The sequence below is a fragment of the Erythrolamprus reginae genome, chromosome 2 (genome assembly GCF_031021105.1).
Source record: "Erythrolamprus reginae isolate rEryReg1 chromosome 2, rEryReg1.hap1, whole genome shotgun sequence".
Taxonomy (NCBI): domain Eukaryota; kingdom Metazoa; phylum Chordata; class Lepidosauria; order Squamata; family Dipsadidae; genus Erythrolamprus; species Erythrolamprus reginae.
This window is the reverse complement of record NC_091951.1, coordinates 17,152,336-17,295,900: the sequence shown is the minus strand read 5'-3', so window position 1 is coordinate 17,295,900 and position 143,565 is coordinate 17,152,336. Positions and strand designations below refer to the sequence as shown.

The 143,565-nt window shown below is 42.8% G+C and overlaps 7 protein-coding genes and 2 pseudogenes across 10 annotated transcripts; all 9 read right to left on the bottom strand.

Moving 5' to 3' along the window:
* Positions 1–26,607: 26,607 nt before the first annotated feature.
* Positions 26,608–35,703, bottom strand: LOC139159788 (zinc finger protein 658B-like). Of its 2 annotated transcripts, none has more exons than XM_070737179.1 (3): positions 35,649–35,703; positions 34,396–34,626; positions 26,608–29,603 (listed from the first exon to the last, which is right to left on the bottom strand). In XM_070737179.1, exon 3 carries the CDS (start codon positions 29,512–29,514, stop codon positions 28,096–28,098), a length of 1,419 nt encoding a protein of 472 aa, XP_070593280.1. In that variant the 5' UTR covers positions 29,515–29,603; positions 34,396–34,626; positions 35,649–35,703; the 3' UTR covers positions 26,608–28,095. The 2 variants fall into 2 exon arrangements, with proteins under 2 accessions (XP_070593280.1, XP_070593281.1); XM_070737180.1 differs by having other exon boundaries at positions 35,606–35,679.
* A 9,133-nt stretch (positions 35,704–44,836) lies between these two features.
* Positions 44,837–68,115, bottom strand: LOC139159784 (zinc finger protein 420-like). Its single transcript, XM_070737172.1, has 4 exons — positions 68,057–68,115; positions 65,352–65,565; positions 51,001–51,232; positions 44,837–47,884 (listed from the first exon to the last, which is right to left on the bottom strand). The coding sequence occupies exon 4, from the start codon at positions 47,805–47,807 to the stop codon at positions 46,065–46,067; it is 1,743 nt and encodes a 580-aa protein (XP_070593273.1). The 5' UTR covers positions 47,808–47,884; positions 51,001–51,232; positions 65,352–65,565; positions 68,057–68,115; the 3' UTR covers positions 44,837–46,064.
* LOC139159196 (zinc finger protein 665-like) lies at positions 62,548–63,870 on the bottom strand. Its single transcript, XM_070736548.1, has one exon. It carries the CDS (start codon positions 63,868–63,870, stop codon positions 62,548–62,550), a length of 1,323 nt encoding a protein of 440 aa, XP_070592649.1.
* An 8,401-nt stretch (positions 68,116–76,516) lies between the features above and the next one.
* LOC139159789 (zinc finger protein 93-like) lies at positions 76,517–81,748 on the bottom strand (annotated as a pseudogene).
* A 2,169-nt stretch (positions 81,749–83,917) lies between these two features.
* LOC139159195 (zinc finger protein 665-like) lies at positions 83,918–85,257 on the bottom strand (annotated as a pseudogene).
* Positions 85,258–90,565: 5,308 nt separating this feature from the next.
* On the bottom strand, positions 90,566–105,785 carry LOC139159792 (zinc finger protein 3-like). Of its 3 annotated transcripts, XR_011557851.1 has the most exons (4): positions 105,361–105,729; positions 104,435–104,683; positions 91,716–91,849; positions 90,566–90,910 (listed from the first exon to the last, which is right to left on the bottom strand). XR_011557851.1 is itself a non-coding variant. In XM_070737185.1 (3 exons), exon 3 carries the CDS (start codon positions 98,745–98,747, stop codon positions 98,217–98,219), a length of 531 nt encoding a protein of 176 aa, XP_070593286.1. In that variant the 5' UTR covers positions 98,748–98,814; positions 104,435–104,683; positions 105,742–105,785; the 3' UTR covers positions 96,590–98,216. The 3 variants fall into 3 exon arrangements, 2 of the variants coding, with proteins under 2 accessions (XP_070593286.1, XP_070593285.1); XM_070737185.1 differs by lacking the exons at positions 90,566–90,910; positions 91,716–91,849; positions 105,361–105,729 and adding exons at positions 96,590–98,814; positions 105,742–105,785; XM_070737184.1 differs by lacking the exons at positions 90,566–90,910; positions 91,716–91,849 and adding an exon at positions 96,590–98,814.
* A 6,012-nt stretch (positions 105,786–111,797) lies between these two features.
* Positions 111,798–122,718, bottom strand: LOC139159777 (zinc finger protein 850-like). Its single transcript, XM_070737164.1, has 2 exons — positions 122,639–122,718; positions 111,798–116,262 (listed from the first exon to the last, which is right to left on the bottom strand). The coding sequence occupies exon 2, from the start codon at positions 116,091–116,093 to the stop codon at positions 113,829–113,831; it is 2,265 nt and encodes a 754-aa protein (XP_070593265.1). The 5' UTR covers positions 116,094–116,262; positions 122,639–122,718; the 3' UTR covers positions 111,798–113,828.
* A 3,961-nt stretch (positions 122,719–126,679) lies between these two features.
* LOC139159778 (zinc finger protein 850-like) lies at positions 126,680–135,659 on the bottom strand. The gene is made up of 3 exons (XM_070737165.1): positions 135,532–135,659; positions 129,599–131,944; positions 126,680–127,148 (listed from the first exon to the last, which is right to left on the bottom strand). Exon 2 carries the CDS (start codon positions 131,773–131,775, stop codon positions 129,601–129,603), a length of 2,175 nt encoding a protein of 724 aa, XP_070593266.1. The 5' UTR covers positions 131,776–131,944; positions 135,532–135,659; the 3' UTR covers positions 126,680–127,148; positions 129,599–129,600.
* Positions 135,660–138,160: 2,501 nt separating this feature from the next.
* Positions 138,161–142,989, bottom strand: LOC139159779 (zinc finger protein 850-like). The gene is made up of 2 exons (XM_070737166.1): positions 142,924–142,989; positions 138,161–141,178 (listed from the first exon to the last, which is right to left on the bottom strand). Exon 2 carries the CDS (start codon positions 141,016–141,018, stop codon positions 138,997–138,999), a length of 2,022 nt encoding a protein of 673 aa, XP_070593267.1. The 5' UTR covers positions 141,019–141,178; positions 142,924–142,989; the 3' UTR covers positions 138,161–138,996.
* Positions 142,990–143,565: the final 576 nt, after the last annotated feature.

Genomic DNA, 143,565 nt, shown 5'->3' with positions numbered 1-143,565 from the left:
CTGTCGACCAAACAATGTTGGTTGGTGGGACCTAGGGGTAGGGCCTTCTCTGTGGGAGCCCTGGCCCTCTGGAATCAACTCCCCCCAGAGATTGGCACTGGCCCCTCCCTCCTTGCCTTCCGAAAGAGCTTAAAAACTCATCTTTGCCCCCAGGCTTGGGACTTTTAGATCTTCCCCTGACCACGGAATGCCTTAAGTATGACTGCTGAATGTTTGGTTAATAAGTTAATTATTTGGTTAATGTTTTTTCTTTTAATTGTTTTTAAATTGTAGTATTAATTGGATTACATTATTGTTCTGTTTTATATATATATATATATATATATATATATATATATATATATATATATATATATATATATACTGTATATATATATAGCTTCTTCATTGCTTATTTGACCCCTATGACAATCATTAACATGATTCTTGACAAATGTATATTTTATTTTATGTATGCTGAGAGCATATGCACCAAGACAAATTCCTTGTTGTCCAATCACACTTGGCCAATAAAATTCTATTTTATTTTATTTTATTCTATTCTAATATATATATATATATATATATATATATATGTGAATGATGAGGCAGCAGCCATCTCGATCACCGGAACATAGAAACTTTAATAAAACCACTTAGCTTTCGTTAGCGTGCTGCTAACTTCGTCAGAGTATTAAAAATGCCATGGGAGACAATCACCTTTATAAAGCATTATTCAGTCTGCTCATTGCCCGCGTCATAGGGCCACACCCTTCCCTCCCCTCTGCGGCAAGCCTAATTGTGGGCTTGCTCATGCTGGCTAAAGGGGGATCTACCGCTTTTACTCGTGTCTGTTGCCTCTTTCCCTCCCCAAGGGAGGAGGTGGAGTTACGAGGCAATACTTCAGAGGTGTTTGGTATTACTTTTTCCCCCCCATTATCGTTGTTACTTTCCATAGTGGTACATGTCTGCTCTTGCAATTTTTTTGCCCATGCCCTCGTCTTAGGTCTGCACTGTTCTAATCCCCCCCTTGTCCCCTGTGTTGGAACTGGAGCGAGATGAAACCAAGGGAGGTCGCCTCCTAAAGGAAGCCTGGTTCTCCAATGAAAATTCTTTAAATAGACATATTGATATGCCATCGGCATACCAGGCTTTAAGGCACCAGCAACGACTTAAAGGGGATAGGTCATTAGGATTGGATAAAGCCCCTAACAGAATTCCCCAGGCCGGGCATAGAAACCAGTTAAATGAGGGCAGAGCAACCCCCAACGGTAAGCAAGGGAACATACTGGAGCAACATGGAGGTAGAGGGGGAGGGGCACAATGCAGTTCCAACACAGGGGACAAGGGGGGGATTAGAACAGTGCAGACCTAAGACGACGGCATGGGCAAAAAAATTGCAAGAGCAGACATGTACCACTATGGAAAGTAACAACGATAATGGGGGGGGAAAAGTAATACCAAACACCTCCGAAGTATTGCCTCGTAACTCCACCTCCTCCCTTGGGGAGGGAAAGAGGCAACAGACACGAGTAAAAGCGGTAGATCCCCCTTTAGCCAGCATGAGCAAGCCCACAATTAGGCTTGCCGCAGAGGGGAGGGAAGGGTGTGGCCCTATGACGCGGGCAATGAGCAGACTGAATAATGCTTTATAAAGGTGATTGTCTCCCATGGCATTTTTAATACTCTGACGAAGTTAGCAGCACACTAACGAAAGCTAAGTGGTTTTATTAAAGTTTCTATGTTCCGGTGATCGAGATGGCTGCTGCCTCATCATTCACACACGTACCTGGAACTCCCATTTTTAGGACTATTCTTGATATATATATATATATATATATATATATATATATATATATGTCACATGTTTAAGCTGAATTTGAAAATTAAGGGAGACTAGGATAGATATATAGATATAGATATATATATATGATATATATATGCTGTGAGCTGCCCCGAGTCCTCGGACAGGGGCGGCATACAAATCCAATTAAATAAATAAATAAATAAATAAATAAATAAATAAAAATAAATAAATAAATAAATAAATAAGAGTACTAGATTAATCTAGAGCAGGGGTAGGCAAATTCGGCTCTTCTATGACATGTGGACTTCAACTCCCAAAATTCCTGAGCTAGCATGATTGGCTCAGGAATTCTAGGAGTTGAAGTCCACAAGTATGTTGTATGTTGAAACATGACAAATGGTTTCAGGCAAATGGCTTTTCCTTGTCCATACAAAATATATCCTTCTCGCTTTCTCCCTCCCTCCCTCTCCCACCCATTTCTCTAATATCACAGGCATACACAGGGCCACCATCAGGAATTTTGGGGCCCCATACAGCCTAAGTGTCTGGGCCCCCCCGCCATTTTAAAACTATTTTAAGTCGCTGAGCCACTCCATCCCCCAGGGATCATTTCCCGCTTCACGCCAAGCGAGGCGGTCCCATAGGCCAGTGTTTCCCAACCTTGGCAACTTGAAGATATCTGGACTTCAACTCCCAGAATTCCCCAGCCAGCGAATGCTGGCTGGGGAATTCTGGGATTTGAAGTCCAGATATCTTCAAGTTGTCAAGGTTGGGAAACACTGCCATAGGCTATTTCAGGAACTGGGTTAAGCCGATTGTGTGGACTCATCTAGGAGAAAGAAAGAGCCTCCTGGCATTGGTCAGGCGGAGCATGGCTTATTTACGGCTCCTTGGCACTTCTCCCTTCTTGGAAGAGGCCTTGTTGACAAAACCATGTGCTTTCTAGCGAGGGGAGAGGGGAGGGGGATCCCACACCTGGCAGCCACTGGCGAGGAGCTGGAAAGGACGAGGGGAGAGAAAAAGCAGGGTACCAGCAGTCGGGCAGGTGTCTTGAGGGGGCACTCCCATCTGGAAGGAAGGGAAGAAAGGCAAGGGCGAGCTATGAAGGAAGGAAGGAAGGAAGGAAGGAAGGAAGGAAGGAAGGAATGGTAAAAGAAGCGATCAAGAGAGGAATGGGTGAATGAATGGACGGAGGGTGGGAAGGAAGGAAAGAGGGAAGGGACAGGAACAGAGGAAAGGTGCAAAGGAAGCAAGGAAAGGTGTGAAAGGGGAGAGTAAGAGAGGAAGGAGTGAAAGAAGGGAGTGAGGGAGGAAAGAAGGGAGGAAGGAGAAGGAAAGCAAGAAACGGAGGGAGGGAAGGAAGGAAAGAAAGAAAGAAGGAAGGAAAGAAAGAAAGAAAGAAAGAAAGAAAGAAAGAGGGAAGGGACAGGAACAGAGGAAGGAAGCAAGGAAACTTATGAAAGGGGAGAGTAAGAGAGGAAGGACTGAAGGAAGGGAGGGAAGAAGGTAGGAAGGAGAAAGGAAAGAAGAAATAGAAGAAGGAAAGGTAAAAGAGAGAAAGAAAAAGAGCAAGAAAGAAAGCAAGAAAGAGAAAGAAAGAAAGAGAATGAAAGAGAAATAAAAAGAGAGAGGGGGAATGAAAGAAATGGAAGGAGGGAAAGAAGGAGAGAAAGAAAGAGAAAGAAAGAAAGAAAGAGAAAGAAAAAAGAATGAAAGAGCAAGAGAGAAAGAAAGAAAAAGAAACGAAAGAAAGAAAGAAAGAAGGAAAGAAGGAAAGAAAGAGAAAATAAAGAAAGAGAATGAAAGAGAAATAAAAAGAGAGAGGGGGAATGAAAGAAATGGAAGGAGGGAAAGAAGGAGAGAAAGAAAGAGAAAGAAAGAAAGCAAATGAAAGAAAAAAGAATGAAAGAGCAAAAGAGAAAGAAAGAAAGAAAGAAAAAGAAAGAAAAGAAAGAAGGAAAGAAAGAAAGAAGGAAAGAAAGAAAGAGAAAAGAAAGAAAGAGAATGAAAGAGAAATTAAAATAGAGAGGGGGAATGAGAGAAATGGAAGGAGTGAAGGAAGGAGAGAAAGCAAGAGAAAGAAAAAAGAATGAAAGAGCAAGAGAGAAAGAGAGAAAGAACGAAAGAAAGAAAGAAAGAAAGAAAGAAAAAGGCAACTCCAAAGAAAGGCTCACTGAGCGGATGCATGAAAAGAGGGACCTTGATCTCCACTTGCCTCCCCTCGCGCTTACCTGCTCCCAGCGCCAGCAGCAGGAATGCAAGCGAGTAAGCCGGCGCCCGCCCAAAAGAAGCTATTGGCTCCGGGCGGTGGGCGGTGTTCATGGCCCCCCCCCCGAACCCACGGCCCAGCACCTCCGGAGGCCGAAAGGCGCGGCTCTCTTGCCCTCGCAATCCTCGGGGGGACACAAGACCAGCAGAGAAGCCAGCCAGGCTCAGCCCTCTCCCGGCTTCCTCAATTCCGCTTCCCCAGCAGCGCGGCTTGGCTTCCGGAGGGCCGAGACACCCCCACGGTGACTCCTCCTTCTGCGGCTGCCATCAGGGCTCCCTGCCTGTCTGCCGGCCTCCCTGCCTTCTTTCCTCGCGGGGGTGGGAAGAAGGTGCGGGGCTGCTGTCAGAGAAGCTCCGCAGAGGCAGAGTTGGTCGCAATCGGGGTTGGGGAGTTTTTGGCGGGCGCCGCCCCCCCCCCCAATTTTTCAATTTGGCCGGGCCTGTGACGCCACTCCCAGTAATACCGGTCTATCGGCGGCACTGGACATAAATAAGCAAAATATCTATGTAGGAGTGGGAGAGGAGGGAAGTTTGGTTCAAAGGACATAAGGAAACCAAATGGAAGACTCACCATAAAATCCATGTAGAGAATGCAAGAAGAGGGGTTTAAACTAGATTTACCATTATTGGGAATAAAATCTCCCCGCCCCCAGTTTTCTAATTGTCTGTATTATACTTTGGGAAGTACAAATATTGTTTGAAGCTCATTTCAACAACCCCAGGTTCAGTAAATTATTGTTTGTTACATGATTTGATTTGATTTGATTTGAATGCCGCCCCTCTCTGTAGACTCATGGTGGCTAAAAACAGTAAAAAGACAATATGAACAAATCTAATATTAAAAGTAATGTACATTCCTACTGAGGCTTTCCAATTTTTCTTATCTTTCCAGTTTTCATGGCCATTTAATAGAGAAATAGAAACAATTACATCACCAAGAAAAAAGGACTATAGCTGTATTTCTCTATGGCAGTGTTTCCCAACCTTGGCAATTTGAAGATATTTGGACTTCAACTCCCAGAATTCCCAAGCGGGGGAATTCTGGAAGTTGAAGTCCAAATATCTTCAAGTTGCCAAGGTTGGGAAACACTGCTCTATGGAAAGGGGAAAAAAACTTATGTAAACTATAGAGATTAAGGGAAACTAGACTTGCATAATATCTATTTTATATCTTTGTGGGGCTCATATAGCAGTACTAGTGATATCTGTGCTTCACTATGAAACTGTGTGATGGGTCTTGATAAATTGACACTTAAAGCTTGAAAATTAATGAGCAGTTAGAAAAGGAACTGTATTACTTTGTTAGAGATTCGTAAGTTTCTGTTACAGATGAAGACATTATTTGCATAGCATAGACTTTAAATTCATCCCTCAGATGAATTGCTCAGGGGCCCCCTATAAACAACATTCCTGGTTTTTCTCTCTGGCTGGAGGTGAACTGACTTTGGAGCATGCCACATAGAAGTGGCCATAAGAAACAGGCAGCTTCCCTTACTTGTGGTTTTCCTAATCACTTCTGTAAATCTTTTCCTCCATATTTGCCTCATCTGAACTGAGGAGGAAAATAGGAGGAGGGAATCTGTCTCTGCCTAACAGCATCCAATCGGTATTCATCTGGCTAGCTGTGACTTAGCTCAACTGTTCTGTAATAAAATTGCTTGATGCTGTGAAAGCAAAAATGAAACTGAAATTCATCTGTTTGTGTTTTACATTTGGATCAGATTTATATTCAGGTGGGGAGGGGGGAGTAGAACTCTTTAGCATCAGAGCTTCTTAATATTAATATAAGAAACATTCATCCTGCGATGGTCATTTTGAAATATCCTTCCTTAGTGAGCACTTAGAAGCCATTTGCATAGCAAATTTCAAGATTTCATGATTAATGTGTGAGTGGTTTTTGCATATATGTGTGTGTGTGTGTGTGTGTGTGTGTGTGTGTGTGTCTGTGTGTAGAGGTATTTTTAAACTACAGTAATACCTCGTCTTACGAACTTCAATGGTTCCGGAAGTAGGTTCGTAAGGCAAAAAGTTCCTAAGATGAAACATTGTTTCCCATAGAAAACAATGTAAAAGCGATTAATGCATGCAAAAAGAAAAAAAAATCGCAAAATGGCGCTCTGCCGGGTGCCACCGCCTGGCTGTCACCTTTTAAAACCAGTCGGACATCTTCGTGACATCAAAGCTCCGCCCATGGAATTCCCTATTGGGATTCCCCATCTCCTTTCCAGCCTCCAGATCGGCCGAAAACGCTGCCGCCGATCGCAAAAACGGCGCTCCGCCGAGCGGGGCTGCCTAGCTGTAACCTTCTGAAACAGCCGGGTGCTTCTCGGCGGCCTCCGTAACCCGAACCTGAACTTCCGGGTTCGGGTTCGGGAGAATGCCGAGAAGCCCCCCGGCTGTTTTAAAAGGTGACAGCCGGGGGGCGGCGCCCAGCGGAGCACCATTTTGCGATCTGCGGTGGGTTCGTAAGCCGAAAAAAGTTCATAAGAAGAGGCAAAAAAATTTTGAACCCCGAGTTCGTATCACGAGGGGTTCGTATCACGAGGGGTTCGTATCACGAGGGGTTCGTATCACAAGGTACCACTGTATTTATTAGGGCTTTCCTATCTCTCGATATAAGCTATCATTCTTTCTTGCAATGTGAAAGGAGAAAATATAAAATAAATTCTATTTTTTCAGATACTGAAAAGTGCATCAAGTGCCCAGATGATGAATATCCAAACGAGAACAGAATCCAGTGTATCCCTAAAAGAGTATCCTTCCTATCCTATGAAGAACATCTGAGCATTATCCTTGTCTCATTTGCTCTTCTCTTGTTCCTAATTACAGGCTTTGTTTTAGCCATTTTCCTTAAATACCGAGAAACTCCCATTGTCAAAGCCAACAACCGGGACCTCTCCTACATCCTCCTGGTCTCCCTCCTGTTTTGCTTTTTATCCGTTTTATTCTTCATTGGTCAACCAAGGAAAGCCACCTGCCTTCTCCGACAAGCAGTGTTCAGCATTGTCTTCTCAATAGCTGTGTCTTCTGTATTGGCCAAAACAATCACAGTGGTATTGGCATTCCTGGCCTCAAAACCAGGGAACAGGATGAGAAGATGGTTGGGGAAGAGCTTGGCTAATTCCATCATCATTTCTGGTTCTGCTGGACAATTTGTCATCTGTGCCATATGGCTGGGAATTTCTCCCCCATTCCCTGATTCTGACCATCAGTCCCAGCCTGGAGAGATCATCCTTCAATGCAACGAAGGCTCTGTCACCATGTTTTATGTTGTCCTTGGCTATATGTGTTTCCTAGCTGTCATTTGCTTTATTGTAGCCTTCTTAGCTAGGAATCTGCCTGGGGCCTTCAATGAAGCCAAACTGATCACCTTCAGCATGCTGGTCTTTTGCAGCATCTGGGTCTCCTTTCTGCCCACCTACCTGAGCACCAAGGGAAAGTCCATGGTAGTTGTGCAGATCTTCTCTATCTTGGGCTCCAGTGCTGGGCTTTTGGGCTGCATCTTCTTCCCCAAATGCTACATTATCATCCTGAGGCCAAATCTAAATACAAAAGATCATCTAGCAATAAAAGTAGGGAAATAACAGTACAACTGTTTAAGGCTCATAATATTTCATTTTTCATTGCAGTTATTATTGTACTTCTGTGCTTCCTTTGGTTATTTTAAAAATGAAATAGAAATATGAAGACTTTAAGACTAATCAAGTTATAATCCAACATAATCATCAAACAGCAAAATATATTAATTAATAATTAAATTTTTCATACAGCTAGAATGGATATGTTAAGCAATAAGACATCTATATCAACATGAAGCAAATGCGGTGGAGAAGAGATTCCCAAACGAAAGCGAGAAAGAGTACATTGCCTAAAGTGGGATATATATCAAAATTTTAATCTCTTTGAACATGCTACCATTCTCTCTTTATGACTTATCATTGAATGTAAATGAAGGCAGTAGAGCTTGATGTTAAGAACATGCAGATGAATCTTAGTGGCAACACTCTGTATGACCTACACTAGTTATTTATGCAGACATGGATTTTATGGGACCTTTGGTGTCTTAACACCCTTTCAAAGGATCAAAGGAATGACCCAATGCAAAAATAAACTTGCAAAGGTTCAGCAATCTCCATAAAGACCTGATCCAGGGAATAAAAAAGAGATTAAATCAGATGGCCTTTATCTTTTTTTTTTTCAATTTTTTTAATTTTTCTCCCCAATTATATTCGTATATCAATACACACATATGATACATCAATAACACACATATTTATACATTTTAATTCAGTCAAAAATCAATATTTTATTTTGCACCTACTTTCTACTCCTATTCATCAGTCTGTTTGTCTTCTTTCTGTTACACTCCATTTCCATTTTTATATCAACACACATACATTAAAATGTCAATAACATACGTATTTATATGTTTTTATTTGATCAATCAAAAGCCAATATCCTGTTTCACACCTATTTTTATCCTGTTCATGAGTCTGTTTTCCTTCATTCCATTACACTCCCCTCCTTCTATCTCCATCTCCTCCTTCTACCTTCTTACTCCTTCTCTCTCCCCTCTACTTCTTTCCACTCCTTCTCCTCTCCCTTCACATTTCTACTTCCTCTTCCTCCCTCTTAGACTTTCCCTAAGTGATTCTTATCCTGGCTCATCTCATATTTAACAGATTGAAGATATATTCCAAACTTTTAAATTAATGGTGCCTTTCCTAAATAAAGAGGCGTGAGAGATAATAACTATGTTGTAAAGTTAAGCCATAGCAATTAATTTGAAATAAAAATTGAATGAACTGGCGGTAGGGCCAGGAGACAAAACTAAAGAACCAGCATTAGACTGGCAACATATATCCAGACTAAGGAGCTATATACATTTAATTTTTTTAATTTATTTATTTATTTATTATTTGGATTTGTATGCCGCCCCTCTCCGAAGACTCGGGGCGGCTCACAACAAGTGAAAAAACAATCCAATACATAATCCAATTAATTAAAATATTAAAAGTTTTTAAAAACCCTATACTAACATACACACACACAAGCATACCATGTATAAATTCAGCGGGCCCAGGGGGAGATGTTTAGTTTCCCCATGCCTGACGGCAAAGGTGGGTTTTGAGAAGTTTACAGAAGGCAGGAAGAGTAGGGGCAGTTCTGATCTCCGGGGGGAGTTGGTTCCAGAGAGTCGGTGCCGCCACAGGGAAGGCTCTCCCCCTGGGGCCCGCCAACCGACATTGTTTAGTTGACGGGACCCGGAGGAGGCCCACTCTGTGGGACCTAATCGGTCGCTGGGATTCGTGCGGCAGAAGGCGGTCTCGGAGATATTCTGGTCCGATGCCATGAAGGGCTTTAAAGGTCATAACCAACACTTTGAATTGTGACCGGAAACTGATCGGCAGCCAATGCAGACTGCGGAATGATGGTGAAACATGGGCATACCTGGGTAAGCCCATGACTGCTCTCGCAGCTACATTCTGCACGATCTGAAGTTTCCGAACACTTTTCAAAGGTAGCCCCATGTAGAGACCATTACAGTAGTCGAACCTCGAGGTGATGAGGGCATGAGTGACTGTGAGCAATGAGTCCCGGTCCAGATAGGGCCGCAACTGGTGCACCAGGCGAACCTGGGCAAACGCCCCCCTCGCCACAGCTGAGAGATGGTTTTCTAATGTGAGCTGTGGATCGAGGAGGACGCCCAAGTTGCGGACCCTCTCTGAGGGGGTCAATAATTCCCCCCCCAGGGTAATGGACGGAAAGATGGAATTGTCCTTGGGAGGCAAAACCCACAGCCACTCCGTCTTATCCGGGTTGAGCTTGAGTCTGTTGACACCCATCCAGGCCCCAACAGCCTCCAGGCACCGGCACATCACTTCCACCGCTTCGTTGACTGGGCATGGGGTGGAGATGTAAAGCTGGGTATCATCCGCATATTGATGATACCTCACCCCATGTCCTTGGATGATCTCGCCCAGCGGTTTCATGTAGATGTTGAATAGCAGGGGGGAGAGGACCGACCCCTGAGGCACCCCACAAGGGAGAAACCTAGGAGCCGACCTCTGACCCCCCACTAACACCGACTGCGACCGGCCAGAGAGGTAGGAGGAGAACCACTGGAGAACAGTGCCTCCCACCCCCAACCCCTCCAGCCGGTGCAGAAGGATACCATGGTCGATGGTATCGAAAGCCGCTGAGAGGTCAAGGAGCACCAGGACAGAGGATAAACCCCTGTCCCGGGCCCGCCAGAGATCATCCATCAACGCGACCAAAGCGGTTTCCGTGCTGTAACCGGGCCTGAAACCCTACTGTTGGGGACCTAGATAATCGGCTTCTTCCAAGGACCGCTGGAGCTGGAGTGCCACCACCTTCTCAACAACCTTCCCCATAAAGGGAAGGTTGGAGACTGGACGATAGTTATTAAGTACGGCTGGGTCCAGGGAGGGCTTCTTGAGGAAGGGGCGCACGAGCGCTTCTTTATAGAGTGATGGAAAAACTCCCCTCCCCAAGGAAGCGTTGGTAATCTCCTGGGCCCAGCTCTGTGTCACCTCCCTGCTGGCCGAAACCAACCAGGAGGGACACGGATCCAGTAAACAGGTGGCGGAACTCACAGCTCCAATGGCCTTGTCCACTTCATCAGGTGTCACCAGATCAAACTCTTCCCAGACAGGTGGACAAGTACATGCCCCAGTCACCTCGACTGACTCGTTGTCAGTCGACTCTGTCTTACAATTGGAGTCGAGGTTGGCCCGGATCTGAGCGACTTTATCAGCGAAAAATGTGTTAAAATCCTCAGCACTACTCTGCAAGGGCTCCCCAACTCCCCCCTGGTTAAGAAGGGAGCGGGTCACCCTAAACAGAGCGGCCGGGCGGGATTCCGCTGATGCAATCAAGGTGGCATGGTACGCGCATCTTGCCGCCTTGAGCGCCACTTTGTAAGTCTTAATAAAAGCTCTTACAAGTGTTCGATCGGATTCAGACCTACTCTTCCTCCATCGCTTCTCTAGATGTCTCTTTTGGCGTTTCAACTCCCGGAGCTCCTCGTTGAACCATGGGGCTCTACAGGGTCTAGCGCCGCGGAGAGGTCGCAAAGGCGCAATCCGGTCGAGAGCCTCCGCAGCAGCCGTATTCCAGGCCTCCGCAAGAGACTCCGCCGAACTGTGGATGAGTGCCTCTGGAATAACCCCAAGCGCTGTCTGAAAGCCCTCTGGGTCCATCAGGCGTCTGGGGCGGAACATCTTAATTGGTTCCGCCTCCCTGTGGGGAAAGATTGGAGCCAGGAAGTCAAGCCGTACAAGGAAATGGTCTGACCATGACAAAGGCAATGTTTCTAAGCCCCTTAGTCTCAGACCATTACTCAATTGCTCGGAAAGGAATACCATGTCAGGTGCGTGCCCTCCCTCGTGATTTGGACCCTGTACTACTTGAGTCAGGTCCATGGCTGTCATGGTGGCCATGAACTCCTGTGCCAACCGAGAGGTTTCGCCAAGTGACGGCAGATTGAAGTCCCCCAGGACAATAAGTCCGGGGAACTCCACCGCCAACCCGGCTACCTCCTCGAGTAGCACAGGCAGGGCTTTTGACACGCAGCTGGGAGGCAGGTACGTGAGAAATAAGCCCACCTGAACCCCTAAGTCCAACTTCATCAAGAGAGACTCGCAACCCGCAATTTCTGGAGCAATGAGTCTACGTAGGCAAAGGCTCTCCCTGGCTATAATAGCCACTCCTCCCCCCCTTCCCTGGGGTTGAGGTTGATGCCATATTTGAAACCCAGCTGGGCAGATTTCAGAGAGAGGAACACCCCCCTCTGGGCCCAGCCAGGTTTCAGTAATACATGCCAGGTCGGCCTCCTCATCCAGGATCAAATCCCGGATGAGGAGAGCTTTATTTACCACCGACCTGGCATTGAGCAGCAGCAACCTGAGCCCAGGGCCAGAGTTACACTCATCACCAGTACCCAAGATTGGGCTCACAGAGCCAGAACAAGGGATCGTTATTAAACAACGATCCCTCGTTCCCCTGGAACGGCTAACTCTGTGGCCCCCGCCATATCTGCCTCTCCCCAGCAACACTGGAATATTCCGACCCTCTGCCACCCCAGAGATCAGTGCCCCTTCCTCTTATCTAAAGAAACCACACAATATTCTGGTTCCCAGAATGGAAAGCTTTCAGGGTTGTGCCATATGAGAGGGAAAATAATCTATGATGGGAAATATCAGGAGAACGCTCCTGAAATGTCACTTATCCAGACTTCACTACGGAGTTGCAGGGAGAGCCCACCATCTCCAGAATCTGCCTAGAGCAGTGTTTTTCAACCGGTGTGCCACGGCACACTAGTGTGCCTCGAGACATGGTCAGGTGTGCCGCGAGGCGGCTCCTACAAGTGGGAGCTCCAGGGCTGAGCCTTCTACTTGTGGCTGTCCCCGCCCGCCCGATCCGTCCTTCTCTCCGGCTTTCTTGGGGCGTGACTCCTCCCACAGCGGTGGCTGCAGCGGCGCTGGTGATCCGTCTGCTAGCCGCTCCGAGCACTGTGGGAACGTCCACCCCTCTCACAGTCCCGCTCGGTCTTCTCGGCCACCTACATTTATTTATTTATTATTTAGATTTGTATGCCGCCCCTCTCCGCGGACTTGGGGCGGCTCACAGCAAAATATAACAATCGTAACAAATCCAAATAAATTTAAAATATTTTAAAAAGTTTAAAAAAGAACCCCATTCACAAACATACCATGCATAAATTGTACATGCCCGGGGGAGGTGTTTCAGTTCCCCCATGCCTGACGGCAAAGGTGGGTTTTAAGGAGTTTACGGAAGGCAGGGAGAGTAGGGGCAGTTCTAATCTCTGCGGGGAATCCGGGAAAACCAAGCAGAGTGCCCAGGCCAGGCAGAAGAATGCCGCCGCCTTGCTATCCCGCTTCTCTCTGGCCATGCCGTTGCAGAAGCAACCTCTCCCCACCTCACACGCACACTTTTGGCTGGGCAGGGGGCGAAGCTGACCCCCCGGCTGCCGGCGAAGGAAGCTCGCTCGAGCCTCAGAAAGGAGGCAGATTCAGGCAAAGAGCCCGGCGCAACGGGCGCAGCGTTGGAAAGTGAGCGGGCGGTGGGGGTGCTTCGCTTCTGCCTTCCTGAGGCGCTTTTTGGGGGCTCCGCGTCCGGTGAGTTTCTGCCTTGCCTTGCCTACGTAACGCGGTGGGAGAGATGCTAATTTCCATCCCAATCAGTCCATCTTTTCCCTCAGGAGGGGGTGGGCGTTTTGTCCCTGGTACCACGTCAGCAGCATCAGGAGGACAACAGATGACTAATCCCGCCACTTTGGACTGCCGCCTGGTGGCTGCAGCGGCGCTGGCGATCCGGCCGCTAGCCGCTCCGAGTGCTGTGGGAACGCCCACCCCTCTCACAGTCCCGTCCTGGGCTGTCAGTAAAGGGGCTGCTTCCCATCCCCCTGCCAGCTTGCTCAGAACATTCAAACTAAGGAAAACCTTCGCCGGCCTCCACAGAGAAGAAAGGAAGAGAGAGAACGAGAGAGAGAGAGCAACAGAGAGAGAGAGAAAGAACAAGAGAGAGAAAGCATGAGAGAGAGAGAGAAAATAAGAGAGAGAACAAGAGAGAGCAAAAGAGAGAGAGAAAGAACAAGAGAGAGAAAGCATGAGAGAGAGAGAAAATAAGAGAGAGAACGAGAGAGAGAGAGAAGGAAAGCAAGAGAGACAGATAGGGAGAGGAAAGGAGAGAGAGAGAAATGAGAACAAAAAGGGGAGAAAAAGGAGAAATGATAAAATGATTGAGGCAGAGAATGAGAGGAGAGAGAAACAAAAGAGAGAGAGAGAGGTGATTCTTGAAGCATATGGTAAAAAGCACCCAAATAATAAGAAACCCCCCCCAGCCCACACCTGTTTTTGAAAAGAATAAAAGAGAAAAAAATCCCAGCCCTCAACTGTTTTTGGAAATGGTTCGAGTGTGTATACACACACACGCATAAAGGGGGGAGAGAGAGAGGGATGGAAAAAGAGGAGAAGTGAGAGGGAGAAGGAATGAGGGGAAAAGGGAAGAAGGGAGAGAAATGAGAAACATGAGAGAGAAAAGGGGGAAAGACAGGAGAAGTACCCAGAAATGAGACTGTGGTATAAATTTGAGGAGGGATGATTGATGATTGACTGTATTTATAAGGGGATGTTACATGGGAATCTATATATGAGGCGGTTATTTATGTATGTATGTATGTATGTATGTATGTATGTATGTATGTATTTATTTATTTATTTATTTATTTATTAGATTTGTGTCATTTTGGTTGGTGGTGTGCCCCAGGATTTTGTAAATGTAAAAAATGTGCCGCGGCTCAAAAAAGGTTGAAAATCACTGGCCTAGAGAACTGTCTTTATCACATCCAATGGTGGGGGAAATAATCTATGAAGGGAAATGTCAAGAAAATGTTCCTGAAAAATCAGCAAAATGTCACCCAAATAGGCGAGCAATGAATCAATTCGTGACCTTCTCTTCATTCCTTGAAGAAAGAACTCTAAAGAGAAGGGAGATAGTGTTCTTTCTGGCCTATTGATTATGGGGAAATAATGACCCACTCATGCTGTGATTCAAAAGCAAAGTCTCTTTTTTAATCAAAGTTCTGTAATACAAGAGTTAACTTAATGGAATGGAATGCTGGCTGTATTTCTCTCATATGGCCCATCCGGGACGCTAGCCAGAATATAGTCATAAATCTCCAATTAAATATCTCTTCTGCTTTGACAAATTACTCACACAATCACAGGGATATTTCAGGACTTTAGCCAAGAACAGGAAAGGAAATCCAAACGAATAGACATGGTTCTCCGTTCTGAGACTATGGCATCCATGCTGGACGTTGTCTTTCCCTACACCCTTTTCCCATCAGCCTGTCCTTTATATATTGCCAAGGAGTGGCCAAATGTCCCATAATCAGTTCTGCCAGGCTCTCTGATAGGAGCCTCCCGAAAATTCAAGGGTACAAATTTCAGACACACACACGTTTGAAAATTCAAAACAATGTTCTTTATCACAAAATTCAAAATAAACTAAAGCACTCTTTTTGTATTGCAAAGAGCACTCATCCCAAAACAACCGGGTAGTCTGTACAAGTTCCCTTACGCAGTCATTCTTAGCTAGCAGCTGTGAAGAAACTTCACACCCCTTCTTCTTCCAATGAAGTGAGACACACACACACACGTTGCTCTGCTTTGGTTTCAAAGGTGTGAAAAAGCAACAAAGTCCAGCAACACAAGATTCCTGACGAACTGCAAACAGATATTATTCCGCAATGGCCAAACCCAGTCCTAATTACTGGAGTCCCACCCAAACACAGGTGGCCTCCATTATTTCCTGTTATATGTTCTTACTTGGTCTCTTCTACGCATAATTATGCGCTTGCGTGGGTCCAAAACGTCATCATCTGAATCAATGGAAGATAAGGGAGATTGACTGCCTTGGCTGTGTGCCTCTGCCGAGTCACTCCCACCTTCTTCTTCATCCGAGGAAACTAAACTCTGAACTGATTCTGTCGGCAATAACACAGGCCTGTGACATGTTGAAGTTTCCCCTGCATCCACCTCCCCATTCCCTGGGGCAGGAGCTGTGCCAGAGCCAACCACAACATAATCAATGCCAAGAACCCCTTCTAGAGAGATATTCATGCCTGGATCTCATCATACTTATTCTTGCATCTAACAGGGGTTCCTGATCCTCCAAGCCTCCATCATTCTCTGACTCAGACAATACCCTAACTGGAGGTTCTACAGTCTCTGGTGGTTCCCCAGTCCCTAACTCTCCCTCCCTTTCACTCTCAGATTCAGATGGCATGAACACTGGCCTGCGATGCCAATATTCCTCCGTCTCCTGGTCCTCGAAATCCATTACCAGCTGAGCTGGATGTGGACCACTCACAACAGAAAGAGGAAAGAAAGATCCTCCCTCTGCTACTTTATTCATTGCTGGAGTTGTATTGTAAATAAAGTTTGACTGTGTTTTCAGAGGATTCATGATCTGATCTCTGTGTTGATTTTTTCTGTCTAAGGTTTCCACCATTGTCTCTATTCAAAATGCCTTGAGATTTGAAATAAGGTGACCAAATAAATCAGGCAGGCTTGGCTAGTTCCCGAGGCCATGGATTTAATTGAAAAAAGATCTGTTGCCTGAAATTTGCCTTTGTTTTAAATTCTAGGCCAGTATTTGTGCTTGAACTAAATTCTTTCCCCAGTTCATTCTCTTCATTCATCTTCCTCAGTAAGAAAAATATTCTTCTGCTGTCTTCTGCTTAGAGAAAAAAGAGTCCTGGGCTCTATGAAAATTTGGCAGATTTCTTCAAAATTATTCAGGAAGGTTTCAACCTTATCTTCTTAATAGTTGTAGTGTATCAGTATTTTCTTTTCTTTTAAAATATTTTTTATTAATTTTCCATTTTAAAAAGAAAACACAAAAGTAAATACAGAAGAAAATCAAAGAAAATTAAATTAATAATAGCATATACAGATATCAGCAGTAAAGTCACTACATTTATATTACATTAATTATACACTAGAGTATAATTTCTCTCAAGTATATAAATTAGTACATGCTTTTTCCATTAACAAAACAATTTCATATATACTTGTAGTCAGTAAAGGGCAGCCAAAATTTTTATTGCCACACTATGGGTGTGGCTTATTTTGTGGGTGGGGCTTAATGGTCATGTGACTGAGTAGAAGAGGTTTGCCAACCATGTGACCAGGTGGGAGTGGCTTAAATGATCATCATCGTTCAAGTGAACTGTTAAGTCCTCGACTTACAACCTTACCAGTGTCACTCGCTGGGGTGACAATTTGTTTCCCGTGCTCTCCTTCCTGGGTCACCTCCTCGCCTCAGGTTGGGTAGCTAGGCAAATGGGTGCTGCCAGAAGCATAAATCTATGTATGTATCTATCTATCTATCTATCTATCTATCTATCTATCTATCTATCTATCTATTTGATTTGTATGCCACCCCTCTCAATAGACTCAGGGCAGCTAACAACAATAATAAAACAGCATAAAACAAATCTAATATTTAAAATAACTAAAAACCCTTATTAAAAACCAAATATACACACAAACATACCATGTATAAATTGTATAGGCCTAGGGGGGAAGGAATATCTCAATTCCCCCATGCCTGACGACAGGTGGGTTTTAAGGAGTTTACGAAAGGCAAGGAGGGTGGGGGCAGTTCTGACCACTGGGGAGAGCTGGTTCCAGAAGGTTGGGGCTGCCACAGAGAAGGCTCTTCCCCTGGGTCCCGCCAACCAACATTGTTTGGTCGATGGGACCTGGAGAAGGCCGACTCTGTGGAACCTAACCGTTCGCTGAGATTCGTGCAGCAGCGCCGCTTCCATCCACGCCTTCTGCTTGCACCTCAGGCGGGAGGTGGCCGTGTGAGGCTGGAGGGGAGCCGGGCAGGAGAGAGGGAAGCTCGTCCGAGGCCAGGAAGGAGGAAAGAGGAAAAAAGCAAGGAGCGCAGACACACCAGCAGGGAAAAAAAGTAGAGCCGAGCCAAGACCAGTAATCCAAGAAGTGACAGCCGCTGATCAGCGGGAGCTGCAGACGTATCTTCATTTCTGCCAGTGGAACTACGTTCCACTCTGTCCTGCCTGCTGCCCACCTCTGCTTGTAGTGTATCAGTATTCTCATTCCCAAGGTCTGTGTAGTATAAGTAGTTCTCAACAGGGATGGGTTCCACTTACCTTCGTCACCAGTTCACACTGCGACGTTTTGCACACTTGAAGGCGGGTACACATTCCCTCATGCAATTTGGCTTCTGCACCTGCTCAGTAGCTGGAACCAGCCTGAAACACAGCTGAGGCACTGAGCAGTTGTGCTTCGGGTGAAGGAATAGTGGTCAGTTTAAAACCAGGGTCAGGCGGGTGGCCCCTTTTACAAACAGCAGAACAGGAAAAACTTTCAAAACAGTAAAAAAAATTGCCAAAAATCGCCCCCAAAAGATGGTGATGCCCAAACCGAATCCGTGATGCTATCATCACATCCCCAACGGCTCACTAACAGGTTGGGCAATCTGATCTGATCCGGATAGAACTCAACCACAATTTGAGCCCCAAATTTATGTTGTTAAGTAAAACATTTGTGAAGTGATTTCTGCCCCATTTTACTACATTTCATAAGTGAATGGCTGCAGTTGTTAAATTAGTAGCACGGTTGTTAAGCGAATTTGGTTTCCCGCTTGACTTTGTTCATCAGAAGGTCGCAAAAAGGGGTCACATGACTCTGGGATACTGCAACCATCATAAATGTGAATTGTTTCATAGAAGACTGACGGCAGAAAAAGACCTCATGATCCATCTAGTCTGCCATTATACTATTTCCTGTATTTTGTCTTACAATGGATATATGTTTATCCCAGGCATGTTTAAATTCAGTTACTGTGGATTTACCAACCACGTCTGCTGGAAGTTTGTTCCAAGGATCTACTACTCTTTCAGTAAAATAATATTTTCTCATGTTGCCTTTGATCTTTTCCCCCAACTAACTTCAGATTGTGTCCCCTTGTTCTTGTGTTCACTTTCCTATTAAAAACACTTCCCTCCTGAAACTTATTTAACCCTTTAACATATTTAAATGTTTCGATCATGTCCCCCCTTTTCCTTCTGTCCTCCAGACTATACACATTGAGTTCATTAAGTCTTTCCTGATACGATTTATGCTTAAGACCTTCCACCATTCTTGTAGCCCGTCTTTGGACCCGTTCAATTTTGTCAATATCTTTGTTGCCACCATAACTGTCATAAATGTAAACTGTGTGACTATGGGGGAATGCTTCAATGGTCATGTGAGAAAAATGGTCATAAGTCATTTTTCCAGTGCTGTTGTAACTTTGGTAACAGCATGAATGGTTGTAAATTAAGAACTACCTGTACTGGAAGGAAATGGATATTTATTGGATTTTTATCCTCGCTAGAGATTACAAGTTCCTAGTTCCATTTCCTCTCATAAACTCCCCATCCTCAAGGTCACTACTGACTGACGAAAGATAAATATAGCAACCACCGTTCCCCGTAGGCTGCACGTGTGAGCACACGCGCACCCCAAAATACCGCGCCGCGCACCCTTTTCCATGGGCGCGCAGTCCCCATCCCCCTGCCACCCCGCGGGGGGGCGGGGAGGCGCCGGCAGCAGAAGGGAAGGGAGCTGTGGCTGCCCCTGCCTCCCCACGGTGCCTCCGGCCCCGTCGGCCTTTCGTCACTGCCCCCCGCCCGATCCGCCCCCTCTGCTCCTCCGCCGCCTCCTGCCTTTGGGTGCGGCTCCTCCCACACCCGGAACGCACGCCCTGCCTGTCTCACAGTCCCTTTGCCGAGAGCACTTTCATCCCAGGCTCTCAGCAAGGGGGTTGCAGGAGAGGCAGGGCAGGCGTTCTCTCAGCGGAGGCCGGCGAAGGTGATATTCAATGTCGGGGGCGCGCGCGAGGTTGCGCAAGCTCCCTATCTCCATACCAGCCCACTCGGAACATTCAAAATAAGAAAAACTTTCGCCAGCGAAGGCTTTTCTTATTTTGAATGTTCCGAGTGGGTTGGTATGGAGATAGGGAGCGCGCGCAACCGTACTAGCGTCCCCGACATTGAATATCACCTTCGCCAGCCTCTGCTGAGAGAACGCCTGCCGGCGAAGGCTTTTCTTATTTTGAATGTTCCGAGTGGGCTGGTACGGAGATAGGGAGCGTGGCAAACCGCCTGCGCGCCCCCGACATTGAATATCACCTTCGCCAGCCTCTGCTGAGAAGAACGGAGAGAGAACGAGAGTGAGTGAGAGCAACAGACAGCAAGATAGAGAGAAAGTGAGAAAGAGAGAGAGAGAGAAAGGGGGGAGAGGAAGAGATAGCAAAAGAGAACAAGAGAGAGAAAGAGTGTGAGAAAGAAAACAAGAAAAAGTGAGAGAGAGAAAGAAAGAGAGAAAGAAAACAAGAGAGAGAAAGTGAGAAAAAGAGAGAGCAAGAGGGGGAAAGAGAGAGAAAGAGAGAGAAAGAAAGAAAGAAAGAGAGAGAGAGATGAAAGAGGAAGGAAGAGAGTGTGAGAGAGGAAGAAAGCAAGAGAGAGACAGAGAAAGCAAGAGAGAGAGAGAAGAGTGGAAGGAAGAGATAGAGAGAAATGATAGAAAAAAGGGGAGAAAAGAGAAATGAGAAAATGATTGAGGCAGAGAATGACAGGAAAGAGAGAGAAACAGAGAGAGAAGTGACTTGATTTAAAGCATATGGTAAAAACACTTAAATAATAACAGAGAGAAAACCCCCAGCCCTCACCTGTTTTTATTAATAGTTATGTTTTTGGTTTTGCTGGTTGATTTAGTTTTAATAGTAATGGATTTTGGTTTTTTTAAATTATTAATTTCTTTTAATAAAAAAGGGATTTATTTTCTTATTTATTTATTTATTTATTTATTTATTTATTTATTTATTTATTCTATTCCGCCCAGTCCCAAAGGGACTGTCGCTCAGACACTATACTTTTCCGCCCACACCGGAAAAAAATTAGAGGGTACATTGATAGCAACCCTCTCCCTAGAATGAAGCCATGTCTTTCTCTCTACTGAATCCATTGTGCCCTCTAGTAACCCCCATAAAGCAGGCTGAGTTCAGAGGCTTTCTGTGGAAAATAGAAAAGCTGCTGTATAAAAGTGACCATTTTAAATGAACTCGACCTCTACCTCCAGCAATTTGTACTATTTATTTTATTATTTATTATTTTTATTTATTTATTAGATTTGTATGCCGCCCCTCTCCGTAGGCTCGGGGCGGCTAACAACAATAATAAAAACAGCATATAACAAATCTAATATTTAAAATAACTAAAAAAAACCTTATTAAAAACCAAACAAGCACACACACAAACATACCATGTATAAATTGTATAGGCCTAGGGGGAAAGGATATCTCAGTTCCCCCATGCCTGACAACAGAGGTGGGTTTTAAGGAGCTTATGAAAGGCGAGGAGGGTGGGGGCAATTCTGATCTCTGGGAGGAGGTGGTTCCAGAGGGCCGGGGCCGCCACAGAGAAGGCTTTTCCCTTGGGTCCCACCAATCGACATTGTTTTGTTGACGGGACCCGGAGAAGGCCAAGTCTGTGGGACTAACTGGTCGCTGGGATTCGTGCGGCAGAAGGCAGTCCCAGAGATATTTCTGGTCCGATGCCACTATGCGTTCATACAGCCTGGATTTGAATTAAGAGAGACATTTATACACAGTGCAGTTAAATGTCATTTCCAGTAGAGAATGGAGGGGACTCAGTTTCTTCTATGGGCTGAAACTCCTCAGAATTGGCTGCAGCCAACTGATGCCAAATGTCAATGATCGGAATCTTTACTCATACACTCCTGGCTTGGAAGAACATTCCCTCACCTTGGAAAGTTGCTCTTGGTTGCATGTGGGCCTTCCTGGAGGCGTCTGTAATATGGTAAATGATTTAGCTTTACTAGATAAATGGTCAAAGCAATGGAAACTGCAGTTTAATGTTTTCAAATGTAAAATAATGCACTTGGGGAAAAGGAATCCTCAATCTGAGTATTGTATTGGCAGTTCTGTGTTAACAAATACTTCAGAAGAGAAGGATTTAGGGGTAGTGATTTCTCACAGTCTCAAAATGGGTGAACAGTGCAGTCAGGCGGTAGGGAAAGCAAGTAGGATGCTTGGCTGCATAGCTACAGGTTTAACAAGCAGGAAGAGGGAGATTGTGATCCCCTTATATAGAATGCTGGTGAGACCACATTTGGAATACAGTGATCCCCCGGGTATCGCGATCCCGATCATTGCGAACGGGCTAAATCGCGATTTTTCAACCCGGAAGTCAAAACACCATCTGCGCATGCGTGCCCTTTTTTCTATGGCCACGCATGCGTAGATGGCGCCAGGCAGATCAGCTGCTGGGCGGCTTCCCTGGGTCTTCCCCCTCTTGCTGGCGGGAGGGCGAGAAGCCCCCCCCAGCACCTGCTCGCCCGCCGCTCGCCGCTCGCCCGCCCTTCGCCCGGCCACCCGCCCTTCGCTCGCTGCTCGCCCGTCCACCCGGGTTCGGGCCGGTGCTGGCAAGCCCCCCATGCTGGCGGCGACGTTTTAAAACAGCCGCGCGGCTTCCCAACTGAGTCCCGAAGCCAAACGTCTTCCGCGTTTGGCTTCGGGACTCAGTTCGGAAGCCGCGCGGCTGTTTTAAAACATCGCCGCCGGCATGGGGGGCTTGCCAGAACCCCCCGGACCCACAACCCGGGTTTGGGGGGCTGCTAGGAAGCCCCCCATGCCGGCGGCGACGTTTTAAAACATCCGCGTGGCTTCCCAACTGAGTCCCGAAGCCAAACGTCAAAGGCGAACTTCTGGAAGTTCGCTTCAGGACTCAGCTGGGAAGCGGCGTGAGCGAACGGCGTGGGCAGGCAAAGGGCGGGCGCGTGGGCAGGCAGGCGGCGGACAAGCGGCGGGCGGACAAGGCAAGCGGCAGGCACGGCAGCAGCGAGGAGTTTGCGTGGGCGGCGGGGAAACCCCAATCTTCGGCTCCTCGCTGCTGCGGCGGAAGTAAAAACACCATCTGCGAGGGGTCCTGGAACGGAACCCTCGCAGTGATCGGGGATCACTGTACTGTGTTCAGTTCTGGAGACCTCACCTACAAAAAGATATTGACAAAATTGAACGGGTCCAAAGACGGGCTACAAGAATAGTGGACGGTCTTAAGCATAAAACGTATCAGGAAAGACTTAATGAACTCAATCTTTATAGTCTGGAGGACAGAAGGAAAAGGGGGACATGATCGAAACATTTAAATATGTTAAAGGGTTAAATAAGGTTCAGGAGGGAAGTGTTTTTAATAGGAAAGTGAACACAAGAACAAGGGGACACAATCTGAAGTTAGTTGGGGGAAAGATCAAAGGCAACATGAGAAAATATTATTTTACTGAAAGAGTAGTAGATCCTTGGAACAAACTTCCAGCAGACGTGGTTGGTAAATCCACAGTAACTGAATTTAAACATGCCTGGGATAAACATATATCCATCCTAAGATAAAATACAGAAAATAGTATAAGGTCAGACTAGATGGACCATGAGGTCTTTTTCTGCCGTCAGACTTCTATGTTTCTATGTAAAAGAGGAGGGGGACACGGAAGAGGCGAGGCTGCTTGGAGGACACCTTTCTCTTCAGCCTCTGATGCCATGTCCTCTTCCCTGTCAGTCTTGGGTGCCAGGAACACAGGATGCCTGCACACCTCCACTGTCTGAGTCCTCTGGGTCCATTACGAATTGCATAGTCTGTGACAGAGCCAGGAGTGTGCGCATGCATGGGGAGACCCTCAAGTGAGTGTCAAAATGCAGCGAAGGTGTGCTTGGAGGGTGGGCGGTTGCTCACTTAAGGAAGGTCTTTGGACACGGCTTCTCTCCTGCCCTAAAGAGTCAGCCATTGCCTTGCCGTCTCCCATCCCGCCCCCTTCCCGCAGCTCCAGCCCAGGGCAGGAAGTGGAGGCCAGTCCGGTGACCCTCCTCCCTCTCCTGAACCTTATTGCTGATTACTCTAAAGTGTGCAATAGGATTGATATTCCTGGAGGCGTCTGTAATATGGTAAATGATTTAGCTTTACTAGATAAATTGGTCAAAGCAATGGAAACTGCAGTTTAATGTTTCCAAATGTAAAATAATGCACTTGGGGAAAAGGAATCCTCAATCTGAGTATTGTATTGGCAGTTCTGTGTTAGCAAAAACTTCAGAAGAGAAGATTTAGGAGCAGTGATTTCTGAGTCTCAAAATGGGTGAACAGTGCGGTCACGGTTAAATAAGGTCCAGGAGGGAAGTGTTTTTAATAGGAAAGTGAACACAAGAACAAGGGGACACAATCTGAAGTTAGTTGGGGGAAAGATCAAAAGCAACATGAGAAAATATTATTTTACTGAAAGAGTAGTAGATCCTTGGAACAAACTTCCAGTAGACGTGGTTGGTAAATCCACAGTAACTGAATTTAAACATGCCTGGGATAAACATATATCCATCCTAAGATAAAATACAGAAAATAGTATAAGGGCAGACTAGATGGATCATGAGGTCTTTTTCTGCCCTCAGTCTTCTATGTTTCTATTTAACCCTTTGACATATTTAAATGTTTCGATCATGTCCCCCCTTTCCCTTCTGTCCTCCAGACTATACAGATTGAGTTCATTAAGTCTTTCCTGATACGTTTTATGCTTAAGACCTTCCACCATTCTTGTAGCCCGTCTTTGGACCCGTTCAATTTTGTCAATATCTTTTTCTAGGTGAGGTCTCCAGAACTGAACACAGTATTCCAAATGTGGTCTCACCAGCGCTCTATATAGTGCGATCACAATCTCCCTCTTCCTGCTTGTTATACCTCTAGCTATGCAGCCAAGGATCCTACTTACATTTCCTACCACCTGACCCCACTGCTCACACATTTTGAGCCTTCATGCCACATTTTCCCGGAAGACAGCCTTCATTTCCTGCCGTTTCGGGCTGGACCCCACACCCTCCCACATATTTTGTACCCCTTTGGGGGGGCAAATAAACCCCCACTGAGATCCAATGTTCCCTCCAGATTGTTGGGATGAATGCTGGACCAGTTGAGTGTCTGCCTGCCTTTTTCCACTCTGAGAAGATGGAGGAGGCCCATCAGGAAGCACCTCCCCTTCCCAACATTTTCCTCCACCCCGCTATCCGGACTCCCCACTAAGCATGGATCCCATTGGGACTGACAGTTCCCCATCTCTCCTCTAGGGGGCATTTTCTGCTAGCCTCTTGTGACAGTTTTCCCGCCCCCTCCTCCGAGAAGCATGGCTCCACCCTCTAGTAGCTCCTGGGAACCATGGGCCCTGGACTCCACGATGGCTTCCCCCTCCCCCCAGCCTATTTCCTGATCCAGGGAAGGTGCGAGAGTCACTTTGATAAAACCCCGGAATGTTTTCTTTTGGGCATTCTTAGACAAAATGTACCTAAAATTCAAATACATTTAATTATCCATTTAACTACTGCAGCTAGACTAACTTTCGCACAGTGGTGGAAAAATGAAGATATACCCCCAGAAGATGCAATAATAAAGAAAATTAAATACTGTGCAGAGATGACCAAGTTAACTATGGCAGTTAGAAACGAAACCGAGTCTTCATTTAATACAGTGATCCCCCGGTTATTGCGTCCCCGACCATTGTGAACAGGGTAATTCGCGATTTTTCAACCCGGAAGTCAAAACACCATCTGCGCATGCGTGCCCTTTTTTTCTATGGGCACGCATGCGTAGATGGCGCCCGGCAGATCAGCTGCTGGGCGGCTTCCCTGGGTCTTCCCCCTCTTGCTGGCGGGAGGGCGAGCAGCGGGCATCAGCAAGGATGCCCGCCGCCCACGCAAACTCCTCGCTGCCGCCCGCCCTTCGCCCGCCCACGCCGTTCATTCTCGCCACTTTCGAGCTGAGTCCTGAAGCGAATTCACTGCAGGACTCAGCTCGAAAGCGGCGAGACCGAGCGCGGACAAGCCGTTCGCTGGCGCTCGGTCTCGCCGCTTTCGAGCTGAGTTCTGAAGCGAATTCGCTGCAGGACTCAACTCGAAAGCGGCGAGACCGAGCGCGGACAAGCCGTTCGCTGGCGCTCGGTCTCGCCGCTTTCGAGCTGAGTTCTGAAGCGAATTCGCTGCAGGACTCAACTCGAAAGCGGCGAGACCGAACGCGGACAAGCCGTTCGCTGGCGCTCGGTCTCGCCGCTTTCGAGCTGAGTCCTGAAGCGAATTCGCTACCGAGCGCCAGCAAACGGCTTGTCCGCCGCCTGCCTGCCCGCTAGCGAGGAGCCGAAGATTGGGGGCGGCGCGGCTGTTTTAAAACGTCGCCGCCGGCATGGGGGGGCTTGCCAGCACCCCCGGACCCCCAACCTGGGTTTGGGGGGCTGCTAGGAAGCCCCCCATGCCGGCGGCGATGTTTTAAAACAGCCGCGCCGCCCCCAATCTTCGGCTCCTCGCTAGCGCTGCGGGAGTAAAAACACCATCTGCACATGCGCAGATGGTGTTTTTACTTCCGCAGCGCTACTTCGCGAAAACCCGCTCGTTGCGGGGGGTCCTGGACGGAACCCTCGCAACGAGCAGGGGATCACTGTAATTGCTGGGATCCCTTCTATTGTTGATTTAAAAAAAGAGAACAATTTGCTTAGTAAATGAAATGAATTGTATATATTTGAACAGATACAAATGTGGTATAAAACCTTTCCTTTTTTTCCAATAGTCGTAAGAGATATTAGATATTAAAATATGGAATATACCTTTAAAATCTCTATACTGTGATTTATTCAACGTTTGCTTTTACCTATTCATACTACAAATTTTGATGTAAGGTAATGAGCTGCTGAATTTAAAACTAGTTCATATTCTTACCACAGCTCCACCGCACACTCGCACACTCTTTTCTTCCTTTCTTTCTTCTTTTCTTCTCCTTTGTTTCTTTCTCACCTTCTCTCTTTCCTTTTTTTGTAAGTTTATATGTTTACTGATTGTTGTATTTTTATATTTTGGCATATCGTTTAAACACACGTATTAGGTCTCAATTGTCAATTGTTATTATTGTCTTTTATGTATTTATTGTATACTTGTAAATAAAAACTTTTATAAAATAAAATTAAAAAAAGAGTCACTTTGGCTGCATAGTATGGCATAATCTGACTGCCATCTTGTCCATTTTGAGCCACCCAGTCCATCTCCCAAAAAAGGCCCTCTTGATTATTTTTAACAATATTTTTAACAATATGCACAGAAAGTTGATACAAATATTGTGAACATATGAAAAAGACAAAGAAAAAAGGAGAAAAATTCTTTCCAATAATATAATAGGAAAAATAAGTTTTCCTCTTCATCCTCAGCCAGCAGATTCAACAAAGCTTTTATCATTAAATAAACCACCAAATTCATTCCACCCTTTGCCCCATTTTCTCATCTCTAAGTTTTCAGTTCTCCTCATTGATCAACAGTCTAGTAAAAATTAAGAGAAAGAACAGGTTCCTTGACTTACGACTGAAGAAACCTATGACCAGAAATCCATTCCAGGTTGTGCTCATAAGTCAAGGATTTCCTGTACTCTACAAAACATTATATCTGCTCTCCACATACTCATAACTCTTTTCTGTAAATACTCAGATAAGTTTATAATGTGGCTTTGGGAGCAAAATTATTCTCACACCTGCTCTGTCGGGCTCTCTGGTAGAATTCTCCCAAAAATTCACAGGTACAAATTTCAGACACACGCACGTTTGAAAATTCAAAACAATGTTCTTTATAATGAAAATTCACTTAAACTAAGCCCTCTTTTGGTATAGCAAAGAGCACTCGTCTCCAAACAAACTGGTAATTTATACAAGTCCCTTATCAGTCCTGTGATACTTAGCTTGCAGCTGTGAGGCAATTCACAGTCCTTCTTTCACAAAGTGAAACACACTTTGCTCTGGTGCTCGGGGGAAAAATCAGCACACAAAAAGTCAAAGTCAGTAAAGCAGTCACAAAACACAAAGATCAGATAATCCTCCACAATGGCCAAACCCACAGGCTCACTAATTACCACAGCCCCACCCAACCACAGGTGGCCTCATTTTCTTTGATAATAATCTCTCAGTTGTTGTTGCCTATGCATCACTCTCCGCATGCGTGGCTGTATCATTAACTCTTGTTCTGAATCCAAGGAGGAGAGAGATAATTGATCTCCTTCTGAGCTGTCTGCCACTCTCCTCCTCCCTGTCACTCATGTCTTCTTGGTCAGAGGAGCCTTCATCATCAGATTCCACCGGGGGGGGGGCAAAACAGGCCTGCAGCATGTGGATGTCTCCCTCACATCCACAGTCCTTGGGGCAGGAGCTGGGCCAGAGCTAACCACAACAACTCCTAACATTTACACCCTTTTGCCTCATTGTGTACTCTCTGAGGTTCTTTTGCTTCAGTAGGAAAAACATTTTACTCCCACAAAATAATTGTAGAATTTCCATTCTGTCATTGTGTGAAGTTCCCGGTAAACATTAAAATGTGTTGAAAAAAAGTGCTGCCAACGTTGTTCACAGCTGAAGAGATTTGTCTCTGCAATGGACTTTCTGGTGCTTTTTTAGGTGTGATTTACTAGGAAAAGCTTTTTCACACTCTGTGCACTTGTGAGGCCGCTCTCCTGTATGACTTCTGATGTGCGTGCGAAGTGCTGAAGGTTGGGCGAAACATTTCCCACACTCCAGACATTTATAGGGTTTTTCTCCAGTGTGGATTCGCTGATGCTTCAAAAGATGATCTTTCCGTGAAAAACATTTCTCACACTCTGAGCATTTGTGAGGTTTCTCTCCTGTATGGATTCGGCTGTGACTTCTAAGGGAACCTGAATGAGCAAATGTTCTCCCACAGTCAAAACATTTGTAGTTTTTTTCTCCTGTGTGAATTTTTACATGACTTCTAAGGTCTGGTATGGTACGATAAAACCTTCCACAGTCGATGCATTGATGTGGCTTCTCCCCTGTGTGTATTTTGTGATGGTTCCACAGGCCTCTATTGTCTATAAAGTATTTCCCACATTCTACGCATCTGTATGGCTTCTCTCCTGTATGGACCCTTTGATGGCTTCTAAGGTTTTGTTTTTGGGAAAAGCATTTCCCACACTCCTCACATTTGTAGGGTTTCTCCCCCGTGTGGATTCTCTGATGAATCTGAACTTGGGCTGGCGACATAAAACTTTTGCCACACTCCCCACATTTATGGGGTAGATCCCCTTTGTGCCACTTCTGATGTCTCCGAAGATCACGAGAACGCAGAAATTGTTTCTCACATTCTGGGCATTCATAGGGTCTCTCTCCACTATGACGTCTCTGATGTACCACCAGGGCTGATTTCTGGGTAAAACATCTTCCGCATTCGAGGCACTTTTCGTTTTTCTCTCCCGTGTGTATTTTCTCATGTATCCGCAGACCTGAACTCTCAGTGAAGCATTTTCCACACTCAAAGCACTTGTAAGACTTTATTCCTGCGTGAATCTTCTCGTGGCGCCAAAGGTTTGATTTGTGAGAAAAGCTCTTCCCACATTCCCAACACTTGTAAGGTTTCTCCCCTGTGTGGATTCTCTCATGGTTTTTAAGACTTCTTATTTGAAGAAAAGATTTCCCACATTCCAAACATTGATAAGGTTTCTCTCCAGTGTGGATTTTCTGATGTCTACGAAGGTATGACATTCGACCAAAGGGTAAATCACATTCCTCACATTTATAGGGTTTTAACCTGGGGGGGCTTCTGAGATCTTTGGCCTCTTTTCCAGAAAAGGATTTCTCAATCTCCAAACCTTGACCGGATCCACTTCTCACATGGACCTTTCTGTGGGTCAAAAGGAGGGACCTGCGAGCAAAGGATTTCCCACACTCTGAGCATTCATGGGTTCTTTGGTGGTTTTTCAGGGTGCTGCTTGTGTCTGACGGGAAATTCCAGATTTTCCCAGGCTCCATGGTTTGTAGCAGTTGCTGCCTTAGGCTGAATTTCTACTATCTGTGGCAGTTGTCTTACAAGTAAATGTTTGGTCACAATCTTTTATCCTCTGTTGGAAGGAGAAAAAAGTAGAAACAGTTATTTCCTTTTCAGAAATGTAGTGTGTCACAAAATCCCCAATAAAGATCCACAATAAGTCAATTAAATTTAAACAGAGGTTTAAGCTTTAAAACCCCAGGGGTGGTATACCAAGGGAGTTCTATAAGAATACACAGGAATTAATAGAACCAATACTTATAGAGTCTATAAAGAGGTGTTGGTGGAAGCAAAGATGTGTCTGTCGTGGAGAGGAGCATATATTACAGTAATTAATTAAAAAGGGGGGTATGGATGAACGTCAAATTCAAAGTTAAACGCCCTATCTCACTTTTAAATGTGGATTGTAAAATTTTCATGACTATCATTAGTGGAAAAATGAAGATAATCTTAAAGGAGATAATATACCCCGGTCAAAACTGTTTTCTCCCAATGAGACAAATCAGAGACAATACAAGAACAGTATTAAATATATTAGAATATTATGAAGGGAATCCAGAAAAATAAGTCACACTTGTTTTTCTGGATGCGCAAAAAGATTTCCACAACTTAAATTGGTATTATATGATTAGATAGATCAAAGAAATGAAATTTGGAAAGAGATTTGAACAAATGATAGAGACTGTATACAAAAAGCAAGCATAATAATAAACTGACACATCACAAGACACCTGAAATATCAAAAGCATTGTTATTTTTTTAATTTTTAAAAAATGTTTATTTACACAAACATTAAGCAAACATTAATAACATTGGGCACTTTGTGCATCCTGTTTGATCATTCCATTATGTGATATATTTACATAACAATAAATACCCTTATTGTTCAATATAAATTCTTTTTTTTAATCTTACATATGCATCCATTGTCTCTATAATGCACTTGGGGGGAAGGAATCCTCAATCTGAGTATTGCATTGGCAGTTCTGTGTTAGCAAAAACTTCAGAAGGATTTAGGGGTAGTGATTTCTGACAGTCTCAAAATGGGTGAGCAGTGTGGTCGGGCGGTAGGAAAAGCAAGTAGGATGTTTGGCTGCATAGCTAGAGGTAAAACAAGCAGGAAGAGGGAGATTGTGATCCCCTTATATAGAGCGCTGGTGAGACCACATTTGGCGTACCGTGTTCAGTTCTGGAGACCACACCTACAAAAAGATATTGATAAAATTGAACGGGTCCAAAGACGGGCTATAAGAATGGTGGAAAGTCTTAAGTATAAAACGTATCAGGAAAGACTTAATGAACTCAATCTGTATAGTCTGGAGGACAGAAGGAAAAGGGGGGACATGATCGAAACATTTAAATATGTCAAAGAGTTAAATAAGGTTCAGGAGGGAAGTGTTTTTAATAGGAAAGTGAACACAAGAACAAGGGGACACAATCTGAAGTTAGTTGGGGGAAAGATCAAAGGCAACATGAGAAAATATTATTTTACTGAAAGAGTAGTAGATCCTTGGAACAAACTTCCAGCAGACGTGGTTGGTAAATCCACAATAACCGAATTTAAACATGCCTGGGATAAACATATATCCATTGTAAGATAAAATACAGGAAATAGTATAAGGGCAGACTAGATGGACCATGAGGTCTTTTTCTGCCGTCAGTCTTCTATGTTTCTATTCATTTATATCTGAACCTTTCCCCCCCCCCCCCCAGTTCTTATTCTCAACTTTTTTTACTGTTCTTCCTTTCTATCCACTGATAAAATTTATCCCATATTGCGTAGTATTCCCTCTCTCCCTTACCCTGACTTCAGTGTTTCCACTTTGCGCTCCAGTACAGGTCTTCTGTCTTGCATTTTATAACTTTGGGACTTGTGCCAAGTACAGTACGAATTGTCAATTATCTCTTGGACTTCAGCCAGATGTTAAGACAGAGAAATAACAGCTGTGGTTTTGAATAGAATAACTTTTGACTATCTTGTGCTTTGTACCTTTTCTAATAAGTTATTGAGATTTTGCTTCACTGACTAAAACAAACTGTGTTCGGATGTTTGTGTGTTGCATAATTATTTGGGGCTCGGTGCTGGGGCAAAAAACTCTTATCCTCCGATGGGTGTCAGTTTCGATAGTTCCTCTGCCCATGAGAAGAATGTCCCTGTCCGAACGCTGGAAATGGGGCTGCCTCCAGTGTGTCCATGTGTCTACAAAGGGACCTCCGTCTCCCTTTGATTTACGGGCACTTCTTGCCTTGTATGTTGTGCCAAGGTGGGAAAACAGAGGTGGAAACCCCAAGTAGCAAGAGCTCCATTACTCAAGCAAATCAGGGCTTCTTTGGGATGGTGATTTGCCAGTGTTAGAACCTGGGTTATTGTTTCCAGCTATTGTCCTGATCGGAATGGCAGGAAACATCATTCTGTAAACGTTTCCTTTAATCGGGTTTTGTTGACCATGGATTAATTGGTTGGATTTATACAATTTGCCAACTGGGCTTTGAGCTAATCGGGAACTTTTCAAGATGTTTACAAAGAAGCACTTATTTTTTAAAGTGCTTGGACATTTGCCAAGAAATCTCCGAGAAACCTGGGTGATGAGGCCAGGCAGAGGCCAAAAGAGAGATGTCCTTTTCAGGTGGTTTTGGAGTTGTTGGGATTTTGTTTTTTTGGTCAGATTTCTATGTCACCTTTTTCCGCAGACTTAGGGCGGCATACAACAAAGGAATAAAATACAATACACCGCTACCACTGAGAAATGCGGCCTTGATCCCCAGATCGGAGGCCTTTGCGACCTAGCTCCATTTTCCAAGCCGCATGTTCCATACAGTTTCCAAGCAACGTGTCCCAAAGCATCTCCCCAGGGTGTGCCTGGGAATCACAAGGCATCTCCTGCTCACTTCAGACAACCCCACATTCCTTACCTGGGACTTTGTCTGCTTAATGATACGTTAAATCGCTTAACAACTACAATCAGGAGTACAGCGCTGCAGTCATTGAGCCAAGCTCTCACGTGACATCTTAGTTGATGACCACTTTGCTCAACGACCAAGACTCCAATTGTGGTCAAAAGTCCAGGACAAAGTACAGGAATTACCAAAAACTAAGTGACCTTCTACCGCTGCACCATAGAGAGTAATTTAACTTATTGCCAACTGAACAGTGGCAGATAAGACAGCACCCCAGAAGGTAAACATCACTGCCCATGGTTGTCCTCTACACTGTTTGGAAAAGCTTTATAGCTTCCGCTGCCTTAAGGAAGTTCAAAAGATCATTCTTAAAGATCCATCCCATCCTGGGCACCCTTTTTTTTAACTATTACCAACTGGCAGATGGTAGAGGTGAATTTAAAAGAAAGGAAAAATAGGCTGAAAAACAGCTTCTATCCCAGAACAGTAACTAGATTGAATTCTACTGTACAGCGCAATGTTAATGCAATATCAGGAGTTTTCCATTCAATTGCATAGAATGCGAAGGATGTGTGCTTGAGTTCTATTTTTATAGTTATAATGTACATTGAAGATGGCATTTAAATTTGTTGTACGGGATGTAATGACAATAAAGTAAAGGAAACTAAGGCATCACATAAGCAAAAGAGAAGGAAAAAGAGTTCAGGCTAATGTAAACAACCCATTTCTGATTTACTATTATTTAGTAATATATTTTCTGCTTAATATAAAACTTATTAGAACTAAAATCACTGATGGAAAGGTTAAGAGGGAGAGAAAGGAAAAAAGATAGATGTGGGGTGCAGTGTTCCCTCTACGTTTTTTGGGGGGTGGGAGGAAAAGTATAGTGTCTGAGCGGCAGTCCCTTTGGGACTGGGCGGCACAGAAATAATAAATGAATGAATGAACAAACAAACAAATAAAAAACCCACCCTGTTTTGCCTCAGAGAATTTCAAAATAAAATACTGTACTGTGTGTCTATAACAGTGAGCTCATAATAGAGCAACTCTATCAATATCAAAATGCCACTTAAATAGTTGAGCTAGTTTCAAACTAGATTTTGATTTTCTTTCTCTCTTCCTTACTCCCATTCTTTTTCTTTCTCTTTTCCTTCCTCTCTTTTTTCTATCTGTTTCTCTCTCTTCCTCTCTCTCTCCTTCCCTCTCACGCTTTCCCTCTCGGCTTCTGGGCAGGTTTGGAAAACTCTGAGTTGATGATGATTTTTAAGTGAGCGATTGCTCACTGCTGAGCTTAGAGGGAACTATGGTGGGGTGGAGAGAGGAAGGAAGAAGGGAAGGAAGGTAGATGGGAGAGATGGAGAGAGTGGGAGAGGAATGAGAAAGGGAAACATGAACACAGACTGATAATCTATTAATAAGATAGAGGTGCTGATATGAAAATAAAAGAGATCAGCATAGAACTATGCTATGGATACGTTTTCAAGGAGTATACATTGATAAATGTATGGATATGGAGCTAAAAATAAAATAATAATTCAACCCATTTCTGATTCTTATCCACTTTTCTTGCTTCTTCTCATTTTTCCATGTATGAGCTCCATCCCACCATGAGCTCTCGATCCCAGCTTCCTCGTCATACTTTGTGTATATTTTATAAAATAAAGTAAAAAGGGGCCATAACATCACTAAATTATTTGACAAAGTGACTAAAATTCTGTGGACATAGTATATGTGGATTTCAGTAAGGTATGTGACAAAGTAGACCACAACCTAGATCTTGGCAAGATAAACAAATTGTGGGATAGCATCACCACCTGATGGATTTGTAACTGGCTGCCCAACCACACTCCCCCAGCACCTTGGGAGCAAACCCCATATTTTTCTGCATTGCTCATTTATTAAATAAAGATTTTAAAAATGGATGTTTGTTCTGCCAACCAAGATTTAACCAAGATTCGTTTACTCACCTACAAAGTTACAATGAAAAGGTCTCTGGCTCAAGGTCAGGTATGACCCTCACTGCTGACCAATTTGGTTTCTCCTTAATTAATTAGCTTTTTGTGCAGGAAGCTGCTTCTCCATCCAGGCCACAATTTCAAAATTCTCTGGAACGGAGCCTGGCCAAACGTTGTTGGATGCCAATCCAGGAACATCTCTTTCTCCTCTGTAAAGTTCACAGCCACATCCACACTGCTCTCCTGCAAAGAGAAATAGAAAAGGTTCAGATGCAGATAGTGACATTGAACATGATCTGTAAATGATGTGGAAGAGGAGGAGAAAATAGGTTTCTTGGATGAGGACACAAAATAATGAAGATTGAATCGTAATTCAAAACTATCTTAATAAGACAAAATGGAAGAAACAAGCAGGATAAAGTCCAACAGGGACCAAAGCATAGTTTTATGAAGGAAAACTCAGTGGAAGATGAGAGAGATCAGATGGGGCAGAGCGTGGGTGAAAAAAGCGGCTCTTTCCTGCTCTTTTTGGAGATTGCAAGGCCACAAATATTCCAGTTAGGTTTTTCATAAATTTATTTACAATTATTCAAGTGAGCCTTCTGGCCATCAGCTTCTTCCAGAAGCTCCTCCCAAGACCACCCTCAAAACTTCCTTTGTGGATTTTTAAAAAATCCACGGGGGGGGGGGCTCCCACATCTCAGCCTCTTCCTGGACAAAACAAGGAAAATACCAAGTTTAGAAATTCCACCCATCTTTTAAAAGCAGAAGCAAAGTAAATATTAGCATTAAAAGAAAAGGTTTCATTGTTGGCCTTTTAGATGCAACTTAAAATAAAAGGAACTCTTGGGTGTTAAGAAAAAATGAAAATCCAGTTAAAACTTTCTTTTCCCCCCAAAACTCTCCCCTCCCCATTGCAAGGAGGTCAGTCTCTGTTACGAATCTGCACAAACGTTTTAAAGCTCCGTTTACTCCACTTTTTCCAAATGAACGTGAGGGGTCTGGATGCTCGGAGATCTCCTGCTCTGACGGACCACAGAGAGACCTACTGGGAGAAACTTCCCCCAAAACCTCCTTCCCGGATCCACCCGAAGCCCCCCCCCCCGGGATCCTTGTGAGCTAGGAGTCCCCTTTGCCTCCCCTGGAGGGAACCACTCCTTGCAGACAACGCCAGAGCTCTTGATCTCCCCGAGGAAAACGGGGCAATCCGCAGGTCCCTTACTCATGACGGGGAGAAGATCTCCTGGCAGGAACGGTGGCCTCACCTGCCCCGAGCGGGACCCACAAGTCTTCCCAGAGGGTTCCAGCATAGATCGACCAAGAAAGAAACCGGATTCACAAAGGGAATCGGAAATCCAGAGAGTGGGAGGGGAGAGGCGAAGGCGGGGCTTCCGGTCTCTCTTGGGCCCTGCCCGCCCCCCGCAGCCCCGCCCCTTTAATCTCCGCCCCTTTAATCTCCGCCCCCCAGCCAGGAACACGTGCTCCGAAACTTCCTGTTCCTTCTGATGGGCTTGGATGTGGAGGGTTCAGCTAGCTGCCCATCGGAAGAAGAACGCCGCCCTCTGCAGATTGCAAGCGGGATTTCTTCATCCGAGTGACCCCAAGACAGGAAAGGGGAGTGTTTGGAGGAGGAGCCTAGATCGCGTTCTTGTTCCCATGGAGACAACACGACACAAGAGGGAAACCAGGCAGCCAAGCCACTGCAGAATGGAAATTATCCCTCTTATGCTGAGAGAGTGACTGGCCCACCAAGGTCTCCCACTTGCCTTTCATGGCCAAGGCAGGACTGGAACCCAGTCCTTCCTTTCCTTTCCTTTCCTTTCTTTATTGTATACACAAAAACATTACATAACGCACCAACGTACATTGTTAGGAATCATAGTTCCTATTTTGGTTATAGCACAAGATCGTTCCACCTAATTTTTATAAACTTATATTTAAATATTTTTGATATATTTATTAATCTTACTGTACCTATTTCTTCTACAAGTATCAACTACTTTTTATCCTATTTCATATTCTCTTTTCTGGATTTCTTTAATATATATTATCTCTTCTATTTGTATATACATTTATTTATACATAAATACTTTCCATTTTGTTACGATGTTATATATTTGCTCATTTTGTAATATTGAGTCTATTTTTTGACCATACATAAAACCTGTTCCAAGGTACATAATATTGATTCTTCCTTATTTTGCAATTATATGACTATATTTCTTTTACATAATTTGCAATCATAATTCCTAGTTTAGAAGAAAGACTTCTGGTTTCCTTTCGATTTATCATTTTTCCAATAGCACCCTTTGCTCTTTTTTAAATTTGGACTTCTTATAATAATATTACTTCTATAATGCGTTTTCTTACTTTTGTAAAAGATTTTTTTCTCCTGTTTTGGTACATTAATTCTATTGATATTAACAGAAATCAGTTTGATTTCTTCTCCCACTTCTATGCAAGATGTTATGGCTCAGTTTAGTGTTGTTTTTGTTGTTATACTTGTATTTGTCATTTTTAAACTTTGCACAATTTTATCCCATACAGCACTCATATATCAAATTTTTATTAGTTCAAATATTTCCTTGCCTTTTAATGTTACTTCTGAGCCCATTTAATTTTTAACTGTCACTCTAGTTTATTTTAATTACTCTCAACTTATCTTGCAGATTCTCTAACAACTGTCATTATTCTGATTTGCGCAAGGTCACATACCTGCCATTCATGGCAAACGCAGGACTGGAACCCAGAGCCTCAGGCTTTCTAATGCTGAGTCTTAACCATTAGACTTTACTGAATGCTGATTGGGAATGGTTATCTTTTAAGATGAATGGACTTCAGGTCCCAGAATTCATGATGGCTGGAGAATTCTGGGAGTGGAAATTCAGAGATTGTGAAGGTTGAGAAAAACGGATATGGATTTATGTAAACATGAAACTGCATCCATGTCGACTTACATGCATGCCTGAGGAGTGTGTTTATGAAAATCTTCCTCTGTTGAAAGAGGATAAATATTAAGAATGCATACCCACAATGAAGACCAGAACTTGTTTGAGGCGAGTGTGGTTGTTGGGGCCTTTGGTAACTTGCAACAAGCAGCTGAAGGGGAGACAAACCATTATGAAATTAATAGTTAACTCAGATCTTAAGCTTTACCTTCCAGGACCCAGGAAGTATGAATTTTCTGTAACAGCCCCTGACCTGGGAAAGACCCTTTCGGGGGGGATTGCTGCAGCCCCCCTTTCTGGAAAGCTTTAGGGGGCTATTTCCCTCCCCAACATCTGGGACAGAGTAAGGCTGGGACTAGAGAATTAGTTTGGTTGTTTATGGGTGTGTCTCAGGTACCTGATTATCTTGGTTTTCTTGATTTTAGCTATAGTGTTGTGAGTCCCTTTTCAGAATTGTGTTTTACAAGACAGGTGCTCACAGCATCAAATTTATTGTCTTGATACAATGATCCCGGGGTGGCGCAGCAGGTAGAGTGCTGTACTGCAGGCCACTGAAGCTGACTTGTAATCTGAAGGTCAGCGGTTCAAATCTCATCACCGGCTCAAGGTTGACTCAGCCTTCCATACTTCCAAGGTGGGTAAAATGAGGACCCGGATTGTGGAGGCAATAGCCTAGCTCTGTTTAAAAAGTGCTATTGCTAACATGTTGTATGCCGCCCTGAGTCTAAGGAGAAAGGCGGCATAAAAAATCGAATAAATAAATAAATCCCCTTTTGAAAGTGAGTCAAAGTTTTATCATGGTTTTATTACAAGTAGTCCTCATTACAAGTAGATAAACATGCCATAAACCAACAAGACAAATATGGAAACTTGTGAGATAGGTGGTTTCTACATTTGATAATAAATAAATATAAATAACTGCAAGTGGTCCTCGACTTTCCACCTTAAGCAAGTTTCTGCACATTGTTGATCTGGGTCATGCAATACCTTGGGGCCCATCGTTGTTCTGGTCCAACTAAGACAAATCCACAAATCTTTTCCCAAGGCTTTGATCTTCAAAGATGAGAAGTTTTATTTAATAACTCCGACAGGCCAGGGAGCTTCTTTCTCACTTTTATTCACTTATTCACTTATTCGCTCGCTCGCTCGCTCGCTCGCTCGCTTGCTTGCTTGCTTGCTTGTTGGATTCCACAATTATGAGCTGCTTTTGTGTTTTTAAAAAGATTTTGAATAAAACCTTTTTTGATGTTACAAGGGTTTCTAGGGGCCTTCTCTGAAGGGACTCACAAATGCAGGACAATTGTCTCATTTCAAGAAACAGCTTTTCCACACACCAAGCTCTGATGGGGTTTGTCTTCCTGGCGACTCGATTGAAGAGATGGACATCATCCAGAAAGAAAAGGGAACTGTAAGTTTTGTGCTGGTGGATGAGGAGACTGAGAATTGATTGCAAATTTTGTTTGAACTGCTTGCTTTTGGTTTATTGGAATACACACAGAGAAGCTGGGGGAAGCGGCTAACTGGACATTGGAAATGTTTAATTGGCATTGAATGGAAGTAAAACCCATTTTGAAAGAGCACTGTTGGATTACAAGGTGATAACAAAAGGACTCTTAAAAATTGAAAGTTTCAACTTCAACCTTATTTAACCTTTTTGGGATTTAAAAGTGTAGTACTTGGGGGGAAGAAGTATCAAGAAATTTGAGGAGTGTATGGTGCTGCCACCTACTGGTGGAGAGTTTATTTGTGGAAAGTCTTTGAGCTGGAATTTCATGTTTACCCAGATGTGACCTTCGTGAAACTATTTGGTTTGTTTGTTTGATTTCTAGACTGCCCTTCTCCTGAGACTCAGGGCAGCTTTTTCATCTGGACTAAGTAAACATGTTGTTGTCTTCTCTACAAAAAAAAAAAAGGACTGACTTTGATAAAAGGAATATTTGAAAGTGGCTCTGTAGAAACATAGAAGAAACATAGAAACATAGAAGTCTGACGGCAGAAAAAGACCCCATGGTCCATCTAGTCTGCCCTTATACTATTTTCTGTATTTTATCTTAGGATGGATATATGTTTATCCCAGGCATGTTTAAATTCAGTTACTGTGGATTTATCTACCACGTCTGCTGGAAATTTGTTCCAAGGATCTACTACTCTTTCAGTAAAATAATATTTTCTCATATTGCTTTTGATCTTTCCCCCAACTAACCTCAGATTGTGTCCCCTTGTTCTTGTGTTCACTTTCCTATTAAAAACACTTCCTTCCTGGACCTTATTTAACCCTTTAATATATTTAAATGTTTCGATCATGTCCCCCCTTTTCCTTCTGTCCTCCAGACTATACAGATTGAGTTCATTAAGTCTTTCCTGATACGTTTTATACTTAAGACCTTCCACCATTCTTGTAGCCCGTCTTTGGACCCGTTCAATTTTGTCAATATCTTTTTGTAGGTGAGGTCTCCAGAACTGAACACAGTATTCCAAATGTGGTCTCACCAGCATTCTATATAGCGGGATCATAATCTCCCTCTTCCTGCTTGTTATACCTCTAGCTATGCAGCCAAGCATCCTACTTGCTTTCCCTACTGCCTGACTGCACTGTTCACCCATTTTGAGATTGTCAGAAATCACTACGCCTAAATCCTTTTCTTTTGAAGTATTTGCTAACACAGAACTGCCAATACAATAGTCAGATTGAGGATTCCTTTTCCCCAAGTGCATTATTTTACATTTGGAAACATTAAACTGCAGTTTCCATTGCTTTGACCATTTATCTAGTAAAGCTAAATCATTTACCATATTGCCGACGCCTCCAGGAATATCAACCCTATTGCACACTTTAGAGTCATCGGCAAATAGGCAAACCTTCCCCACCAGACCCTCCCCTATGTCACTCACAAACATATTAAAAAGAATAGGACCCAGAACAGACCCTTGTGGCACACCGCTTGTAACCTGACTCTGCTCAGAATACTCGCCATTCACAACAACCCTCTGGTGTCTATGCTTCAGCCAGCTGCAAATCCATTGAACTATCCAGGGATTAAGTCCAATCTTCACTAATTTATCTATCAGCTCTTTATGTGGAACCGTATCAAAGGCTTTGCTGAAGTCCAGGTAGGCAATATCCACGGCACCACCTTCATCCAACACCTTTGTGACATAGTCAAAGAAATCAATGAGATTAGTCTGACATGATTTGCCTTCAGTAAAGCCATGCTGATTTGGGTCCAATAATTTATTGTTTTTTAGGTGCTGATTTATCCTCTTTTTCAGTAGAGTCTCCATCATTTTAACGACAACTGATGTCAAGCTAACTGGCCTGTAGTTACCAGCTTCTTCTCTACTGCCCTTCTTGTGGATAGGCACAACACTTGCCATTCTCCAATCCTCAGGAACATCTCCTGTTAACAAGGATTGGTTAAACAAATCAGTCAGGGGGGTAGCAATGACAGATCTGAGTTCTTTAAGAACTCTGGGGTGGATGCCATCTGGACCCATTGCCTTATTTATCTTTAATCTTTCAAGTTCTTCTAAGACATCGGCTTCTAAGATCACTGGAGCTGAATCCGTACAGTTGGAGGCAATGCTATATCCCTCTATAGTATTATTTTGTAAGGTGTCTTTTGAGAAAACTGAACAGAAGTAGCTATTGAAATGGTCAGCGATCTCCTTATTCCCATTAATGCATGTATTTTTCCCGGTACTAAGCTTCGTGATGCCACTGTTTTTCTTCTTCTTATCACTAATATATCTGAAGAAAGTTTTATCCCCCTTCTTTAGAGATTTGGCAATTTCTTCCTCTTTTGAAGCTTTAGCAGCATATATTATCTGTTTCGCCTCCTTCTGTCTCATTTTATACACCTCCCTATCAGCTATACTTCCAGACTCTTTATACCTCCTATAGGCAGCCTTTTTTTCATTGACTATAGTCCTTACATCATTGCTAAACCATAGCGGTTTCTTCTTCCTTTTACCTTTAGTTATTTGTCTTACATACAGTCCAGTGGCTTTTAAGATGGCCTTTTTAAATACAGTCCACTGGGTGCTCGCTCCTGCCATTTTATCCCTCCCCTTTAATTCATTATCTAAATATTCCCCCATTGCATTAAAATTTGTTTTTCTGAAATCCAATACTTTGGTTGCATTATAGGATTGCTCACAATGAGTTTTTACATCAAACCACAAACATAGATGGTCACTGCAACCTAAATTTTCTCCCACCTTGACATCTGAAACCCAATTCCCATTCGAAAAAACTAAATCTAGAATATTCTCCCCTCTAGTTGGTGTCTTAACCAGCTGTGCCAGAGCTGCTTCTGTAAAGGCCTCTACTATATTCTTACTTTTGCATGTAAGGGCACTGGGGATATTCCAGTCAACATCAGGCATGTTGAAATCACCCATAACCACAATATCTCCCTTTACTGCCATTTGGGTAATTTCATCCACCATCTTGTTGTCATATTCCTCAGATTGCCCTGGAGGCCTATAGATCACCCCAATTCTAATGACAGAACCGTCTTTATTTTGCATGCAAATCCAGAGGGTCTCTAGATCTTGACATGTATTTTGAATTAGTGTTGTTTTTAGAGTTTCTTTAACATAAATGGCTACTCTACCTCCCCTTCTCTCTATTCTATCCTTCCTATACAGTGTATATCCTGGTATGGATATTTCCCATTCATTAGAATCCTTAAACCATGTCTCAGTTATGGCAACCAGGTCCAAATTATCTCTAGATATTATGGCCATTAATTCACAGAGCTTGTTGCTCAAGCTTCGAGCATTCGTGCACATTACACGAAGAACATTATTTTCATTATTAGTTTGCCCCTTATCATCAACAACTACATCTATTTTATTTGCAGCTCCCTTTTCATAAGCTTCCAAAAACTGCTTTATCCTCATTGGTCGGGGACAGAAATCACCCACATCAGTTACATCTCTGTCCCCTTTACCTAGTTTAAATGCCTGTCCAAAAAAGTTCTGAATTCCTCACCAAGTACCTGGGTACCTCTGTATGATGGATGCAAACCATCCCTCTTAAACAACTCCCTATTAGACCACCTACTGACATCATGACTTACATAGCCAAAACCTTCAGCTTTACACCACTGCTTTAACCACACATTAAACTCTATGATACACGTTGTTTTATCCTCTTGGCCACAAACCGGTAACACCTCTGAGAAAGTCACTGAATCTGCTATTTTACCCAGCTCCACACTTAGACATTGAAAATCTCTTTTTACTACATTGACATTTCTCTGGGACAAATCATTTGTGCCAAGATGCACCACCACATCAATGTTATTACCTTTACTCACTGTAGGTTTTTAAAAAAAGATTATTTGACAAACAGCTGGACAATAAAAGCCATTTTACATACAGAAAAGATGGAGGAAATAAGAGGCCTGTTTATTGAGCTGTAAAGACATTAAGGAATTCCACAAAGAGATAAGATCAACAACTGAAATTGGAATTGAAAATGGATTACAGGAAGATTGGGCTGGCAAGGAGGATAAAACTGAGGAACATGGAGCTGGAGTAGAAGACGTAGGAGAACAAGATGAACAAGAGGCACAGCAAGAGAAGACCTGGATATAGAAAAAAAAATAACTCTTGAGATTAAGAATGAACTGACTAAGAGACATACCATAGATTTTTTGGATGATGCATTGTTAAAATAGCGAGATAGAGCAAGAGATTAAACTGAGGGAGTGGTGCATATGGTCAGCCTCACTCTCTCTTCCCAGATTCCATCCTGCTCCAATAGCAGGACGAGAGTCGAGGCAGTTGGAAATGGGTTGGGCACAGTGGTTGACCAGGACATCTTTTGTATCTTGCTGTGCTCTTAGCGTACTACATTGCTTGCAGAGACCGCCGTCAGGACTACAGTGTTCCCTCGCTTTTTGCGGGGGATGCGTTCCGAGACCGCCCGCGAAAGTTGAATTTCCGCGAAGTAGAGATGCGGAAGTAAATACACTATTTTTGGCTATGAACAGTATCACAAACCTTCCCTTAACACTTTAAATCCCTAAATTGCAATTTTCCATTCCCTTAGCAACCATTCAGATTATTACTCACCATGTTTATTTATTAAAGTTTATTTTAAAAAATATTTATTAAAGGCCGACAAAAGTTTGGCGATGACATATGATATCATCGGGTGGGAAAAACCGTGGTACAGTAGTCCCTCGCTATACCGCGCTTCACCTACTGCGGCTTCACTTCATCGCGGGTTTCTGAGGAAGTCGATCGGCAGATTTAAACAGCCCGCCGAACTCGATCGGCAGGTTTTTTAAAAAAAAATAAATCTAAAATTGTAAATACTGTATTTAAATACTGTATCTAAAATAAATACTGTGGGAAGGGTTTATAAACACTTAAAGCAATGAAAACTTACCAAACAATTACAATATAAATACTTAAATAAGTACTATCAGTCGATAAATTCCCCATCGCGGATTTCACCTATCGCGGCCAGGTCTGGAACGTAACACCAGCGATGTATACAGAAAAAACCTGCAAAGTATTTTTTAATCAATATTTTTGAAAAACCGTGGTATAGACTTTCCGCGAAGTTCGAACCCGCGAAAATCAAGGGAACACTGTATTGTCCTATTCTAGTAGATTTCATCCACTCAGTCTGCTGTCTTCACATGCTTGGGAGAGACAAGTCCCTATCTCACCAAAGGATAATGACCCAATGGCTACTCTCAACCTGGGTTGGCCAGCAAGTCGAAGCTGTTGCCCAGGGTGTGGCTGCTTTGCATGTTACAGCTACTGGGAGCCACAGATGAGAGCCGAGTGATAGGTAGGCACCAAAGGGGAATGAGCTGCCCTAAAATGAGCTGCCATAAAAGGACTCGACATGCCCCTACACCAGAGATGGTACCCCTCTGAAAACCCCATACACCCCAACAAGGATCTTGGATTCAAGAGACCATAGCTCCAGAATAAATTATAGCTCAGTGTGGAACTGCAGGGTGTTTGATGCGATCTGAGCTTAGTGGTTTGCCTGCAGATGTTTCAACACACAACTAGGTAAAAGCATCAATGTTACTGATGTCAGCTAACATTGATGATGTTATCTAGTTGGGCGATGAAACGTCTGCAAGGAAACAACCAAGCCGAGCGGACACCAAGATCCCCACACCAGTTCTGGCAAAAAAACCCCGTTGACTCAGTGCATTGACCTTACCATCCCACCACAAGCGGAAAATCACCAGCATAGATACATAGAAACATAGAAGACTGACGGCAGAAAAAGACCTCATGATCTATCTAGTCTGCCCTTATACTATTTTCTGTATTTTATCTTAGGATGGATATATGTTTATCCCAGGCATGTTTAAATTCAGTTACTGTGGATTTATCTACCACGTCTGCTGGAAGTTTGTTCCAAGGATCTACTACTCTTTCAGTAAAATAATATTTTCTCATGTTGCTTTTGATCTTTCCCCCAACTAACTTCAGATTGTGTCCCCTTGTTCTTGTGTTCACTTTCCTATTAAAAACACTTCCCTCCTGGACCTTATTTAACCCTTTAACATATTTAAATGTTTCGATCATTTCCCCCCTTTTCCTTCTGTCCTCCAGACTATACAGATTGAGTTCATTAAGTCTTTCCTGATACGTTTTATGCTTAAGACCTTCCACCATTCTTGTAGCCCGTCTTTGGACCTCTTCAATTTTGTCAATATCTTTTTGTAGGTGAGGTCTCCGGAACTGAACACAGTATTCCAAATGTGGTCTTACCAGTACTCTATATAGCGGGATCATAATCTCCCTCTTCCTGCTTGTTATACCTCTAGCTATGCAGCCAAGCATCCTACTTGCTTTTCCTACCACCTGACTGCACTGTTCACCCATTTTGAGACTGTCAGAAATCACTACCCCTAAATCCTTTTCTTCTAAAGTTTTTGCTAACACAGAACTGCCAATAAAATATTCAGATTGAGGATTCCTTTTCCCCAAGTGCATTATTTTACATTTGGAAACATTAAACTGCAGTTTCCATTGCTAGTAAAGCTAAATCATTTACCATATTACAGATCCCTCCAGGAATATCAACCCTATTGCACACTTTAGAGTCATCGGCAAATAGGCAAACCTTCCTACCATGTCATGGACATATGAATAGATCTGCCCTTAAGGCCAGGGTTCCATCCAAATCCCCCAGGACATTTTCCCTAAAGTTCATCCAAAATGTTGCAAGAATCTAAAAATAATGGGGATGTTGGGTTACATGGGTGACATAATGGATAATTCTTAGATACAGAATATTTTCCCAGCTCCGGTCATTTATATAGTTTCTCTCTAGTGTGGATTCGCTGATGCAACACAAGAATACTTTTTTCAGAAAAACCTTTATGGGGTTTCTCTCCTGTATGGATTTGGCTGTGACGTCTTCATTGTGTACTCTTTGATGTTATTTGAGTTTCCTTCCGTAGGAAAAACATTTATTCACACCAAATAGTAGGATTTCCCTATCACTGTGTGAAGTTCCTGGTAAACATTAAGGTGTGTTGAAATAAAATGCTCCCAACATTGTTCACAGTTGAAAGAGAATTATCTCTGCAATGGACTTTTTGGTGCTTTTTCAGCTTTGATTTACTATGAAAATGTATGTACTGTTTTTCTCACACTCTCTGCACTTGTGAGGCTATGTGACTTCAGGTGTGCATATGAAGAGTTGAAGGTTGGGCAAAACATTTTCCACACTCCAGACATTTATGTTTTTTCTCCAGTGTGGATTCGCTGATGCTTCAAAAGATGATCTTTCCGTGAAAAACATTTATTACACTCTGAGCATTTAAGGGGCTTCTCTCTAGTATGGATCTGGTTATGACGTCTAAGGGTAGGTGCAGCAGCAAATGCTTTCCCACAGTCTAAACATTTGTAATTTTTTCCCGTGTGAATTTTTATATGTCTCTTGAGGTTAGCAGAAAGCATAAATCGTTTCTTACATTCTGGGCATTCATAAGGTCTTTCTCCACTGTGAATTCTCTGGTGACGCAGCAGGTTTGGTTTCTGGGTAAAACATTTCCCACATTCGAGGCACTTTTCGTTTTTCTGACCTGTGTGTATTTTCTCATGATTCCGAAGACCTACACGCTGGGCGAAACATTTTCCACACTCATAGCATTTGTAAGCTTTTATTCCTGCATGAATCTTCTCATGGGACCAAAGACATGTGCTTCGAGCAAAGCTCTTCCCACAATCCCAACACTTGTAAGGTTTCTCCCCTGTGTGGGTTCTCTCATGAAGCTGAAGCTCTTTTGATGTAACAAAACTTTTCACACACTCCGTACATTCATAGGGTTTCTCCCCCTTGTGCCTCAGCAGGTGTCTCCTGAGCTTAACAGAAAGCATAAATCGTTTCTTACATTCTGGGCATTCATAGGGTCTCTCTCCACTGTGAATTCTCTGGTGTCGCAGCAGGGTTGGTTTCTGGGTAAAACATTTCCCACATTCAAGGCACTTTTCGTTTTTCTCACCTGTGTGTATTTTCTCATGATTCCGAAGACCCGAACTCAGGGTGAAACATTTTCCACACTCATAGCATTTGTAAGCTTTTCTTCCTGCATGAATCTTCTCATGGGACCAAAGACCTGCGTACTGAGAAAAGGTCTTCCCACATTCCCAACACTTGTAAGGTTTCTCTCCTGTGTGGATTCTCTCATGATTCTGAAGCTCTTTTCGTGTAACAAAACTTTTCACACACTCCCCACATTGATAGGGTTTCTCCCCCTTGTGCCTCATCAGGTGTTCCTTAAGTTCACCAGAATGCATACATAGTTTCTCACATTCTGGGCATTTATAAGATCTCTCTCTAGTGTGACATTTTTGGTGTCCCACCAGGGTTGATTTCAAGATACAACATTTCCCGCCTTCAAGGCAATTTTCATTTTTCTCCCCTGTATGTGTTTTCTGATGTCCCCAAAGACCTGAACGTTGGGTGAAACATTTTCCACATTCAAAGCATTTGTAAGACTTTATTCCTGCATGAATCTTCTTATGCCGGCAAAGATATGAACTCTGAGAAAAGCTCTTCCCACATTCCCAACACTTGTAAGGTTTCTCCCCTGTGTGAATTCTCTCATGGTTTCTGAGAGTGACTTTTGTTCGGAATAATTTCCCACATTCCAGACATTGATACGGTTTCTCTCCAGTGTGGATTTTCTGGTGTCTAAGGAGGTTTGACCTTTGACCAAAACTTAAGTCACATTCCTCACATTTATAGACTTTTAGCGTTGGGGGACTTTTGAGATCTTTGCAGTTTTTCCCAGAGAAGGATTTCTCAGTCTCCAAACCTTGACTGGTTCTATTTCCCACATGGTCCTTCCTGTGGGTCAAAAGTAAAGTCTTGCGAGCAAAGGATTTCCCACATTCTGAGCATTCATGGGTTCTTTTGGACATTCTTGGAGGGCTGCTTGTGTCTGATGGAGGATCCAAGAGTTTTCCACCCTCCATGCTTTCCAGTGGCTGCTGCCTTGGGCTGAACTTCTACTGTCCACTTGTTAGTTGTCGTGAAAGTAACTCTTTGGTTCCTGTTGGTGGCACAAAAAAGATGGTGAGAACATTATTTCCTTTCAAGAAACACAGAAAATCACACAATTATTGAAGACAAGATATTGCTCAGAGTGCTGTAAAGCTCTATGTAGAAACATAGAAGTCTGATGGCAGAAAAAGACCTCATGGTCCATCCAGTCTGCCCTTATACTATTTCCTGTATTTTATCTTAGGATGGCTCTATGTTTATCCCAGGCATGTTTACATTCAGTGACTGTGGATTTATCTACCACGTCTGCTGGAAGTTTGTTCCAAGGATCTACTACTCTTTCAGTAAAATAATATTTTCTCATGTTGCCTTTTATCTTTCCCCCAACTAACTTCAGATTGTGTCCTCTTGTTCTTGTGTTCACTTTCCTATTAAAAACACTTCCCTCCTGAACCTTATTTAACCCTTTAACATATTTAAATGTTTCGATCATGTCCCCCCTTTTCCTTCTGTCCTCCAGACTATACAGATTGAGTTCATTAAGTCTTTCCTGATACGTTTTATGCTTAAGACCTTCCACCATTCTTGTAGCCCATCTTTGGACCCGTTCAATTTTGTCAATATCTTTTTGTAGGTGAGGTCTCCAGAACTGAACACAGTACTCCAAATGTGGTCTCACCAGCGCTCTATATAAGGGGATCACAATCTCCCTCTTCCTGCTTGTTATACCTCTAGCTATGCAGCCAAGCATGCTATATTTCCCTTGATTTATCCTCACTTTCTTACCTATGAGCTTCAGGGAGTGCCCCCTTGTCCTAGTATTGTGTGATAGAAAAAAGAATTTTTCTCTATCCGCCTTTTCTATTCCATGCACGATTTTATACACTTCGATCAAGAGGGAGGGAGGGAGGGAGGGAGAGATGACAAGCGCAGCCGAAGAGACAGCGGCAAAGGAGCTCTGGTGTCCAGGGAGCCTGTTCTAAAAGAAAGTGTCTCACGTTTTCTTTTATAATGGGCTTCTCTGGACATAACACCAAGGAATGCAACAGAATTAAGTGTTAGGTAGGACACCCATCTCATGGCCGGCAGAGCCCCCACCCAGCCCGCGCTCCACCCCACCTGACCTGTCATCCTGGAAAGCTTGCTGGACGTTTGCAGCTTCTCTGGCTGCTGAGGAAGGAAAGGAATGGGTGGCAGAACCTCTCTCTGCTCCCTAGGCTGCTGGGGAGGGAAACGGGGCAGAGATAGCTCCTGCCATCCGTTGGGCAATTTTTTTTTGCCTCCAGGGCTCCAGGGAAGCTTCCCTGAAGCATCCAGAGTGCAAAAAACAGCCCAATGGCAAACTGGAAGTGCATTTTTCCAAACTTCTGGTTTGTCCGTTGGGAGATATTTTTTGTCTCCAGGGCAGCGGTCCTCAAACTACGGCCGGTGTGCCACATGCGGCCCACTGAGGCCATTTATCCGGCCCGCCGGTGAGTGACATGATCAAAACCTTTATATATGCCAAAGGGTTAAATAAGGTTCAGGAGGGAAGTATTTTTAATAGAAAAGTGAACACAAGAACAAGGGGACACAATCTGAAGTTAGTTGGGGGAAAGATTAAAGGCAACATGAGAAAGTATTATTTTACTGAAAGAGTAGTAGATCCTTGGAACAAACTTCCAGCAGACGTGGTTGGTAAATCCACAGTAACCGAATTTAAACATGCCTGGGATAAACATATATCCATTGTAAGATAAAATACAGGAAATAGTAAAAGGGCAGACTAGATGGACCATGGGGTCTTTTTCTGCCGTCAGTCTTCTATGTTTCTATGTTTCTATGTTAGTTAGCTATTGATAAAACAAATCCCACATTAAAAAGTATCCAAAGCCTTCTTGACTTTAATTGTCTATTTATTCATTTGTGCACATTGTAGCATTTTATTGATTTCATTTTCATATCTTTGTTTTTCCACTGTTGTACAAACACAATTCCAGAAGCTGTTAACATGTATAAGTATTGTATTCCATTTGAAATACTCAACAAAATATTTCTAGTTTTAAATCCATTTATTTATTTTCCTCCCTCCCTCCCTCCCTCCAGTTGGAAGGATCTTACAAGTCATCTAGTCCACACACACACACCACTCAAGCAAAAACCCTCCTTTTTTGAGGATTCTTTCTTTTTTTGGTGTGTGTGTGTGCCTTTTCTTCTATTGGGAGTCCATGATATTGGTTGCTTAGAGCCAATGGGGTTGGATCTGGGTATGTAGCTTTGGACAGTGGTTTTGTGTTTGGTTTGTGCCTTTTTCTGTGGGTGACATAGGTCCATCTGAGGGGTTAGTTATAGTAGAAGATGTGTTCTTTTTTTGTGTGTTTTAACTTACTGCACCTGTGTTTGGTTTGCCAATTGCACAGTGGCAGATAGGACAGCACTCCAGAAGGTAAGGATAATTGCCCAGAGCAGGGGTAGGCAAACTTGGCTCTTCTATGACTTGTGGACTTCAACTCCCAGAATTCCTGAACCAATCATGCCAATTCAGGAATTCTGGGAGTTGAAGTCCATATGTCATAGAAAAGCCAACTTTGCCTACTCCTGGCCCAGAGGGTCATTAGTTGTCCTCTTTAGAAGAACTTTATAGCTTTATAGCTTCCTGAAGGAAGTTCAAAAGATCATTCTTAAAGATCCGTCTCATCCTAGGCACCTTTCTGTAACTATTACCATCTCGCACACTGTACAGGTCAATAAAAACAAGGACAAATAGACTGGAAAAGGTTCTAGATTGAGACAGAGCAGTAACTAGATTGAATTCTACTATATATTGCAATATTAACACAACAGCAGAGATTTGCAATTCAATTGCATAGAATGCGAAGGATGTGTGTTTGAGTTCTATTTTTATAATTATAAAAGTAGGCATTTTTACAGGTGGCATTTAATTTTGTGGTACAGGGTACAATGACAATAATACAAAGTAAACTAAGGTATCACATAAGCAAAAGAGAAGAAAAACAGGCTAATATAAACAACCAATTTCTGATTCTAATCCCTTTTTCCTGCTTCTTCTCCTCATTTTTGCACATATGAGCTCCTTCCCACCACAAGTTCTCGATCCTGGCTAAAGATTTAAAAAATGGATACTTGTTCTGCCAACCAAGATTTAACAAAGATTTGTTTACTCACCTTTAAAGTTATAATGAAGATGTCTCTGACTCAAGGCCAGGTATGACCCTCACTGCTGACCGATTTGGTTTCCCCTTAATCCATTGGCTCTTTGTGCAGGAAGCTGCTTCTCCATCCAGGCCACGATTTCCAAATTCTCGGGAATGGAGTCCTGGCCAAAGGTTGGTGGATCTCAAGCCAGGAACGTTTCTTTCTCTTATGGGAAGATCACGGCCACATCCTCATTGGTCTCCTGCAAAGAGAAATGGAAAAAGCATAGATGGAGACACTGACATTGAACATGATCTGTAAATGAAGTGGAAGAGGAGAAAATAGGTTTCTTGGATGAGGATACAAAATAATGAAGATTGAATTGTAATTCAAAAATATCTTAATAGGACATCAATGGGGGCAGCCCGTGTGTGAAAAGAGCGGCTCTTTCCTGCTCTTTTTTGAGGCTGCAAGGCCACAAAGATTCCAGTTAGGCTTTTATTTACAATTATTCAAGTGACCCTTCTGGCCATCAGCTTCTTCCAACAGCTCCTCATAAGACACACACACACCCCTCAAAACTTCCTTTGTGCTTTGGAAAAAATCCACCAAGGAGGAGCTCCCAGATCACAACCCCTTCTAGGCAAAACAAGGAAAATACAAAGCTTAGAAATTCTACCCATCTTTTTAAAGCAGAAGCAAATAAAAGATTAGCATAAAAAACAAAGGATTTTATTTTTGGCCTTTCAGACAGAGCTCAAAGAAAGAGGATCTCTTTTGTGGGTTAAATAAACACGAGCTCAATTCTACCAACGTAAACTCCTTTCCCAAAGAGGTCAGTGTGTGTTAATAACACCTTACAAATCTCAGTAAATGTTTTAAAGCAGTTTACACTTTTTTTCCCAAAAGCACTTGCCAGATACGCATGCTCAGAAACCTCGTGGTCTGACGGACCACAGAAAGACCTTACCACAAATTTCCTTCCCGGATCCATGCGGAGTCCCTAGGGGAGTCTTGGCCGGACGATGGGGCAGCTCCAGCCCGGGGACAGAGCCCCCTTTATCCCTCTGGAAGGAAGGGAAGGAGCCGCTCTCTGCAGGAAACGCCAGTCTCTCCCGATAGATCCACCGCTGATCCTTACTGGCCGAAGGGAAGCGGAGATCCAGCCAGGGGGAGGGGAGGGGCGGGGGGCGCTGTTTCTGCTTTCTTCTCAGGCTCCTCCCACCTTTCTCTTCCCCCCTCAGCTTTTCGCTCCCAATGTTTCTTTTTTTTTATTTTATTTTTTATTTATTTGTCAAACAAGTATCGTATTATAGTACATGTTAACATAACCTAAGTAGAACGTAGTAATAGAAAGGATAATAAGACAGATTTTCAACAGATTAATAGTTTGTAGATCATGTAGTCCAGAGGTCTCCAACCTTGACAACGTTAAGACTTGTGGACTTCAACTCCCAGAATCCCTCAGCCAGCAAAGCTTAACGTTGCCAAGGTTGGAGACCTGATAGTCCAACCCTCTGCTCTCCGGCCCTACACCATTTCTGTCAGATGGCAGTCCAGACTCTTCTTGAAAGCCTCAAGTGTCAAAGCAATAAGCCTTATAATAATAAAAAAAGAAACCATAAGTTATGGGAAAGTAAAGAGGACAAATCAAATTATCACAGATAATCCCCACTCGGTTAAAGACCTTGGTATACTAATAACAAAAGATTTAAGTGCCAAAGCCCACTGCAACATTATAGCCAAGAAGGCTTCAAGAGTTGTAAACCTAATCCTACGTAGCTTCTGCTCTGGCAATCTCACACTACTTACCAGAGCTTACAAAACTTTTGCCAGACCCATCCTCGAATACAGCTCATCTGTTTGGAACCCATATCGCATCTCAGACATTAACACCCTTGAAAATGTCCAAAGATACTTCACCAGAAGAGCCCTTCACTCCTCCACTCGAAATAGAATACCCTATGAGACTAGACTTTCAATCCTGGGCCTAGAAAGTTTAGAACTAAGACGCCTTAAACAAGATCTAAGTATTGCCCACAAGATCATATGCTGCAACGTCCTGCCTGTCGGTGACTACTTCAGCTTCAACCACAACAACACAAGAGCACACAACAGATTTAAACTTAATATTAACCGCTCCAAACTTGACAGTAAAAAATATGACTTCAGTAACCGAGTTGTCGAAGCGTGGAACTCATTACCGGACTCCATAGTGTCATCCCCAAACCCCCAACACTTTACCCTTAGATTATCTACGGTTGACCTATCCAGATTCCTAAGAGGTCAGTAAGGGGCGAGTACAAGTGCACTAGAGTGCCTTCCGTCCCCTGTCCTATTGCTCTCCTATATCTCCTATATACCTTTCCTCTATTCCTATATCTCTTCTTCTATTCTTTCATTGATATATTCTATTCCTATATCTTCTTTTCTATTATTTCTTAGATATATTTTACTATGAGTATCTCCTCTATAACCTTCATCATGTATTTTACTATGTGTATATTGATATATACCCACTAAAACCCTCATTGTGTATTGGACTTTTTTATCCTTTCTTTATATATAATAACTCATGTCTATCCTCTTCAATATGTATTGTGCATTGGACAAAATAAATAAATAAATAAATAAATAAATAAATAAATAAATAAATAAATATTAAAGTGGGCGTTAAAAGTGGAGGTTAATTAGATAGAAAATCTGAATGACAAAATTAGGGGGGGGTTAGGTGAGGAAGAGGAATTTGGTGTTATGTACCTAAAACAAAAAGCTTTATTTGGAGTTATAAGCAACAAATTAAAAATATTAGTGACTGCTACTGTCTTTAAAGTGGATTTTACAGCAACAGTCTGTTAATATAAGTAACAGATTGGGACACCCAAGGAAAGGTATTAGAAGGGTGAAGAGGAAGTAGAAGGGATGGAGAGAGAAAGACGAAGAAAGAAAGAAAGAAAGAGAGAGAGAGGTTTAGAAGGAGTGAAGGGAAAGGAAGGTAGGAAAGAAGGAAGGGGGAAGGGGGTGCAAGAAAAGGTAATTAAAAGGGAAGGCTGCTGTTGTTTTAACAATTTTTTCTTAAAAAATTAAATAGGGGTCTATGAATAAAGGGCAAAAATGTACAATTATGAACTTAGTATTATGTATAATAAATAATAATAATAATAATAATAATAATAATAATAATAATAATAATAATAATAATAATATGATTTATTAGATTTGAATGCCGCCCCTCTCCGAGAACTCGGGGCAGCTCACAACATAGCAATAATACAATATTAAAAATTTTTAAAACTAGTTTAAAAATACATTGTCATGGCAATCATGAACTACACAGTCATACACATTCAGTCCAACTAATCATCATATAGTTTATAATCATCATATATGTATGTATATGTATGATCATCATATATGTATGTAATACTGGAAGGTATATACATGTTGATTCCGTATTTGTGAAGGTGGAGAAAAATAAAAAACTTTTTTGGGGGAAAAGAAAGTCTCAAATGTTGGAGCTCTCACAAACCTCTGAAGGCAAAAGCTGTTGCATTGGTTGATTGTTCTCACAGTCAGAAAATTTCTCCTTATTTCTAGATTGAATCTCTCCTTGGTCAGTTTGTACCCATTATTCCTTGTCTGGCTTTCAGCTGCTTTGGAAAATATCTTGACCTCTTCCTCTCTGTGGCATCCTCTCAAATATTGGAAGGCTGCTATCATGTCTTCCCTGGTCCTTCTCTTCCATCTCTGCCCAACTTCCTGCAACTGTTCTTCATATGCAAACTGCCTTCACAGGGCCCATGTGCTCCAAAACCCTTTGTGTGTTTTTGTGATTGTGTCTTGTTTGTGTGTGTGTGTGCGTGTGTGTGTGTGATTGCACTGGAAGTTGAAGCTCTGCAGATGCCCTGAAAGAGTTGCCCCAAAAGACCCTGAAAGAGTCAGAGGGTCCTTGGGATGCCCTGAGGTTGGGGGTTGGTTGCTGCCCTGATGACGTTGCCTAGTTTGGGTAATGAGACGTCTCAAGGGAAGCCCCGAAGCTCAGAGACTCCAAAGGACCCACACTCCCACCCTCAGCTCTTCTCTTTGACTGACTTTAAGGGCTGCTGGTGTTTCTGGGGCTGGAGAAGGGAGGGGGGATCCTGACCCAGAGGAAGAGCAGCACTGAGGGGAATTCCATCTCCCCGACACAGTTAGGGGCACCTCTTCCCTTGTGCTTCAGTGGGATCCACTTTTGGGGAACCAGGTGTCCAGACCAAGGGGCTCTCAGTTGACCTTCTGTGTATCCCAGGACTGGACCTTAGAAACATAGAAGACTGACGGCAGAAAAAGACCTCATGATCCATCTAGTCTGCCCTTATACTATTTCCTGTATTTTATCTTACAATGGATATATTTATTTATTTATTTATTATTTAGATTTGTATGCCGCCCCTCTCCGAAGACTCGGGGCGGCTCACAGCAGAGAAAAACAAATCATAAATAATCTGAATACATTTAAAACATTTAAGATTTAAAAATAAAACCCCATATAATACATACACACTCACAAGCATACCATACACAATTTAAACATGCCCAGGGGGAGATGTCTTAGTTCCCCCATGCCTGACGGCAAAGGTGGGTTTTAAGGAGTTTACGGAAGGCAGGTAGAGTAGGGGCAGTTCTAATCTCTGGGGGGAGTTGGTTCCAGAGAGCCAGTGCCGCCACAGAGAAGGCTCTTCCCCTGGGGCCCGCCAACCGACACTGTTTAGTTGACGGGACCCGGAGAATGCCCACTCTGTGGGACCTAATCGGTCGCTGGGATTCGTGCGGCAGGAGGCGGTCTCGGAGGTATTCTGGTCCGATGCCATGAAGGGCTTTAAAGGTCATAACCAACACTTTGAATTGTGACCGGAAATTGATCCGCAGCCAATGCAGACTGACCCATATGTTTATCCCAGGCATGTTTAAATTCAGTTACTATGGATTTACCAACCACGTCTGCTGGAAGTTTGTTCCAAGGATCTACTTACTACTCTTTCAATAAAATAATATTTTCTCACGTTGCTTTTGATCTTTCCCCCAACTAACTTCAGATTGTGTCCCCTTGTTCTTGTGTTCACTTTCCTTGTTCTTGTGTTCACCTTCTTCCCAAAGAGCCTTAAATCCATCAAGAGAAAGAGCCTCCATCAGACTGGAGGAGCATCCGGGTACCAGGCGCCTCTGGGGAACCAGGTGTCATTATCAAGGGGCTCACAGGGGGAGGGAAGATGCCAGAAGCCCCCTTGAAGTAGCCAATAGGAGTCCGGCAGATCCCAGCTTCTGAGCACATCAGCCACTATGTCACAAAGGACATTTCTGTGAGATCAAGAGGGAAGAGACCACTTCCCAAGTAAAACAGCTAGGAAAACTATGCTGTGTAGGGCTGGGAAGGAGATGCCATTTCATGCAGGACGGAAAAGGAGAGAATTACCCACGTTCAGAGGAAAGAGTTAAGGTAGGTCTCATTTAGTGAAGCCAATGAATCCCACAAAAACCTTGCACTAAATTTAAACTATTTGAAGTGATATCCTATGGAAAATTTGTTTAATTGGCTCCAGATTGAAAGAAGTAAGAAAGAATATTTAATGTAACACGGTATGTGAATAATGATGAAATATCACAGTAAGAGAATAACAAGAATATCCATAAAGGAATTTAAATACAATCTAAATTAATGGGTTAATGGTGCAATCCTCCACCCAAGCAGGAGACGCTACACAATTTCTGACAGGTGATATTAAAATGATGACAAGCTTTATTTAACAACATGCTAGGGACCTTGCTTTTTACCACCGTTATGTCCAGCTTTTCCATTTTTTTTAAAGTTTCCAAGAGAAAGCCTTTTCGATGCTACAAGGACATCTAGGGACCCTCTCTGGGGGGACTCACACAAATGCAGGACAGTCAGAACAGCTTGCCTCCAGAAGTTGTGAATGCCCCAAACACTGGAAGTTTTTAAGCAGATGTTGGATAACTATCTGTCTGAAGTAGTGTAGGCTTTCCTGCCTAAGCAGGGGGTTACATAGAAACATAGAAGACTGACGGCAGAAAAAGACCTCAAAGTCCATCTAGTCTGCCCTTATACTATTTCCTGTATTTTATCTTACAATGGATATATGTTTATCCCAGACTTGTTTAAATTCAGTTACTGTGGATTTAACAACCACGTCTGCTGGAAGTTTGTTCCAAGGATCTACTACTCTTTCAGTGAAATAATATTTTCTCACGTTGCTTTTGATCTTTCCCCCAACTAACTTCAGATTGTGTCCCCTTGTTCTTGTGTTCACTTTCCTATTAAAAACACTTCCCTTCTGTTCTGTCTGGGTCCCCCCAGACGCCAACACCAACCAAAAAGAGTATCCAGACACACTGGTAAAAAGCAAAGGCAGTTTATATAATTCAAAGCAAACACAGGTAACAAAAACTGTTCTTACAGACAGGAACACTATGAAGCTTCACAGAGGTTTCATGAAGGCCAGGCAATAAAGCAGGATTCTTGCTGGCAAAAACAACGCTGGAGATAATAAAACCCACGCCTCCCCCAAGTCTTCGAGACTTCTAGGCCACAAGCCAAGATCAGAGATGCCGAGAATCGAAGCAAGGTCACAGGACTCCCAATTGATAACTCTCCACAAGACTGTAAGGGCGGGCCTGCCTTTTCAACCCTGCTGAGGAGAACCACACCCAAACCCAGCTGCTTCCAATTCAGGGATGGAAATACCTTTCTAATTGGCCCCATCTTTGAGCTGCTCGTCGCTGCCTCATGTCTATTATAGCCTGTGTGTCTTCATCCAATGAATCCAGGCTACTAGCTGGGGAGAGCCCCCCCCCCGGGGGTCTCAGGCTGCTCTCCCTCCTCCTCTTCCTGACGTTCCTCTCCCCCGTCTGCCTGGTCCTCCCCCTCCTGTTCACTGTCCTCCTCCTCTGGGCATGGATCCAGCAGAGATCCAGCCAGTCCCTGAGGAGCCTCAGGCTGAATCACAACACCTTCTGAACCTTATTTAACCCTTTAACATATTTAAATGTTTCGATCATGTCCCCCCTTTTCCTTCTGTCCTCCAGACTATACAGATTGAGTTCATTAAGTCTTTCCTGATACGTTTTATGCATAAGACCTTCCACCATTCTTGTAGCCCGTCTTTGGACCCGTTCAATTTTGTCAATATCTTTTTGTAGGTGAGGTCTCCAGAACTGAACACAGTATTCCAAATGTGGTCTCACCAGCGCTCTATATAAGGGGATCACAATCTCCCTCTTCCTGCTTGTTATACCTCTACCTATGCAGCCAAGCATCCTACTTGCTTTTCCTACTGCCCGACCACACTGCTCACCCATGAGACTGTCAGAAATCACTACCCCTAAATCCTTCTCTTCTGAAGTTTTTGCTAACACAGAACTGCCAATGCAATACTCAGACTGAGGATTCCTTTTCCCCAAGTGCATTATTTTACATTTGGAAACATTAAACTGCAGTTTCCATTTCTTTGACCATTTATCTAGTAAAGCTAAATCATTTACCATATTACAGACCCCTCCAGGAATATCAACCATCGGCAAATAGGCAAACCTTCCCCACCAAACCTTCCCCTATGTCACTCACAACATATTAAAAATAATAGGACCCAGAACAGACCCTTGTGGCACACCAGGGTTGGACTAGAAGACCTCCAAAGTCCCTTCCAACTCTGTTGTTGTTATTATAACAATTGTCTCATTTCAAGCAACAGATTTTCCACACACCAAGCTCTGCTAAGTTACTAGTGCTCCTGCTTTTGAGCTAAATGTATGCACTTTTGCTTGGTTATAGATTCTCAGATTGCATTTAAGGTGACTTGTCTAGGAAAAACCTTTTCCCCACACCAGACAATTGTGCCGTTCCCCTATTGTCATTGTGTGTCAAGTTCCTGGTGAACATTTAAGATGTGACTTTTGGGAAAAAATGTTTCCTGCATCGGTCATGACATAAGATATTTCTCTCTTCTATGGATTTCCTGATGGATTTTTAGATTTGATTTACAATAAAAATCATTCTCTCAATGATAGAATATGAAGTTAAAGGCACCACGATTGCATGGGCCCAAAATTTCCGATATGTAATAAATTTAAATGAATGGGAAAAATATGGACTATTAATTATAAATTAACATTATCAACAGCATACAAGGCACCTTCCACCTACCCGTTTGGCTAAAATGTATGAGAATTACTCTCCAAAATGTTGGAAGTGCAAAGAAAGCACAGGAATATATTATCACCTATGGCGGACCTGCCCAACCGCAAAAAGATTCTGGGGAAAAATTAGAAATTATTTGGAATAAATTACTGCTACACAAATCCCATTAAAACAGAAACTATATTTACTTGGAATAATTAGAAATAAAATTGTTCTGCCGGGCTCTCTGGTAGGAGCCTCCCGAAAATTCAAGGATACAAATTTTAGACAGACACACATTTGAAAATTTATTTTGAAATTTATCACAAAATTCAAAATAAACTGAGCACTCTTTTTGTTTTGCAAAGAGCACTCGTCCCAAAACAACCGGGTAGTCTGTACAATTTCCCTTAATCAGTCTTCAAGTACTTAGCTAGCAGCTGTGAAGAAACTTCACACCCCTTCTTCCACAAAGTGAAACACCCACTTTGCTCTGCATTGGTTTCAAAGACGTGAAAAATCAACAAAGTCAAGGCACGATTCCTGAAGAACTGCGATCAGATACTCTTCCACAACGGCCAAACCCCAAAACGCTGCTATTTATAGCAGCAGCCCTAATTACTGGAGCTCCACCCAAACACAGGTGCCCTTTCTTATCTCCTGTAATATGTCCTTACTTGGTCTCTTCTACGCATAATTCTGCGTTTGCGTGGGTCCAAGATGTCTTCATCCGAATCAATGGAAGATAATGGGGATTGACTGCCTGGGCTGTGTGCCAAGCCCCCCTCTTCCAAGTCACTCCCACCTTCTTCTTCGTCCGAGGAAACTAAACTCTGAACTGACTCTGTCGGCAATAACACAAGCCTATGACATGTTGAAGTTTCCCCTGCATCCACCTCCACATTCCCTGGGGCAGGAGCTGTGCCAGAGCCAACCACAACAAAAATGTCCAAAGAAGAAAGATTATTATTGGACAGAATAACCGCAGCTAGGCTAGTATACGCCCAAAGTTGGAAATCAGAAACCACTCCAGCAATATTAAATTTTTATTAACTACCGTAAAATCCATGAGATAGCGGAAATGAATAAGATGACCCTAGAACTGCGGGACAGAGATAGCACAGAATTTTATCAGACATGGAGCAAGTGGTACAATTGGTTGGGTCAGAAAAAATATATAAAAACTTCAAACTTATAAACCTTAAGAACACGCATAATTTGAAAGGAAAAAGTATTGGTATAAACAAGTAATCTTATAAATCCTTTAACCATACTAAGATATATATAAATAAATTATTGTCAAATACTCATAATAATCTATAGTTATAAAAAATATTATGATTTAGAAATAGAAAATTAAATGTAAACTATATTAAAGTATGATATATTACCAGGCAGATACAAATAGGCTGTAATAAATAAAGTTTGTGTTAATCGTCAAATGCTTAAGATTTGATATATATATTTGTACATATGAAAGTTTATATGTTTATGTTTTTATGTTTTGTAAGGTGTGTCTTGTCATTATTTTTATGGTTCTTTTTTATGTAAACATTTAATAAAGATTATTTTTAAAAAAGAAAATCTTTTTCTCACTCTGCACACTTGTAAAAGCATTGTGAGATTCAAATCCCAATAAAACAACAGGAGACCATTGAACAATAAGTAGAGCTCTTTAATTATCTTTTGCAAAAGAGACTTAACCTGTTCTCAGGTGCAGAGAACCAAGATAAGCAAAGTGTTCATTTGAATACAGTTCTAACAGCGGATAAAAACAACTCTACAACCCCCTACCCACTCCTCCTCATTGGACAGTCCATGTTATATAGTTTTTGGCTTCAAAATGGGTGGCTTTCTGGACAGGGAGTCATAAGAACATAAGAAGAGCCATGCTGAATAAGGCCAAAGCTCATCTAGTCCAGCATTCTGTGTCACACAGTGGCCCACCAATTGTACATGGGGATCTTGAGCAGAAAGAGAAGGCAAAACCTTCCCTTTCCCTTGACCCCCAACAAATGGTACCCAAGGGAATGCTGCCTGCCTCAACCAACATAGAGGCGGCACATGGACATCCGTTTCAATAACCACCGATACACTTGGCATCCATGAATCTGTCTAATCCTGCCTTGAAGCTATCAAGGCTGACAGCTGTCACGACCTCTTCTGGAAGTGAATTCCATAAACCAATGACCCTCTGGGTGTAAGAAATATTTCCTTTTATTAGTCCTCACTTTCTTACCTATGAAGCTTTAGGGAGTACCTCTTCGTCCTAGTATTATGTGATAGAGAAAATAATTTTTCTCTATCCACCTTTTCTATCCCATGCATGATTTTATACACTTTGATCAAGTCACTTTTTAAACGCCGTCTTTCAAGACTGAAGAGACCAAGGCGTTGCAACATGGTTTCATAAGGGAGGTGCTCCATTTCCTTGATCATTCTTGTTGCCCTTTTTTGCACCTTTTCCAGTTCCATTATATCCTTCTTGAGGTGCGGTGACCAAAACTGTACGCAGTACTCCAAGTGTGGTCTCACCGTCGATTTGTACAGAGGCAATACAACACTTGCCGACCTATTTTCGATTCCCTTCCTAATCATGCCAAGCATGGAATTTGTCCCAATACTTTTCTCATCTTCCCCATAACAATAGCTCTTTCCTTCCCTATGTCGCCCTTACCTAACTGAAAGGTTAATGACATTGTTACAACCCCCTAAATGTACCTTACCAAACTTCCTATCTTTTAAAAATAATTTGATTTTTTCTCCACAATTTTCATATATACATATAAATGCATATACCTTATAATATATCAATAATATACACAATTATACATTTTTATCAGGTCTGCTCATGGATCAACACAGTCTAATAAAAATATCTGGTTCCTTGACTTACGACTGAAGGAACTTATGATCGGAAATCCATTTCAAATTGTAGTCAGAGGTCAAGGACTTCCTGTACTTTGCAAAACATTTATATCTATTCTCCACATACTTACAAATAACTATTTTGTGTAATCACTCCAGTAAGTTACTAATGCAGCTTTCGGAGCAAAATAGTCTCACATTCCCAACATCTTCGGAGAAGGGCGGCATACAAATATGATTAATAATAATAATAATAATAATAATAATAATAATAACAACAACAACAACAACATTTACACCCTTTTGTCTGATTGTGCACACTCTGAAGTTCTTTTGCTTCAATAGGAAAAACACGTTCATTCACACAAAATAATTGTAGGATTTCCCTTTTGTCACTGTGTGATGTTCCAAGTAAACATTAAGGTGTGTTGAAAAAAACAGCTCCCAATGATGTTCACAGCTGAAGAGCACTTTTGGGTGCTTTTTCAGCTTTGATTTACTATGAAAAGGTTTCTCGCACTCTGGCATTTGTGAAGCTACTCTCCTGCATGACTTCGGGTGTGCCTGCAAAGTGCTGAAGGATGGGTAAAACATTTCCCACACTCCAGACATTTATATGATTTTTCTCCAGTGTGGATTTGCTGATGCCTCACAAGATTACCTTTCTGGGAGAAACATTTATCGCACTCTGAGCATTTGTGAGGTTTCTCTCCTGTGTGGATTCGGCTGTGACTTGTAAGGGCAGAAGACTGAGCAAAAGTTCTCCCACAGTCTAAACATTTGTAGTTTTTTTCTCCCGTGTGGATTTTCACATGATTTCTAAGGGCTGATGTGGTACTATAAAATCTTCCACAGTCGATGCATTGATACGGCTTTTCCCCAGTGTGGGTTTTGTGATGACTCCAAAGGCCTCTCTTGTCTGCAAAGTGTTTCCCACATTCTAGGCATCTGTATGGCTTCGCCCCTGTGTGGAATCTTTGATGGCTTCCAAGGTGTTGTTTTTGGGGAAAGCATTTCCCACACTCCCCACATTTGTAGGGTTTCTCCCCCGTGTGGATTCTCTGATGAATCTGAACATGGGCTGGGGAAATAAAGCTTTTCCCACACTCCCCACATTTATGGGGTAGGTCCCCCTTGTGCCATTTCTGGTGTCTCACAAGTTCACGAGAAAACAGAAATCGTTTTTCACATTCTGGACATTCATAGGGTCTCTCTCCAACGTGACGTCTCTGATGTTCCACCAGGGTTGATTTTAAGGCAAAACATTTCCCACATATGAGGCACTTTTCATTTTTCTCCCCTCGGTGTGTTTTCTCATGTCTCCGCAGACCTGAACTCCGGGTGAAACATTTTCCACACTCATAGCATTTGTAAGATTTTATTCCGGCATGAGTCTTCTCATGGGACCAAAAACCTGCATTCTGAGAAAAGCTCTTCCCACATTCCCAACACTTGTAAGGTTTCTCCCCTGTGTGGATTCTCTCGTGGATTCGGAGAGTGTCTTTTTCGCGGAAAAATTTCCCACATTGAAGACATTGATAAGGTTTGTCTCCAGTGTGGATTGTCTGATGTCTGAGAAGGCTTGACTTTCGACTAAAGCATAAGTCACATTCTTCACATTTATAGGGTTTTAGTCTAGGGGCGCTTCTGAGATCTTTGGTGTCTTTTTCAAAAAATTTCTCGCCCTCCAAAGCTCCACTTCCCAAATGGAGCTTCATATGGGTCAAAAGGAGGAACCTACAAGCAAAGGATTTCCCACACTCTGAGCATTCATGGGTTCTTTTCGGTGTTCTTGGAGGATTGCTTGTGTCTGACGGGAATCCAAGAGTTTCACATCCTCCATGATTTCCCTTGGCCATTGCCTTGGGTTGAATTTCTACTATCTTTTGTTAGTTGTCTTGAAGATAAATCTTTGGTCACAGCTGTTTTCCCTTCTGGTGGAACAAGAAAGAAGATGAGAACATTATTTCCTTTTGAGAAACACAGAAAATCGCAAATATGTTGATGGAAAGATGCTGACATTTGTAAACTACTCAGAAAGTGCAGTAAAGCACTATAGACCCAACCCAAAGTACCATTGCTAATAATAACCACAGCAGTGAAAGCAGAATTGCAGTTCTTGAGCAAAGCGGTGATGGGATGTCTCATGCAATGACTGCTTTCCTGAAGAAATGAGTTTGCAAACCAGTTTTAGTCGTATGTCAAGGATGGTCTGTAGGAATCACAAATAATTGAGTAAAAACTTTCACTGCATTGCTGTTTTGTGAAATAAAGATTAAAAAACAAAGACAAATATGGATGAAGTTGCGGGATTCAATCTGGATCGGGATCAGAGGTTTTTGTCTTGAGATTTCGGATTCGTGGTAGATGTTAGTACAGGGTACATGGTTGTTAGGGATTGCCATTGTAAACTGCATATTGTACACTTGTATCAAACTTGTACTTAAAGAGTTAATGTGCACTTAAAGAGTTAACTTGTACTTAAAGAGTTAATATTCAAGGCTGTTTCGTCACTTCCTCATTGAAGCTATAAAAGCTCATTATTCTGCTCAGTCATTTCCTTTTACTTTTGCCTGAGAAGGGGGAGTTGTGTTTTAAGCTTCGTGCTTGTATTAGCTTTGTGCTTATTATCTATATTGTATTTTGCTTTGTGCTCTAATCTTGTAATTGCTCAGTGCTATTTGCTTTGTAATTGCTCAGTGCTTATGATCCTGTATTTGCTACGTGCTTATTCTGGATTGTTTATATTTTGTTTATATGTAAATAATACTTATTTAACAAAGTCTGTGTCTTGGCTTTATCACACATCCACGCTCTGTTAAAATTCTCTGCTCGGTGTTGCCGAAGGTTTCAAGCCTAGCTAACCGAGACAAGCCAACAATAGAGCCCATCCTCGGGGAAGTTCCCTTCAGTAGAGTGTGTGCTGTTCTGTGTGTGCTGCGATTGTGTGTGGACTGACCCAAATTGGAATCATTAAAAAAACAAAGGCTCATGTTCGAAACCAAGATTGAACTACGATTTTGATGAATGGAAGAAACCAGCAGGATGAAGTCCAACAGGGACCAAAATGCATAATTGTGAGTAAGAAAAGTCAAAGGAAGATGAGAAAGAGCAGATGGGGAAGAGCAGGTATGAAAAGGGTTTATTTCCCCCCATTCCCCCACCCCACAACCGAAGAGGTCCAGGCAGAGTTTGATATGAAGTGGGATGCCAGCTGACCTTGAAATAGCTTCACTCAGCACCTTGGGAGCAAACCCCAATTTTTCTGCATTGCTCATTTGTCAAATAAAGATTTTAAAAAATGGATGCTTGTTCTGCAAACCAAGATTTGTTTACTCACCTTTAAAGTCACAATGAAGAGATCTCTGGCTCAACTACTGACTGATTTGGTTTCTCCTTAATCAATGAGCCCTTTGTGTAGGAACCTGCTTCTCCATCCAGGCCACGATTTCCAAATTCTCTGGAACGGAGTCCTGGCCAAAGGTTGGTGGATCCCAATCCAGGAAAGTCTCTTTCTCCTCTGTGAAGTTCATGGCCACATCCTCACTGGTCTCCTGCAAAGAAAGATGAAAAAGCTCAGATGCCGACAGTGATATTGAACATGATAAATGACTTGGAAGAGGGAGGAGAAAATAGGATTTTTGGATGAGGGCACAAAATAATGAAGACTGAATTATAATTCAAAAATCTTAATATTTTGAAGAATGTATAAATTGTAAAACTATTATTTCTGTTGAGTTACTATGAATATGAGATTTTTAACATAAGTTGATGTTGTGATTCCATCTGAGGCCCCTCAGGGAACGGCTGATCCTCTGCCGGCTTCCTGCTCAGAGGGGGAGGATGAGGAACAGGAGGTTCAGGCAGACGGGGAGGAGGAATCTCAGGCTGAGGGAGAGGGAGGACAGCCAGAGTCCCCCTCGGGGGAGCTCTCCCCAGCAAGCAGCCTGGATTCCTTAGATGAAAATGCACAAGCAATCATAGATCTCCGGCAGAGAAGAGCAACACAACGAAGGGGACAATTAGCCAGGTACTTTCAGCACTAAAGAGGCAACAGCTGGGTTTGTGTGTGGTGCTCTCTGGAAAGGCTGAAAAGGCAGACCCACCCTTCCTGGCTTGTGGAGTATTATCTTTGGGAGTCCTGGGACCTGGCTGTGATCTTTGGTGTCTTGGAATTCTGGTTTGTGACTTTGAATACTGAAACCTTGGGGGGAAAAGGTGTGGGTCTTATTCTGGGTGTGCCAGCAAGAAGTCTGCTGTATTGTCTGGCCATCAGGACTCTGCTGTGAAGTCTCATAGCCTGCCTGTTGGGAAGAACAGGTTTTTCTCTGTGTTTATTTTTCAAATTATAAAGTGCTTTTGCTTTTACCAGCGTGTCTGGCTGCTTTTTCCAGTTGGTGTTGAAGTCTGGGGGCACCCAGACAGAACAAATTGATAATTACAATGTTGATTTTTATTGGGCATTTAGAAATGGTTGAAAGAAGGGAAAACAAAACATGAAAAAAGTATCAAGGGATGAGAGAAAGCAATATGACATAAAATTAAGAGGCATGAGAGATAATAACTATCCTGTAAAGTTAAGCCCTAGCAATTAATTTGGAATAAAAACTGAATTAATTGGTAGTAGACCCACTACTACTAGGCTAAGAGGCAGCATTAGTACCTAGACTATTGAGTTATATACACAGAAATGATATAAAAATAATAATTTTAGGAGTAGCACCGTTAGTTCAAAAGTTTGGAAAATATCAACAGTCTGTTAAATATGAGGTGAACTAGGATAGAAACACTAAGGGAAAGGGAAAGAGGAAGGAAGAGGAATTAGAAGGAATGAGAAGATAGAGATGTAAATAGCAACAAGTAGCAGAAAGATGAATGAGCGGAGAGAAGTAGGAGGGGGAGAGAAGAAGAAAGTAAGAAGAGGAGATGGAGGGAGGGAAGTGTAGTGGAAAGAAAATGATGAATAAAAGGTGAACATGGGTGCAAAATACGATATTGATTTTTGACTGATGAAATTAACTGTATGTACTGTATATGTCTGTTATTGATACACTTTAATGTATGTGTGTATTGACATATTAATGCCACCCAGAGTGCTTAGGGAGTTGTGTGGCATACAAATACAACACAGAGACAGACAGACAGACAGACAGACAGACAGACAGACAGACGAATGGAATTGTGGAGGGAAAAAATCTTTGCAAAGAAAAAAAGAAAATGAGAGAGATCAGATGGGTCAGAGGGCTGCTCTTTCCTGATCTTTTTGGAGACTGCAAGGCCACAAAGATTCCAGTTAGGCTTTTCATGAATTTATTTACAATTATTCAATGAGACTTCTGGCCATCAGCTTCTTCCAGCAGGTCCTCCCAAGACCCACTTCAAAACATCCTTTGTGCTTTGGCAAAAATCCACCAAGGAGGTGTCCCCACATCATAGCCTCTTCCTGGGCAAAACAAGGAAAATATAAAGCTTAGAAATTCTATCCATGTTTTTTAAGCAGAAACAAAGTAATTAAAAGAAAATATTTCATTGTGGGCCTTTTAGATGCAGCTCCAAAAAAAAAAAAAAAGGATCTCTTGGGTGTTAAGAAAAAATGAAAATCCATTTAATTTAAACCTTTCCTTTCCCCAAAAACCCTCTCCTCCCCATTGCAAGGAGGTCAGTCTCTGTTTCGAATCTGGACAAACGTTTTAAAGCTCCGTTTACTTCACTTTTTCCAAATGAATGTGAGGGATCTGGATGCTCGGAGATCTCCTGTTCTGACGGACCACATAGAGACCTTCTGGAAGAAACTTCCCCCAAAGCTTCTTACCGGATCCACCCGAAGCCTCCCCCCTCGGGATCCTAGGCCAGGCGAGGAGCCCCCTTTGCCCCCCTGGAGGGAAGGGAGGGATCCACTCCCTGCAGGAAACGCCAGAGCTCCTGATCTCCCCGAGGAAAACCCGGCAAGCCGAGGAGGGGAGTCCGCAGCTTCCTTTATCCTGGCGGGGAGAAGATCTCCTGGCAGGAAGGGCAGCTTGGCGGCCGGAGGGAGAGCAGCCTTACCTGCACCGAAACAATCCAGGAGAGCCAGCATCGATCCTCCAAGGAAGCAGGATTTACAGAGGATTTAGAGTGAACCGGAAGTTGGTGGAGAAAGGCGAGGGCGGAGGTTCTGCCGTCCTCTTGGGCTCCGCCCCCACCCCACGGCCCCGCCCCTTTCTTCCCCCTCTTCTTTCTTCCGCCGCCCCTTCCTTTTAATCTCTCTTTCCCCCCCCCCCCCCAGCCAAGACCCCGTGCTTGGAAAGCTCCTCTGTTCCTTCTGATGGGCATTGGTGTGGAGCAGCAGGAGTACGCAAAGTTGGCTCTCCTATGACATATGGACTTCAACTCCCAGAATTCCTGAGCAAGCATGATTGGCTCAGGAATTCTGGGAGTTGAAGTCCACAAGTCATAGAAGAGCCAACTTTGCCTTGCCCCTGGTGTGGAGGGTTCCTCTGCCCATGGGAAGAGTGTTCTCTCTGCAGGCTGCAACTGGGATTTCTTAATCCCCAGAGACCCCAAGACAAGAAAGGGGAGTGCTTGGGGGAGGAGCCTAGATCTCATTCTTGTTCCTATGGAGACAACACAATACAAGAGGGAAACAAGGCAGCCAAGACACTGCAAAATGGAAATGTTTTTTATTTTTATTTATAAATATCTGCCTTTATTATTTTTACAAGAACTCAAGACAGTGGTCATATCCCACACACATTCCTCCTATTTTCCTCCCAACAGCCCTCTTATGCTGAGAGTGAATTGCCCTAGATCTCCCATCTGCCTTTCATGGCAAAGGCAGGACTGGAACCCAGGGCCTCAGGCTTTCTTTCTTTCTTCTTCTTTTTTTATTATATACACAAAAACATTACATTACATTTTATTATATACACAAAAACATTACGCCCCGAGTCTACAGAGAGGGGCGGCATACAAATAAAATTAATAAACAAACAAACAAACAAATAAATAAATAAATCACAAACACACATTGTTAGGAATGATAGTTCCTATTTTGGTGATCAGTCCACATAATTTTTTATACTTATATTTTAAATAATTTTGATATTTACATATATATATAGAGAGAGAAATGATTTATAAATATATCAAAAATATTTAAAATATAAGTATAAAAAAGTAGAAAAGTATAAGTATATAAAAAGTAAAGAAGTATAAAATATAAGTATATATATATATATATATATATATATATATATATATACACACACACACACACACACACACACACACACAGAGTATGTAGATTGTTCTGAGTTCGGGTTTTGCCCTGTGTAATATTTTGCATGTCTATGCGACGTTTCAGTGAAATCACATTCACCATCATCAGGCTGAAGTTCCAAGCTTCGTGTTGTTTTACATTTTACAACAACACGAAGCTTGGAACTTCAGCCTGATGATGGTGAATGTGATTTCACTGAAACGTCGCATAGACATGCAAAATATTACACAGGGCAAAACCCGAACTCAGAACAATCTACATACATATACCCGTGAAAATTTACAAAAACAAATATATATATATGTGTGTGTGTGTGTGTGTGTGTGTGTGTGTATGTGTGTGTGTCACATGTTATTTTGCTGAATTTGAAAATTAAGGGAGACTAGGATAGATCTATTTCGGCCTTATTTTGGCCTCATCAGCTAACCCTACCCACTGGGACTTGAACCTGTACCCTTTACCTACCCTTTGCCTTGTAAGGCAGAGAATTATCCTCTAGGCTACAGTATCCAATCCCTTCAGCTCTGCACCAGGGAAGGGTTACATATTTTTGTGTTGAATTACCCTGGTGTACTGAAGGAACATCACAGCTCCTTATTTGCCTCTCAGCCCAACCCAGGGCCATTTCCAAGGCAGTTAATTTTATTGATTTATATATATAGTGAAGTGGGTGGTTTCTATATTTGATAATAAAGAAATATACAGTAAATAACTACAAGTGGTCCTCAACTTTCCATCTTAAGCAAGTCTCTGCACATTATGGATCCGTGTCATGCAATACCTTTTGTGGGTTGGGTCCATCATAACTTCCAAACGGTGCAGCTGGATGACTGCCTGTAATGAACCTCCATGGCTGTCTGCTCTCCAGCTGTGCCTGATGGGCTCTTGGCTGAAAGGGGGCACTGACCCAAACTCAGCCTCTCCCACCTGAATTGAGAAGGGAAGGAAGGACAGAGCCTCACACAGGAGGGGCCACAAATAATGAAACCCCCTTTGCTGGCAGGAGAAGCTGAATGCTGGCAAATGGACCTGTATGGGTGTGTGAAGGAATTAGCACATGAAATGGTAGAACAGCCCCTTTTTCCTATTTTCAGCAGTTGACCTTCTGTGTATCCCAGGACTGGACCTTCTTCTCACAGAGCCTTAAATGCATAAAGAGAAAGAGCCTCCATCAGACTGGAGAAGCATTCGGATATCAGGCATCCCTGGGGAACCAGGTGTCCATATCAAGGTGCTCACAGAAGCCACCTGCCCTTTGCTTGGGAAGGGGGAGATCCTAGAAGCCCCCTGAAGAAGCCAATAGCTGTTGGGCAGATCCCAGGATATTTCTATGGGAACAAGAGGGAAGTGACCACTTCCCAAGTAAAGCATCTAGGACAGGGGTCCTCGAACTTTTTAAACAAGGGGCCAATTCATGGTACCTCAGTCTGTTGGGGGGACTGGACTGGCTGGGTGGGTGTGGCCAGGTGGTTATGTGACTGGTTGGATGTGGCCAATTTAACAGTCCATTAAAGAATGCACACAAATTAAATTGTTTTGCTCCTAGGGGATACTAGACAACACAGTATCAACAGCAGAGACCTTCAAATTTCTAGGTTCTATCATATCTCAAGACATCAAAAACATCATCAAAAAAGCACAACAAAGAATGTTCTTTCTGCGCCAGCTCAGGAAGCTCAAACTGCCCAAGGAGCTGCTGATACAGTTCTACAGAGGAATCATTGAGTCTGTCATCTGCACCTCTATAACTGTCTGGTTTGGTGCTGCAACCCAACAGGACTGACACAGATTTCAGAGGAGAATCAGAACTGCAGAAAAAACAATTGCTGCCAACCTGCCTTCCATTGAGGACCTGTATACTGCACGAGTCAAAAAGAGGGCGGGGAAAATATTTACTGACCCCTAGCATCTTGGACACAAACTGTTTCAACTCATGCCCTCAAAACGTCGCTACAGAGCATTGCACACCAAGACAACTAGACACAAGAACAGTTTTTCCCCGAACACCATCATTCTACTAAACAAATAATTCCCTCAACACTGTCAGACTTTTTACTAAATCTGCACTTCTATTTCTACTAGTTTTTCTCATTGTTCCTATCATCCCTTTCCTCCGACTTAGGACTGTAACTTGTTGCTTGTATCTAAGATTTTTATTAATATTGATTGTTTCTTCATTGCTTAATTGACCCCTATGGCAATCATTAAGTGTTATACCACATGATTCTTGACAAATGTATCTTTTTCCTTTATGTACACTGAGAGCATAGGCACCAAGACAAATTCCTTGTGTGTCCAATCACACTTGGCCAATAAAATTCTATTCATTTGCTTTTGTTTGCATGTTGCTCTTTTGGTTGATTTTATTTTTAGATCCTTTTCTCAGTTGCTTGGAAGTCTAATGGTCTACTTTAAGAAACTCAGTTTTGCAGCAATTTGTCTCAATTCCAAGGAACTTGAGAAATCTCTCCTCTCTCTTTTTCTATCTCTCTGTATGTCTATGGCTCTCTTTACCTTCTGGGGATGGCCTGTGCCTCCTTCTTTCTCACCCACTGCAGCCCCATTCCACACCTGATAGGTGGGGAAGTCCACCCTCTCCACCGGGGCTGCCATGACCCCCCCCCCCCTTGAGCTGTGCCCCCCCCAAAAAGACTGAACAGATTCACACACACATACACATACACATTCTCCATTTCTCTCTCTGTGCAAAACTCTCTCCTCCAGGGGATGAAAGGAAGACTCTGCCCGGATACAGATGACGCTGCAGAAGGAAGGATTGTCATTGGTCCTTGAGCTTTCCTGGCTACTCTCAATTCCGACGTTCCAGGAGACTTCCCTCCCCCCCCCTCCCAATCCAGACCCACCAATGCCGCCTCTGGGGCTGGGAGCATCTGCGTGTTTCTCCTCTCTCTTTAGGGGCACTTATGGGGTGGCATCCAGGGCTCTGCTGGGATCCCCCCCCCCCCGATGTTGCTGGTGGGAGTGCTGGCCGGGATCCCTAGAAGGAAAGGTGGGAAGGAGACCTCCGGTAAGGAGGGGGCTCGTCTGGCGGAGGAGTGGGGCTGAGAGGTGCCCTTAAAACCTCTGGGGGAAGGAGGGGGAGAAAAGGGCTGCTGAAGACCCCTAGACTCCCTCCTGCAATCAAGCCCCTTTCTCAGAGATCATTCAAACTGGCTCTGTGGACTGTTGCTCAAAATAGGTCCTCAGCCAGATTACACAGGCTCCCATGCTCAAAGATAAGGCTGGCAGCATCAGGATTTGAACCCAGGACCAGCTGGTCCCTCCCATTTCTGAACTGTGGTCCTGAGGCTGCATCAGGAAGCAACTTCTATACCCAGCTACCCCACAACAAACGTCGCCTGAAGAAAGACAGCTTGAATGGCCCAAAGGCCTCACCCTATATGCCCAGTCGAGGACTTGTGAAGTAATCTGATTTTGGGAGGAGTGGAGGACTATATCAGCTCTGGTCAAGGGCATGGTGGTCTCCTCAATTAGCAAAACTGAGGAGGCAGGGCCTAGTCTTGGACTGATTGAAGAAGCGGGCTCCTGCTGAGGCCATCCGCATTAGGTATATCCCTTCCAGCGCAATAAACCAACTGGTAATAAATTGAGAGAAAAACTGACCAGAGGGATATACAAAGGGACAGAATTTGGGGTGCTTGTCTGTCACCAGCCAAGATACCCAGAAGAGGTTTGTGATCCGTAATGAGTTGAAAAAAATCAGCCATAAACCATCATGGAGTCACTTTACAGCAGTGATAGCAACTAGGGCCTCCATATCTAACTGGCTATAATTAAGTTTGGTGGAGAAAAGTGTTCGGGGGGGTGGGGGGAAGCAATAGGCGCCTCCAGCACATATGGCTGAGAACAGCCCCAATATCATGGGATGAAGCATCATTGACTAAGACCAGAGGGAGGCTGTCACTCACTCATTCATTCATCCATTCATTCAGTCAAGTACATATTAGTAGGATACAAAGATATAACAATGTTTATATACATGATACTAGTTAGAGAGAAACATTAGGACAGGGGATGGTAGGGATGCTTGTGCACTTATGGACGCCCCTTACTGACCTCTTAGGAATCAGGTGAGGTCAACAGTGCATAGTCTAAGGGTGAGGTTTTGGGGGTTAGGTGATGATACTACAGAGTCAGGTATAGAGCAGTGTTTTTCAACCAGTGTGCCGTGGCACACTAGTGTGCCACGAGACATGGTCAGGTGTGCCGCGAAGCTCAGAGAAAGAAAACGAGAGAGAGAGAAAGAAAGAGAGAGAAAGAGAAAGCAAGCTAGAGAGAGAAAGAAAGAGAGAGAGAAAGAGAACAAAAGAGACAGAAAGCAAGAGAGAGAGCAAGAGAGAGAAAGAAAGAAAGCGAGAGAGAGAGAGAGGGAGGGAAGGTGGGAGAGAGAAAGACATAGAGGGAGGGAGGGAGAGAGACAGAAAGAGAGCAAAAAAGAGGAAAGAAGGAAGAGAAAGAAAGAGGGATGGAGAGAGAGAAAAAAAGAGGGAGAGAAAGAGAGCGAAAGGGAGGAAGAGAGAGAATTTTTTTGTCCAATATTTTTTTAGCCGCGCCCCCCCCCCCCCAACTCAATGTGCCCCATGGTTTTGTAAATGTAAAAAATGTGCCACGGCTCAAAAAAGGTTGAAAATCACTGGTATAGAGTTCCTGCATTAACTACTTGGTTACTAAAGTTGTCTTTCCTGCAATCGAGTTTGGAGTGGTTTACTTTAAGTTTGTATCTGTTCTGTGCTCATGTGTTGTTGTGGTTGAAGCTGAAGTAGATGCTGTCTGAGATCATCTGAGATAATCTGAGATAAGCAGGGCCTTGACAGCTGCAAAAGCAGCAATTTGAACCTTGCCGCCCACACCCAGAGCCTTGTTATCTAGCAACTCTAGCAGTCTTAGGAGAGGGGCAGCATACAAATCTAATAAATTATTATAAATTATTATTATTAAACTATGGAGAGGTTCGTCTACAGAGGCTTTAGGAGGGAGAAGTACGCACTAAAAGTTTAAAAGGCCCAAGAAGGCCTGCAACTCTGCCTTGCATGTGGGTGTGGGAGCTCTTTATAGCCTCTACCTTGGAGATTGTGGGCATCAACTAAGCCCCCCTGCTCCAAAAAAACTTCTACCTTAGATACTCCAATCTGGCACTTTGCTCGTTTAAATTTGAGGCCTGCCTGTTGCAATCTAGTGAGTAACAGCCCCAGGTGACCAAAGAGCTGAGTGCGAGAGGTAGCTGATATCAGGGTGTCATCAAAGGGATGACACCCTGGATGGCATGCAGGATGCACTCTATGATGCCCTGAAAAATACCTGGAGCCACACTTATGCCAAACTGGAGGTGATGGTGTTTAAAAGTGCCCCTGTGGTTTATTAATTTGAGCAGCAGCAATGACTTCATCCTCAGGGAGCTGCTGAAAGGCCTGGGCCATATCCAATTTTGCAAAAACCATGCCAAGGCCTAAGGAGTGGAGAAGATGTACCACTGGCACGGGGTAGGGATGAAGTAGGGAAAAAGTTCAAAGAGCAACTAGGGTGATTAAAGTTCTGAAGAGTAAAACATATGAAGAACGACTGCAGGATTTGGACTTGGGTAGTCTAAAAAATTAAGGATTAGGGGTGACATGATAGCAGTATTTCAGTATTTCAGAGGCTGCCGCAAGGGAGAGAGCGGGTCAAATTATTCTCCAAAGCACCTGAGGGCATGACAAGAAACAATAGATAGAAATTAATCAAGGAGAGAATTAAGTAAAATTAAGGCGAAACTTCACAACAGGATAATTAATTGGTGGGATAATTTGGCTTTTAGAAGTTGTGGGTGCTTCATCACTGGAGATTTTTAAGAGGAGACTAAGCAGTCACTTATCTAAAATAGTATAGGTTCTCCTGCTTAAGCAGGGGGCTACACTAGAAGATCTCCAAGGTCCCTTCCAGCTCATGCATTATATTCAAGTGTTCGGGGGGGGGGTCTCATCCCCAAACCTTAGAGATCATTGTCACATTTAAACCAACACAATTTCTAGGTTTTTTCTCTTTGGTCAACATGTCCTTCCTCTCTTCTCCTCCTAACTCAGCTAGAATTTCAAATTCCTTCTGGAATTCCTTCTTGTTTCTCTCAGAAAAAGCCTCTGGGCAAAGCAAGTCATCCCAATTCACATACAAAACAAGTGTAACTGCACAATATTTAAGTTTCTGTAATATGGTAAATGATTTAACTTTACTAGATAAATGGTCAAAGCAATGGAAACTGCAGTTTAATGTTTCCAAATGCACTTTGGGAAAAGGAATCCTCAATCTGAGTATTGCATTGGCAGTTCTGTGTTAGCAAAAACTTCAGAAGAGAAGGATTTAGGGGTAGTGATTTCTGACAGTCTGAAAATGGGTGAACAGTGTGGTCGGGCAGTAGGGAAAGCAAGTAGGATGCTTGGCTGCATAGCTAGAGGTATAACAAGCAGGAAGAGGGAGATTGTGATCCCCTTATATAGAACGCTGATGAGACCACATTTGGAATGCTGTGTTCAGTTCTGGAGACCTCACCTTCAAAAAGATATTGACAAAATTGAACGGGTCCAAAGACGGGCTACAAGAATGGTGGAAGGTCTTAAGCATAAAACGTATCAGTAAAGACTTAATGAACTCAATCTGTATAGTCTGGAGGACAGAAGGAAAAGGGGGGACATGATCGAAACATTTAAATATATTAAAGGGTTAAATAAGGTCCAGGAGGGAAGTGTTTTTAATAGGAAAGTGAACACAAGAACCAGGGGACACAATCTGAAGTTAGTTGGGGGAAAGATCAAAAGCAACATGAGAAAATATTATTTTACTGAAAGAGTGGTAGATCCTTGGAACAAACTTCCAGCAGACGTGGTAGATAAATCCACAGTAACTGAATTTAAACATGCCTGGGATAAACATATATCCATCCTAAGATAAAATACAGAAAATAGTATAAGGGCAGACTAGATGGACCATGAGGTCTTTTTCTGCCGTCAGACTTCTATGTTTCTATGTTTTTAAGTGTCTGGTAATGCAGTGTGCCCCTACATTGTTCACAATTCAAGAGATTTATCTCTGCTACGGACTTTCAGATGCATTTTTAACTGTGATTTGCAACAAAGTCGCTCCGAGTCCTCAGAGAGGGGCGGAATACAAATCTAATATATTATTATTATTATTATTATTATTATTATTATTATTATTATTATTAAAGTATTCTCATTCCCCGCCCAGTTGTGAAGCTACTCTCCAATGTGATCTTGGTTGTGCATACAAAAGGATGAAAGTTGGGCAAAACATTTCCCACAATCTTAACATTTATATGGTTTTTCTCCAGTGTGCCTTCGCTGATGCTTTGAAAGAGTAACTTTCTGAGAGAAACACTGCACTTCCAGCATTTAAAGGGCTTCGTTCTTGAATGGATTCGGCTGTGACTTTTAAGGTGAGATGAATGCAAAAGCTTTCCCACACTCTAAACATTTATAACTTGTTTTCCCCTGCATGAATTCTTACATGATTTCTAAGGTTTGATGTGGTACGATAGAATTGTCCACACTCAGTGAATTGATAAGGCTTCTCCCCGGTGTGAATGTGTTGATGTCTCCAAAGTACTTCCTTATAAGCAAAAGATTTCCCACATTCTGTGCATCTGTACAGCTTTATGCCTGTATGGACCCTCTCATGCACTCCAAGGGTGTGTTTTCCGGGAAAATGATTTCCCACACTCTAAACATTTGTACGGCTTCTCCCCTGTGTGGATTCTCTCATGATTCTGCATGTCTTTTCGTGTAAGAAAACCTTTCCCACACTCCCCACATTTATAGGGTTCCTCCCCTTTGTGAGCCTTCTGATGTCTCCGAAGTTCAAAAGAATACATAAATCTTCTCCCACATTCTGGGCATTCAAAGGGTCTGTCTCCAGTGTGAATTTTCTGATGTCGCACCAGGGTTGATTTACTGGAAAAGTATTTCCCACATTCGAGGCACTTTACATTTTTCTCCCCTCGATGTGTTTTCCAATGACTCCGAAGAGCTGAACTCTGGGTGAAACAATTTCCACACACAAAGCATTTGTAAGGTTTTTTCTTTTTCTCCCCTCTGTGTGTTTTTTCATGACTGTGAAGATATGTTCTCAGGGTGAAACATTTCCCACACTCAAAGCATTTGTAAGACTTTATTCCTGAATGAATCTTCTTATGGAGCCAAAGAGTTGAGTTCTGAGAAAAGCTCTTCCCACATTCCCAACACTTGTAAGGTTTCTCACCTGTGTGGATTCTCTTGTGGTCCCTGAGAGTGGATTTTGCACAGAAAAATTTCCCACATTCTAGACATTGATAAGGTTTAACTCCAGTGTGGGTTTTCTGATGTTGAAGAAGTTCTAACTTTCGTTCAAAGCGTAAGTCACATTCCTCACATTTATAGAGTTTTAATCTGCCTTCCAAACCTTGAGAGGATCCACTTTGAAAATGGATCTTCCTGTGCGTCAAAAGGAAGGACCAGCAAGGAAAGATTTTGCCACACTCTGAGCATATATGGGTTGTTGGGTGATTTTCAGGGGTGTTGCTTGTTTCTGATGGGAGAGGCAATGGTTTCTCACGGTCCATACTTGTTGGCGGCGGCTGCCTTGAACTGATTTTCTACTGTTTGTCGTAGTTAGATCACAATATTTTATTTCTGTTGTGGAAAAAAAGAAATGGAGAATAATATTTCTTTTTGAGAAAGGTAGGGAATCATAAAATCTGAGATTTGGAAGGACCATGAAGATCTTCCAGTCTAACCCCCTATCCAAGACTTCAAAACTCCTGGATAAAATCTCCAGTGATTTAAAACTACAACAACACATCTCTTGGAGGCAAAATCTTCTGTTGTTGTAGTTTTAAAATGATTTTGTGTGTTGTTAAGTGAAGGAAGACCCAGGGAAGAACTGCAGGGAGGCCTCAAGGGGATGGGGGAGAGCCTGGAGATCCAGCACAAGCATGATTTAAGAGAGCTGCAGCCACTCCCAGAAGCCTCAGAAACGTCAGGGGGGTGACTTAAGCCATTTCAGCCATCTGCCACTGACCCCAGGTCTGGACTTCAGCCCATTGTAACTGGTGCCACTGAGAAATGCGGCCTTAATCACCAGGCTGCCAGCCTTTTGCAGCCTTGCACCATTCCCCAAGCCGCATATTCCATATGGTTTCTAAGCAATATGGACCAAAGCATCTCTAGGCTTATTCAGGACCCCCTCAAGTCAAACGTGGACTCCGTTGGGACTCTGCCTCCCCTGTCGTCTCTTCCTCACCTGGAGACAAACTCATGGGACTTCATCCACTTACGGTAATAACTGAGTCCGCAGAGAGGGGCGGCATACAAATCTGAAAGAAAGAAAGAAAGAAAGAAAGAAAGAAAGAAAGAAAGAAAGAAAGAAAGAAAGAAAAAAAGAAAAAAGAAAAAAAGAAAAAAAGAAAGAGAGAGAGAGGAAGAAAGGAAGAAAGAAAGAACTTAACAACTGCAACAGTAAGTGCAGAATTACACTAATTTAGCAAAGCCATCATGTGATATCTCACATAATGACCACTCTGCTAACAAGCAAGATTCCAAACCCAACTGTAGTCATAAGTTGAGGACAACCTACAGGCAACCCAAAAGATTAAGGCATCATATAAGCAAAAAGAGAGGAAAGAGAGTTGAGGTTTAGCATAAACAATTTCTTTTACCCATTGATTTGTTTAATTTGACTTGCATGCTACCCAATCCTAAAGGACTCAGGGCGGCTCACAATAATAAATCTATAAAACAGTATGAAACAATATAAAATCAATTAATAACATTAATATCAGTTTTAAAACCCTCAAATCTTTTCTTGCTTTTTCTGATTATTCCACTGGTGAGCTCCCTCCCATCATGGCTCCTTGATCCTGGCTTCCTTATGACATGTTTTCTCCCCCTGCATGGATCTGTTTCACAGCTCAGTCTCTTCCTCTTGGGAAGACCATGAAACTCTCCTTTGTGCTCTTATTTGCTGTTTAAATTTATTTGCCACCTATCTCACCAAAGGGCTACTCTGGGGGGGGGGGGTCTTATGACAGTAAAAACGTTAAAATGAATATTTGCAATGAAATGGTGAACAATGGAATAAACAATGAAGTACAGTAATGTCAAATTAAAAGTGATCGGGGCGGTGAGTGAAGAGTGTAGGAGGTAGGTGGGGTTTGCTATTAGTCTAGTATCCACTTTCAGTGTAATACTCCTTCATTTGTTTTTGAGGTTAAGACAACACCATCTATGCCAGCCCTCCCTCCTCCCTACCTGCCCCACAGGGCTCCTTCAGTAGGAAGTGCCACAAGTGCCTTAGGCAAGAAGGGAAGGGGAACAAAGCAGCTTCTGTCTTCTCTATCAAGGGCTTCCATTTGGGGGCCACATCTGGCTTCTTCCACAAACCCCAGTTTAGCACAAGACACAGGACTGTTTAAAAGGAGATCATTGCTCTGCATTTCCTACCCCGAGCCATCCCGAGTCTTTGGAGAGGGGCGGCATACAAATCTAATTAATAATTATAATTATAATTGTAATAATAATAATAATAATAATAATAATAATTAATTATTATTATTATTATTATTATTATTATTATTATTATTATTATTATTATTATTATTACCCGGATGGGAGAGAGGCCGACCGATTCCCTGGGACACCGCAGGCTGCTTGTCTGATGCCATGAGTATAACAAGGTCCAAACAAAAAACTGTGTATATTAGAAGGGGAAGTACAGCCAGGTCAACCTAAAAGAGACTCAAACCCAAGGAGACCAGACAAAAAAGAGGAAGGGAAAATGGCTCTGAATTAGCATATCTTCCTTCTCCAGGTGCAACAGCCAAGTTAACTCATAAAAGGGCCATGGCTGATCAAGGCAAATAAACCTATACAGAGCTTCCCCAAAGTGAAATGAAAGACCCTATTTGTCATCCTATGCAGCTCCTCCCAATTTTAAAAAAGCTGAACTGTGACATGGTTTAATGCTGTGGTAAATTCACCCCAAATCACCAATAAAGTACCCAGAGAATTTCAATTAAAGTTTAAGCTTTAGCAAAAGAGCTAATTGTTTCATATTATTAAACTGTAATTGCAAGTGCACTATGGAACAAGGCATAAGCAATAAAAATTTGCACATTTTATAATTAAAAATGTATCATGTGAAACTGTTGTGGTTAGCCCTGGCCCAGCTCATGACCCAAGAAATGTGGATGTGGATGTGGGGGAAACATCCACATGCCGCAGGCCTGTTTTGCTCCCGATGAACGAATTCTCTTCTGACCAAAGAAGCGTGAGTGACAGGGAAGAGGGGAGTTTGGCAGACAGCCCAGGAGGAGATCAATCATCTGTATCATCCCTGGATTCTGAACAAGAATTAATGACACATCCACGCATGTGTAGAGAGATGGATAGGAGACAACAACTGAAGGATTATTACAAGAGAAAATGAGGCCACCTGTGGTTGGGTGGGGCTGCTGTAATTACTGCTACAGATAAAAGTGCAGCCTGGTGTTTTAGCCTCATGGCAGTTTATCTGATTCATTGTTTCGTCAAGATCATGTTTTTGTGCTGTTCAGGATTGTGTGTGTGGACTCTCTGGACTTTAGAATTGGACTCAATTTCCCAGTTATTGGGTGAGCAATTGGATTGCATTTCACCTGTGCCTTGTGTGTACCAGAAAATCCCTTTGACAGTTAAAAAGGGAACTGTTTCTGTTTTTCTGTTTATAAAAACTTTTGGGTTTTACTTTTATCGTGTGGTGTGTGTCTTCCTGGACTAATTACCCTGTAATTATGGGCAGCTGAAACACACCGGCAGAACATGAAACAAGACCCAATTTGGGCTGACACATTTCCCCGTGACCGGACAGCCCCACCACAAGCTGAGTCCCCAGGCAGCCCCTTTCGGCTTCTGGGTTGCAGCCACCCAGCTATTGCAACCCCCCCACTCCTAGCTCCAACTCCACCAAGAGTGGCTTCTTCAACAAATATTGATGAAAGAAATTACGGCTTCATCCAGCACTTTTGCAGTATTGCTGTTTTAAAAACCACATTACAAACCTGGTTTTTAAAGCTCTGGTTTTTTCCCATTTTTTAAACTGCACATGCTCAGAGACCTCATCCTCTGACGGACCACAGAGAGACCTTCTAAAAGCAACCTCCCCAAAGTTCCTTCCCGATCCACCCGAAGCCCCCCGGGGAGCCTTGGTCGGGCGAGGAGGGGGCGGATTCATCCGGGGACGAAGCCCCCTTTGCAGGGAGGGATACGCTCCCTGCAGGCAACGCCAGAGCCGGATCTCCCCGAGGAAAATTCGGCAAGCGGAAGAACGGTGATCCGCAGCTCTCTGGAGGCCAGAGGGAAAGCATCCCTACCTGCCACGATCGGGACCCTGAAGCCTCTCCCGAAGGATCCAGCGGAGACCACCGCCGGGTGAAGCGGTACAGGCGGAGGGAAACGGAAATCCAGTGAGGGGGAGGGGAGAGGAGGAGTCGGGCCTTGCGAGCTCTTCTCGGGCCCCGCCCCTTAGCAGCCTAACTGGATATTTATTTTCACCCTCAGAAACGTTTAATCCAGATGTCATCAGGTCTTATACATTAGTTACATAGTGACCCTCCATTCTGAGAGTTTAAATTGGTGTGTGTTTGTCTGAGCATGGATGGGTCTTCTCACATTTTTTGGTTTCCCAATCCCCAGAGACTCCAAGACAGGAAAGAAGAGAGTTTGGGGCAGCAGGCCAAGATCTCATTTTTTTTGCCATATAGGCAGCACAAAACAACAGGGAAACGAGGAAAAGCCACTGCAAAATATAAATGATTTCATTTGTATTTATTGATATCCACCTTTTATAATTTTTACAAATAAGGAAGTGAACATATCCCACACGTCTTCTTCACCTATTTTTCTAACAATACAGTTAGGTGGGCTAGGCTGAGAGAGTGACTTGCCCAAGGTCACCCATCTGCCTTTCATGGCCATGGCAGGACTGGAACCCATGGCCTCAGGCTCTCTAATGCAGGGTCTTAACCACTACGCCATTCTGGATGTACTGGGTGTTGATTAAGAATGGTCGTCTTTTAAGATGGGTGGAGTTCAGCTGCCACAATTCATGCCGGTTGGGGAATCCTGGGACAAATCCATAGTTTAAAGTTGTGAAGCTTGAGAAACAGATATTGACGTACACAGTCATGCATCAATGTCTCAATTGACATACACAGTCATGCATCAATGTCCATGTAGTAACATATATGTTTGAGGAGTTTGCATTCCTATGAAAATCACCCCGTGCTCAAGGATGAATTTAATTCATATTGAAGACCAGAACTTGTTTGAGGTGAGTGTGGCTAGCAGGGCCCTTGCTCAGAAGCTGAAGAGGAGACAAACCATTATAAAACTGATAATTAACCCATTTCTTGATCAATACTATTTGCCATCTAGCAAGACCCAGGAAGTGTCTTTTCTATAGCAGCCCCTGCCTTGGAGAAGACCCTAGAGGCCTCCCACCCTTCTAGCCTTCTGGAAACCTGTAGTGGGGCGTTTCCCCTGTTTCTGGGACAGAGAATGTCTGAGATTGGAGGATTAGAGTTTGGGTGTGTTTGTGGCTGTGACTCAGGTGCTTGATAAGTTTTGGTTTTCCTGATTTTGGCTTTAGGATTGTGAGCCCCTTTTCAGAGTTGTGTTTTACAAGAGGGGTGGACAAGGTCATATTTATTGCCTTCATACAATGTCCCACTTTTGCAAAATCCTCCAAAGTTTATCAAGGTTTCATTATGTTCATTTGCAACCAGTTTGCAGCCATGATTTTCTAGTCATGATTTTCCAATTTCTTTGCCATTTTTTGCATACAATACAAATTTGGATGGGAGTCAAAAGGGCAACATATATAAAGCTAAAAAGCAACAAGACTTTGACTGCAAAGTATGGCACAATCTGACGGCCATCTTGACTTTTTTTAAATTTCCAGCCCATGTCCTAAAAACAGTCCTCTTGATTATTTTGAACAACAATTTTATTAAGGATTGAATACAATATTCAAAAAAAGGAACTTCATATAAATGTGTGCATGAATAAAATACAAGGTTGGGGCGGAGGGAAAGCCCTCCAAAACATAATAGGAAACATAAAGTCTCCCTCTTCATCCTCAGGCAGCAGATTCAATATCAACACTAAAAAACCTTCTATTTATCTCTAAATAAACAATCGAATGCATCTTCATTCAAGCCTCACCCCCATTTTAATCCTCTCTGAATCTCGGTTCTCCTCATGGATCAACAAAGCTCTACTAAGAATTAACAAAAACATACGTGACTTGATTTGACTGAAAATCCATTCCCAATTGTGGACGTAACTCGTGTAACTGCAAAAATTATACATACTCTCCAAACACTTGTAAGTCTTTTGGGTGCTCACACTGGTAAGTTACTAATGCAGCTTTGTGAGCCAAACATCCTCACTCCCCCAACACCAAGCAATTGTAAGATTTCCCTTCTGTCACTATGTGAAATTGCTGGTGAATTGTAAGCTTTGTCTTTTAAAAAAACATGTTTCCCATATTGTTCATAGCTGAAGAGATTTATCTCTCCTATTGACTTTCTGGTACATTTTTAGTTTTGATTTACAGTGGAAAGGTTAGTCACACTCTGCACACTTGTGATGCCAGTCTCCTGAGTGATTTCTCGTGTGCCTGCAAAATGCTGAAGGTTGGGAAAAACATTTTCCACATTCCAGACATTCCCCCTCACAATGTGGATTCGTTGATGCATCACAAGAGAATCTTTCCGTGAAAAACATTTACCACACTCTGGGCATTTGTGTGGTTTCTCTCCTGTATGGATTCGGCTGTGAACTCTAAAAGAAGATGAATGAGCAAATGATCTCCCACAGTCTAAACATTTGTAATTTTTTCCCCCTGTGTGAATTTTCACATGACTTCTAAGGGCTGATATGGAAATATAAAAGTTCCCACATTCGTTGCATTGATATGGCTTCTCCCCTGTGTGGGTTTTATGATGTGTCAAAAGGCTTTCCTTATAAGGAAAAGATTTTCCACATTCTGTGCAGCTGTATGGCTTCACTCCTGTGTGGGCCCTCTGATGCCTTCTAAAGTGGTGTTTCTGGGAAAAGAATTTCTCACATTCCACACACTTGAACGGCTTCTCTCCTGTGTGGATCCTGTCATGAGTCTGAACCTCTTTTGGAGTAAGAAAACTTTTGTCGCACTTGCCACATTGATAGGGTTTCTCCTCTTTATGCCTCATCTGGTGTCTCTTAAGTGCAGAAGAAGCCGCAAATCGTTTCTCACATTCTGGGCATTTATAGGGTCTCTCTCCACTGTGAATTCTCTGATGTCGCACCAGATTTGATTTCTGGATAAAACATTTCCCACATTCCGGGCACTTCTCGTTTTTCTCCCCTGTGTGTATTTTCCAATGACTCTGAAGAGATGAACTCCGGGTGAAATATTTTCCACACTCAAAGCACTTGTAAGGTTTGATTCCCGCGTGAATCTTCTCGTGGACCCAAAGAGCTGAATTCTGAGAAAAGGTCTTCCCACATTCCCAACACTTGTAAGGTTTTTCCCCTGTGTGAATTCTCTCATGGTTTCTGAGAGTGGCTTTTTGACAGAAAAAAATTCCGCATTCCAGGCATTGATAAGGTTTCTCTCCAGTGTGGATTTTCTGATGTATAAAAAGGTGTGACTTTTGACCAAAACATAAGTCACATTCATCACATTTATAGGGCTTTAGTCTGGAGGACTTTCTGGTATCTTTGGCCTCTTTTCCAGAGAAGGATTTCTTATCCTCCGAATTTTGACTGGATCCACTTCCTACATGGACCTTCCTGTGGGTCAAAAAGTGGGACTGGAGAACAAAGAATTCCCCACACTCTGAGCATTCATGTGTTTTTTTGTGATCTTTCAGAGTGCCGCTTGTTTCTGACGGGGAATCTAAGAGTTTTCCACCCTCCATGCTTTCTGGCAACTGCTGCTTGTGCGAATTTCCACTATCTACTGATTGTTCTTTTGCAGGTAAATCAGGTCACAGATGTTTTCCTGCTGGACAAAAAAAAGAATACATGAATTGTATTTTCTTTTGAGAAATATAGAGAAGCACAAAATCTTTGATTTGGAATGGACTTTGGGGGCCTATGTCCTCCAAAATGGGACCTGGGTGCCCAGTACATCCAAGATGAAATCTCATTATTTTTGTTACCTCACAACTCTAGGAGGCAAACTCTTCTGCTGTTCATTGACTCTTATCTTTTCCTGCTTGGTTCTAATTCTATTATAAGATAAAAAGGAAGCACTGAATGTAGAGCTTGTCCCCAACTTATTACTACAGTTGGGACTGGAATCTCGGTTATTCAGTGAAGCAGTGGGTAGATGAGGGATCAGTTCTCAATAAGCACAATCTCAAACTCCTGTCTGCAGGTTAGCTGCAAGTGATCTGATGGGTTTTTAAGTGAAAGAAGACCTAACCAAGGGATGTGAGGAGTGTGGCAGTGCTCCTGGAGAAATGGAATAGCCTCCCATGGTTTGGGGGTGCTGAAATAGGATGCAAAACTGCAGCCATTCCTGGAAACTTTAGAACCCCTAGTCCAAACATGCAAAGAACCCTGATTGACAAAATTGAACGGGTCCAAAGACGGGCTACAAGAATGGTGGAAGGTCTTAAGCATAAAACGTATCAGGAAAGACTTAATGAACTCAATCTGTATAGTCTGGAGGACAGAAGGAAAAGGGGGGACATGATCGAAACATTTAAATATGTCAAATGGTTAAATAAGGTCCAGGAGGGAAGTGTTTTGAATAGGAAAGTGAACACAAGAACAAGGGGACACAATCTGAAGTTAGTTGGGGGAAAGATCAAAAGCAACATGAGAAAATATTATTTTACAGAAAGAGTAATAGATCCTTGGAACAAACTTCCAGCAGACGTGGTAGATAAATCCACAGTAACTGAATTTAAACATGCCTGGGATAAACATATATCCATCCTAAGATAAAATACAGAAAATAGTACAGTATAAGGGCAGACTAGATGGATCATAAGGTATTTTTCTACCGTCAGTCTTCTATGTTTCTATGTTTTTATTGACAGCAATGTTGGGCTAGGCCTACATGTAGAGGCCCTCACCACTTTCAGCCAGCTGCCACTGACCCCAGGACTGGACTTCAGCCTAGTGTCCCCATTGCCAGTGTGAAATGCGGCCTTAATCCCCAGACCAGAGGCCTTTGCAGTCCTGTGCCATGTTCCATATTGTTTCCAAGCAATTTGCCCCAAAACATCTCCAAAGCTTCTTCAGGACTTCTTCAACTGGCCCATGACCTGTGCCAGGACTTATGTGGCCTCTCCCTCCCATGTAAGGCAACCCAGTTTGCTTACCTGGGTCTTTGTCTGCTTAATGACCCATGAAATTGTTTAATAGCCTAACATCAATATCTGGGAAGATCCTGGGAAGATAATTAAGCAAGGGCTCTGTGAAAGTATACAAACAAGTAATGCTATTACTAGAAGTCAACACAGGATGGTCAACAACAGATCAGGGAAGAGAAATTGCATTGCATCCTTTGACCAAGTGACTGAATTAATGGAGCTGGGAAATTCAGTGGACACCAATATATATAGATTTGGGGAAGGCATGTGACAAAGCAGACCCCAGCCTACTTCTTTGCAAGATAGAAAAATGTAGGATAGACAGGAACACCACCAGATGGATTCACAACCTGCTGACCAACAGAATGCATAGATCTCAATGAAACTATATTTTACTTTCATCCAGCACTTTTGGACGATACTACGGAGTCCGGTAATGAGTTCTACACTTCAACAACTCGATTACTAAAGTCATATTTTTTACAGTCAAGTTTGGAGCGGTTAATATTAAGCTTGAATCTGTTGTGTGCTCTTGTGTTGTTGTGGTTGAAGCTGAAGTAGTCTTTGATAGGCAGGACATTGCAGCATATGATCTTGTGGACAATACTTAGATCATGTTTAAGGCATCAAAGTTCTAAGCTTTCAAGACCCAGGATTGTACGTCTAGTTTCATAGGGAGTTCTGTTTTGGGTAGAGGAGTGAAGGGCTCTTCTGATGAAGTATCTTTGGACATTTTCAAGGGTGTTAATGTCAGATGTCAATGGTATGGGTTCCAAACAGATGAGCAATGGGTCTGGCGAAAGTTTTGTAAGCTCTGGTAAGTAGTGTGAGATTTCCAGAGCAGAAGCTACCTAGGATTAGATTAACAACTCTTGAGGCCTTCTTGGCGATGTTGTTGCAGTGGGCTTTGGCACTTAGATCTTTAGTGCCTCAAAAGTTCCTTAGAATTTGTGCTTTGTAAAACATCCACTGCCACTTCACAGCCCCTTCAGGGAAGAACAAGGAAAATACTGATTTTTACTGATTCTATCCAGCCTTTAAAATCAGAAGCAAAATAACCCTCAGCAAAAAAGCAAAGGATTTCATTGTTCACCTTCTATATTGAGAAGAAAGAGGAAATTCTTGCACCTTAAGACAAGAGGAGCACAATTCAATTTGAACTTCTTTTTGCTCCCAAACCCTCCCCCCCCCTCTTGCAATGAGTTTAATCTCAACAAACGTTTTAAAGCTCCATTTTTCCATCTGCACTGGCTAGATGTGCATGCTCAGAGATCTCGTGCTCTGGCGGACCACAGAGAGACCTTCTGAAAATCTCACCAAATCTCCTTCCCAGATCCACACGGAACCCCCAGGCCAGCCTTGGCCGGGCGAGGAGGGGGCAGATCCCGTCCGGGGACGGAGTCCCCTTTGTCCCCCTGGAGGGAGAGCAGCCTTACCTGACACGAGCGGGGCACAGGAGCCTCCCCCGAGGGATCCAGCGTCGCTCCTCGCCGAGCGAAGTGAGACACGCGGCGGGAAGCGGAGATCCAGCCAGTGGAGGGAAAAGGGAGGGGGAGGATCCGCCCCCACATTGAAACTCCGCCTCTCAGGTTCCTCCTCTCCCATCCTGCCCTCCCCTCCAATATCGCCTCCCTGTTAGGACCACGTGCTCGGAAACCTCCTCGGATCCCTCTGACCATGGGCAGAGTGTCCCTCTCTGTACGTTGGAAGTGGGGCTACCCTCCTGCTCGTGTATGTGTGTAGGAGCTGCCTGGTTTCATGTGTTTCTGTTTAGGAACTCCCTTCAAAATGCCAGTAAATCGCAGCAAAATTGTTATAGCAGCTAAAATACTTTATTGATATTTCCTCCTAACTGGATAATTAATCTTTAAATTCCCTCCCAGGGATTTATAATCCAAATAACTTCATGGCCACTGGTGCAGAGGTTACATGATGACTGACCATCATGAGAATTTAAATTGGGTGGGATGATCTCTTAAGTCCATGAGCCTGGTGGTTTTCTGCAGAGTCTGGGTGGGTCATTTCCAAATTCCTAGAGTCCCTAGGACAGCAAAAAGAAGAGTTTGTAGGAGCAGCCAAGGTCTTGTGCTTGTTCCCATGGGGACAATACAAATAGGGCAGCTGAGAAGAGAAAGAGGCCTGGAGACACTGCTAGACTTCTGCACAGCAGAATTTAAAAAAACATTGATATCCCGCCTTTATTACCATTACCAATCACTAAGTTCCTCACTACAACCCTGTGAGATGGGTCGGGCTGAGAGAATGAGGGGCTCCAGGTTACCCAGCTGGCTTTGATGGCCAAGGAGGGACTACAACTTCCTTTCTAGCTCAGTTTTACTTATTTGACCTCTGCTCCAGAATCAAGATGACAGCTTCTTCTGCCCAGTTGAAGTTCTGCCCCAACAGCCCCATAGATCCCTACCAATCTTTTCCTCCTTCTCTGTGGCGGCCATGGCCCTCTGGAACCAACTCCCCCCAGAGATTAGAATTGCCCCCACCCTCCTTGCCTTTTGTAAGCTGCTTAAAACCCACCTCTGCCATCAGGCATGGGGGAATTAAGACTTTTTTCTCCCCCTAGGCCGTTACAACTGTATACATGGTATGTTTGTATGTATGTTTGGTTTTTATATATTAAGGGGTTTTAATTTGCTTTTAGTATTGGATTTTATTGTATATTGTTCATGATTGTTGTTAGCCGCCCCGAGTTTTCGGAGAGGGGCAGCATATAAATCCAATAAAACTTTAAACTTTAAACTCCTGAAAAAGAAAGACAGAGGCCCTTGAAATTATGGCAAGGCGACACTTATCCAAAGAAAGGGGCAAAAATTGGAAGAGAAACAGCCAAACTTTATTCTGGGATCTTCTTTCAGGTGTCTCTTGCCAGAAAAAGGGGGATCCTGAACGACAGAAAGAGGGAGATTCCTTCCTATTTGGTGCTGAAGGGCGGAAAATCCGAAGGAGCTGCTCCATCCAGAGGTTCTAAGCAAGGGAGACACATGTTTCAGGAAAGGATCTCACATTTTTCTCCCAAGAGAGTCAAGCAGAGGATTCCCCAGTGAATTGTGGGGGAGGGCTGGGAGAGGATCCGGCTGGACTGGGAGGGACATTTTGGGGATGGGTAGGGTGTCAGTGATCCCACATGATTGGGGGAGGAACACACACCCAGGATATTTGTGTGTATCTCTCTCTCTCTCTCTCTCTCTCTCTCTCTCTCTCTCTCTCTCTCTCTCTCTCTCTCTCTCTCTCTCTCTCTCTCTCTCTCTCTCTCTCTCTCTCTCTCTCTCTCTCTCTATCTATCTATCTATCTATCTATCTATGGTCTGATGCCATGAAGGGCTTTAAAGGTCATAACCAACACTTTGAATTGTGACCGGAAATTGGGCAACCAATGCAGACTGCGGAGTGTTGGTGTGTCATGGGCTTCCATAGGTATGCTTCCTTCTCCGGGTCCCGTCAACTAAACAATGTCGGTTGGCGGGCCCCAGGGGAAGAGCCTTCTCTGTGGCGGCCCCGACTCTCTGGAACCAGCTCCCCCCAGAGATTAGAACTGCCCCTACCCTCCTCACCTTTCGCAAACTCCTTAAAACCCACCTTTGTCATCAGGCATGGGGGAACTGAGATATCTCCCCCGGGCCTATACAATTTATGTATGGTATTCTTGTGTGTATGTCTGCTTTAATAATGAGGTTTTTTAATATTTTAAATTGTAAATTATTAGATTTGTTATAAACTGTTTTTATTGTGTTGTGAGCCGCCCCGAGTCTACGGAAAATAAATAAACAAACAAACAAACAAACAAATATTTATTTATTTATTTATTATTTATTTATTTATTTATTTATTTATTTATTTATTTATTTATTTATTTATTTATTTATTTATTTATTTATTTGATTCATTGGACTTATATGCCGCCCATTTCCAAGGACTCGGTGGCTTGCAACATATGTAATGCTTTATGTGTATGTTTTAAGGTGCCCAATGACTACCCGTTCAGCCCTCTCAGAGACCCCTAAGTCCTGTCAAGCTGCGTGGCTGCGCCTCCCCTTTTTTCATTCACTCCGGCTGCATTCCACGCCTGATCCGTGGGGACGGCAACTGCGGTCCTGCGGCTGCTGCACCAGGAAGCAACTTCTGGAGGGAGGATCTCTCCCACAGACTTAGCACAGTCTCCTGGGTGCTGAAGGGGCATCTCTCCTGTGTGGGGTTTGGAGGGGAGCTCCAGACATCAATACCTGGGAAGATCCTGGAAAATATAATCCAACAATGGATTTGTGAAAGAGTAGAAACAAGAAAAGCTATTATTAGAAACCAACATGGGTCCATCAAAAACAGCTCATGGTAGACAGAACTTATTGCATTCTTTGACCAAGTGACAGAATTAGTGGAGCAGCAAAACTACTTGGACACAATATACTTGGACTTAAGTAAGGCATGTGACAAAGTAGACAACAGTCTACTTCTTGGCAAGATAGAAAAATGTGGGAGAGCAAGCATCGCCACCAGATACATTCATAACTGGCTGACCAACCACATTATTTTCCAAACCAAGATTTGTTTACTCACCTTTAAAGTTTCACTTTAAGTGTCTCTTGGTCATTTGTTACCCTTCTGAATCAAGGCCAGGGATGACTCTCACTCTTGATCAGTTTGATCTAGCTTGACCAATTAGACCTTTATGCAGGAAGCTGCTTCTCCATCCAGGTCACAATTTCCAATTTCTCTATATAACAATATACTTGGACTTCAACAAGGTATGTGGCAAAATAGATCACAGCTTACTTCTTGGGAGAGACAGCATCACCACCAGATGGATTTTAAAACTGTCTGGCCAACCACACTCTATGTAAAGTCCTCAATGGAATTAAATTATACCTTCACCCAGCACCTTGGATTTTTACTGCATTACTGTTTTGTAAAAGATTTTTTAAAATATATATTTATTTTCCAAAACAAGTTTTCTTGACTCATCTTTAAAGTTACAGTTAAGTGGTCTATGTGTCACTTGTTACCCCTCTGAGTCAAGACCAGAGATTACCCTCACTGCTCACCTGTATTAATAGATTGTCCCTTTGTTCAGGAAGCTGATTCTCCATCCAAGGTAGGATTTCTAAATTCTCTACAGTCCCAGCCAAGAACGCCCTTTCTCCTCTCTGGACTTCATGACTCCATCCTCACTGGTCTCCTGCACAGAGAAATGAAAAAGTCTCAGTTGCTGAAGGTTATGTTGAATGTAACCCATAAATCACCCTGAAAAGGAAGGGAAAAAATAGGATTATTTCATGAGGATACAAAATAATAGGGTCAGACTTGATTTAAGAAGATCTTGATAAGCTAAAATGGAAGAAACCAGCAAGGTGAAGTCCAACAGGGACCAATGCATAGTTGGGAGTAGGAAAGTTGGGAGGCTGCAAAACACAAACGTTCTGTTTCTGGAGATGCCTCAAAAAGGCATTTTCAAAAACATTTAAGATTACATCAGGCAGCCTTCTAGCCATCACATTGTTCTATTACCTGCTTTATCTGATTAGCCTCAAAACCTCCTTAGAATTTGTGCTTTGTAAAACATCCACCAAGAAGGGAGGGCGCCATCACAACCTCCTCAGGGCAAAAATAAATACCATAAATAAAAGGAAAGTATTGTTTTTTAGAGATTCTGCGCAGCTTTTGAGACAAGGCAAAGCTTTTGAGGAAGACAACCTGAGCTCAATTCCGTTCATTTAAAACTTCTTTCCCCCCCCCAACTCTCCCCTCTCCGTTGCAACGAGGTCAGAGTTTTAATAGCACACAAATCTCAAAAGCTCCGTTTATTCCATTTTTGCAATTGCCCTTCCGAGACATGCATGGTCAGAGACCTCTGACGGATCACAGAGAAAGCTTCTGAAAGCAACTTCGCCACAGCTCCTTCCCGCATCATCTTGGCCGGGCCAGGAGGGAGTAGATCCACCCGTTGCCCTCCTGGAGAGAACGGCGGGATCCGCTCCCTGCAGGCAACGCCAGAGCCGGGTCTCCCCGAGGAAATCCCTGAAAGCTGAAGAGCCGGATCCGCAGCTCTCTTCCTCTTGGTGGGGGAAAGATCTGGCAGGATGGGTGGGACAGCAGCCTCACCTGCGCCGAGAGGGATCCAGCGACGATCCTCCAAGGAAGAAGCGGAACACGAGATTCAAACCAGAGATTCATCTTTTGGATGGTGGGAGGGAGGGCCTCTTTTTCAGCCAGGACCACGTGCTCTGAAACATCTGTTCCTCCGATCGGCATCGGTGTCGAAGGTTCCTCTGCCCATGGGAAGAGTGCCCCTCCTGCTCCAGTGTGCTTGTGTTAAACTCTGCGGGAGGCCCTGAAAGAGTTGTGCAAAGGCACCGCAAGACTTGAGGGGCTGCTTGATGGTCTCGGAGGTCGGTGGGTGGGTTTGCGGAGGTGGAGAAGATGGGAGGAGTCGCACCTCGAGGCCCGATCCTGACTCGGAGGAAGAGAAGCTCCGTCTCCCCTTGATTTATGGGCACTTCTTTTCCTTGTATGTTGCGCCAAGGTGGGAAACTGGAGGCGGAAACCCCGAGTAGGAGGAGCCCCGTTAACCGAGTGGATCAGGTTTGTTTGGGAGGCTTTCTTCTTTGCCAGTGGGTTATCGTTAGAAACTGGGTTATCGTTTCCAGCTGTTGTCCTCACTTGGAAACGTCATTGTTTAAATTTTTGCTTTAATCGGGGGTTTGTTGACCACGCATTATTTGGTTAAATTTGTTCCAATCCCCAAACAAGCAAGATAGAAAATCCCAAAACTGGGCTTTGAGCTAACCTGGGACTTTTCAAGATGTTCATGTACAAACTTTTTTTTGTGAAGAAATATCCAGGATAGGACCCTGTGATAAGTGATAAGGCCAAAAGAGAGATGCCCTTTTCAGGGGTTTTGTGTGTGTGTGTGTGTGTGTGTGTGTGTGTGTGTGTGTGTTTGTTTGTTTGTTTGTTTGTTTGTTAGAAGCTCTGTTCAAAGGGCCAGGAAGTCCTAGCCATCTTCAGTCATCTTTTTTTGTTGTTGTTTCTGCTCAAAGAATTGATTTCAACTAACTGGATAGTGAATGTTTAATTTTACTCTGAGGAGCTTTTAATTCAATGCTCATTAAAATACAGTGGTCTGTAATAGCTGCTGGTGCATAGGTTACGTGATGGCCCACCATTGAGAATTTAAATTGAGGGGGGTCTCTGGTGACCATGAACCTAGGTGGGTTTCCTGCAATCTCATTCTCTTTGGGCGGGTCATCTCCAAATCCCCAGCAAAAAGAAGAGAGTTTGAGGGAGAAGCCCAGATCTCTTGCTTGTTCTCGTTGGGACAATGCAAGCCCAGTTAGTCCTCAACTTACAAATACGTTTAGTGATCTTTCAAGGTTACAACTGCCCTGAAAAAAATGGCATGACTGTTTACCACTTATGACCATTTCAGCACTCCCACAGACATGTGACTTACATTAAGATGCTTAATGTTTCTATTTATGATGGTTGCACCATCCTGTGGATATATGATCATCTTTTGTGACCTTCTGACAGGCAAAATCAATGGGAAAGCCAGATTCACTTAACTGTGTTACTATCCACCTCATCTCTGGCCAAAGAGCCCCTGTTGGGTCAGTGCATGGAGCTACTCATCTCACCACCCATTCACAAGGGAACCTCATTCATTCGTGGGCTGGACAGAGGCTGTTGATCAAAGAAGAGATCTCTTAGGAGCATTAAGCCTTAGCTTTCTAAAGCCTTCACCCATGTCCTCCATATCTAGCCCTTAGGGAGGAAGCTGGGAAAGGGCTTTGATGTTTCTTAATAAAGGCAGCTTCTTTGGTGGTCATTTTGCCTGTATTTCATCTCTTATAAGATTTGAACCAACTTAAGTGCACTTCAAAATGCTAAAATCTACAGCTGCCTTTTTTGCAGCTACTACCAGAGTTTGATGGTGTTCCCTCTTAACTGTATAGTAAACATTTTATTTTAACCCTTGAGAGTTTTTAATCAGATATCTTTAGGTCTTAGACTGGTCTATAATAGCTACTGGTATAATGCTTGTATGACCCTCCATTATGAGCACTTAAAACTAGCCTCGCATTAACTGAATTTTGGCTCGCATGAAAGGCAACCTCATCAATTATCTATTCACACCAAACTGATTACTTACGGTAATTCAAAGGCGCACTTCCTGTGACCTATATGTTCTAAGTAAGATATGGTCCATTTAATCATGAGTGTGTCAGGCACATGTAGGTAGCCACCAATGACCTGCCTTTAAGAGCAGAAGCCCATCGAAATCTCCAGGACGTATTTCCTAAAGTTCATCCGAAATCTTACTCCTTTTAATTCAACCCTGGAAGTCAGAAGTGTCCAGCTAGAGAAGATAGAATCAAGATGACAGCTATTTTAAAGAGCAACTAAAAAGCAGTAGGACTTTGCAAAGCATGGCAACGTCTGATGGCCATCCTGACTTTTTTGAATTCCTAGCCCAGTGATGGTGAACCTTTTTCTCCTCGGGTGCCAAAAGAGCGTGGGCACGCGCTATCGGACATGTCCGAGTGCCAACATCTATAATTCAATGCCCGGGGAGGGGTGAAAACAGCTTCCCCCACTGTTCTGGAGGCCAGAAGCAGCTTGTTTTCCAACTTCTGGAGGGCCCAGTAGGCTCGTGTTTTGCCTTCCCCAGACTCCAAAGACTTCTCTGGAGCTAGAGGAGGGTAAAAACACCCTCTCCCATCCCCCCCCAGAGGCTCTCTGGAAACTAAAAATGCCAGAGCCTCTGTGGGAGCCAAAAATCAGCTGCCCAGCCATACACATGCATGTTGGAGCTGAGCTAGGGCAACAGCTCGTGTGCCAGCAGGTATGGCTCCACGTGCCACCTGTGCTCACATTAATCTAAGTCACCCGTGCCACAGGTTCGCCATCACTGTCGTAGCCTATGTTCTGAAAATAGAATTATTATTTTGAACAATAATTTTATTAAAGGATTATATACAAAGATTGTATACAAAAGAGGGAAGGGACGTGGTAGCTCAGTGGCTAAGACTCTGTCTGTCGATCAGAACAGTTGATGGTTTGAATCCCAACAGCCGCTTAAAAGAAGGAACTCCCGATAATTGGGTCAGCTTCTGCCAACCTAGTAGCTCGAAAGCATGTAAAAGTGCAAGTAGAAAAAATAGGAAGTTATGACCTATAAAGCCCTTCATGGCATCGGGACAGAATATCTCCGGGACCGCCTTCTGCCACACGAATCCCAGTGACCGATTAGGTCCCACAGAGTTGGCTTTCTCCGGGTCCCGTCAACTAAACAATGCTGTTTGGCGGGACCCAGGGGAAGAGCCTTCTCTGTGGCGGCCCCGACCCTCTGGAACCAGCTCCCCCCCGACATTAGAACTGCCCCCACCCTTCTCGCCTTTCGTAATCTCCTTAAAACCCACCTCTGCCGTCAGGCATGGGGGAGTTGAGACATCTTCCCCAGGCCTATATAGTTTATGTATGGTATGTTTGTGTGTATGTCTGCTTTTAATAATGGGTTTTTTAGTGTTTCTCTTAAATTATTAGATTTGTTATATATTGTTTATTATTGCTGTGAGCCGCCCCGAGTCTACGGAGAGGGGCGGCATACAAATCTAATAAATAAATAAATTAAAATAAATTAAAAAGTGGGATGTTAAGAGCGTTCTGTGCACCTTCGGCATTTAGTCATGCTGGCCACATGACCAGAGAGACGTCTTCGGATAGTGCTGGCTCTTTGGCTTTGAAAAGGTAATGAGCACCGCCCCTAGAGTTGAGAACGAATAGCATGTATGTGCAAGGGGAACCTTTACTTTTATAACAAAGCTCAAACAAAGAAACCCAATACAAATGTGTGTGTGTGAATATATGAAAATGACAAGGTGGAAAAAAAAGACAAACAAACCCTTCCAAAAAACGATAATAGGAAAAATAAACTTTACTTCTTCATCCTCAACCAGCAGTTTGAATATCAACATTAACATATAACTTATTTACCTCTAAATAAACAACCAGATGCGTCTTCATTCAAGCTTTACCCCATTTTAATCCTCTCTGAATCTCCAGTTCTCATTGATCAACAACGCTCTAGTAAGAATTAACAAAAACACCAGTGTGTCTTGATTTATGACTGCAAATCCATTCCCAATTATGGACATAACTCGAAGATTATCTGTACTTTGCAAAACATTATATATACACTCCAAACGCTCGTAAGTCTTTTGGGTAATCATGCTCTGATCCCGAGTCCCAAACTGAGGCCAAAGCAGCAACCTGCTGGCATAACATGCTGGTCGACAGACCACTTTGAAGTCCAGGACATTTTCAACCCCCCTTGGGTCCAAGTGTCGCTCACCAGGCCAAAAGATCATCTAGGTGGCCTCATAGATCCATAAGGTGGAAGGCCACCTGGCTGTCTGCATCTTCCAGGTAACCTCTGTGGAGAACCGCTCCTGGGCTAGGGAGCCCTGCTCAACCTGCAGATAGCTAGCTGCAACCACTGGGGGTCCAGATGGTAAACAGGGCCCTGGGTGAGGGATACTCAATCAGGGGAGGATCCTCCAGGTTGGGGTGACTGACAGGTTGGTAAACCATGGCTGCCTGAGCCAGTGGGGAGCCACCAACAGTAGATCTGACAGTTCCTGCACACTATGTACCTGCATTGTTCACGATTCAAGAGATTTATCTCTGCTATGGACTTTCTGATGCATTTTTAGCTGTGATTTCCAATAACCCTAGGCTGATGTGAAGCTACTTTCCCAGTGTGATCTCGGTTGTGCATACAAAGGGATGAAGGTTGGACAAAACATTACCCACAATCTGAATATTTATATGGTTTTCCTCCAGTGTGCCTTCACTGATGCTTCAAAAGAGTATCTTTCCGAGACAAACATTGACCGCACTCCGAGCATTTAAAGGGCTGCTGTCCTGAATGGATTCGGCTGTGACTTGTAAGGTGAGATGACTGAGCCAATGCTTTCCCACACTCCAAACATTTATAACTTTTTTCCCTATGTGAATTTTTATGATTGTTATGTGGCACGATTAAATTATCCACACTCAATGCATTGATATGGCTTCTCCCCGGTGTGAAACCGTTGATGTCTCCAAAGTACTTAGAAGCAAAAAATTTCCCACATTCTGTGCATGCATGGCTTCATGCCTGTATGGACCCTCGCGTTCACTTCAAGGGTGTGTTTTCAGGAAAAGCATTTCCCACGCTCCAATATTTGTAGGGTTTCTCCCTGTGGGGATTCTTTCATCATTCTGCATGTGTTTTCAAATAAGAAAACCTTTCCCACACTCCCTACATTTATAGGGTTCCTCCCCTTTGTGACCCTTCCAAGTTCAAAAGGATACATAAATCTTCTCCCACGTTCTGGCCATTCAAAGGGTCTGTCCCCGGTGTGAATTTTCTAATGTTTCACCAGGGTTGATTTACTGGAAAATTATTTCCCCCATTCGAGGCACTTTACATTTTTCTCCCCTTTGTGTGTTCCACGAAGATCTGAAATCTGGGTGAAACAATTTCCACACACGCAGCATTTTTAAGGTTTTTTCTTGTTCTCCCCTATGTGTGTTTTCTCATGTGTCAGAAGAGATGAACTCCGGCTGTAACATTTTCCACACTCAAAGCACTTATAAGATTTTATTCCTGCGTGACCCTTCTCGTGCGTCCAAAGCTGTGCATTCTGAGTAAAGCTCTTCCCACACTCCCAACACGTGTAAGGTTTCTCCCCTGTGTGAATTCTCTCGTGGTTTCTGAGAGTGGCTTTTTTACGGAAAAATTTCCCACATTCCAGACATTGATAAGGTTTCTCTGCAGTATGGATTTTCTGATGTTTAAGAAGTTCTAACTTTCGTTCAAAGCGTAAGTCACATTCCTCACATTTATAGAGTTTTTGTACACCCTCCAAACCTTGACTGGATCCGCTTTCAAAATGGATTTTCCTATGCGTCAAAAGGAGAGACCAGCAAGCAAAGTTTTTCCCACACTCTGAGCATATATGGGATGCTGGGTGGTTTTCTGGAGTGTTGCTTGTGTCTGATGGGAGATCCAAGGGCTTCTCATGGTCCATACTTGTTGGCGGTGCCTGCCTTGCACTGATTTTCTGTTTGTCGTAGTTAGATCACAATATTTTATTTCTGTTAGGGGAAAAAAAGAAATGGAGAATAATATTTCTTTTTTAGAAAGGTAGGGAAACACAAAATCTGAGACTTGGAAGGGCGATTAAAGTCTTCCAGTCGATGTTATCTTTCAATTTTTGTGTTAAAGAATCAAATTCGGCACAGTCTAATATTTTTTTAATCAGGTCTCTGTCTGTTGGTATTTCTTCTCTTTTCCAATTTTGGGCTATTGTTATTCTGCTTGCGGTTATAATGTGTTGAATTATATAGTAATCTGTTTTCTTTATTTTCATATCTATTATCCCTAATAAGAAGACATAGCCACATGGGATAAGTTCTACAATTGGATCAACGCAAGGGAGAGAGATAAGGATAGAAAGAAAAATAAATAAAATAAAATAAAACAAAAACAAAGAACTGAACAAAGACATTCATTTAACAATTACAATATTTTATTTAATCGCTGACCCCTTCTCAGATACCAAAATTAAATATAACTATAACAATTATAATACCAAACACAACATTTAGAAAAAGAAATCTAAGATTAACAATTGTGCAAATTTGAAGAGATAAGACTTCGCTGATACAAAAACCGGGAAAATAAAACAAAATATAGCTGCAAACTGGCAGGGGGGGGGGTGTTTGGTGTTACTGTTTGATGTGGCATGTTCGATCCTACTGAAAACAATGATCATATGCACATGACATGAACATCCTGCTTTGTCAATACTGTTCTGTACTGTCTTTTATATTTGTACATATTCAATAAATATTATTTTTTTTAAAAAAGAAAGTCTTCCAGTCCAACCCCCTATCCAGGGCTTCAAAACTCCTGGATAAAATCTCCAGTGATGGAGCCCCCACATCTCTTGAAGGCAAAATCTTGTTGTAGTAGTTTTAAAGTGACTCTGATAGCCTCCCCTGTCCTCTCCACCCCACCCAGAGACAAACTCATTGGACTTCATCCACTTAATGACAGAAATGTAAATAATAAGTATGGAATATGCTTGGATCAGAGTGTAATGATATATAAATAATAGATATGTAAATAATTGGTAAATGGGCAGTTATTTATAAATCATGGAAATTTGTTAAATGAGAGAAATGCAATAAAAAAAGAGCAGCTGAGAACGGTGTAGCTAAGAGATGGAATGGAGTCCCACAAATGATGAAAGACTCACTGTTGGAGGAGTCTGGTCTGCGCAGGTCATATTGAGGTGAAGCCCTGTTGACTGCTACTTATTTAATTAATAGGCTGTGGAGTTTGTCCATCAATGATACTCCATATGCAGTGCTATATGGGAGAAAATCATCTCTGGCACAGTAAGAGGTTTTGGAAATAATGTGTGGGTGCATATTCCAAAAGCAGTTAGAAGAAAGGGACCACCAAAGATTAGAAAGCTCAGGTTTATGGGCTATGAACCAGGCTCAAAAAGCTATCATTTTATTGATGGGAGCAAGAGAATAGTGATTTCAAGGTCTGCAAGTTTTGCAGAGCAAAATTGGAAAAAAAATTGATGCAAATTTTGGGTATGATTCACTTAGTGATGGTGATCCACTTAGTAATGGTGTCAGAGTTCAGGGAGGAGAAGCTGGACAAGATATGAAGCAAGAAAGGATTGAGACACAGGAGCAGCCAATTCAATGCAGGTCAGAGCGATGGAACAAACAGATTCCATCTGACAGATATTCTGCTAGTAAAGTTAAAGTGTATAATGTATGGTATGAGCCAAGGAATTATAAGGAAGTGTTGGCATTACCTAAAATAGAACAAGAAAAGTGGAAAGAAGCCATGGATAAGGAAATGAAATCCACGAGTAAACACAGGGTAGCAAAGCTGTGGGATGTACAACAAGAAAGTACTATCCAATAATGAGGTGCAATGTAAAGCAAGGTTAGTGGCACAAGGATTTTCACAAATGAAAAATGTGAACTACAAGTAGAAGAAATGTACATGGTTCAAGCACCAAGGTATGAAAGTAAAAAAACGTAATATTGTGTATAAATTGATCAAGGCCATTTATGGGCTGAAGACGTCAGCCAGGAATTGGAATATATGTCTAAATGAGGCATTGAAGGGTCTTGGGTTCAAAAGTTGCAAGGCTGATGGTTGTATACACAGAGGCAAGTTACAAGGTGGATGTGAGAAAAGGAGATTTTGTTCTTGAAGAAGTTAGCACAAGAGCATAAGTACAGCCATGTTTTTATATGAACATTTTATATTGTATAATCAAGCTGAACTTTTGTAAACTTCCATAAAACTGTAATCCTGCAAAAAGACATTTTTGCTTATCAGCGATTCCTCACATTCTGATAAGCAGAATATGTTTTTGTAGAGAAGATTGTGGGAAGACACATGTTGACCTATAGAGAGGAAGTGGGCAGATGGCAGAAGGTGATGTCAGATTCTAGTGAATTTCCAAACTGACAGGACACCAAGGGAGAGTTTGGATGATGAGATAGGAAGAGTAGGGTGGAAACATGCTATATGTATAAATACCCACTACCTGATTCAGAAACTGTATTCTATGTCCATTGAGGAGACTTTTGCACAAAGATCTTAAGTTGTCTTAATAAACTGTTTGTTATTGTTACCTGGAATTCCTCTGAAATTACTTGGTTAACTTTTATCACAGTGGGGATTGTCAACAATTAGCATTTGTGGATGATCTTTGTTTCATTGCAAAGGATGTATCACAGTAAAAAGGATTCTATGAGCCGAGGTGGCACAGCAGGTAGAGTGCTGTACTGCAGGCCACTGAAGCTGACTGTAGATCTGAAGGTCAGCAGTTCAAATCTCATCACCGGCTCAAGGTTGACTCAGCCTTCCATCCTTCCGAGATGGGTAAAATGAGGACCCGGATTGTGGTGGCAATATGCTGGCTCTGTTAAAAAATGCTATTACTAACGTTGTAAGCCGCCCTGAGTCTAAGGAGAAGGGCGGCATAAAAAATTGAATGAATGAATGAATGAATGAATGAATGAATGAATGAATTCTCAGGTATTTGGAGGGAACTGTGAATCTGGGCTTCTAATCCAGGCCTAGTAAGAATATTAAATTATTTGATTTATGTCTCTTCCAGTCATGAAGTGAGAAGTGTTAGAATATTCATGACACATGAGTCTGTGCAGAAAATCAAAACTGAAGCTTAAGATATAATGCTGGGCAGGGCTCAGCCCACTCTGTCTTGTATTTTGAACTAGAAGCTGCTTGTCTTTTGCTTGTAACTGCTACTATGATAAAGAAGAAATCTACCTGTGGTATTGTACATATATACCGTGTTTCCTCAAAATCAATACATGTCCCCACAATAAGGCCAATCAGGCTTTTCAGCACATGTGCTGAAATAAGCCCCCCACTCTAAAATAAGGCCCCTTCCCCATCTATTTATTTATTTATTTATTTATTTTATTTATTGGATTTGTATGCCGCCCTTCTCTGCAGACTCGGGGCGACTAACAACAGTAATAAAATAATAATCCAATACTAAAAATACTAAAAACAGTTAAAAACCCATTATTATAAAAACCAAACATACATACAGATATACCATGCATAAAATTGTAAAGGCCTAGGGGGAAAGAGTATCTCAATTCCCCCATGCCTGGCGGCAGAGGTGGGTTTTAAGCAGCTTACGAAAGGCAAGGAGGGTGGGGGCAATTCTAATCTCTGGGGGGAGTTGGTTCCAGAGGGCTGGGGCCGCCACAGAGAAGGCTCTTCCCCTGGGTCCCGCCAAGCAATGTTGTTTAGTTGACGGGACCCGGAGAAGACCCACTCTGTGGGACCTAACTGGTCGCTGGGATTTATGCATGCGCAGCCTGCCCCACCCCATCCCCTGCTGTACCTGGCACTCCCAAATTGTGCCCGAACTCAAGTTGCTGCTGTCCTCACTGCCACTGCCTATGGAGGCTCCAGCTGCCCCCCCTGCAGTCCAGGCTCAGCTGCGGGAAGGGAGCACTGGCTCTGCCTGGGCCAGCCAAGCTGCGTCTGTCAGGGTTGCCCTTGGCATTGCTGCCTGGTGTCTCTCCAAGAACCGCCGGGGAACATGACGGAAGTACAAGCCCCAGGTATAATGAGCATCTTGCGCCCCATCCTATCTGCCACCCCAAATTTGCATCCCACCATGTGACGTGTGTTCTACCTGGGACTTGTAGCTCCATTGCATTCTTCGGTGGATGTGTCCAGGGAACCCCATTGTAAAAGAAAACTTCTTGCTAGTTCAGTCAAACTTCTCGAATTCGCAAGACGTTTTCTTTTACAATGGGCTTCCCTGGACACAACGCCGAGGAACACAACGGAGCTACAAGTGTCAGGTAGGACATGTGTCTCGCAGCCCAACACATCCCACCTGCCAGAAAAGAGTCTCTGTAAAGCTCATTATGCCACCACTTTTTTGTGGAGCAGGACTCTGCAAGGCTTGTTGTGGCATTGCATGAATGAATGACAGCACTACCACGAGGTTCAACATACCGGCACAGCTGTGAGTGGCAAGACACCAGCTGGGCCGGTATGATGAAGCTCACGGCAGTCCTGCAGTTCATGCATGCAACGGCACAAGGGAGCCTTCCAGAGTCCTGCTTCATGAGGCGGTGGTGCCAGGCCACCCGCTCAGCCAGTGCCAAGAAAGGGAAGGGAGGCAGCAGCGATGGGACATCCAGTCCAACACTCACTGCCTACTGCACCTGCAAAATAATCCCTCCCCCATAATAAGGTCAAGGCCATATTTCGGGGATCAAAAGAAAATAAGACCCTGTCCTATTTTCAGGGAAACACAGTATATTATTATGTTTATAAAGAGATTAATGAATCCAGCTGAATCAGTTATGTGTGTGTGCTTTTAGATTTAATTTTATGCAACAAAATATTATTATTATTATTATTATTATTTATTAGATTTGTATGCCGCCCCTCTCCGTAGACTAATAGAGATTCCAATTACATTTATAGTCAAAAGTTGAGGACTACCTATAGGTAATCCAAAATATTAAGGCATCAAAAGCCAAAGAGGAGGAAGGAGAGTTGAATTTAGTATAAGGAGCCCATTTTTTCTCCCCTTTTCTTGCTTTTTCTAATTATTCGAACTCCATCACCATCATGACTAGTTGATCCTGGCTTCCTCCTGACACATTGGCTCTCTCTGCATGGATCCGATTCACAGCTCAGTCTCTTCCTCTTGAGAAGACCATGCAACTTTCCTTCATGCTATTAATTTACTTATTGTTTAAATTTATTTGCCATCTAAATAAAGACCTAAGTGCTTCAGATTACTAAACTGTAATTGCAAGTGCACTATAGAACAAGGCATAAGCAAGAAAAATGTGCACATTTTATCATTAAAAATGTATCATGTGAAACAAGACCCAATTTGGGGTGACACAACATGTCCCCAGACTGGACAGCCCCACCACAAGCTGAGTCCCCAGACAGCCCCTTTTGGCTTCTGGATTGCAGCCACCCAGCTATTGCAACTCCCCCACTCCTTGGCCTTCTGTCCAGGGTCCACCTCCAACTCCACCAAGAGTGGCTTCGTCAACAAATATTGATGGAAGAAATTACGCCTTCATCGAGCACTTTTGCAGTATTGCTATTTTGACAAAGAAAGCTTATTCCCCAAATCAAGATGTATTTACTCACCTTTAAATTTATAGTTAAGAGATCTCTGGGTTTATTTGTTCCCCCTCTGAGACAAGGTCAGGGAGGACCTTCACGCTGATCGGTTAAATATTGCCTGAGTCAATGGCCCTTGGTGAATGAAGCTGCTCCTTCAATCAAGCCAGTTTCCACATTCCCAGCCAAAGGCTGGTGTATCCCAATCCAACAACAACCCTTGTCCTTCGCTGGTGCAGACAAATGAAAAAAGGTTCAGAGGCCGACAGAAATGACCTGGAAGAGATAGGAGAAGATACAATATAAATAATGGAGATAGAAATAATGGAGGTGGAATCGTGATTCAAGAACATCTTGATAAGCCAGAATGGAAGAATCTGGCAAGATGAAGTCCAACAGGGACCAAGGCATAGTTGTGAATAGGGAAAACTCAAAGCAAAATGAGAGACATCAGATGGGGCAGAGCATGAGTGAAAAGGGCTGCTCTTTTTGGAGGTTGCAAGGCCATAAGAATCCCAGGCTTCCTGGGAACCAATGCTACTCTGGACAGGCATTTTGGAAATATATTTATACTCCTGCAAGGCAACCTTCTGGCCCTCAGCTTGTTCTAGCAGCTGCTCACAAGGCCAGCCTAAAAACTTCCTTAGAATTTGTAGTTTCTAAAACATCCACCCAGAAGGTGCTGCCACATCAGAGGCTCCTTTTGGAAAAACAAGGAAAATATAAAGTTCAGAAATTATACCCAAGTTTTTAAAGCAGAAGCAAATAAAAGTTAGCATTAAAAAAAATCCTATTTCATTTTAACCTTTTTCCTTTGAGCTCAAAGAAAGAGGATCTCTTGTTGTTTAAGACAACTTGAACTCAATTCAACTAATTTAAACCTTTTCTTTCTCCCAAACCTCCTCCTCCTCATTGCAACGAGGTCAACCTGTATTAAAAACCACATTACAAACCTGGCTTTTAAAGCTCCGTTTATTCCATTTTTTTAAACTGCACTTGCAGGGTATGCATGCTCAGAGACCTCTTGCTCTGACGGACCTTCTGAAAGCAACCTCCCCAAAGCTCCTTCCCGGATCCACCCGAGGAGCCTCGGCCGGGGCGGATCCAGCCGGGGACAGAACCCCCTTTGTCCCCATGGAGGGAAGGGAGTGATCCACTCCCTGCAAGCAACGCCAGAGCCGGATCTGGAAAACCCGGCAAGAGAAAGAGCGGGGATCCGCAGCGGGGAGATCTGCCTGGAGACCGGTGGGAGAGTAGCTCCACCTGCTCCGAGGGGGAACCTAAAGCCTCTTCCTGAGCGAAGCGGAACTCGAGGGGAAAATCGGAGATCCTACCAGGGGGAGGCGGGGGCGAGTCTTCTGCTTTCCACTCTGATTCCGCTTCCGGCTTGTAAGCCACGCCCCCTTTTCCTGCTTCATCTCCTCCCCGCACTCAATCTCTCCCTCCCAGCCAGGACCATGTGCAACGAAACCGCCTGTTTCTCCAATAGGCGTCGGTGTCCAAGGTAACTCTGCCGGTTGCAAAGAGTGTCCTTCTCTATACAGTAGAACCGCGCGCTTATGCGTGTGTGTCCATGGATAGCCCTATTTAGTTTTATTTCTTTGTTTCGCAACTTCGTTCAAAAGTGATAGTAACGAGAAGCAATCTAGTTACCTTTTTGGGGGGGGGGGGGTTACTTTTTCGGGTGTTCCTTCCTAATTGGATAATAAGTTCCTCTCTCATCACGTTTTGCACTGATCTGTAATAGCCACTGATGCAGAGATTAGCATCAGAGATTAGCATCATCACCGCAATAAACACAAGAGCATGCAACAGGTTCAAACTTAATATCAACCGCTCCAAACTTGACTGTAAAAAATATGACTTTAGCAATCGAGTTGTTGAAGCGTGGAACTCATTACCGGACTCCGTGGTGTCAACCCCAACCCCCAACATTTTTCCCTTAGACTTTCCACGGTTGACCACTCTAGATTCCTTAGAGGTCAGTAAGGGGCGACCCTAAGTGCACTAGTGTGCCTTTGGTCCCCTGTCTAATTGTCTCTCCTATATTTTATATATCTTTCCCTGTCCAATTGTCTTTCCTATATTTTATATATCTTTTCTCCCATTCATATATCCTTTCCTCTACTCTTCATTGACGTATTCTATTCTCATATCTTTTCTTCTATCCTTTCCCTGATATTTACTACTACATGTTTTTATTCTCTTTCACTTTCAATTTGTATTGGACAAAATAAATAAATAAATAAATCAGCATGATGATCCTTTGCCATGAGAGTTTAGAGGGTCTCTGAGCAAGGATGACTTTCCTCACATTCTTTAGTTTTCCTAATAACCAGAGATCCCAAGACAGGAAAGAAGAGAGTTTGGAGAGCAGCCCAGATCTTGACACTTGTTCCCAGAGGCAACACAATACAAATAAGCCTGAAAACATTGTCAGACCACTGCTTTATTATTTTTGCAGAGGCAGTGAACATAGCCAACACACCTTCCTCTTATTTTCCTCACAACCACCCTGTGAGGTGGGTTAGACTGAGACTGGCCAAAGGTCACCTAGCTGGCTTTCAAGGCCAAGGAGGGACTGGAACTCACGGTCTCCCGCTTTTGAGCCCTGGCATTAACCACTAGGGCTAGGCCACACTAGATGTCCTGGGTGTTGATTAGAAATGGTCACCTTTTAAGATGGGTGGACTTCAATTCCCAGAATTCATGTTGACTGGGGAATTCTGGGAGTAGACATCCATACATCTTAAAATGGCAAAGGTTGAGAAACACCGATATTGACTTACACAAATAATACCATTTCCTGTTGAAACCACATGTGTGTGTTTGAAGAATGTGAATGTTTATGAAAATCATCCTGTTCAAGGTGAAATGTAAGGATCCAAATCCATGTTCAAGAACAGAACTTTGAGATCATCATGGTTGGCTGAGCCCCTGCTCACTTGCAACAAGTAGCTGAAAAAGGGGACGCAAACTGTTATAATACAGATAATTAACCCAGATGCTGACTGATACAATCTGCTGTCTAGCAGACTCTGCCCTGTGGAAGGCCTTTTTCTGAGATACCTTGCAGACTGCTCACCCTTCTAGCCTTCTGGAAAGTTGTGCAGGGTTGTTTCCAGCAGTGGGCTACGAGCCAGAACGCTAAATCACCACGGCTCATAAGTGCTTGCGGGGCCAGCGCAATTTTGCTACTGCACCTGTGGAGCCCGGAGCCACAGATGTGCCCATCCTAAAAGAGTGTGAAAATTTAGGTGTGTCTTAAGACACAGAATGTAGTCTCACCCATCCAGTATCACAGGATACTGATCCTGTGCATATGTGCAGAGGGTTATTTGTCAATGGCTTTCAAGCAGCAGTGACTGGGGAACTGCTTCAGGGGCCTGGCAAGCCAACCATTACTACCAGTTTGGCGAACGGGGCCGTCAAATATGGCTCCACATGTCATCTGTGCATGCGTGACATAAGTTCACCATCACGGGGCTCTGGCAATCCCTGCTTTTTAAAATAAATACTTGATCTGAAGAGGCCCAGTGCTATTTTATCTTCTTGTAAATAGCAAAAAATAACATATACAGTAGAACCTCGACATACGAGCTGCTCTATATACGAGCATTTCGAGATGCGAGCTAGGAGGGGAGAGATATTTTTGTTCTACTTACGAGCCCAAATTCGGGATACGAGCGCTCACCGCCTGTCCCTGTCAGCGGCCCAGCCACCTTCACTGGACGGAGCGGCCTGAGGGGGCCGGTGCGGCGGCGCCTTCGCCTCCTTCCGCGCCCCGCCCCCACTCGGCAATCGGCCCGGCAAGACCTGCCTCTGACTCATCCTTCTTCCTGAGAGTTCCCTCGCGTACGGTTTGGGATGCCGGCTTTGGCGGTGTTTTCAGGACTTTTCGCCCCGCCTTTTCCCTACGCCTCTTCCCTTCTGAGATGTGGGCAGTGCCCCCGGGCAAACTTCTACAAGATTCTTGCAGTTAGCAGCGCTCTCCAAGCCTTCGCCTCCTTCCGCGCCCCGCCCCCGCTCGGCTATCGGCCCGGCGGCATTGCTGGCGTTCCAGGCGGGCCGCCCGGCATGAACACCGGTTTCGTGCCTCTCAGGCCGGGCAGACAAGAGGTGCGGCGCTCCCACGGGGAAAGGAGAAGGCGGCGGCTCAAGCCCTTCCCCGTGCGCCCCTCCGGAGGAGCCTCTCTGGCGGTTGTCCGGGCGGGTGAAGGTGGCTGGGCCGCTGACAGGGACAGGCGGTGAGCGCTCAGAGGGGGCACAGCCCGGAGCGAGACTTGGCCTCTGCTGCGGCTGCTGCCCGTCTGCTTCTCTCTCCCTCCTTCCCTCTCTCTCCTGACATGCATGGCAAAGGTGCGGGGAGGATCGGGAGGCTCAAGCCTCCTTCGCTGGTGGCGGCCGGTTTCTTATTTTTGGGCTTGCACACATTAATTGCTTTTCCATTGATTCCTATGGGAAACAATGTTTCGTCATACGAGCTTTTCGACCTACGAGCCTCCTTCCCGCACCAATTAAATTCGTAAGTCGAGGTTCTACTGTACTTCCGGAAAGCCACATCAATTTTAACAGCATCTATACAAGTATAATCTTAAATGTAGCAGTGTCCTGTTGTAGTACTAAAATAAAGCAGCTGAATTAAACCCTGACTTAGTCATGTTTGGAGTAGATCTATTTAAATAATTGGGAGGAGTTAGTGTGACTACATTTAAGAAAACTTTCTGGCATTAATATACTGCCATAATGTACATTTCTTCAATTCTTAGCTATTTCTAGGAGTCAGGCAGGTCCCAGATTCTGAGCACGTCAGCAACTACGTCCAGGCGAAGGTTCCACTTTTGGGATGCTACCGGTATGCCCTCCAGGATTGTTGAGAGACCTCACTACAAAACATATGGGATACAGCTAAGGCATACTTTCTAAGATTAGCTATAGCTTATATAAAACACTGTAGGCAGAGTATAATAGACTAGATGACAAGGTTCTGACAGATGTCCTAATTAACTCATGAGACTTGAGTCAAGGTTCAAAAGAAATCCAACGATTTATTAGGAAAAGCATCTGCCGACATCTACTCAGAAGAAGTTTGCTCTGCTGGTACATAAACTACAGCTCATCCTTGACCCTACCCCCCCCCCTCACTGGACATGTCATAAATCACATTCTCCAATGGACCATGTTTGCAGGTTGTAAAAACCACACCCCTTCCTCCAGTAAGGTAAGATATAATCAGGAGGAAGGCATTTGTGGAATGTATTTCTAAGCAGCTCCATCCAATCTCCACTCCTCCTTATGGCAACTTGAAGCTAGTCTGCAAAATTTAGCAAGTTGACACTAGAACTGGAGTTACAGAAAAAGCCACAAGAAAAGAATCCCAAAAATCAAACGGAAATAATAAAACACACATTGAGTTTACTTGAAAAAATAAGAATTGGCTTGGAAAATTAAGACCTCTTTGAAAATGCTAATAAACCAGGAAGATAGTTGGCGTATCAATTAAAAACTGAAAAAAGGAAAAAGAGCAGATACAAAGCTTGATAGATGGGAAAGGTACATTACAGCATTAAAACAACAATAAAAAATAGTTATTCATAATTACTATGAAAACCTTTATGACCAGGAAAAATTATTGGAGGACAAAATAAAACAATACCTGGATTTCTGGGGTAGAGTCAAAGCGAGCCGGTAAGGGAGAGTAGGACTCTGTTCCCCAAGCCTAAATTCCCGACAATCGGAGGTCTTAATTGGGAGCATCAACCCCGGAGGGGAAGATGAAGTAGTGAGGGACCCTTTGAACAGTGTGGTGAAAAGCAGTCGCCAGTTTGTGGAGAAAGGTAAGCCTCGCAATTCTGAGCTGGGAACTATTACCATCGTTAAGATGGCGTCATTAGTGCTGTGACAGCCTGTGTAACAGAGGAAGATGGCGTTCTAAGCATTTCTTGAAGCATTGGCAAAGCAGACTCACACATGGTAAAGCAATAAATTTACTCTGATTGAATTGATTATATAGAACTCTTGAGCTACTCGAAAGAGACTCCAATTTGAAACTAGTGGCTACTCAGCAAAAAGAGAAATCGGATTTAAGAGAGAGACCGCAGAAGGGAGTACAAAAAAATCTCGGGACTGAAACGTGATTAAAAGTACTGTGTTGGGTGATGAAGTAAAATGGAATAAGAAATAAAAGACCAGTAAGAAATCTGAAGTGATTAAAGGCTGAAAAGAGATTGAAGTTGCGGGAGCCAGGAAGTTAAGAACGAGAAAGAAATAACTGGACACTATTATTTGCTTATATTTATTTATTTATTAATTTGTAGAAGCCATAGTATCAGGTAGTTTTTCTCCTGCCAAATAAACTTAGATATATCTTTTTGTCATTGTTTATGTGATGCACCCATTATCAGGATGATTGTTGTTTAAAACGTAAATTGTATTTGTATTTTTTGTAACAATATCCAAATGTCTTACTTTTGTATCATTTCTTCTAAATCACTTCCATCAATTCCATTTTCTGTTCCATTTTCCAATTTTGGTCAACTTCATTGTCTATTAGCTATTGATTTTAAAACCAGCCAATGCACTAAAAATCCGTTAATGCTTCAATTAATATTTTGATTTCTTCCAAAATGCTTGTAAAATTACCACAAAACTATCACCAAAGTTGTTCTTACGTCCAGGTTTCTGTCTGTTGTGCTCAAGGATACATATTCTATGATTCTATTTATTTCTTGGATACGTTAATCCTGTCCAACCAAAAAGAGACTTTTGCTGGCTTGCAAGGTTTTAACAGAAGCCTTAGCTTTCTTTCCTATTTTGTCAGCACCCCCTCCTTTTGCTTTTCATCCATTTCCCTTTTTCTTTTTAAGTCCTTAGAATCATAGGGCTAGAAGGGACCTACCACAGAATAACCGAGCTTTAGTCTTCTAGTCCTACCTTCCCTACCCAAGGCAGGAATCTTACACAATTCCAGACAATTTAGAAACATAGAAACATAGAAGTCTGACGGCAGAAAAAGACCTCATGGTCCATCTAGTCTGCCCTTATACTATTTTCTGTATTTTATCTTAGGATGGATATATGTTTATCCCAGGCATGTTTAAATTCAGTTACTGTGGATTTATCGACCACGTCTGCTGGAAGTTTGTTCCAAGGATCTACTACTCTTTCAGTAAAATAATATTTTCTCATGTTGCTTTTGATCTTTTCCCCAACTAACTTCAGATTGTGTCCCCTTGTCCTTGTGTTCACTTTCCTATTAAAAACACTTCCCTCCTGGACCTTATTTAACCCTTTAATATATTTAAATGTTTCGATCATGTCTCCCCTTTTCCTTCTGTCCTCCAGACTATACAGATTGAGTTCATTAAGTCTTTCCTGATAACGTTTTATACTTAAGACCTTCCACCATTCTTTTTTTTTTAATTTTTATTATTAAAATAGAAACATATACATCATATAATACAACGTATGTTACAATACAAAACATAAAACACACAATACGGAGAAAAGAAAAACAAAGCAAACAAACAAAAACCAAACAGGTAAAAGTATCGGCGAATAAACAGGGGAGTTGTATTGAAAACGAAAATTAGATCCAATTATATTTGCTCATTACCATGTTTCGAATAGTTTATCAAAAATGTTAAATGCCAGAATTGAAATTAACATATTGCAGAGAAATTAACAAATAATAATAAAATCTCATATTTAAATATATATAAAGTCTCATGTTATTATATAGGATAATAGATTAATTTATACCAGATTTGTAACAGTTCAAGGTTATATCTAACATTTCAATCTTAAAGCCTGTTGTTCTCGCTTTTGCTTCCTAGCCAATTATAAAAAGGGGCCCAACAATTATTGAACGTAGCCAACGATTCATTTCTAACTAGTAAAGTCAGTTTCGACATTTCTGCGCAGTATAATATTTTTTTAATTATTACTTCATTTGGGGGTAGCTCATCATTTTTCCACCACTGCGCATAGGTTAGTCTTGCTGCCATTGTTAAGTGAATGATTAAGTGTACTTGGGATTTCGATAGATTTTGTCTGATTATACCCAATAAAAAACATTCAGGAGTTTTGTCTAGTGATAGATTTAATATTTCATTGATCCAAATTCCAATCTTATTCCAATATAATTTAGCTTTAGTACATTGCCACCATAGGTGGAAATAGGTGCCCAATTCTTGTTGACATTTCCAACAATTTCGTGAGAGTTTGTTATTTAATTTGGTTAGCTTAATTGGGGTAATATGCCATCGGTAAAACATTTTGACCAAATTTTCTTTATAGGAAGTGGCAATAGTCAATTTATAGTTCCTAGTCCAGAGTATTTGCCATTCCTCCTCTTTAATCTCATTTTTAAGGTCCAGATTCCATTTCTTGACATTAATTTTTGTGCTAAAGTTGTCCAATTCATTGTAATTTAAGTAGCAATAAAATTTTTTGATTAGTTTATCTTGAGGGCCTATACATAGCTTATCTAGCAGGGCATTTTTCCTTATCCCGGATTTTTTTTTGTCTTTGTTAAATTTAGTTTGAATCTGAAGGTATTCCCACCATTCTACTTTTTGACCCAGATTTTCAAGTTCTAGCCTTGTTTTAATTGCCCCGTTTGGATTTAGAATGTCTTTATATCTTATTATATTGTTTCTTTTGTGTAAATTAGGATGTATTCTTGTAGCCCGTCTTTGGACCCGTTCAATTTTGTCAATATCTTTTTGTAGGTGAGGTCTCCAGAACTGAACACAGTATTCCAAATGTGGTCTCAACAGAATTCTATATAGCAGGATCATAATCTCCCTCTTCCTGCTTGTTATACCTCTAGCTATGCAGCCAAGCATCCTACTTGCTTTCCCTACCGCCTGACTGCACTGTTCACCATTTTGAGACTGTCATAAATCACTACCCATAAATCCTTCTGAAGTATTTGCTAACACAGAACTGCCGATACAATACTCAGATTGAGGATTCCTTTTCCCCAAGTGCATTATTTTACATTTGGAAACATTAAACTGTAGTTTCCATTGCTTTGACCATTTATCTAGTAAAGCTAAATCATTTACCATATTACAGACGCCTCCAGGATTATCAACCCTATTGCACACTTTAGAGTCATCGGCAAATAGGCAAACCTTCCCTACCAAACCTTCCCCTATGTCACTCACAAACATATTAAAAAGAATAGGACCCAGAACAGACCCTTGTGGCACACCGCTTGTAACCTGACTCTGCTCAGGTTACAAGCGGTGTGCAAGTTTCTAATCCCTCCCCATTTTCATGAACTCTCATATGACTTCTAAGTGTTGAACAGTTAAGAAAAACTTTTCTTCCATCAGGGCCTATTAGGTCTTTTTCCATGACATTTTTCTAATGTCTCGCTTTTAAGCAAAACATTACCGCACACTCTGCATCTCTATGGCTTCACTTGCGTATGAACCTTTTGATGCCTTCCAAGGTGTTGTTTTTGGGAAAAATATTTCCCACACTCCACACAGAGGTATGGCTTCTCCCCAGTGTGGATTCTCTGATGAACCCGAAGCAGTGTTGCTGTGAGAAAACCTTTCCCACACTCCTCACATATATAGGGCCTCTCTCCTGTGTGCCCCTTCTGATGTCTCCGAAGTTCAGCAGACTCCACAAAGGTTTTCTCACATTCTGGGCATTGATAGGGTCTGTCTCCAGTGTGAAGTTTCCGATGTCGAATTAGGTGTGCGTTGAGACCAAAACATCTCCCACATTCTGGGCATTGATAGGGTCTTTCCCCAGTGTGAAGTTTCTGATGTCGAATTAGGTGTGCGTTGAGACCAAAACATCTCCCACATTCTGGGCATTGATAGGGTCTTTCCCCAGTGTGAAGTTTCTGATGTTGAATTAGTTGTGTCTTGCAACTAAAACATCCCCAACACTCTGGGCACTGATACGGTCTTTCTCCAGTGTGAAATCTGTGATGTTCATTAAGTTGTGACTTATTGGCAAAATACTTCCCACATTCTGGGCACTTTTCATTTTTCTGCACACACTTAAAAGGCTTCTCCCCTTTGTGAATCCTCTCATGTTTTCTAAGATAACTTTTGCATCTAAAAACTTTCTCACACTCTGGACATTTATATTGCTTCTCTAAGTGGATTTTCTGATGCCTCAAAAATGTATCTTTACGGGTAAAAGCTTTCTCACAAACTGAGCATTTATGGCATTTCTCATCCGTGTGGGTTTGGAAGTGAATTCTAAGGGATGATGAATGAGCGAAGGCTTTCCCACAGTCTAAACATTTGAACTTTTTTTCCCCTCTGTGAACATTCTCATGATTTCTGAGGATTTGTATTGTACGGAAAAATGTTCCACATTCAATGCACTTATAGGGCTTTACCCCTGTATGGATACTCTGATGTTGAAAAAGTGTTTCCTTAAAAGAAAAACATTTATCACAATCGTTACATTTATAGAGTTTTTCTTCCCTGTGTGTCCTGTGGTGTCTCCAAAGTGCAACACTAGTCACAAATCGTTTCTCACATTCTGGGCACGGATAGGGTCTTTCCCCAGTGTGAACTTTCTGATGTCTAACTAGATGTGACCTTTCACCAAAACATCTCCCACATTCTGGACACTCATGGGGTTTTTCCCCAGTGTGAATTCTCTGATGTTTCAGCAGGCAATATTTGCTGGAAAAAGATTTCCCACATTCTAGACACATTTTGTCACATTTTCCCCCAGCATGAATTCCATGATCTCGAATTAGGTGTGACTTTGATTGATATAGTTGTTCTCCCATGTGCTTACTTTGGTGTCTCCAAAGTTCAGAAGAATCCACAAATTTTTTCTCACATTTTGGGCATTGATAGGATCTTTTCCCAGTGTGAATTTTCTGATGTCTATTTAGGTTTGACTTTCTGCCAAAACATCTCCCACATTCTGGGCACTCATGGGGTCTTTCCCCACTGTGGATTCTCTGATATTTCAGCAGGCAAGATTTGCTGGGAAAAGATTTCCCACATTCTGGGCGTGTTTTGCTTTCCTCCTTTGTGTGTATTTTATTATGTTGGCAAAGAGATGAGCTCCAAAGGAAATATTTTCCACAGTCTAAACATTTATAAGGACCCTGCCCTGTATGAATTTTCTCATGCTTTCTGAATATTTTTTTATAATAGAAAGATTTCCCACACTCCAGACATTGATAAGGTTTTCCCCTGGTGTGGATTTGCTGATGTTTAAGCCGCTCTGAGTTTTGGGGAAAGCACAACCCACATTGCACACACTTGCAAGCCTTCTCTTCAGACAGCCTGTTTTGTGGCATAGGAAGACGCCGTCTGTCAGGAAATCTTCTCCAGCACGTCCAGGATTCCAGAGATCTCTTTTTCTGGTGGATGCGCTGATGGGCTCCAAGGTCCGAGCCTTTAGCAAAACGCTCCCCGCACTCTCCGCATTTGTAAGGCTTAAGTCCAGGGTGGCTCCGGAGATGTTTGGCAAAGCTCCACACTCCAGCAAAGGAGATCCCACAAAGAAAACACAGATGGGATCCATTCCATGTGTGCAGATTCTGGTGGAGGAAAAGGAGGGACTGGTGAGCAAAGGATTTCCCGCACTGGGAGCATTTCGAGAGTCTCCCTTGATTCCCCTGAGGGCCAAAGTGTTCCCCCCTCTGCATAGTTTCCAGGGGCTGCACACTTCCAGGACTTTCCATCTGAGGAAATTCTTACAAGCAGAACTTTGGCCAAAAGGTTGGAAGATGGACAGGAGGATGGGCTCCAGCACAACTCCAAAAGCTCAGAAAACTAAACCTCTGGTTACAGTGACTGACCCAGATTGCATCCCGGAAGCAGAATTTTCTTCAAGGGTTTTGCTGGTGACACCTGCAGGATGAAAAAAAAGAAGTGAAGGAGAAAGGAAGATTTATTTTCTTTAGCTCTCTTTATAGCCGAAACAAAAGCTGGTGTCGAGCTCAAATTTGAGATATGTGTAGCCATTTTATTTACATCTTTATTATACTCATTTATTCCTTTTCTTTCTCTTTACTATAAAAAGGGCGTTTTCAGGTTCACCACATTCTTAACCCTGCTGTTCTGTTCGGGTCGTATGTGACCCGAAGCCAAGTTTGAGTCCCTGTAAAAAATTTTCCCTGCATATCTGAAACTTGAAATTTCATGACTTTTCATCATTTCAGGGGTTCTCTCTATGAGAATTTTTTTGGGGGGGTGGGGGGCTTAGTTTTTGCTGAGCAAAAAAAGTTCCTAATGTTATGTTCGGGTCACATACGACCCGGACCGAAAACACTTCATTTGAAGTGCTTATGTTTGGTCAATTTGAAAACTTTTTTCACTTGGAAAGTAGTCTGAACATTTCTGCACACAATGATATGAAAATTGAAATGAAAAAATTAATCCTTATTGGTTTATTTTGCACATAAATGTGCCGCCCCCCCCCGTTTTTGTGATTTTTTTTCAATTTATGGATAGTTTTGCTTGCAAAATCCATTCTATTTTACTGGAGTTGGTGTGGGATTGGTAGCTTGAACATTTCTGAATATAAGAAAAATATAAAGGAACTGAAAAAAATGATTCTTACTGGTTTTTTAACATCAGAAATAAGGCCTCCCCCCCCCCCTCGGCTGCTTGCAATCATTTTCACTTTTTATTTTTTTATGCTCCAAATCCGAAATATTCTTTAAAATCTTAGGCATTCATTTACTCAATTTAACAATGCTGGTCATCAAAAAATATTTTTGGGGTGGTGGCTAATTGTTTTCTGGGCAAAAAAAAATCATAACTTAAAATCTGTTTCTGTTCGTATATGACAGGACCAAAAATATTTTTTTTAGGTACTTGAATTTAATCTTTTTGAAAACTTTTTCAACTGGAAAACTAGTTTGAACATTTATGAACATAATGATATGAAAATTGAACTGGAAAAATTGAGACTTATATTTTTATTTTGATCAAAAAGCCCCTCCCCCCATCCTTTCTGAATTTCGTGTCAATTTATATTTTTTAAGGCTACAAATCCCTAAGGAATTTTCCCCCAAAAGGTTTGATATACTAAATTGAACATTTCTGAACATGAGAAAAATATAAATGAACTGAAAAAAATGGTTCTTATTGGTTTATTTTTGCCACAAAAGGGCCACCCCCCCCGGCCTTGCTGTGTGCCATTATTGTCACTGTTTATACATATTTGTCTATAAATATTTGGAATATCCTTTTGAAAATCAACCACATTGTAGCCAGATAACTAATTTTATGAAAGAAATCCATTTTACTAAAAAAAAGTATGTAAGTTTGAAATTAACAGCATAATTTTTATATAAATTGAAATAAATTTATATGCAAAATAAACCAATATGCATCAATTTTTCCAGTTCAATTTTCATATCATTATGTTCAGAAATGTTCAAGCTACAAATCCCACACCAACTTTAGCAAAATAGAATGCATTCTGCTAGCAAAACTATCCATAAAGTAAAGACTATTTCACAAAAACGGGGGGAGGCACATTTATGTGCAAAATAAACCAATAAGGATTAATTTTTTCAGTTCAATTTTCATATCATTGTGTGCAGTAATGTTCAAGCTACCAATCCCACACCAACTTTAGTAAAATAGAATGCATTTTGCAAGCAAAACTATCCATAAATTGAAAAAAAATCACAAAAACGGGGGGGGCGGCACATTTATGTGCAAAATAAACCAATAAGGATTAATTTTTTCATTTCAATTTTCATATCATTGTGTGCAGAAATGTTCAGACTACTTTCCAAGTGAAAAAAGTTTTCAAATTGACCAAACATAAGCACTTCAAATGAAGTGTTTTCTGTCCGGGTCGTATGTGACCCGAACATATCACTAGGAACTTTTTTCGAACAGCATACAAGGGTTAAGGTGAGGAAAAGGTGCCTCTAGAAGTTGTGAATGCTCCAACACTAGACGTTTTTAAGAAGATGTTGGATAACCATTTGTCTGAAGTAGTGTAGGATTTCCTGCCCAAGCAGAGGGCTGGACTAGAAGACCTCCAAGGTCCCTTCCAACTCCGTTATTATTAATAAAAATAATCTGGATCTGGAACAACTAGTAACTAACAATACTAGACTCAACAACTGCCTTGATTTCATCTTCTGTAACAGCTTAAACTCAATGTATGATGCAAAATATAATGGTCTGATCATAACACTTTTAAAATTATTTGGGAAGGACAGAAAATAGTTAGGAGAAGGTGGACACTAAACCCCCAAATTTTAAAAGAAAAAGAATTTATCTTAAGAATTAGAAAAGAAATGGAATTATTCTTTGAAGAAAATAAAAAGCAACCAACATCACTCCAAATTATATGAGATACAGCTAAAACATACTTGAAGGGCATAGCAATAGCTTATCTAGCAAATGAATGAATGAATGAATGAATGAATGAATGAAAGAATAAGGAAAAAAGACAAATGCAGAATACACTTTATGAAAACATTAAAAAATTAGAAATGAAATTACAAAGAGCTTCAGAATGAAAAAAATAAGGAGAAAATGGTTCTTACAAAACATAAATTATATATAGTGGAGCAAGAGGAAAGAACAGGAGAATTGAAAGCACCAAAACAAAACAATTTCAAGCATGAGTCTTTATGGTTAGCCTACAAATTAAAAAAAAAGATAGGGAAAAAGACTGATTCAGGTATTACAAGATAAGAATGGAGAGTCACAGTATAAAATGGAAAGAAAAAAATTATCCAAAATTACATTGAGGCACTGTACAAAATAGAGGACATAGAGGGGGGGACAACTTCGGAGAGGGGCGGCATACAAATCTAATTAATAATAATAATAATAATAATAATAATAATAATAATAATAATAAAGGATACAAAACAATACCTAAAAGTCAAGGGGTTGCTGGAACTAAAGGGAGAACGTAAGAGCATACGGTATTGCTTATCAACTATAAAGCCCTACATAGCTTAGAGTCAGACTGTCTTCAGGACCGCCGACTGCCGCATAGGTCCCAGCGGCCGATAAGGGCTCAAAGGGTTGGCCTTCTCCGGGACCCTCAGCTAAACAGTGTCGACTGGCGAGGCCACGGGGAAGGGCCTTATCTGTGGTGGCTCCAGCTTTCTGGAACCAGCTATCCCCAAAGATCCATACTGCCCCCATCTTACTGGCTTTCTGGAAAGTCTTAAAAACCTGGCTTTATCGGCAGGCCATTGATTAAATAAGGTATTATCTAAATCCGTCCATAAGAGATTTGTATGGTTTCTTTGTAATGGGTTTTAAATTATCTTTTAAACTGTTTTTTAGATTTTGTTCTTAGTGTTGTAAGCCACCCAGAGTCCTTAGGGAATTGGGCAGATGTAAATCAAATTAATAAAATAAAGAAATAAATAAAATAACGAGATATAAAAGAGATAATAGTGACAGAATTAAGAAGACCAGTGGAACCCCCCCCCCCAAAAAAAATTAAGACTCCAAGACTGGATGGTTTGCCAGGAGAGATATATAGGGTCTATATATAGAGGGATGAGGGCAAAGCAATGCATGCAATTTACATACACTTCTGTATAGCCTTTGATTCAGTGGTACATGACAAAATACAATAACACTAAAAATACTAAATACTAAAAATACAAAATACTAAAAATTTTAGTAAAATATTAAAACTAAAATCTTATGGCATTTCTGGACTCCTGCATAATTGGCTAGCTGCATTCCTCTCAAACAGGCAACAAGCGGTCAAAATAGGGAATGCCCTCCCAAATCCTGTACCTGTCCCCCAAGGCAGCATTTTAGGGGCAACTCTCTAGTTTACCCCAGTGATGGCGAATCTTTTTTCCCTCTGGTGTCAAAAGTGCATGCGCACGCATTATCGTGCCTGCGCGAGTGCTTACACCCATAATTCGATATGTGGGGAAAGCGAAAATTGCCTCCCCTGGAGGCCCTCTGGAGGCCAGAAACAGCCAGTTTCCAAAATTCTGGTGGGCCTGGTAGGTCTGTTTTTCACCCTCCCCAGGCTCCAGAAGTTCTCTGGAAGCTGAAAATGCCCTCCCAAAGCCTCCGTGCAAGCCAAAAATCAGCTAGAGCAACAGCTCGCATGCCAATAGATATGGTTCCGTGTGCCACCTGTGGCACCTGTGTGATAGGTTTGCCATCACTGGTTTACACCAATGACCTTAGTGATCATATTAAAAGCAACTGTGTTTTCTTCACTGATGATGTAAAACTATTCAACACAACCGACAATGCTGCTACCCTTCAAAAAGACCTTGACTATGCGTCAGAATGGTCAAACAAGTGGCAACTTGAAATGTCAATCAACAAATATTCTGTTTTACATATTGAGGAAAAAATCAGAACATAAAATAGAAACTGGATGGACATGACATTGAGCCGCCCCGAGTCTTCGGAGAGGGGCGGCATACAAATCTAATTAATAATAATAATAATAATAATAATAATAATAATAATAATAATGACCTTGTATAATCTTGGAAAATCCAAAGAAATTCAACAAGAATGTGTTGTGAGTGAGACCCTCACTCGGTCACGAACCTTGGAGTACTCATCTCTAATGATTTAAATGCCAGAGCTCACTGTAACAACATTGCAAAAAAAGCAAGAGTTGTTAACCTAATTTTGCATAGCTTCTTTTCTGGTAATATTATATGAAGCATACAAAACATTTGCTAGACTAGTTTTCAAATACAGCTCATCTGCCTGGAACTCACCCTGCATATCGGACATTAATACAATTGAGAGAGTCCAGAAATATTTGACAAGAATATTCCTCTGCTCGCAACAATACCTTATACCACCAGACTTTAAATTTAGGGTTTAAGACAACTTAGAATTATGCCTTAGAACTTAGGTCTGACCTAAGCATAGTATACTGTATATAATTATCTACTACAATGTCCTTTCTGTCAATGACTAGTTCAGCTTCAACCACAATCATATAGGAGTATGCAATAGATACAAATTTAAGGTAAACCACACCAAACTGGATAGCAGGAAATACGACTTCAGCAACAGTGGTCAATGCATGGAATACACTACCTGACTCTGTGGTTTCATCCCCAAACTCCGAAAAACCTTAACCTTAGACTATCTACTGTTGACCTCACCTGTTTCCTAAGTGGTCTGTAGGGCATGTGCATAAGTGCGCCAATGTGCCTACCGTCCCTCCCCTTTTATTTCTATGCATTTCATGTATTAATAACCATATTTATACAGAGATGGGTTCCCTCCCAGTTCGGATCGATAGCAACTTGCTGGTGATCATGGAACCGATTCAGTCAGTGCCGATCTGTGGGCACCACATTTTTTAAATTTTGGGGGGCACTTTTTATTTTTTTGAATTTTTTTCCAGGGCTTTTTTCTTCTGCACATGTGTAAAGCCAAGTTTCTGGCACTGTATCTGGGGTCACCATATTGATTTTGGCTTTTTTGGGGGGTGGGGGAGTTTTGGCCACTATGCATGCATGTGTGCGGCCACGCAGCACGGGAGCAAGCAAACCAGCAGCAGGGCAAGTTAGAACCCACCCCTGTGTTTATACCTGTTATCTCATACATGTTAATTAATTAAATAAATTGGCTTGGCACGAAGCTCAGAGCCGAATTGGGGGCAGCACGGAGGCTATGTGAATGGGCGCCAGTGAGTGATGTCAAGTTGGCGAGGCCCACCCAGGTTTTGTGGCTCTTAGTATTTTCTGTGGGGAATGGATCCAAATGGCTCTTTGAGTGTTTAAGGTTGCAGACCTCTGGTATAAGACCTCCTGCTTGAGTCGGAGGCTGGACTAGAAGACCTCCAAGGTCCCTTCTCGCCCTATTCTGATGGATAAAACCCACCATCATACGCTCCATCAGAGCAAAACTAGGAAAATAATGATTATTTTTCCAGATTATACTCAGCTTTGTAGAATGAAAAGTAAACAACTGATATCCTAAAATAAAGGCAAAGTTATTTTTCTCCATTTAGATGCAGCGAAAGTGGATCTTTTTCTCTGTTGGGAGAAAATGAACTCAATTCAAGGAACTAAACCTTTCCTCCCCCCCCCCCAACAAACCCTCCAACCTCAGCGAGGAGACGGCTATTTCTTTCATTCCCACAGTGATCCCCCCTCCACTTAAACCCTTAAAAGGAAAGCCCCCCTTTCCCTCCGTGGGGCGAGGCTTCCCCCACTTTGCCCAGAGGTTCCCCGTCCAGTCCCACATCCACCCGGGACCCTTCTGGCATCGAGGGGACACTCGGGGCTACCTTCCTCCTGGCAGCCCGAAGGAGAGCAGGAGCCCTGCGTGCCCGGACCGGGGCAAGCGGCAGCCTCGCCGGACACCAAGAATTCGCACAGCCGCCCAAAAGGCTGCAAGTGTGGGAACAACATAAAAAAATTACCGGAAATTCAGACTCATTCAACAAGGGAGAGGGAGAACGAGAGGAGCTTCCTAGAGCATTCCTTCGGAGGCCTCTCCCTTCTCTTTTCCGGCTCTTGTTTCCTCCCTGAGAGGGTAAGACTCTCCTTCCTTTACTGCTCGCAGGTGGCTGCAGTTTCGGTGCCCGACAAGGGCCGCTTCCCCCTAGGAGGGCGTTGGGCAGAGTTTAGAGAAGCCGGGAGCCTTTGTTTTCTTGCCAAGGCACGAACGAGTAAATTTACAGAATAACAGTGTTGGAAGGGAGTTTGAAGGTCTTGTATTCCAACCAAGGGATATTATCATTCTAGATAAGTTCCCTACTTATCTTTCTTGTTCTTCGCTGCATCCTTACTAATCTCAACATCTTTTTTCTATTGTGATATAAAATTCAAAACCCCCCAAAGATGAACTTTAGCCCAATCTGGAAAGATGAAGCAACTTTATCAATAAACTGTGTGAAACACTTGGAGGGTTGCAAAGAAACCCCAGGAGTTTTTATTTATTTTATTTTATTTATTCATTTGTCCAATACACAATACATATGGAAGAGAATAGACATGAAGTAATATATATAAAGATAATATGTAAAAATAGAGAAGATATATGAAAGGAAGAAAATATATATGATATATGAGATAAAGGAAAGACAATTGGACAGGGGACGAAAGGCACACTAGTGCACTTATGTACGCCCCTTACTGATCTCTTAGGAATAGTCTAAGGGTAAAATGTTGGGGGTTAGGGGATGATACTACGGAGTCCGGTAATAGTGTAGGACCTAAATTTAATGTGACTTTGTTTTGCCTTTTGGAAATAAAAATGATATCGGGGTCAAGATGGATATCAGTTCTTCAAGAGAGGCTGAATTAAGAAAGAAAACCCAGAAGAGTTCTAGAATTTTAACTATTGATATAGGCTAGATGACAAAATCTTAAAATCAGAATGATGGTAGCCATGATTGCTGTGACATTTATCGGAAGAGAAAGTTGGACAAAATGAGGGTAGGAAGATTGTGGTAGTTTCTAAACATTAATTTTGAAGAATTCTACTGAGATTATGATTCATAGCCAAGTAAATTACATATCCATCATTTGCACATAATTTAGTTTCAATTTTAATTAAAATTAGAATAACAGAGTTGGAAGGAACCTTGGAGATTTTCTAGTCCAATCCCCATCTTAGGTAGGAAACCCTACACCACTTCAGACAAATGGTTATCCAATATCTTCTTTAAAACTTCCAGTGTTGGAGCTTCACAACCTCTGGGGACAAGCTGTCCCACCGATTCATTGTTCTAGCTGTCAGGAAATTTCTCCTTAGTTCTAAATTGCTTCTCTTCTACAGTAATTTCTACCCATTGCTTCTTATCCTGCTTGCTGGTGCTTTGCAGAATAGCTTCTTTGTGGCAACCCTTGAGTCAGAAGGCTTTGATTTCTCTGACAGTCTGTTGTTCAATTCCAAATGTCATTTTGCCTATTTTAAATCTCTCTTAACTCTACATATGAAAATTATGAAACAGTAAATGGCTCTGCAGTTGATCTCTCAAATTCACCTTTATTCTCAGTGTTATGTGTCAAGATGTTTTGTATCCCTGCCATAAGGGATACGAAGTCTACATTACCTTTATTGTATCATTGAAAAGCATGTCATCCAAACTTCAAGTCATCGCCTACTCTCTTCAGTGGGAGACCACCAGTACTTTGGGGAGTGGGGGATGAGATTGGGGGGAGAAAGATGGGCCTGCCCTGTCATTTAGGTGCAATGAAAATACAATTTCCATGAGGTCCTTTCTCTTAGGATGCTAAAGAGGCTTTCCTGAATTTACAGTTGAACTAGAGGCTTTTCTTCTAGGTTTGATAGATGACTAGAATGAAGAAACTGTGGAACTTTTTCTATCTGACAACAGCAGATAGAAAGATGGAAGGACTCACATATATCCAGAATGGAAGAGTGGATGGGGGAGATTGTCTACTTTGATTAAAGAAAACATTGTCTATACTCTTCCACCTTCTCCAGATTTTACCTGCTTTTCCCTCCCTCCACATTGCTTTTTTTTAAGTACTTTATCTTTTGTTTTCTTGTACTTCTATATTATTTTTAAAATTTAACAAAGCTGACACCAAACTTTTATATGACTTCCATGGGTTGATCCTCTATGAAAAACTGTTCTACCATCAGGGTATATGTGTATTTTCCCATGTGGTTTTTCTAATGTCTCCCTTTTGAGCAAATCTTGATAGCACTCTATGCATCTCTATAGAACTTCTGGTGATTTCTAAGGATTGTTTTCAGATAAAGTTTTACCTCAACACCCGCATTTATATGGCCTCTTTCCTGTGTGCCCCTTCTGGTGTCTCCAAAGTTCAGCAAACTCCACAAATCTTTTCTCAATCTGAGCATTGATAGGGTCTGTCTCTAGTGTGAAGTCTCTAATGTTGAAATTAGGTGTGACTTTTCAACAAAACATCTCCATATTCTTTTGACTTCCCATTCCCAATTCATTCATTCATTCATTCATTCATTCATTCATTCATTCATTCATTCATTCATTGTGTTTGTCAAACATGAACAACGATACAAGTACAAATATAAACATAAACAATGGAAGCAAATACAGATAAATGGGAAAAGCAAGAAAGGGATGGTAGGCACACAAGTGCACTTATGTGCACCTCATTAAGGACTTCTTAGGTTAGGGTTAGATTTTGCATAGTGGCTCAGCTAGGGCAGTAGCAATTTTTTTCAAAAGGTAGGCACATAGTCATCCGGGCCAGAAGATAGGGATAGCTTTAGCGTTTGTCATACTATTTCAACATTATCTAATGTAAAATCACTATATAGTAAATCATTATGGTACAATTTGTTATAGTGCAACCAGGAAGTGGGGGACAGTGGCAGTTGCTTTCAACAAAGACTGAAGAAGAACGTATTGAAAAGATGAGCCTTAACAGCATCGTTGCTACAGTCTTATCCTTTATACCCTTTTGAGGGTGGGATAGTTTTTGAGTTTTAAAGTTTTGCATTAATAGAATTATGGAAGGCTTGAGTGGATTTCAGACTTAACAGCTCTTTCTTCTGTTTGCAATAGTGGTTGGTACATTCACCCTTTACCTGGCAACATAAGGCTTTGTAGAGGTCTTTAAAGTTAGTTATGTAGCCAGTTTTATTTTCTTATGAGAGAGATTTTTTTTTCTTGGATTGTAACTTACTTATTGCTTTGGGTAATTTGTTCTTTTTAACTTTAGAGATCATTTTTGGTACATGGAGATGTACATATTGATTCTATTGCTTTACAGTAAAATAGTGTTATAATAGTCATCTGTAGTTTTACAATCTATGAACAGAAGGTGCCAATCAAGGGATGCAAGGTTGGCAGCTATGAGATTATAGTTTATTGTTGGCTTTTTAAAAGTTATAATTTGAAGTACCATCATTATGACCCTGTCTGCAAGGATACAAATTGAGACAAAAATCTATCATGCTGTGATTGCTGTTGGAAAATGGTTCTTTAACTTGTAAGCCATAAGTTGAATTTAAGGTATTACAGAAGATGAAATCAAAGCAATTGTTGAGCCTACAACAATTGGGGGCATGATTATTATTATTATTTATTAAATTTCTCTGCCACCCTTCTCGAGGCAACTCAGGACAGTGTACAACATTAAGTATAACAATATATAAGAAATCTAAATAACTATAAAAATTATGAAAATTTACTAAAAAACATTTTAAAAGACCCCATGTACACTCTCACATATCCATCCAGTCCAATCATATCTAGTATGATGCTACAAGATGTGAGAGAAACTGCTCAACTACAAATGCCATTTTACGTTTTAAATCTTTCTTAGTTCTGTGTATGAAAATTATGATATCGTAAAAATCTCTACAGTTGATCTATCGACTTCACCTTTATTCTCTGTGTTCTGTGCATAATAATATAACATATAATAACAATAATATTGATAGCAATAGCATTTAGACTTATATACCACTTCATAGTGCTTTTACAACCCTCTCTAAACGGTTTACAGAAACAGCATATTGCCCCCACAATCCGGGTCCCCATTTTACCCACCTTGGAAGGATGGAAGGCTGAGTCAACCTTGAGCCGGTAGTGAGATCTGAAGTGCTGAATTACAGCTAGCAGTTAGCTGAAGTAGCCTACAGTGCTGCACTCTAACCACTGTGCCACCCAGGTCAGTGATGATGATGATGAGGATATATTTTCCAGCACCTAATTTCTACTTTTATTTCAACCAATTATAAAACAATCCCATATTTGAAAAGGTTCTGTATCTTCTTTCTCTCCATGGTTCAATGAGGAGCTCCGGGAGTTGAAACGCCAGAAGAGACGTCTAGAGAAGCGATGGAGGAAGAGTAGGTCTGAATCTGATCGAACACTTGTAAGAGCTTTTATTAAGACTTACAAAGTGGCGCTCAAGGGGGCAAGATGCGCGTACCATGCCGCCTTGATTGCATCAGCGGAATCCCGCCCGGCCGCTCTGTTTCGGGTGACCCGCTCCCTTCTCAACCAGGGGGGAGTTGGGGAGCCCTTGCAGAGCAGTGCCGAGGATTTTAACACGTTTTTCGCTGATAAAATCGCCCAGATCCGGGCCGACCTCGACTCCAATTGGAAAACAGAGTTGACTGACAACGAGTCAGTCGAGGTGACTGGGGCACGTACTTGTCCACCTGTCTGGGAAGAGTTTGATCTGGTGACACCTGATGAAGTGGACAAGGCCATTGGAGCTGTGAGTTCCGCCACCTGTTTACTGGATCCGTGTCCCTCCTGGCTGGTCTTGGCCAGCAGGAAGGTGACACGGAGCTGGGTCCAGGAGATTACCAACGCTTCCTTGGGGAGGGGAGTTTTTCCAACACTCTATAAAGAAGCGCTCGTGCGCCCCCTCCTCAAGAAGCCTTCCATGGACCCAGCCGTACTTAACAACTATCGTCCAGTCTCCAACCTTCCCTTTATGGGGAAGGTTGTTGAGAAGGTGGTGGCACTCCAGCTCCAACGGTCCTTGGAAGAAGCCGATTATCTAGGTCCCCAGCAGTCGGGTTTCAGGCCCGGTTACAGCACGGAAACTGCTTTGGTCGCGTTGATGGATGATCTCTGGCGGGCCCAGGACAGGGGTTTATCCTCTGTCCTGGTGCTTCTTGACCTCTCAGCGGCTTTCGATACCGTCGACCATGGTATCCTTCTGCACCGGCTGGAGGGGTTGGGGGTGGGAGGCACTGTTCTCCAGTGGTTCTCCTCCTACCTCTTCGGTCGGTCGCAGTCGGTGTTAGTGGGGGGTCAGAGGTCGACTCCGAGGTCTCTCCCTTGTGGGGTGCCTCAGGGGTCGGTCCTCTCCCCCCTGCTATTCAATATCTACATGAAACCGCTGGGTAAGATCATCCAAGGGCATGGGGTAAGGTATCATCAGTACGCTGATGATACCCAGCTTTACATCTCCACCCTATGTCCAGTCAACAAAGCAGTGGAAGTGATGTGCCGGTGTCTGGAGGCTGTTGGGGTCTGGATGGGTGTCAACAGACTCAAACTCAACCCGGATAAGACGGAGTGGCTGTGGGTTTTGCCTCCCAAGGACAATCCCATCTGTCCGTCCATTACCCTGGGGGGGGAATCATTGACCCCCTCGGAGAGGGTCCGCAACTTGGGCGTCCTCCTCGATCCACAGCTCACATTAGAGAACCATCTTTCAGCTGTGGCGAGGGGGGCGTTTGCCCAGATTCGCCTGGTGGACCAGTTGCGGCCCTATCTGGACCGGGACTCATTGCTCACAGTCACTCATGCCCTCATCACCTCGAGGTTCGACTACTGTAATGCTCTCTACATGGGGCTACCTTTGAAAAGTGTTCGGAAACTTTAGATCATGCAGAATGCAGCTGCGAGAGCAGTCATGGGCTTACCTAGGTATGCCCATGTTTCACCATCACTCCGCAGCTTGCATTGGCTGCCGATCAATTTACGGTCACAATTCAAAGTGTTGGTTATGACCTTTAAAGCCCTTCATGGCATTGGACCAGAATATCTCCAAGACCGCCTTTTGCCGCACGAATCCCAGCGACCGATTAGGTCCCACAGAGTGGGCCTTCTCCGGGTCCCGTCAACTAAACAATGTCGGTTGGCGAGCCCCAGGGGAAGAGCCTTCTCTGTGGCGGCCCCGACCCTCTGGAACCAACTCCCCCCAGAGATTAGAACTGCCCCTACTCTCCCTGCCTTCCGTAAACTCCTTAAAACCCACCTTTGTCGTCAGGCATGGGGGAACTGAAACACCTCCCCCGGGCATGTACAATTTATGTATGGCAGAGGTCTCCAAACGCGCCCACTTTAAGACTTGGGGACTTCAACTCCCAGAATTCCTCAGCCAGCTTTGCTGCCTGGGGAATTCTGGGAGTTGAAGTCCACAAGTCTTAAAATGGACGAGTTTGGAGACCACTGATGTATGGTATATTTGAGTGTGTGTTTGTTAGCAAAATGGGGTTTTAAAATGTTTTAAAGTATATTTGGATTTGTTGCAAATTGTTGTGTTATGCTGTGAGCCGCCCCGAGTCTGCGGAGAGGGGCGACATACAAATCTAAATAATTAATAAATAAATAAATAAATAAATTTAATGTCAGTCTATCCATTGCTGCACAACCCCTCTTCCCCTGGTATGAACACTTATATGACTTCTAAGGGTTGAACAACCATGAAAAACTGTTCTACCATCAGGGCCTATTAGGGCTTTTCCATTTTCCTCACATCACATTTTTTTTGATGTCTCGCTTTTGAGCAAAACATTACCACACTCTACGCACCTCTATGGTTTCACTCGTGTATGGATCGTTTGATGTTTCTTAAGGTGTTGTTTTTGGGAAAAACTTTTCCCACACTCCACACAGAGGTATGGCTTCTCCCCGGTGTGGATTCTTTGATGAACCCGAAGCAGTGTTGCTGTGAGAAAACCTTTTTCACACTGTTCACATATATAGGGCCTCTCTCCTGTGTGCCCCTTCTGATGTCTCCGAAGTTCCGTAGACTCCACAAATGTTTTCTCACATTCTGGGCATTGATAGGGTCTGTCTCCAGTGTGAAGTTTCCGATGTCGAATTAGATTTTCCTTGTAGCCAAAACATCTCCCACATTCTGGGCACTGATAGGGTCTTTCTCCAGTGTGAAGTCTCTGATGTTGATAAAGTAGGTACTTTCTGGAAAAACACTTCCCACATTCTGGGCACTTTTCATTTTGATGCACACGCTTAAAAGGCTTCTCTCCTTTGTGAAGCCTCTCATGTTTTCTAAGATAATATTTGCATCTAAAAACTTTCTCACACTCTGGACATTTATATTGCTTCTCTAAGTGGATTTTCTGATGCCTCAAAAGTGTACTTTTCCGGGTAAAAGATTTCTCACACACTGAGCATTTGTGGTGTTTCTCACCTGTGTGGGTTCGGCAGTGATTTCTAAGGGATGATGAATGAGCAAATGCTTTCCCACAATCTAAACATTTGAACTTTCTTTCTCCTCTGTGAACATTCTCATGAGTTCTGAGGCTTTGTCGTGTACGGAAAAATGTTCCACACTCAATGCACTTATAGGGCTTTACCCCTGTATGGATACTCTGATGTTGAAAAAGTGTTTCCTTAAAAGAAAAACATTTATCACAATCGTTACATTTATATAGTTTTTCACCCCTGTGCGTCCTTTGGTGCTTCTGAAGTTTAGAAGGCTGCATAAATCTTTTGTCACATTCTGGGCATTGATAGGGTTTGTCTCCAGTGTGAATTTTCTGATGTCGAATTAGGTGAGACTTTGCACCAAAATACTTCCAACATTCAAGGCATTGATAGGGTCTGTCTCCTGTGTGAAATTTCTGATGTTGAATTAGTTGATACTTTTCACCAAAAGATCTCCCACATTCTGGGCATTGATAGGGTCTGTCTCCAGTGTGAATTCTCTGATGTCGAATTAGGTGTGACCTTCTGCTAAAATATTTCTCACATTCTGGGCATTGATAAGATTTCCCCCCAGCATGAATTCCCTGATCTCGAATTAGGTGTGACTTAGATTTATATAGTTTTTCTCCCATGTGCTTTCTTTGGTGTCTCCAAAGTTCAGAAGAATCCACAAATTTTTTCTCACATTTTGGGCACTGATAGGGTCTTTCCCCAGTGTGAATTTTCTGATGTCTATTTAGGTCTGACTTTCTGCCAAAACATCTCCCACATTCTGGGCACTCATGGGGTCTTTCCCCACTGTGGATTTTCTGATGTTTCAACAGGCAAGATTTGCTGGGAAAAGATTTCCCACATTCTGGGCATGTTTTGCTTTCCTTTGTGTGTATTTTATTATGTTGGCAAAGAGATGAGCTCCAAAGGAAATATTTTCCACAGTCTAAACATTTATAAGGACCCTGCCCTGTATGAATTTTCTCATGCTTTCTAAATAATTTTTTATAATGGAAAGATTTCCCACACTCCAGACATTGATAAGGTTTCCCCCTGGTGTGGATTTGCTGATGTTTAAGCCGCTCTGAGTTTTGGGGAAAGCACAACCCACATTGCACACACTTGCAAGCCTTCTCTTCAGTCAGTCTGTTTTGTGGCATAGGAAGACGCCGTCTCTCAGGAAATCTTCTCCAGCGCGTCCAGGATTCCAGAGATCTCTTTTTCTGGTGGATGCGCTGATGGGCTCCAAGGTCTGAGCCTTTAGCAAAACGCTCCCCGCACTCTCCGCATTTGTAAGGCTTAAGTCCAGGGTGGCTCCGGAGATGTTTGGCAAAGCTCCACACTCCAGCAAAGGAGATCCCACAAAGAAAACACAGGTGGGATCCATTCCCTGTGTGCAGATTCTGGTGGATGAAAAGGAGGGACTGGTGAGCAAAGGACTTCCCGCACTGGGAGCATTTCGAGAGTCTCCCTTGATTCCTCTGAGGGCCAAAGTGTTCCCCCCTCTGCATAGTTTCCAGGGGCTGCACACTTCCAGGACTTTCCATCTGAGGAAATTCTTACAAGCAGAACTTTGGCCAAAAGGTTGGAAAATGGACAGGAGGATGGGCTCCAGCACAACTCCAAAAGCTCAGAAGACTAAACCTCTGGTTACCGTGACTGACCCAGATTGCATCCCGGAAGCAGAATTTTCTTCAAGGGTTTTCCTGGTGACACCTGCAGGATGAAAAAAAAAGAAGTGAAAGAGAGAGGAAGATTTATTTTCTTTAGCTCTCTATATAGCCCAAAGAAAAGCTGGTGTCGAGCTCAAATTTGAGATATGTGTAGCCATTTTATTTAGATCTTTATTATACTCAGTTATTCCTTTTCTTTCTCTTTACTATATAAGGGGCGTTTTCAGGTTCGCCACATTCTCAAGGTGGGGAAAAGGTGCAAATAGATAGTATTGTTTTGGAGAGCTGACTTTCCCTTGAGATCAGAGGTTTATTTATTTATTTTATTTTATTTATTCGATTTTTATGCCGCCCTTCTGCTTAGACTCAGGGCGGCTTACAACACGTTAGCAACAGCACTTTTTAACACAGCCAGCCTATTGCCCCCACAATCCGGGTCCTCATTTTACCCACCTCGGAAGGATGGAAGGCTGAGTCAACCTTGAGCCGGTGATGAGATTTGAACCGCTGACCTGCACATCTACAGTCAGCTTCAGCGGCCTGCAGTACAGCACTCTACCTGCTGCGCCACCCCGGTTGCTCCTGGTGAGAATGGAAGGCGGGGTTTGAAGACATCAGGAAATGTGGATTGAGTGTTTATTTAAGTATGTGGATTTTGCGGGATGTTTCTAACTTAAATATTATGAGGTGTCATTACGGTCTGTGTCAAATCTGGAATTACAACAGACTTTTCCAATTTGCTGTCTACCTAAATAAAAGATTTGTTTTGGAAGAGGAACTTTGCCTATTCCTTTTTTGAATGAGTTTCATCACTTGGAAACCTGACTTTATTCCAGATCTCCCAATAATATTCAGGGTCCTGAGCCCTGGCTGTTTTCCCAGAGCATTCCCACTGGGCAACAGCAAAAACTCAGGGAAGATGGCAGAAAATGATTTGGGCGGCAGAAAAAAATAGGTGCTTCTCTCTGCCACCCTCAGCCTTTTCCCAATGGGAATGAAGTTGGACCCAAAGCTAACTTTCGCTGTGCTTCACAATAAGCAGCAGGGGAGAGAAAACAGGTCACTGGTGAACACATGTGGAGTGGCTTCATGTGCTCCCTGAGTCAGCAGCTGCTTCTCTCTGCCACTGGTTTTGCTGGGAGAGCAAGAGCATCTTTCACAGCACATACAAAATTAGCTTTGGGTCCAACTTCTGCAGAGTCTGCAGACAGGGGCGGCAAACCAATATAATAATAATAATAATAATAATAATAATAATAATAATAATAATAATAAAAAACGTGCTGCGGGTGGCAGTGAGAAGCACACAGTAACTGTGTCTCTCTGCCACTCATGGTGTTTCCGGATTGCAGAGGAGTGGGACTTACAGGGAGGAGTCAAAGTGGCAACTCCTGGTTGCTAAAATAAATTTCACTGTGCACTTTCCAGGGCTTGAGGGCCACCATCCTGGAGCACCACTGCCACCACGCTGGACCTCTCTTTCTGCCACTGCTGCCACTAACACTTGCACTTGTCTTTGGAATGAATCAGTAGGGAGAAAAGGTAAGAGCAGAAAGAAAGAGACAAAGAAAGAAAAGAAAAAAGAAATAGAAAGGGAGGGAGGGGAAAGTGAAGTCGTTGCAAGGATGGATAGAATGAGATAAATGAAGGAAGGAAGGAGGGGGAGAGAGAGAAAAAAGGAGAGGAAGGTCCACAAACCCTGGCACTAGAAGTGGCTTCAGAAGACACTTTGAAACAGTATAGCAATCTTGGGCTGGAAGAATCACAGAATAACATAGTTAGAAGGGACCTTGGAGACAATCTAGTCCAACCCCTTGCTCCAGCAGGAAACCTTATATCGTCTGGATTATATTGGTGCCTCTAACAGAGAAAAAAATTGCCAGAAAGGAGTTTACTTCAACAAAGCTCCCAAGAGGAAGGCAGAGATAGTCCTAGACTTATGACAATTGAGCCCAACATTTTGGTTGCTAAGCGAGAACCCTGTTAAGTTTTGTTGTTGTTTCAACACATTTTACTCAATCCATGACATCTCCTGGCTCTAACAGTCTTGGGCAGGCTAGGGAAGAACATCTGAAGCTGTGTGCAATGTCCTGATGTACAGAAGTTATAGTTAAATGTGTGGCAGAAAGTGGGCTCTGGGTATGGTTTTCCATATGCAGTGTGAGCTTGAATGTGAATAGTTTTAGAAGAGAGGTTTGTCTGTGCGCGCGCGCATACACATACAGTATATATAGTAGATAATGTATTTTTTGTGTGCCTATATACACTTTATACTATGTAATATGTATGTACACATATGGCATACATACATAGGATTAAATATTGCATTTTGGATGTTCAGCAGCAGTAAATAAATAGAGAAATTGTATGTCTTTGAGGCCTTTGAGTAGAGGCCAGGCAAGGCGCCCCTTGATGAGTGATGTCAAATTGGCCATATGCACCCAACCACATGACCACCTGGCTACCCCCACCCAGCCATGCCCAAAGAACTGATAGTAAAAAAATTTGAATCCCACCAGACTCCTGCAGCCAATAAAGTATACATTACATAACTCCCAAGGCATTCATTAGCCAAGACTTAAGGAACAGGGACAGCTAGAGACCAATAAAACATTGATTGTAGAATTATTACTAAAATGTTTATTAGATATTTCTTACTATCCTGCTTTGTCCCACCTTCTCCTTTAGTGAAAATGTATAGAGCTTTCTTAATCCTTAGTTCTTGACTGTTTGCATTTTAGCTAGAAACAGTGCAGTCCACTGCATTCGCTGGCTGGGGAATTCTGGGAGTTGAAGTGCAAATATCTTCAAGTTGAAAAGGTTGGGAAACACTGGCTAGGAGACTTTTTCCTTGGGGTACCCCACTAAAAAACAATCAAAACCTGCACCTGGTGCCTGGTGTTTCCATTGGCCTTGGCACCAGGACAGACTCGAATTGGGGGCAGCAAGAGGGTCATGTGACTGGGTAGGACTGAGTGTCTGCAAATTGGCCATGCCTACCCAGGTTTTGTGGCTCCTGGTGTTATCTTTTTTTTTTCTATGAGAAACGGGTCCAAATGGCTCTTTGAGTGTTTAAGGTTGCAGACCCCCTGGTATAAGGTCTCCTGCTTGATTGGGAGGCTGGACTAGAAGACCTCCAAGGTCCCTTCCCGCCCTATTCTGATGGATAAAACCCACCAACGAGGGACTGCCACATCACACCCTCCTCCAGAACAAAACTGGGAAAATAATGACTTTCTTTTCAGCTTCTACCCAGCTTTCTAGAAACAAAGTAAACAATTAAAATACTAAAATCAAAGCGAAGGACATTCCTTCTTCTCCATTTAGATGCAGCCGAAAGAAAGTGGATCTGTTCTCCTTTGGGTGAAAATGAACTCAATTCAAGCAATTTAAACCCCCCCCCCCCCTTGAACAAAATTCCCCGCGTCCACCCCCAGTTGTAGTGAGGCGGGTGTTTCTTTCATTCGAACAATACCCCCCCCCCCTCCTTAAACCCTTAAGAGAAAAGCCCCCTTTCCCTCCGTGGGGAGAGGTTTCTCCCTCCCCCCCCCCCCCTTTGCCCAGAGGCTCCCCATCCAGCCCCGTATCTACCCGGAACCCTCCTGGCACCGAGGGGACACTCGTGGCTACCTTCCTCCTGGCGGGGAGAAGCCCTCCTGGCAGCCCGAGGGACAGCAGGAGCCCCGCCTGCCCGGAGCTGGAACGAGCAGCAGCCTTGCCGGATAGCAAGAATTCGGACAGCCGCCCAAAATGCCGCAACTATGGGAGCGGTATAAAAAAAAACACCCCGGAAATTCAGCTCCAATCAATTGGGGGGGGAGGTGGGGGGAGGAAGAACGAGAGAAGCTTCCTAGACTTCCTTTAGAGGTGTTTTCCGGATACTTCCGGTCCCGGTTTCCTTCTTGAGAGGGGGACAAAACGCTCTGGGCTTTCCCTCCTCTACTGTTCCCGGAGAGGGTGCAGTTTTGAGGCCCGATACGGGCCGCTCTCCCCTCGGAGGGCGCTAGGCGAGACGCCTCTTTCCCGGCCGGCCGGAATTTGGAGAAGCCGGAGCTTTTGCTCTTTTCCTCCCGCCCCCCGCCCGACTGGGGATCCTGCCACCCTGCTCCTCCCGAGGTTTGGGGGGACTTGGACGCAGGACCGGCAACAATTTCCCCATTTTGCACTTCGAGGCTTCCGGAGCCAGCATCCCATAAGCTCTGCTTTTATCTTGGTTTGCTGACTGTGGGTAACTGGTCGGCTTGTATAACTTTCCAAACCACGAATGAGCAAACCTTCAGAATAACACAGTTGGAAGAAACGTCTGAGGTCATCTAGCCCAGGGAGAGGCAAAGTAGGCAATTCCCAGAATTCCTGAGCTAGCATGATTGGCTCAGGAATTCTGGGAGTTGAAGTCCACAACTCAGAAGAGCCAACTTTACCTACCCCTGATCCAGCCCAACCCCCTGCTCAAGCAAGTGATCCTATTCCATTCTAGACAAGAACCCTCCACTAATGATGCACTCAAAATTTTTGGAGGGAAGCTGTTGCAGTGATTTATTGTTAGGAAATTCTCTTTAGTTCTAGACTGGATAAGCTCCCTAGATTATTTTCCAATCATTGCTGCTGCTGCTGCCTTCAGGTGCTTTTGAAAATAGGTTTTCCTCCTGTTTTTTGCTATCCTGTCACTTTCAGTCCTATTCATTCAACAAGACATAATCAGTACTTGCAACCTCTCCTCTTATGTTGTAGCCTCGAGTCCCCTACTTTTCTTTTTGTTCTTCCCTGCAGCCTTACTAGTCTCAACACCTTTGTATTGTGATACAAAATGTACAAAACCACAAAGATGAGCCCAATCTGGAATGTTTAAATGAGTTCATGAAGAAATGGTTTGGAAGGTTGCAAGAAAATCCTCACGGGTAGGACCTAAATTTAATGTGACTCTGTCTTGTCTCTTTTGGAAAGAAAAATGAGATAGGAGTCAAGACGGATATCAATTCTTCAAGAGAGGCTGAAAGATAAAAGAAAACCCAGAAGAGTTCTAGAATTTTAACCTTATTGATATAGACTAGATTGACAGAATGATGGTAGCCATGATATCCACTGTGACTTTTTTGGAAGGCAAATTCGACAAAACGAAGATAGGAGAGGAATGACAGTCATTAATTTTGAAGAAAAGATTTAGTTTCAATTTGTTTCTGACAGTCTGTTGTTCAATTCCAAATGTCATTTTGCCTATTTCAGAATAGAATAGAATAAAATAGAATGGAATAACAGAGTTGGAGGGGAACCCTGGAGGTATTCTAGTCCAGCCCACTGCTTAGGCAGGAAACCCTACATCACAGTTTACATTTTCAAACTTTCTTTTAGCTCTACATATGAAAAATATGAAACTGTCAATCTCTTTGCAGTTGATCTCTTGACTTCACTTTATTCTCTGTTCTGTGCCAGGAATCACAAAGACGTTTTGCATCCCTTCCATAAGACAGTTTCAAATATGGTTTTTAAAAAGTCTTCATTACCTTTTATTGTATAATTGAAAAACATGCCATTCAAGCGTCAAGTTAGCTCTTTTCTTCTGAGTGGGAGACCACCAGAACTTTGGGGAGCAGGGAGAGATGTGCCTGCCCTATCATTTAGGTGCAATGAATTTCCTAAATTTACAGTTGAACCAAAGGCTTTTTTCTAGATTTGGTAGAGGACTAGAGTGAAGAAACTCTGGAATTTTGTTTTTGTATAAGACAACAGTAGTAAAGGTCTCTTCACACCCAGATGGAAGGACTCATGTATACCCAGAATGGAAGAATGGACAACTTCTGGAAGCAAGTTGTTCCACTTACTTATTTATCTCTGAGATTTATCGGCTGCCCAACTCCGGGCGGCTTACAATAAAACAGTAAATACCAACAATATAAAAGTCAGCAGCCTCTGAGTTCTGACAGTCTGTTGTTCAATTCCAAATGTCATTTTGCCTATTTTAAATCCTAAAAAAAACTTTCCTGAATTTACAGTTAAACTAGAGGCTTTTCTTCTAGATTTGATGACTAGAATGAAGAAATCATGGAATTTTGTTTTTCTATCTGACAACAGCAGCAAGGCTCTCTTCACATAGAGGTGGAAGGACTTGTATACCCAGAATGGAAACATGGATGGGGAAATTTGATTGCTTTGGGTAAATAAAACTTTGTTTACATTTCCTTCTACTTGGAAACCACTCTTGGTTTAAACCAGGATTTTTATGATTATACATTATTATAATGATTAACATTATTTATAGAACTTTTTTAAAAATAGTCATTTTTAATTAAAGAACTTCTACAATCAGTGACAATTATACTTTCCCCCCTCTTAACACATCCTTTTCAATATGATTCCATGCCTTATCCAATTATTATGACACATAATTCGTATTCTTTGTAACAATACCCAAATGTCTTACTTTTGTATTTTTTTATATCACTTTTCTCCATCAATTCTATATTGTCTTCCATTTTCTTATTTTGGTCAACTTAACGGTCCATTAACTATTGATTTTAAAACTAGCCAATGCATTAAAATCTGTTGATGTTTCAATTTACATTTTGATTTCTTCCAAAAGGCATTTAAAATTACACCAAAACTATCAGAAAGGTTCTTCTTACCACTGTGCTCTAGGATACATATTCTATGATTCTATTTATTTCCTCCATTTGTTAATCCTGTCCAAGGAAAAAGAGACGTTTGATGGCTTACAAGGTTTTAGCAGAAGCCTTAGCTTTTCCCCCTTTTTTGTCAATGCACCCTCCTTTTGCTTTTCATCCATTTTCCTTTGTCTTTTTAAATACAGTAATTAGAATCATACTGCTAGAAGGGACCTACCACAGAATAACAGAGCTATAGTCTTCTGGCCCTACCTCCCTTGCCCAAGGCAGGAGTCCTCATAAGATTTCAGATATTTTCACATGCTCTACCACAATCTAAGAATTTCTAATCCCCGTTACCCTTTTTTGGTGACTTTTAAAGGTTGAACAATTATGAAAAACTGTTCCTCCATCAGCGCCTATTAGGTCTTTTTTCCATGTGATTTTTCAGATGTCTCGCAAATATTTTGAGCAAATATTATCGCACTCTGCATTTCTATGGCTTTACTCGCTTGTGGACCTTTTGATGCCTCCCAAGGTGTTGTTTTTGGGAAAAATATTTCCCACACTCCACACACAGGTATGGCTTCTCCCCAGTGTGGATTCTTTGATGAACCCGAAGCAGTGTTGCTGTGAGAAAACCTTTCCCACACTCCCCACATATATAGGGCCTCTCTCCTGTGTGCCCCTTCTGATGTCTCCGAAGTTCAGCAGACTCCACAAAGGTTTTCTCACATTCTGGGCATTGATAGGGTCTGTCTCCAGTGTGAAGTCTCCGATGTCGAATTAGGTGTCCCTTGAAGCCAAAACATCTCCCACATTCTGGGCACTTTTCATTTTGATGCACACGCTTAAAAGGCTTCTCTCCTTTGTGAATCCTCTCATGTTTTCTAAGATAACTTTTGCGTCTAAAAGCTTTCTCACACTCCGGACATTTATATTGCTTCTCTAAGTGGATTTCCTGATGCCTCCAAAGTGTATCTTTGCGGGTAAAAGCTTTCTCACACACTGAGCATTTATGGCATTTCTCACCCGTGTGGGTTTGGAAGTGAATTCTAAGGTATGATGAATGAGCGAAGGCTTTCCCACAGTCTAAACATTTGAACTTTTTTTCCCCTCTGTGAACATTCTCATGATTTCTGAGCATTTGTACGGTACGGAAAAATGTTCCACACTCGATGCACAGATAGGGCTTCACCCCTGTATGGATACTCTGATGTTGAAAAAGTGTTTCCTTAAAAGAAAAACATTTATCACAATCGTTACATTTATATGGTTTTTCTTCCCTGTGTGTCCTTTGGTGTCTCCAAAGTGCAACACTAGTCACAAATCGTTTCTCACATTCTGGGCACGGATAGGGTCTTTCCCCAGTGTGAACTTTCTGATGTCTAATTAGATTTGACCTTTCACCAAAACATCTCCCACATTCTGGACATTCATGGGGTTTTTCCCCAGTGTGAATTCTCTGATGTTTCAGCAGGCAAGATTTGCTGGAAAAAGATTTCCCACATTCTAGACACATTTTGTCACATTTTTCCCCAGCGTGAATTCCCTGATCTCGAATTAGGTGTGACTTAGGTTTATATAGTTGTTCTCCCATGTGCTTTCTTTGGTGTCTCCAAAGTTCAGAAGAATCCACAATTTCTTTCTCACATTTTGGCCATTGATAGGGTGTCTTCCCAGTGTGAATTTTCTGATGTCTATTTAGGTTTGACTTTCTGCCAAAACATCTCCCACATTCTGGGCACTCATGGGGTCTTTCCCCACTGTGGATTCTCTGATGTTTCAACAGGCAAGATTTGCTGGGAAAAGATTTCCCACATTCTGGGCATGTTTTGCTTTCCTCCTTTGTGTGTGTTTTATAATGTTGGCAAAGAGATGAGCTCCGGGTAAAGCATTTTCCACACACAAAGCATTTATAAGGACCCTGCTCTGTGTGAATTTTCTCATGTTTTCTAAATAATTGTTTATAATGGAAAGATTTCCCACACTCCAGACATTGATAAGGTTTCTCTCTGGTGTGGATTTGCTGATGTTTAAGCAGCTGTGAGGTTTGAGAAAAGGAGAGCCCACATTGCACACACTTGCAAGCCTTCTCTTCAGTCAGCCTGTTTTGTGGCATAGGAAGACGCCGTCTCTCAGGAAATCTTCTCCAGCGCGTCCAGGATTCCAGAGATCTTTTTTTCTGGTGGATTTGCTGATGGGCTCCAAGGTCTGAGCCTTTAGCAAAACGCTCTGCGCACTCTCCACATTTGTAAGGCTTCAGTCCAGGGTGGATCCGGAGATGTTTGGCAAAGCTCCACATTCCCAGAAAGAAGTTCCCACAAAGAAAACACAGATGGGATCCATTTCCTGCATGCAGCTTCCGGTGGATTAAATGGAGGGACTGGTGAGCAAAAGATTTCCTGCACTTGGAGCATTTGTAGTGTCTTTCCTGATTCCTCTGAGGGGACCTTTGGCCAAAGTGTTCCCCCCTCTGCATAATTTCCAGCGGCTGCTCACTACCAGAGTTTTCCATTCAAGGAAATTCTTACAAGCAGAACTTTGGCCCAAAAGTTGGAAGAAGGGCAGGAGAATGGGCTCCAGCACGAGGCCGAAAGCTCAGAAAACTGGTTCCGGTGACTGACCCAGATTGGATCTGCAAACAGAACTTCCTCCAAAGGATTTCCTGGTGGCACCTGCAGGATGAAGATAAAAGAACTGAAGAAGAGAGAAAGATTTATTTCTAGACAGCCTAAACAATAGCTGGAAGACCCCCTGTATCAGTGATGGCTAACCTTTTCCGGACCTGTAGGGATTGTAGAGGCCAAGATAAACTCAGAGACAGTAAATTAGTTAGGCTTAGGGTAAGGAGCGAAACTTATCTGGACAGCTTAGTGGAAATTTACTGGAAACAGTATTTCCTGCATGACTCATAGGTTAGTCATGCATTAAGCAACAATGGGCAATGGAAATTCCCCAGCACCTCATGGCAGGAAATGGGAAGAAAGAGTGTGATTGGCTAACAACTCAGCCTCTGATAGGAGCATTAAGTAGTAAGTATATAACCAATTAGGAACTTAGGATAAGTAGCCAATAGGATGTTGATTTGTTATAAAACCTAGCCAATAGAATGATGTCTTTTTACAAAACCTCATTTGCATATGAGAAGATATAAAAGAAGCATGCCTGTAACAATAAAGCTTTGTCACTTTACCCAAACCATTGACTCCGTGTTTCATTGGCATTCACTAGTAATGGTTTCAGGATCGGGCCTCGTAAGGTGAACCACCGCAGGGTTGTTGAGACCCTCGTCTAGCGGAGATCGCGTCTCGTCACGGACCAAATGCCCAAAGCCACATGAACCGAGGAGAAGCCCCCAAAGCTTCTATTTGATCCCCAAAGAATCAAAGCCCTGCTGGGATCCCTCCTGCGGAGCTGACCTCCCCTTCCCTTTTCTAAGCACAAGGAGAGGGATGGCTGAAGGAATTCCTGTTGCTCCCCATTTGCCTGCCTGAATTGGGGGTAATCCTTGGAAGGGGGGTGATGATACTATGTGATGTGAGACAAACTGTAAAGCCCTCCCCCCATAGGATTTATATGTGCTAGGTAGATTTTGAACAGAGTGCAAGCCATGTAGGTATTCATGGGCACTATTCATTGGGCCAGAATAGGTCTTCTGCTGGAATGACCTCCTATTGTTGATTTATGGCATAGGAAGGATGCAAATACATTGATCGGGGCCAGCAATGCAGTTTGAACATAATGACGAACTAACAGCTTCCATTAAAAAAAAATGACTCTAATAATAATAATAATTTATAAGATTTGTATGCTGCCCCTCTCCTAAGACTCTATGAACCTAAAGAGGAAGACTGATGGAAACACATCACTTTTAGAAGAAAACAACCAACAGAAAGCCCCTGATATCTATCCTACTGAACTCCAATGAAGCCCCTCTGGACTGAACAATTTATTAGACTTATAAGCCGCCCAACGTCTTGTGGACTGTGGGCGCCGGGTGGCATACAGTAATAAAAAGAAAATAATAATAATATAATAATAATGATAAAAAAGACATAATAAAACCATGACTAGATCTGTAGGTCAGCGGTTCAGATCTCATCACCGGCTCAAGGTTGACTCAGCCTTCCATCCTTCCGAGGTGGGTAAAATGAGGACCCGGATTGTGGGGACAATAGGCTGGCTCTGTTAAAAAGTGCTATTGATAGCATGTGGTAAGTCTCCCTGAGTCGAAGGAGAAGGAAGAAGAGAGGAGGCGGGTGTTTCTTTTATTCATTCACACAATGATCCCCCTCCACTCAAATCCTTAAAAGAATTCCCCACCTTCCCTCCATGGGGGGAAGCTCCCCCCCCTTTCCCAGAGGCTCCCCGTCCAGCCCCGCACCCACCATCCTGGCACCAAGGGGGCACTCGGAGCTACCTTCCTCCTGGCGGGGAGAAGTCCTCCTGGCAGCCCGAGGGAGAGCAGGAGCCCCGCCTGCCCGGACACCAAGAATTTGCACAGCCGCTCAAAATGCCGCAATTGGGTAAACCAGAGAGGAGAACGAAAGGAGATTCCTAGAGTGGACCCTCGGAGGCTTCTCCCTGCCCTTTCCGGATCCGTTTCCTCCCTGAAGGAATGGAGGAGAAGCTCTGGCCCCTCCTTCCTCTCCTCCTCTAGGAGTGTCTGAAGTTTCCGGGCCCTGCGGAGTCCAGAAGACTGGAACCTTTCCCTCCCTGATTTCCCCTCAGGATTGGGAAGAGGCGGCCGGGCATCCTCGGTCCCTGCTTTGGATAACGACGTCGGGGTGAACAGGGATATCACCTCTTCAAGAGCGGCTGAATCCCGAAATAGAATTCTTATTACTGTATATTTATATAGGCTACATTGATAGAATCTTAAGATCAGAATGATGGCAGGCATGATATTCGCTGTGACATTCTACATTGTGGACATACATGTAATTGGAAGGATTAGAGCAGGGGTTTCCAACCTTGGCAACTTTAAGACTTGACTTCAACTCCCAGAATTCTGGGAGTTGAAGTCCACAAGTCTTAAAGTTGCCAAGGTTGGAGACTCCTG

Bases quoted from the DNA above. Each gene is read 5' to 3' on its own strand.
- LOC139159196 (XM_070736548.1), bottom strand. From the start codon at position 63,870: ATGGCCAAGGGAAATCATGGAGGATGTGAAACTCTTGGATTCCCGTCA.
- LOC139159779 (XM_070737166.1), bottom strand. From the start codon at position 141,018: ATGGAAAACTCTGGTAGTGAGCAGCCGCTGGAAATTATGCAGAGGGGG.
- LOC139159784 (XM_070737172.1), bottom strand. From the start codon at position 47,807: ATGGAGGGTGGAAAACTCTTGGATCCTCCATCAGACACAAGCAGCCCT.
- LOC139159778 (XM_070737165.1), bottom strand. From the start codon at position 131,775: ATGGAAAGTCCTGGAAGTGTGCAGCCCCTGGAAACTATGCAGAGGGGG.
- LOC139159777 (XM_070737164.1), bottom strand. From the start codon at position 116,093: ATGGAAAGTCCTGGAAGTGTGCAGCCCCTGGAAACTATGCAGAGGGGG.
- LOC139159792 (XM_070737185.1), bottom strand. From the start codon at position 98,747: ATGGACCATGAGAAGCCCTTGGATCTCCCATCAGACACAAGCAACACT.
- LOC139159788 (XM_070737179.1), bottom strand. From the start codon at position 29,514: ATGGAGCCTGGGAAAATCTGGAATTTCCCGTCAGACACAAGCAGCACC.